The sequence below is a fragment of the Durio zibethinus genome, chromosome 13 (assembly GCF_047325235.1).
Source record: "Durio zibethinus cultivar Kanyao isolate XHJ-2024 chromosome 13, ASM4732523v1, whole genome shotgun sequence".
NCBI classification, from domain to species: Eukaryota; Viridiplantae; Streptophyta; class Magnoliopsida; order Malvales; family Malvaceae; genus Durio; species Durio zibethinus.
Genome location: NC_143174.1, coordinates 21276491 through 21398386, shown reverse-complemented (window position 1 = coordinate 21398386; position 121896 = coordinate 21276491). Strand labels below are relative to the sequence as shown.

General features: G+C 31.6%; 12 protein-coding genes and 2 pseudogenes across 29 annotated transcripts; 9 read left to right on the top strand and 5 right to left on the bottom strand.

The window, feature by feature from the left end:
- The first annotated feature begins 676 nt into the window (after positions 1-676).
- LOC111303008 (guanine nucleotide-binding protein alpha-1 subunit-like) lies at positions 677-5883 on the top strand. Of its 4 annotated transcripts, none has more exons than XM_022898979.2 (14): positions 677-1065; positions 1982-2118; positions 2245-2317; positions 2945-2982; positions 3077-3166; positions 3328-3405; positions 3549-3656; positions 3862-3963; positions 4281-4336; positions 4656-4790; positions 4914-5007; positions 5106-5165; positions 5249-5328; positions 5406-5883. In XM_022898979.2, the coding sequence occupies exons 2-14, from the start codon at positions 2032-2034 to the stop codon at positions 5581-5583; spliced, it is 1179 nt and encodes a 392-aa protein (XP_022754714.1). In that variant the 5' UTR covers positions 677-1065; positions 1982-2031; the 3' UTR covers positions 5584-5883. The 4 variants fall into 4 exon arrangements, with proteins under 4 accessions (XP_022754714.1, XP_089598157.1, XP_022754713.1 ...); XM_089742031.1 differs by having other exon boundaries at positions 1950-2118; XM_022898978.2 differs by having other exon boundaries at positions 823-1065; positions 1912-2118.
- A 4711-nt stretch (positions 5884-10594) lies between these two features.
- Positions 10595-13616, top strand: LOC111304134 (fatty-acid-binding protein 2-like; annotated as a pseudogene). Its single transcript, XR_016326886.1, has 3 exons — positions 10595-12016; positions 12123-13116; positions 13211-13616. The product of XR_016326886.1 is annotated as a fatty-acid-binding protein 2-like (transcript).
- On the top strand, positions 12450-13308 carry LOC149515422 (fatty-acid-binding protein 2-like). The gene is made up of 5 exons (XM_089742433.1): positions 12450-12498; positions 12608-12710; positions 12830-12852; positions 12952-13116; positions 13211-13308. The coding sequence occupies exons 1-5, from the start codon at positions 12450-12452 to the stop codon at positions 13306-13308; spliced, it is 438 nt and encodes a 145-aa protein (XP_089598559.1).
- Positions 13617-20581: 6965 nt separating the features above from the next.
- Positions 20582-22100, top strand: LOC111303007 (uncharacterized). The gene is made up of 2 exons (XM_022898976.2): positions 20582-21154; positions 21400-22100. Exons 1-2 carry the CDS (start codon positions 20907-20909, stop codon positions 21875-21877), a joined length of 726 nt encoding a protein of 241 aa, XP_022754711.2. The 5' UTR covers positions 20582-20906; the 3' UTR covers positions 21878-22100.
- Positions 22101-22150: 50 nt separating this feature from the next.
- LOC111303006 (myosin-15-like) lies at positions 22151-40206 on the bottom strand. 9 transcript variants are annotated; one of them, XR_016326574.1, is made up of 39 exons: positions 40147-40206; positions 39840-39968; positions 39588-39737; positions 38525-38670; positions 38277-38433; positions 37820-37878; positions 37077-37233; positions 36366-36515; positions 36149-36285; positions 35250-35396; positions 35042-35143; positions 34789-34846; positions 34582-34683; positions 33867-33904; positions 33649-33775; positions 33388-33561; positions 32687-32818; positions 31861-31970; positions 31354-31414; positions 31047-31224; positions 30066-30271; positions 29655-29774; positions 28047-28145; positions 27614-27835; positions 26793-26932; positions 26414-26525; positions 26114-26161; positions 25902-25991; positions 25566-25736; positions 25169-25385; positions 24714-24890; positions 24165-24299; positions 23732-23802; positions 23553-23652; positions 23420-23476; positions 23281-23337; positions 23113-23193; positions 22957-23039; positions 22151-22780 (listed from the first exon to the last, which is right to left on the bottom strand). XR_016326574.1 is itself a non-coding variant. In XM_089742027.1 (39 exons), the coding sequence occupies exons 3-39, from the start codon at positions 39596-39598 to the stop codon at positions 22654-22656; spliced, it is 4407 nt and encodes a 1468-aa protein (XP_089598153.1). In that variant the 5' UTR covers positions 39599-39737; positions 39840-39968; positions 40147-40206; the 3' UTR covers positions 22151-22653. The 9 variants fall into 9 exon arrangements, 8 of the variants coding, with proteins under 8 accessions (XP_089598153.1, XP_089598154.1, XP_089598151.1 ...); XM_089742027.1 differs by having other exon boundaries at positions 25233-25385; positions 25515-25736; positions 35250-35399; positions 38525-38728; XM_089742028.1 differs by having other exon boundaries at positions 25233-25385; positions 38525-38728.
- Positions 40207-42422: 2216 nt separating this feature from the next.
- Positions 42423-44464, top strand: AGL33 (AGAMOUS-like 33). Its single transcript, XM_089742481.1, has 8 exons — positions 42423-42783; positions 42892-42951; positions 43064-43082; positions 43213-43293; positions 43384-43445; positions 43539-43635; positions 43859-43895; positions 43999-44464. The coding sequence occupies exons 1-8, from the start codon at positions 42599-42601 to the stop codon at positions 44124-44126; spliced, it is 669 nt and encodes a 222-aa protein (XP_089598607.1). The 5' UTR covers positions 42423-42598; the 3' UTR covers positions 44127-44464.
- A 6541-nt stretch (positions 44465-51005) lies between these two features.
- On the bottom strand, positions 51006-58807 carry LOC111302552 (LRR receptor-like serine/threonine-protein kinase ERECTA). 2 transcript variants are annotated; one of them, XM_022898411.2, is made up of 27 exons: positions 58387-58807; positions 57853-57991; positions 57669-57740; positions 57319-57390; positions 57133-57204; positions 56973-57044; positions 56810-56881; positions 56599-56670; positions 56446-56517; positions 56292-56360; positions 56123-56194; positions 55937-56008; positions 55709-55780; positions 55464-55535; positions 55318-55389; positions 55163-55234; positions 54969-55040; positions 54824-54895; positions 54671-54742; positions 54512-54583; positions 54005-54073; positions 53820-53891; positions 53631-53704; positions 53132-53260; positions 52462-52809; positions 51885-52255; positions 51006-51762 (listed from the first exon to the last, which is right to left on the bottom strand). In XM_022898411.2, the coding sequence occupies exons 1-27, from the start codon at positions 58469-58471 to the stop codon at positions 51391-51393; spliced, it is 2952 nt and encodes a 983-aa protein (XP_022754146.2). In that variant the 5' UTR covers positions 58472-58807; the 3' UTR covers positions 51006-51390. The 2 variants fall into 2 exon arrangements, with proteins under 2 accessions (XP_022754146.2, XP_089598150.1); XM_089742024.1 differs by lacking the exon at positions 54005-54073.
- A 7581-nt stretch (positions 58808-66388) lies between these two features.
- Positions 66389-73810, bottom strand: LOC111303005 (copper-transporting ATPase PAA2, chloroplastic). Of its 3 annotated transcripts, XM_022898972.2 has the most exons (17): positions 73142-73810; positions 72979-73056; positions 72670-72767; positions 72495-72548; positions 72197-72283; positions 71829-71993; positions 71505-71615; positions 71124-71192; positions 70828-70937; positions 70158-70263; positions 69614-69680; positions 68719-68798; positions 68179-68624; positions 67692-67866; positions 67196-67327; positions 66862-67012; positions 66389-66750 (listed from the first exon to the last, which is right to left on the bottom strand). In XM_022898972.2, exons 1-17 carry the CDS (start codon positions 73779-73781, stop codon positions 66653-66655), a joined length of 2667 nt encoding a protein of 888 aa, XP_022754707.1. In that variant the 5' UTR covers positions 73782-73810; the 3' UTR covers positions 66389-66652. The 3 variants fall into 3 exon arrangements, with proteins under 3 accessions (XP_022754707.1, XP_022754708.1, XP_089598149.1); XM_022898973.2 differs by lacking the exon at positions 72197-72283; XM_089742023.1 differs by lacking the exon at positions 66389-66750 and having other exon boundaries at positions 66854-67012.
- A 377-nt stretch (positions 73811-74187) lies between these two features.
- Positions 74188-76957, top strand: LOC111304132 (uncharacterized; annotated as a pseudogene). Its single transcript, XR_016326573.1, has 3 exons — positions 74188-74495; positions 74574-74783; positions 74871-76957. The product of XR_016326573.1 is annotated as an uncharacterized LOC111304132 (transcript).
- Positions 76958-80517: 3560 nt separating this feature from the next.
- Positions 80518-83198, bottom strand: LOC111304131 (uncharacterized). The gene is made up of 2 exons (XM_022900645.2): positions 82951-83198; positions 80518-81391 (listed from the first exon to the last, which is right to left on the bottom strand). The coding sequence occupies exons 1-2, from the start codon at positions 83189-83191 to the stop codon at positions 80790-80792; spliced, it is 843 nt and encodes a 280-aa protein (XP_022756380.1). The 5' UTR covers positions 83192-83198; the 3' UTR covers positions 80518-80789.
- Positions 83199-83772: 574 nt separating this feature from the next.
- Positions 83773-86649, top strand: LOC111304130 (uncharacterized). The gene is made up of 7 exons (XM_022900644.2): positions 83773-84044; positions 84228-84267; positions 84362-84432; positions 84789-84883; positions 85293-85360; positions 85833-85943; positions 86029-86649. The coding sequence occupies exons 1-7, from the start codon at positions 83840-83842 to the stop codon at positions 86159-86161; spliced, it is 723 nt and encodes a 240-aa protein (XP_022756379.1). The 5' UTR covers positions 83773-83839; the 3' UTR covers positions 86162-86649.
- Positions 86650-90135: 3486 nt separating this feature from the next.
- On the bottom strand, positions 90136-94353 carry LOC111304129 (cytokinin dehydrogenase 7-like). Its single transcript, XM_022900643.2, has 4 exons — positions 93431-94353; positions 93002-93277; positions 91908-92170; positions 90136-90616 (listed from the first exon to the last, which is right to left on the bottom strand). Exons 1-4 carry the CDS (start codon positions 94124-94126, stop codon positions 90310-90312), a joined length of 1542 nt encoding a protein of 513 aa, XP_022756378.2. The 5' UTR covers positions 94127-94353; the 3' UTR covers positions 90136-90309.
- A 17702-nt stretch (positions 94354-112055) lies between these two features.
- LOC111304128 (uncharacterized) lies at positions 112056-115274 on the top strand. Of its 2 annotated transcripts, XR_016326571.1 has the most exons (3): positions 112062-112740; positions 112859-114248; positions 114862-115274. XR_016326571.1 is itself a non-coding variant. In XM_022900642.2 (2 exons), the coding sequence occupies exons 1-2, from the start codon at positions 112247-112249 to the stop codon at positions 114195-114197; spliced, it is 1833 nt and encodes a 610-aa protein (XP_022756377.2). In that variant the 5' UTR covers positions 112056-112246; the 3' UTR covers positions 114198-114681. The 2 variants fall into 2 exon arrangements, 1 of the variants encoding a protein (XP_022756377.2); XM_022900642.2 differs by lacking the exon at positions 114862-115274 and having other exon boundaries at positions 112056-112740; positions 112859-114681.
- A 2588-nt stretch (positions 115275-117862) lies between these two features.
- Positions 117863-119450, top strand: LOC111304127 (transcription factor MYB123-like). Its single transcript, XM_022900641.2, has 3 exons — positions 117863-118317; positions 118460-118589; positions 118682-119450. The coding sequence occupies exons 1-3, from the start codon at positions 118119-118121 to the stop codon at positions 119340-119342; spliced, it is 990 nt and encodes a 329-aa protein (XP_022756376.2). The 5' UTR covers positions 117863-118118; the 3' UTR covers positions 119343-119450.
- The last annotated feature ends 2446 nt before the right edge of the window (positions 119451-121896 follow it).

Here is a 121896-nt window from a genome sequence, read left to right as displayed (position 1 = left end):
CTTGAGAAAAGTAAAACAGAGAAAATAAATTAACAAAAGTTATCTAAACCTTTTATGAGCCATTGGGCTTTATCCCATGGTTCATGTAGTCCATTGCCAAGTTACAAACCTACGCTGTGCCTTCTCCTGAAGGTTTTCAAAATATGATTATCATTGAATTATATTTTAATGAAAAAATTTATATCTCTTGATTCAAAGAATCTTCTTAGACTGAATGGAATCATGAACTATGTAGTTTGAGAATGGGAATGAATATTGATAATTTTGCTTTCTCGAGCAAGAAAAATAAAAGTAGAAAATTAGCACCAAAAAATTAAAAAAAAATTTCTCATTTTAAATTACCCAGTGGACAAACTGACAAAGCCATTGATTTTCATCCAAGAAAAACCCAAGAAAAATGGGTTTTCTTTTTAGAATAATCAATAAAAGTCCATTTCTTTGGTCAACATGTGGGAAGATATTCGAGACTGTCTGAACAGAGAGAATCAGAGGGAAAAGCAAAGGAAAAAGCAATGCAGTAGCTGCAGCAGCAGAGTCCAGTCCAAGAGCGTATATGTATTTTCCCAAGACACCCATTCCGGACTTTCTGTCATAGTATATATATAAAATACAAAAAAGAAAAAAAAAAAAAAGTATATTCTACTACTATAAATAAAGTTTTTTATTGTATGAAAGTACACATCTTTCTAACTTTGACCGAAGAAAGACAGAAAGAAACGGCAGCCAAAGGCAATGCCCTTGCAGCTTACGGCGCTCTTTCTCTCTTCCTTGCTTCTTCGTCTCTCTTCTTCCTGGCTTTCTTCTCTTAAATCTCTCTTTTTTGTTTTTGATTTATATTCACAACTTTTACGCTCAAACAAAGTTTCAGACATTGTTTTTTATTACTACTAATACGATAACTTATCCATACTTAGCAAAAAAAAAAAAAAAAGACAAAGCAAAAGCTTTTCTTTTTAACTCTCTCTATCTGTTTGCCTGCCCTGCTCTCTTCTGCCTCAATTGTCCAAATCTAAAACCAACCCTTTTACTGAATTAACCTAACCAGACCCTTTGTCTTGTTTTTGGGTAAGTTTCTTTTTTTTTTTTTGGTATTTTGTTGATGTTGCAATCTTTTTTTATTTTTTTTTTCTTTAGATCTTTTGGCTTCTTTGGCTTGAATTTGGAGATCTCTGTGTTGGTTTTGTGGTGATTAGATCAGGAGGATTTTAGCTGTGCTCATTTGGCTTTTTATTGTTTTAGCATTTTGGGTTTTCTTTCTCTAGCAACTGTGCTTTTTGCTGTTTCTTTGAAGTTAACGTTTTCTGGTAATCTGAAATGGTGAACAGCAAAGATTTGTAGTTTTTGCTGAATTTGTGGGTTGTGAAGTGCACTGAGAGTGTAATTTTAGTTTGTTTGATAAAATTGAGCGCTTTATTTTGTATAATTTGATTTCATGAAAATGTTGGCGAGGCATGATAATTATGCTTTGAAGAAGGGTGGTAAAGTCCCAAACTTCGTAAACATCTAAAGGAGGGTATATTGATTGTATGGGTAAATGGCGAATACAGAAATGGACATTCATGTATGTTGTATTAATTGTTCTCTACGACGCCGACATGTGTCTTGGCTGTCATGTTCCCATTAAGTTTGTAGATTCACGTGAGGTGACATGGAATTTGATCGCTGATTTGTAGTCTTAACTCTGAGTGGGAATTTAATCAAATATGATCTACTATATCTATGTTTCTGCCTTCTTTTTTTAAAAATGTTTTGGCTGCTGATCAAATGAGTTTGTTTATAACTAGATTTTAGGCAATTTAATCCATGTTTGCGGGACTAGAATTTTCTTATGATTTGTGTTTTAGTGTAGCTAGAACTTCCTGATGTTTGTTTAAGTAATTTCTTGAATTTTGATTTGAGGATCTCTTTTAGGGGAGATGTCTGTAATCATTGTTAGCTTTCTGCATAAGTTGGCGTAAATACATTATAGCAAATACTGTAGGAGGCAAGGGAACATTAGAAGCCTTTTGGTGCTTGATTCATGCATCTTCTATGCTGTCTACTGTTCTAGAGAATATGGGCTTACTCTGCAGCAAGAACCGTCACTATACTGAAGCAGATGCTGAGGAGAACGCACAGGTGGACTACAGTTTACATACATAGTCTCTCACCCTTCTGTGGAGTACAACTGGGTGAACTCTCTGGATATGGCTTTATTCAGATGATATGTAAGTTTTGTTTAATTTCTAGTTTATGCATTTACAGGCTGCAGAAATTGAAAGGAGAATTGAACAAGAAACAAAGGCTGAAAAGCATATCCAGAAGCTTCTACTACTTGGTGTGTACAATTTTTTGTGTTCCTTGTTGCCTAATTTGTTTGCAGATAAAGAGTAATGTACTTTCATATTTGACTCTGTTAACTTCTCATTCTTATATTTGAATGGCTGAAGACATCAAAATGGAATCATTCACAGTGTCTATTCAGCATTATCCAAATTTTATGGGAATGAAATGATTATAGTAAATGTTGTGAGCGTTTATTTGTTTGTGTATGGAAAATGTTCATGTTTGGTTGTGGTCATTGGGGACTTGGATATGCATATGGGTGTTATCAAGTACTTCCATTTAATTGTTTGTAATGATGGACTACATTGCACTATTTTCATTTGTTTTTGGGCAAAGACTTTGGTGAGTAGTAACACTTAGAATTGCTATGGGTTTCTCAGATGGGAATTAGGTGCTTAATATACTTCCTCCTCCTAGCTTAGAAATGTTTGATCAGTTATTTCTTAACACTTGAGATAAGCAGTTGAGCACCCTAAACTGTTCTTACTGATTTGCTGCAATGCTTTTGTTTTCCTTTCTTTTGTTCCTGTTCTTTCAATGCTTGCAACTCTCTGAACCCCTCCCCCTTCTCTTTTTTGGGTTGCTCCATAAATGATTCAAATGTTCTTTTGTTTTCAAGGTGCTGGTGAATCTGGGAAGTCAACAATTTTTAAGCAGGTACAACAGATTGATTGGCCCTTTATGGTATTTCACATTTATTGACAATGCTCATATGTGTATATTCTTTTTGTTCTACATGACTTGTCTGCAGATAAAACTTCTGTTCCAAACTGGCTTTGACGAGGCAGAGCTAAAGAGCTATATCTCAGTCATCCATGCTAACATCTATCAGACTATAAAAGTACGCAAAACCTGAAAAGGGTGTGTTGGTTATTTCCCTTTTGTATAATATAAGTATCTAATGGTGCCTGGTGTCAGTTATCTATGATGAGAAATTTTATTTCTGTTATGAGATGAGCTTTTATCCATGTTTAAAAATTGTGCTTTTATATGGTTCAACAGGTATTATATGATGGATCAAAGGAGTTTGCTCAAAATGATTCAGATTCTTCCAAATATGTTTTATCATGTGAAAATAAGGTTTGAAGTCATCATTTTTCTGCTACACTGTATTTGTAAAGTTTTTTAAATTGCATTCTGATTGCTTTCTTTCTTTTTTTTTGAATAAATCATTTTTTTTATCTTTGTTCAATATATTACTTTAACCTTCTATTGTCTATCAGGTTATTGGAGAGAAACTATCTGAAATTGGAAGCAGGCTGGATTGTCCACGTCTAAGTAGAGAACTTGCACAGGAGATAGAAACTCTCTGGAAAGATTCTGCAATTCAGGTGACTGCTTCTTTATCTATAGATGATACAAGATGATTTTGCATGGCTTCATTTATTAGTTTTGTATTTTTAGTGTTCTTATTAGTTTTGCATTTTTAGTGTTCTTATTTTTTTATTGGGGGTGTGGAATTTACTGAACCTGTTGAAATGAGAAGGCTTTTTTTTATGGTGCATTTTAGTACTTATTCACTCCGTGTACTTGTAGGAAACCTATGCTCATGGTAATGAACTTCAAGTTCCCGATTGTGCAAGTTACTTCATGGAAAATTTGCAACGGTTTTCTGATGCAAATTATATTCCAACAAAGGTATCTAAAATTTGCGATAATTCCTTCTTACTGAAGTTTTGGTGGATGTATACATCCTGCTCACCAGAGAAATTATCATATGTATGAAATAATACCTCTCAATATGATGAATGTGCATGATTCAGCAAATATTGAAAATGAAAATTTTTATGTGCCTGTCTGGAATCTGGATCTATGTTAACTTATTTAGCATGCAAGCTGTCGGTCACGTTGCATTATAGCTTCTCTTCTAAAGTTATTTCTCAAAAGTGTATAAATATATATTTCAGAATTTCTAACTCTGCCCATCAGCTTCCTAATCTGTTTTCATATTGCAGGAGGATGTTCTATATGCGAGAGTTCGTACAACTGGTGTTGTAGAAATCCAGTTCAGGTGAATTATATTTCTTCCTAAACTCTCCTTTGACTGTGCAAGTGCATTAATGTAAGAACTAGGTTAGCCTAATAAATGAATCCGTGCTTTTACCTTCTAGACATACGATTTACTTATTTCAGGTTTATATACTTATATAGATAAAATTCAAATAGGTACTTAATTAGGTATTTATGTTTGACATGATCTTTGCACATTATAATTTTGGTAAGGTGACTTAAATCAATCTTTAGATCATTAGATGCAGTATCATTTTCCATCTGCATTTACTTTGTTTAGTATATTGATTGGTAACTCATGTTGTCTGTGACCTCTGCAGCCCGGTGGGGGAGAATAAGAGAAGTGGTGAAGTATACAGACTCTTTGATGTGGGAGGCCAAAGAAATGAGAGAAGGAAATGGATCCATCTTTTTGAAGGAGTTACAGCTGTTATCTTTTGTGCTGCTATTAGCGAGTAAGATCCTTTCGCTTTTGCCATCTGTAAATTCCCTTTTGTTTGTATGCCTTACGATATGATGTGGTTTCCATATCCAGAGCATGATGTGAAATTTTATCCTGGTAATTATTGCTGTTTTAGGTATGATCAAACTCTCTTTGAGGATGAACAGAAGAACCGGATGATGGAGACAAAAGAACTATTTGATTGGGTCTTAAAGCAACCATGCTTTGAGGTTTTTTTATTCTATATATGCTCTTTGTAATTGTAGAAAATTGATGATAGTTCAGCTGGAATTCCTCCTGATATAAAAAACTTGTTTGTTTTGTGCAGAAAACGTCCTTCATGCTGTTTCTAAACAAATTTGACATATTTGAGAAGAAGGTTCTAAAAGTAAGGCCAGTAGAACGATATACATATATTGGATGTTGAAAATTTAGCATCAGTATGGTCTTTTAAGTTTCTACATTCTGTAGGTTCCACTAAATGTATGCGAGTGGTTCAAAGATTACCAACCAGTTTCTACAGGGAAACAAGAGATTGAGCATGCATATGAGTAAGCAATTTATCTTTTCCCATCATTGCCAAGGAATTTTCATCTTATGGCCAATTTGTTATTCTCTTTCTATTCAGATTTGTAAAGAAGAAATTCGAGGAGTTGTATTTTAAAAGCACGGCCCCTGATCGAGTGGATCGGGTCTTCAAGATTTACAGAACCAGTGCCCTTGACCAGAAGCTTGTGAAGAAAACTTTCAAGCTCGTGGACGAGACTTTGAGGCGAAGAAATCTCTTCGAAGCTGGGTTGTTGTGACCGCAGCAACCCAATTGCAAAGACTGTTCATAACATGAAGAATGTGATAAGATTTTGGATGCTTTAAGATTAAAAGGTCATTTTTTTTTTTGTTTTCCTTTTTCTAGAAAAAACCCAATGATTTTAGAGACTGATTTGTTCAGAGCAAAACATTCCCCCGAGATTGTTTTTTCTTGTCTGTTTCTTTCGTTCTTTCGGGGTGGGGGATGGGATCAGACATTTGAAGGAACAATGAACATGATATTCTTTCTATCCTAGTAATACAACTCATTGTTTATAATATACTAATATTTGTAATTACAGGAATGTTTCCCGCATGTTGTGACGGTAAATCTGATAATTTGTGTTTTTTTGTCGTGTAAAAAAAAAAATACTTGGATTAATATTATATATTATATGAAATTTGTATGTGATAATTTACGTGGGTATAAAAAATATAAAATAAATTTTTTATTTCAGTTAAACCTAAACCTATACATGTTTTGGCTATAATTTTAATTTATTTATTTTTATATATTTTTCATATTGTGTCATGTATTAATTATTTAATATAAAATTTTTATTTTATCATATATTTATCATATTTTTGTTTTGCAAAAAAAAATTTTGAGTTATTAAAAAATAAAATTTTAAAAATTATTTATTAAATAAAAAAAATACCAAAAAGTATTAAAATTTGAAAAAAAACATGCGACATATTTTTCATATGAACAAAAAAATTCTAAATATATATTAAACATTGATATCAAGTGGATCCATAAAAATATATATTAAATATTTTTTAAAAAAAGTGCAGCACAAAGATTTACAAAAAAAAAAAAAAAAAAAAACGAATCTCACACAAAATATAATAAAAAATTAGATCAGACGTTAAAAAAAATTATGAATCATTAAAAATATTAAAAACTGAAATAAAATAAAAATAAAAACTCAAAACCATAAGTGGGTGCCATTACGTGATATACTTTTAATATTAAATAAGTTACTAAAAAAATAAAAGCTAAAAATTATTTATTGAATTTATAAAAGAAAAAAAAGAAAATGAGAAAAAATTAAAAAAAAAATGGCATATTTTAATATCAAATGGGTCTAAAAATAGACAAAAATTACATGAAGTTTTTTATGGGACATTTGTGAATTTTTTAAAATGATTTAATAAAAATTTTAATAAAAAATTCAAACTAAAAATTTAATAGAATTTGATATGAAAATTAATAATATATAATAAAATTATTTAAAATATTATTTATAATTCAAATTTAATTCATACTTATTTGACGATAAAAATTTTAATATTTTTATTAAAAATATTTATTTAAAAATTTATATATATATAAATTTATTAAATTTTTTTCAAAATTTATACACTTAATCGATATAATAAAATATTTTAATCTATTGATTTTGATTTTAATTGTTAATTTTTATTTAATTAACTTTCGTTTATGAACTTCAAAAGTACTTTGCTTAAGTTTTCCCTTTAAAAATATATAAAACATCAATTAAGTTTTTTTTCTAAAAAAAAAGAAAAAATTTAGTATCAAGTGGGTAACAAAATTATATATTAAATATTTTAAAAATAAAAAACACGCGACAAAAAAAAAAAAGACGAATCTCACGTACAAATAAAAAATTAGAGCACATAGTTAAAAAAAAATCAGGAATCATTAAAAAAATAAAACAAACAGTGGATCCTACAAAATAATAATGGACCATTAAAATATATATATATATATATTTATAGATTTTTATAGACACCACCAAAAATAATGGGTCCCACATAAAAATAATATATTTATAATAAAATATAAAAAATAAAAAGTATGCATAAAATATAAATAAATAAATAATTTTAAAAATAAATAAAAATAAAAGAAAAGGCATCAGCTCTATTGTAAAAAAGGTTTTTTAAAAATAAAATATATAAAAAAAAGCCAACAAAAAAAGAATCCTATAATAAAGCTGAAAGCCCCACTGAATTTGTTTTTATAATGAATCATATAATAAAAAACAAAGAAATGAGTAGTCCCACTTTAAAAAAAAAAAAAGTGAAGAGCCGAGGTGTGATCTATACGGTGCCAATCGATTCGCAATATTTATATAGTTGATATAAAATGTAAAAAATATATAAAACATAAAAAAAAAATCTTATTAAGGAAAAAAATAGATCCCATCCTTCTACAATGGAAAGTATTGAAAAAATAAATTTATAATATTAAATATTTAAAAAATAAAAACATTAAAATATTAAAAACAGTAAAAACAGAATAAATCAAACTTGACAGTAATAAAATTAATTTAATAATTATTATATATTAAAAAATTAAAAAATATATAAAACATAAAAAAAGTTGGTCCACAAAAAAGTTAAAGAAACCTACTTTAAAAAATTAAATTAATAATTTAAAAAACAAAAAAAAAAGAAAATTGGTCTCACACAAAAAAGTGATTTAATAATTTAATAATAATAATAACTAAAAAAGCAAAAGAAAAAAAGAAAAAAGAAAAATGATATGTGACAGCGTAGTGCTGTGGTATATCGTAAAATTCATAAAAAAGATTCTCGTCCCGTCTTAGTGGGAAATTGGCTCTAACCTTCCAACCAAAATCTGCTGACGTCATGCCAGTATTATTCTGTCGTTAATAATTTTTTTTTTTGGTTCAATGAAAAAAAAAAAAAGGAGGTTTTGTTCGAAATTAAATTTTTATATATTTTTTTAAGGGTTTCTGTGATTATAAGATCACGAAGTGAAAGATTATTTTGTTGTTAATAATATTCCTTGAAGTCATACACCATTATGGATATAATTAATGTCATTACGTGTCAAACATTTTCAGCTTCTCATGCCAAACATGCGTTCCGTTCCCTTTCCTTCTCTTCAACTTTGTTTCGCATTTCACAATACAGTTCACAGCGGTCCAAGCTTTTGTTTTTTTTTTTCGATGTCTTGTACAATTAGCTATTTTTTAATTTACCTTCAATTTTCAAATCTTCTCAAATAGATTCATTTGTAGTAATAATTATCCTTCTTGAAGAGAACGAGCAAAAATTGATGTCTTGATTTAACATAAATAAGTTTGATTCTTTTTTTTTTTTCTAATTTTTTATTGAATAAAATTTTTAAATATTTTAAAATATCAAGCTCGTTTGATGTTATTATTATTATTAAAAATACATATATTTTTTTATTTTTTAATGTAATAATTTTTTTTACAAAAAATATTAGCAGAGGTATATATCACATCCAGATTTTTTTTTGTTTTTTAATTTTTTAAATCAATGATACAGTTTTTTTTTTTAAAAAAAAGCTCACTATCATTAATATCACACGTCCAACTCAATTTTTTTTTTTTTTTGCTTTTCATTTTTTTTAAATTAAATTATTTTTTAAAAAAATCCAAAGAATATATACAAATGATACTCTATTTCATTTTTTATATTTTTTTAATTAGATAAATTAAAAAAAAAATTGATCAATTTTTTTTATTAAAAAAATTTTAGATTAAAAAACTGATGTATCACATAAATTTTAATAATTTTGATTCCCCATAAAACATGCCATATGACAATCCCTTTGCCTTTACATTTTTATTTTTCATTTATTTTTCTTTTTTATTTTAATTTATAATTTATCTTTTATTTCTCTATATATTTAATTAATTATCTCATTTTTAAAAAATCATATGCTGTCTATTTGATATTATCATTAAAAATTATTTTTTAAACTTTTTAAAAATTTTCTTTATTATTTTTAATCAATTATATAAATCTTGTACATTTTGATTTTGTACAAAACCTTTCACGTGTCATTCCGATCCAATAAAAATTATATTATTTAAATCGAGATTGAATGGAAAGTGAGATAATTTTATATTTATATATATTAATTTTATATTTATATATATTTTTCACCATTTTTTTGTTAAAAATTATCTACTAAGTGAATCTCACATATAAAAAAAATAAAAAAATATTTTTTATAAAATATATTTTGTGAAAATATGAGATCAATTTATGTATTTCCATATCACTCTCATTTAAGAAATTTTATACCATTTGATTTTTTTTAAAATTAAATAAACTTTTCAAAAAAATGATAAATAAAAAGAATAAAAAAATTTTTTTTTCAACCACGCTAACACAGTAACATCCCACTACCAACTAATACAGAAAAATAACGCAAAAAAATTAGATTCGGTGTGGACGGTGACACTACGCATGTCTCAATTGCAAAAACATCCAAATGGTTGGTGGTGGAATTTGGTGACGAAAGCCACGAGTCACATACATTCAAGTACATTTCTACATCACAGCACTGGAGTGCAGAGGTGTACGGGCCCCGATGGTAAATAAAATATTCCCTAATTTTCACCAACCCAAAATATTCTTCCATTGCTTTCCAGTCTTCATAATTTTGTATTATTGCCCATGCGAGATTCATACTAGTTACGATGCAGTGGGGCCACACCTCCAGCGTCACGGAAAAGTTTTAAACAACGAAATAATAAAAAATTTTTATTTTCCACTTTTGTCCTTCCAAAAATCTATGAATCACTACGACTTGTTCTTTTTATACTCCTTCTGCATTAGAGTCACACAGCATATTCCTTCCCCTCCATAAAAAAAAACCCAAATCCTAACTTCCATTCGGTAATTCGAATCTCGTGATCTCTACATGCAAGTTTTTTTCTCGTAATTTCTGGTATGTTTTTATGTTTTATTCTCTTCCTAGCTACTTTCGACTTCTTTTTTCTTGTAAAATTTTTTCCACCAAAACGAAAGTTCTTTAACCGTGTTTAAACATTTTCTTTTCACCTTCTTTCTCGTAACTTTAATTGATCGATTCAATCTTGGTTGCATTTGAATTTGATGAATGTAGAGTTAAGCTTTTCTTCTGGTGATTGGCTATTTTTTTTTAAAAAAATAATGAATTTATTATCCAAGAAACAACAATAGCTACAGTATTCAACTTCTATACAAATATTTTTCTACGTAGCTCCCATTTCTCACTTAGCACTTGGTCATAACCTATGTTCTTTGGACCTACTAATACTTTTGCTACTTGCCCCAAGATCTGCTTGCATGTGCTTTCTTCTGATCTGAAAAGTCTTGTGTTGCTTTCTGCCCAAATCAAGTAAATATATGCTCCCCAGGCCAACCTCAATATAACTGAAACTAGTGCTTTCCCTTTCAGGCTGCATATTGCCCATTGGAACTCTTCCTCCCAGTTAGCTACCCCCTCTGCAGATTACATAACTATAGCACCTGTTTCCAGACAGCTTTGGAGTATGTACAGCTGAAGAAAATGTGACTCCTGCTCTCGCTTTCCTGTTTATATAACACACATCCCCAGGAATCCCCCATGAGATCAGCCTATCCTTAGTAAGGAACCTGTTAAGGATGGCCATCCAAGCTACTATAGAGCGTTTAGTGACACACAATGCCAGTGGAGTAGCTAGGGTCTTTTCATACTAGTCTATTCTCTGTTTGTGTTAGGAATCTGGAAGCAATACTCCTAAGCTTGAGCATCTTTTTCAATCCCCAGCTGTAGCTAGGGGAGATTGGAATCTCCCATATGCTTCTCCCCTTTAGCACATAACTTTGGCTTCGTTTTTTTTCCTTTATTTTTATTTTTCTAGGAACAAAGATTACCTCTTCTATTAATTATAAAAAGAAAAAACGAAAAGCTTTCACAGCATTGAATGATTTGCATGGATTATTTTACTTTTTTCTCGAATATAATTTTTTCTTTGTATTCTTAAATGGATCATAACTGAATTCTAATTGGATTATCATTTTTCTTTGTAGGTGAATTATTTAGAATTGGGCGGTGAACTTGAACAGCCAATTTGCCCAGCTCAGAAAAGGTTAAGGTTTCGTAATTTGGAATTTAGCGGAAGTCTGAAATATGTGGATTAATTGGTTGTTTTTCATGGATTAGGTTGGAGGAGGGTCTCCATATATTTTTCCAATAGAGCCGTTTATATCTAATGGTTTGGGAGCTCATTTGTTTTCACAGTTTAGTTCATTGGTTGACAGCTCTTTGTACATTTCTAAATACTTGCATGAACCTGGTAGTCTTGCATTTCGAGAAGCTTTTAGTTGCATGTCCAAGTTTGCGAATGCATTACTGTTTTGGTTCTCTAGTACTTCGACTTCGAATTTGAGTAGGGATATCTCGGTTGGTAATCAACGTGGTTTGAAATCTGGAGGTTGTAGGTCTTCAGCTCAGGTTAAGCACATTGCTTCTTGTAAGAATAATCTTGCTGGATTTCACTTTGCTTCTGAATCAAGAGGACAATCTGCCACCCCACTTGTTTTGGATAAAATTTCAAGTTATGCAATGAAACACTTCCTTGGAGAAGCGGAAGCTCTCCACTCCTCTCTTCTGTTGTCATTAGCTGCTGCTCTCATACCACCATTTGATAACTTGTAAGGCTTTTTATCTCCCAAATTACATTTTCTTTATCTTTCTGCATCGTGTTTGTCTAGTCAATTGGTTTCTCATTCTTTAAGCCATTTGATTTAATGTGATCAGATCTTCGAAGTTACTAGCTGTTCTCCTGGAAAACACAAAAGTTGAAATGCAAGAGTGCATGGATCGAAGGATTTGTCAAGTTGGGATTCTCATAGGCACCTTTGTTGAAATTTTAAACGAACTGATTTTAAGGTTTTCCATAGGTTAGGCATGGGATTCGCATCGAAAAACGTCATCGGGCCAACTTGAATAGTCACAATGGGAATGCACATCACTTTAACATAATCTGGCCATCTTTGACATGTTGGGGTTTTCTGGTTTCTTCTTCCAATAACTTAAACAATGTCTCAATGCTTTCATGTGCTTGTTGCTACTGGATGAAGAACCATGAAGATAATCAAAATTAAGTCTCTGAATGTGTATGCATTTGGTTTTTGTAAGTACTTGTGGATTTTGCTTCATTCCTCCTACATTATTTTATAACGTGATGCAGTTTTCCTAATGCTTCAACTACTCGTTCTTGACTTTCCTTTTTCCCGTCATAGATATTCATCCATACTCTTTGTGTCAGAAATTGTTTCCAAAGTGTGCTTCTATGCCAGTGGGTGAACTGAACAATAACAATGATTTTTACCAGGATCTTCTTAGGTACTTGAAAATTTTCTTGCTGAAGACACAGTTTAGTTTACTTAAAAATTTTACCTACTGCCAAATGCCAATCAGGGCTTTTTAAGGACTTGGAACATTCATAAGCTGTTTTTTCAAAGTCATGAGTGTGGACAGATTTTAGGTTCACTCTTTTGTTCTTTTCCCTTTTTGTTTTTTTACACACTTTGATGTAATTTCTGTATCCATTTTCTTACGAATCTTTTTCTCTACGAGTGTGCAGGGAGGATATACGAGTGTGAAGTGTCCAGTACAAATCTCACCAATATTTTCTACTTTGTGAAACACTGTTACAAGTATACATACACTTGTCTTATAGTGAAAGAAATATTTGTGCAGTTGGAAGTAACCAGATTGGAGTGGTCTATAGCAAGGATTTGTGCAATAAGTAAATCTCCTTTGTCTTAGCATGTCTTTATACTGTAGACTACAATTTTAACTACAAAGGGTTGAGATCCTGATATGGGTTGTATGTATGCCAGGGGCTTTCTTTGACATGTACATTGGAGATGTCCAAGTGTCAGAGCAAACAAAAGAAGACATTGGTCAAAATGTTGCAAGCATTATAAGAAGATACTGAGATGGCTTGTTTTCCATCACCATTATCTCAATTTTTAAATGAACGAATGAATGCTGGTATGAGGACCTCAACCTTTCCTGGATGTTAATACCGTACTTCCGAGCGGTGGCTGATGACCACAAAAGGGCAATCAGAAAATTCAGGACAAACCTTTCGATGGTTTGGCTAGCAAATCATACAATTTCGGATAGTTTTAACTAGGTCAAATTGTACTAATCCTCCTTGTATGAAATGGTAAATTTAGTCTTTACAAATTAATCTATCAAAATTGAATCCTTAAACTTTTATAAATTATTTAAATTACTAAATTAAGTCCAATCGAAAACGGAATTAAATGCTTGCCACTAATATTGTTTATGTGGATGTCGACTGTGATGGTCTGGTATTGACCAATCTGATATGGTATTTTTAAAAATTTTTCTAAATTAAAATTGATGACAGAATTTTATTTTGGACACGTGAAAAATTTTAGTCATTTTACATAAAAAAAAAACCTGGTGTATTGTTCATCCAGAATTCAGAACGCAATCAAGCCCTTACTTCGGTGGGATAAGAATAAATAATTTTATATATACTTTTCAACCAAGACTTTAACCTTTTCATTCGTCAATCCAAAACACTTATTCCATGGCACAAATTTCAGTGATTCAAACCAACAAAAGGGTGTCAAGAATAAAGCAAATGAGAGGGGTTTACAAAATCAACTATTAAAAAACAATTTCCAAAAATTCAAAACAAAAGTTTAAAATTTGAAAATGAAAGTTTGTTGACGATATATGGGTTTCAGCTAGAAAGAGAAGAATGCAATGAAAAAGAACAGGGAGTCTCAGCTTGAGGAAGATCTGGTCCGCCATCAAAAACCCAATACCATTTCTCGACAGAAAACAGAGCGGCCCTGCTTTTAATTTGACACCCGATCCCTTGGAGCTTCTACCAAGGCCTCTCAAAACCTTCTTTTCTCCTAATTTTCCCCCTTTGAATTGGTATAGATATTGAATTATTTTGAATGATTTACTCCTTCATTCGTTTTTTTTTTCTTCATATCTTCATCAAGAAATAAACATACAAAAGAGACACGACTCCAATGTTTCTATTTATATATTTTTTATTTGCATGCTTGTTAATTTTGTTAATTAGTTGTGTAGTTTTCTATTTACTGCTGGTGCAGCTTGTCGGAGCCCCTGAGGATATTACGATGCAGGAGATAATATGAATTATGGAATGCCCACAGTTACCACCCTGGCATGGTCGGCTATTGCTTATAGTTGCGAGCTGCCTATTTGCTGGCGAGTTGGGAAGTGTTCGTGCGCCTATTCATCGGGGCACCGATTATTTTCTAAAAGCCCCTTCTAGACGTAAAAGAGTTTCCGTGCAGGTGAAGTAATTAAGATCCCAATTTCTGTAGTCGATTACCATATAGTTTTACTTTATCTATCATTGCATTTGTTTCTTCTATGTTGGGCTTTTGAAAGGTTGATGACCCTGTAAAAGACCATGAACATTGGGTAAGACCAGAGAATATGAAGAAACCAAGAACTGTCCTGCAAATCAATGAGAGTACCCTTGGAACAGAGATTGCAGCTCAAACTTCAGCCACAATGGCTGCCTCTTGTTTGTTTTTAGACACATTGATCATCCCTATGCACGTCGTCTTCTTAACAAAGCCAAACTGTTGTAACGTCTTCGCTTGGGATTGGTTGAGGTCAATAAATTTTTTTGAAGTGTATTATAAAGATAGAATTAAAGATATTTCAATGTATTATATTTGTATTTATATATCAAATAAAAAAAATTGAAAGTTATTATGAGTAAAAAATTTATACGATAACAGACTCTTTGAAAATCTAACGTATAAAACAACCCACATTCTCTCACACCTCGAAGTCCACTAAACCCCAAAAAATAATAGTTGTTATGTGTAAAAAGCTTATCTATATTCCCTCACATTTCAAAGACCACTAAATCTCAAAAAAAAAAAAAAAAAACACTGTCATGTGTGAAAGGTTTATAGAACTCTTTTTATAGATAGTGGTATAGTGATTGCATTTTTGTTGTTTAATTGGAAGTTTTGGACATTAAAAGTTTTGTTTTTGGTTTTTTTTTTTCGCAGCTTTTCCAATTTGCTAAATCACACAAGTGAACTTACGATGGAGAATGCCCCATCTATTACTCTTACGACGGAGAATGGCCCATAAATTTGTCTTCAATAAAAGACAGTCTTGGCCCATCAACTATCATTCTTTCGATCGCCCAAATACTGGGTTCCTGATGAGCCGAAACCATCTCAACTTCATTCTTAGACTTCGGCTGGCCAGGCTAGGTTTTTTTGGGTCAGAAGCCTGACTGGCTTTTGGTACATCTGATCTTGTAACAAAAGAAGGCCATTCAGCATCACCAGGCATGAGATTTAACATACAGACTATCTGATTTTTTTTTTAATTATATGCTATTTTGATCTCAAACCCTGATGATAATTTGCAATCAGGCAGAAATGAATGAGGGTGGATTTTTTTGATGATAGAAAAACGAATATGGAATCAATTGATGTAGTGAACTTGATCACGTATTCTTTGTCTCCATGGTGAAACGTTTTCATGGGTGTGGAAAATGCAAGATGAGCTGTCGTGGGCGGAAGCACGGCTATAAAACGTTAAAAATAATGACTCAAATCATATAATAAATTTATTTAAAATTAATTATATATTATTTAAAAAATAAAAAATTTGTAAAAAAATTTTAAAAAATAAATTTTTAATAGTTAAATTTATATATTTATAAATAAGTAAAATTTTTATAAAATTATATATGAAAAAAATATGTAATAGAGTTAAAAAATTTTATAGAATAGCTATTTCATAAGAGTATTGAAAATTTATATCTTATAGATTTATATGTTTGTATGTTTATGAGTAGATTAAAAAAATACATATAAATATAGTACATTGAAGTGAATTAAAAAAGATTGAAAAAATCTACATATGATAAATGAATACATATGAATATATATTTATTTATATTGAAAGAATACGTATTAATATATGTTTGTTTAAATTAAAAATACTTTATAAAATTAAAAGAGATTGAAAGAATTTATAAATATTAGTTATGAGTATTTAATTTAATTTATATGTTTATAATTTTTTATAATTAATAAATCTTATTTTTTATTTATAAACATAAATTGATTGAATTAAATTAAATTAAATTATTATTTTTTATATACTTAATTAATTAATTATTTAATTATGGTTTAGGATTTTTTTTTACCCAACACACTTCCACCCATAAGCCCACGCATATGGAGTACATCACAGAAGAAGCAGTTAGTGCAGTTCTCGATGAGTTCAATTGGGACCTTAAATATGCTGGAATCCAAGTCCTTTCCCAGGTCTGTTAAACAAAACATTTCAACTCTTCTTATCGGGAGGCATGATGGTAGTAAGATTTGATCATTAACTGATTACATTGCTTTTGCAATGAATCTGATCTCACCATTCACCAATATTCTTTCTCTTCAAAATGCAGTCTTTCTTTCAGGGTTACCAGGCTTTGAAATCCTACAAGGACCAAGCTGACAGTTATATTTGCTCAGTGTTTCCTCAAAGTCTTTACTATAAATTTCCCATAACTCCATGTCTCTTCTGGCTCTCTATATGTCTCTGCTTCATTTTTGATACGTGATGATAATGAAAATGACGCTTATATTTTAAGTACTAATTGATTTGATCAGGTGGTCTGAAGTATGATTCACTTGAGAGATGGAGCCAACCTTCAGTGTGTCGCTGGAGCTTGTTTCCTTTTCAGTATCTATGGTGAATTGCTTCGAGAATTCAACCAAAGATCCAATTTGGGGACAAAGAGTTTGACTCTACCCACCTCTTGGCTTTTGCTCAGCAGTAGGTAAATAAATATCTAAAACTACCCATTAGTTAATTTCTTAAGAAAATAGAAATGAAGTACATTAAATTAATTCCTTTGATAGCTGTAAAGATCAGAAAACAAGCTGTAAAAGTTGTTGGTCATGTAATTAATATATTTCAACAATGTTTTTATGGATGGGATGTTTTATCAGAAAAAAAAAAAAAAAAGATACCATTTACTTACATATTTCTTTGGTTAAACGGACTACATATCAAGGAAAAACCCACTAGGAAGATCCTTCATGGTTGTGTTTGAGAACAATCCACCAAAACAGACGCACCACAGAGGTGCTTCAGTCCCATTATTGGATGCTATGTCGGACGTGAGCCGCCCAATGAGCTTCGTTCGTTCGTTCGTTCGTTAGTCGGACGTTAACTGGCGCTATTCTTGGTTAACTCTCTATTTGTTGCCGCCCTGGCACAGCTTACTTGCCCTTTTAAGCCATAATTTTCTTTACCAACTCGGTGGCAAATTTTAAGAAAGTGTGCAGATGGTGGAAACACTGTTGCAGGAAAACTTTTACTAGGTGTTTTGAACCGAAAATTCCAAGTCAAAAACTCATGCTTTCCTAGAAGTTTTGCAATGTAATTTTACCAATTACTATCTATTTATCTCATTGAATTTAACCTCCTGAGTTTGCTACTCTGTATTAAAAAAAAAAAAAAACCCCAATTTAGTACATGAAATGAACATACATTGTGGTGCATTGACACTTTTTTTTTTGTTCAATTTTTGGTTCCAAGTACAATGGATTATTAAATCAAAACTTCAAAGAGAATAAATGAGAACAAAGCTTGAACCCAATGCAATATCCATATCCACACGATAACAATAAATTATATATGTTTCTTTATAGATTCTTTACATAAATTAGTATCCCTTCCCTATATTAAAAATTTATTGAAGTTGATCAACATCGAGTTTGGGTATTTTGGATAAGCACAAGAACACTTGTTAATTCGAAAAAGTACAACCACCACTTCTAAACAATTATTGTCATTGTATTGTCAAAACATTAATTGCTTTTTTTTTTTTTGGCCAACAAACATTCATTGTTCAAATAAAAATATAAAAGTTACATATATTATCTCTTCAAATTGATGAATTCTTTTTTTTTTTTAACTAATGTTAACTATTTACACAAAAAAATAATTAATTTTGTTTTCTCACTTCGGAATTGGATTATTCAATTAGATTAATTTCAATAAAAAAGAGAAATAATGTTTGTAGTAAATAAAAAAATTAGGAGAGTCTCAAATTTAATTTAATTATTTTATATAATTATTTTTTAAAAAAATTTAAAACATTTAAACTTTATAATTTTTTAAACTTTTGATGCAAAAAAATATTAAAAAAAAAAAAGAGAAATGCCTTGTTGATAAGGTTTTTGGTAGGTTGTTAGTTACTGCTACTTTTTTTTTTCTTTGATATTGTTGAAGAAAAGTTTTTAATGTATGTTTGTGGAATGGGAAACTTTTTTCAAAGGTCGCTATACATATTCTTTTTGTCACCTATGAAGGGGGAAAATTATCCAACACAGGTGGGCGATAGACAGCTACCATTGATCTGAAGCGCGTAACACTGTTCATGCAGCGTTTTCCGAGTGAAAACCCCAAATTAACCCCAACGTGCTTGACTGTGACGGGGAAGCAGAAGACGTGCGTGAATGCAATGCATTGAATTGCTTCGACACGTGGTCGTATCGTCTGCCTCATTATTTTAAAAGACAAACATCTCCGTCCCCCTTTTCGGCCTATCATGCCTTAAGCCGATACTGCGAGAAGCCGTCAGCTTCACCAAGCTTCAGCTCAACATTTTTTTCCTTGTATAATTGATAATGTTAATTTAAGAATTTTTTATTAAAAAAATGAAGAAAAACACAAAAACAACGTTTCAATTGTTTAGCTTTAGCTATTTGTTGAGAAGTTTTTTATTTTTACAAATTAATAACTAATTTAAAAAAAAAGAATTTTTTTTGCATATTAAGACAACATTTATTTGTAGATATTTATTACAAGAAAGCCAAATGGAGCCAAAGCTAAGCTTTGAGGTGGACAGATGGGAGACAAAGATCTTTTATATTCTTATCCAACCCCTTCCCTCAAAAAAATAAATAAATAAACGTGTGGGTCCCACAGATGTGGATAAGGCTCACCAGACCCAAAGATCATCGTCAGTTCCACGTCATAAATATCCGTCTCGGCCCAGAGAGACACTTGAACGTGTCGTCACCTTGTTTCTGACATTGTTCCACGTGGTACGTCAGATCACCATCAATCAAGCTAATATTTTTGTTTTCATCGCATTAATTACGGTGCTACTATCATTTGATTGCTCAATTTACAGCTGTTCTCAAATTGATAAATCCATCAATTAAAACATTATAATAACTGATTGATTATAATATTTTATATGAATATTACATTATTTTAGTTTACAAAAAAAGAAGCTTCTAGAAACAGAAATTGGATTTCATAGTTGATGGTTAATTATGAGACGTTTGATTCGGATAAATTCCCTTTTTTTTTTCAAAATTTTGATAATAATTATTTGATTTTTATGAAAATACCTTAAATAATTTTAATAAAATTGATAAAGATTATTTAAAATATTTTTCATCAAAAACATCTTAAATAATAATTTTTAATTTTTTATTAAATTATTTAAGATGTTTTTTTATTGAAAATATCTTAAATAATTTTTTTTTAAAATTAAATAAAATTATTTAAGATGTTTTTAACTAAAAATACTTTAAATAAATATTTTTAATTTTTTATTAAATTATTTAAAGTATTTTTTGATTTAAAACATTTTAAATAATCCAATTATATTTTATAATCTAATTATATCAATTTTTGTTACTTAAAAAAATTAAAACTCCTCAATTGATAATATTTTATAAATAAAAATGTCAATCAAATAAAATATTTATTTTTTTATTGCAAAATGTATTATTTATTATAAATAAAAGTCAATAAAAAATTATCATGATATATGTCAAATAAATTATGATAATTATTTAAAAATTATTATACATGAATTTTTTTCAATCAAACCAATAAATTTAAATACGAAATATTTTAAAAATAAAAAAATCTAAAATATCACATTTTTTTTAAAATTCAATATATTAACTAAATTTGCTTTTATAAAATTTATTAACAATTTTCTTTTTTTTTTAGCAATTTTAGTGATTACAACAACTAAGCAATAAAATACTAACTGATATACTCTTACATGGCAAAGGTACATTCGTATGCAGAGAAGAAATTGTGCGCTCGGGAACACCTGATAAAACCTCATTTCTTTCTTTTTCATTTTCTTTTTCTTTCCTTTTGCTTTTATAAAAACTAAATAAAAAGGGAAACAACAATAAGGTTCTGACTTCTGACAAAGAATGGATAAGAGTGATAAGAGTCCCCAGCTGCTTTATACGATACATTTTTTATATCTGTATATTTTTATATTTACAACAACAAACGAACAAATCTCCAAAACGCATAAAACATTCACATCTTTCCGGCCGCCCGTTCTCTCTCTCAGTTTCTTTGTTTTGTTTGTGTTTTAAGGAAGAAACACTTCTTCCTTTCTACTTTTCTAGGTGAGAAAAGGCAGAAGAATTGGTTACGTCTATTGCATTGGAAAGGATAGAAGCATCGGGGTTTGGGCGGCGCGTTATGAACTGCTTGTGTGATACTTCCAGATTTGAATCCACGACGGGGAAGGAAAGGAAAGAGGTAGTGGAGGAGGAAGACGATTGGAGGAGTTCATCGTCTACTACGACGTCGTCTTCTATCGGTGGGAATAGTGATGACGCGTCTAGAAGATCCTCGGAAGGTGGAGATTGCGACGAAAATGAGGTTCAAAGCCCCTATAAAGGTGGTTTAGACACGATGGATTCGCTTCAACAAGTTTTGCCTATGAGGTTCTTGTCTCCGCTCAGCTTTGCTTCTCCTGTCGATATTTTTTGTTCTACAAATATAATAATTCCTTCTTTCTTTTGGGATATTTAGAATATTTATGTCTAGTTAAAGAATGGTTTGGATCTGTGTCAATTCAGTTAGAAAATTTAGAAGTAAATTAGTTAGGAGTGATTTATAATCTTTTTCATCTAAGATTTTAGTAAGTAGTTTTCATCGATTAATATGTCAAAAATTGGGTTTTTGACAGGAGAGGAATCTCAAATTTCTACAATGGCAAATCAAAATCTTTCACAAGTTTAGCTGATGCTTCCTCAACTTCTTCGATTAAAGACATAGCAAAACCTGAAAACGCTTATACCACGAGAAGGAGAAATCTATTGGCAATCAACCATGTATGGGACAAGAACAGGAATAAAAGACCCATCAGCTCAAGCAGAAGCACATTGGCTCTCGCTGTTGCCATGAGTAGCTCCGAAAGTGTCTCTAGCACGACGAGTGAGGACTCTAGTTTAACTTCAAGCCCATGGCTTCCTCCATTGCACCCACAAACCAGAACATCTTTCAATTATAGTACCCCATCGTCGCCGCCTTCAATCGGCAGGAATTTCTCTAGCTGGCGGTCCTCGTTCGCTGATGTACGGGAATATAATAGCACTGTTACAGGAGGCACAAATCCACATTGCTCTTTAATTCATGATAGAGCTGGCTCTAAGAAAGAGACCTGATAATAATTTGTTACAGCTTTTTTCAGAGTTTGGTCATATTCGAGGGTGATTAGGCTAGCATATGCATCTTATCGGCCTCCTTGGTCGTGTCCAAAGGGAAACATTTCCCCAAGTTTTCGACAATTTTTAGTTTTTTTTTTTTTTTTCTGCCTAATGCAGGTCCATGATCTGCTAAGTGCTAATTTCATTTTAATAATACCAGATAGTGACTCGTTCATAGCAAGTCTAATGTTTCTGTTTACACATTATTGATGCCGAAGAGAATCTAAGTGATTCAAAGTAAACGGAGAAAATGTCTCAAATTGATACCCAAAGGTAATACCTGTTCTATGTACATACACTAAAAATTTCTTTATTCAGCAGAAGAATACAATAAGAAAGCATTTCTACAGATAAAACAAAAATGGACCAGGAGAGGAGAGGACAAGCTTCACAAGAAAAAAGAAAAAAAAAGAAATTCCTTCTTTTGTAATTGAGGTTATCCCTGATTACTAAAACTTAGCGTCCAATACTCTGTCAATAGAAATCAGATGTTAGCAACAAGAAATTTCTTCTCAATAAAGCAAATTAATGTCTATCCCTAAACAATGTAGTACCACCTAGTCCTAAGGCTACCTAATGCGGACACCATCATGAATTTGCAAAGTTCTAGAATCTTGCTGCTTAAATCCTATCTTTGATCACCAACCTGTGTCCTCAAAAGAGTACTCGGACACCTTTTTCAACCTTATGCATTAACCTTCGCACCAGCTATGCTAAGAGTTCAAATAGTTGCCTTACTTTTTTTGATGCTGGATAAGAAATTGTGCACATGAATATTCCGATAATGATGCAGGGATTTCAACGTCTGAAGGATCTATTGCAGGTATTGCAATATCTAAATCTTCAGTTGAGAATGGAATGCTGCAATTGGAAAACGATTTTAATTCAATAACAAATCAAAGTGACAAACATGGTTCCATGTAAAACAACACCATGGATTTTGGCAGGGGAAAAAAAGCACACTTTCAAATGGCACGCTAACATCTATGGTCTGGTAAGTTTGATTATACACAAATTTGACAGAGAAAGCACATTACCTCAGATCATCATCCAGCAAGAATGAATTTGAGGCCAAATACTGGTTGTCCTTGTTTAACATCTCCCTCATTTCAGCAACAACCTGCCAGTTGATAATGTCAGAAAACAAGGGAAATTATTATACACAAACTTACCACAATGAGTCTGTAACTTGCCTCATTTGACACACTCTGTGTGCCATATTTGTCATCCCAGTACATGGTACTTATTCGATAGATTTGCCTTATAGTCAGTGCCTACACAAGTACCATAATAGCAGGAAATCTTAATTAACCTCCAAAAGGGTGAATGGAGATAGGGGATTCAGATAAACATTAGCTTACCGGACACAAATCATGGTTGATCTCATCCAGAGACTTTTTTCTCTTCTGATGTATTACCTAAATAAAATGTAGAATGAACAAGTGAACAACATAATAGTTTATAGCTTAACTGGCCAAAAAATGAAGCTGGGGCATGTACCAGAAAACCAACAGCTTGTCTAATATAATTTAGCTCATGCCAAGAGGTTCCTGCAAACTACATCTTCCAATATTTCAGAACAAAAACAATTGTGTTCAATCACTACAATAACTTGCTAAGGACAGTTATTTACCTCCTCCTTTGCATTGACTATCCATTTCTCTAGTTCTGCTAGACCAGATTTAACGTATTCCCCATTTGAAAATGAGCAACATTCTCTTCGTAGTAAAAGACTGGAGATAATTTCAGCCTTATAAATTGATCATTCAACCAATGGTCACTAAGATAAAATCTAATACTATGAGCACATACCTGTTGAAAAGTGACATATTGACGAAGGAGAAAACCTGGGTGATCAGCTTACGGATGAAGAAAGAGGGTACCTTCATGCACAGGAGTTAGGTAAGAGATGGTAATTAAAGAAACAAAATCTGGTATAATTTTAATCATGACTGCACTACATACTTCATTTCATAAGAGATCCTATTGAATTTTCCCATCAAGCTACCGCATAGATTTTTTTTTTTTGGTACATTGGATAGGTGACAAGGGATGAGGATGGTAGGGTTCGAACTCCCACCTTACATGTCTTTCTAAGCTTTCTTAACAAACTAGGCCAAGAAGCTGAAGACAGCTACCACATATGTTTGACGACCTTGTCAATTAAAGTTTAATGATGAATTGGTCAAACTAATAATTATTGTTTCTTTAGCGGAAACTCCTTGCTTCAAACTATTACACCTACATGATTTTCACGTAAACGACCCATAAGGGAATCCAAGAATTTGATGATGCTATCCCATTGACTACTAGGTGACTGTTGGGGAAGCCCTCCAGGAGATCTTGATTTTCCAGCAAGCACTCGGGCATTCTTTGGCACCTTCAAAATTAACAAACAATATCCAGTAATTAGAATTTTGTTTCAAAGCAACTAAATCTCTGATGCTTTCTCACAAGAAACCGAACAAATATACCTTATTTAACAAAATAAATATAAATGAATAAGTAAAAGGATAGCATATACATGACAATAAATGTGAAAAACTATGTGATCAAACCATAATCTGACAGTGGACATTTTTCTGCTTGAGTTGCCTTTTACAGTGTCAAACAACCTAACGGTGAAAAGCTTTGCGCTTGAATTGTGTACATTCATCATCTAAAACAGATGTTCGGGACATAATCCAAACAGGGCTAAATGATAATTAAAACTGATCTTGGGCCTAGTACTTCATGAATTTAACTTTCAGCTTTTGCATCCAAACCTGCATAAGATCTAACATTCAATACACACCTGAATGCACAATCCCAAAAGCGGAGATAACTCTTTCTTGATATTGTCACGAATCAAGCCAAAAATCTTTTCAACACAGGCTGTCAGTTGTTGTTTGAATAATATTACTGGATATCTTGCATCTATATGTGACATACCATCCTCGAACCCAAGGTACTTGAAAGGAGATTTTAGACCCTGGAGGTATAACAAACTTAAATCAGCTTTTTTAGACAAAAATGTTCAATGAAGTAATAAAACTGAAACGAAAGAAACACGACCACTGGCCTCCATGCAGCAATGATAAGTATTATTAGAAAAAGAACATCAACAGAAGACTAGCTTTATTCACCATTAGAAATGCAGGTGACAACTAGCCAGTCATATCATAACAATAACATAAACAACATTTTTAGGAAATAATTTTATCTGGAAATTGCATTAAAAATTAAATGAAATGAAGACAAGGACAATACACTAAATATAACTAAACCACAATCCAAAAAAGTCTTAATTTCTAAATATTGTGATGGAAATCACATAGGCAAGCCTCCCAGGTAAACCAGTATTTCCTCCAGAACGTTGAGTAGTAGCAGACAAAAAGCCATTTGATCGTAAATTTTTCTGCAGCAGACATAAAAGTGCCGAGGAGTTGGACAGCCAATAGGGCAAGGTAACATTTTCGTCTTCAACCTGCAAAAAAAAATTCACTTTGAAATATGGAAAATATTCCCAAATAACCGAAAATTATTAAAAAATATTATGGGATTGAATAGAGAAAAAGAACGAAAGATGACTCATTTTATTATCAGTATCTATTACATATGATGGCCCTTCAATCTCATGAAAGCTTGTGAAGATGACTGCAAGTACCTTCAGAACATCATTGATTCCTTCTATTATGTAGTCAAAGATAGCTGTTCGCTCAGACTCAAAGCAACGCCAATGATGAAGACATTTGCATATGATACAAGCAGCCAGTGGTTTACCATTGTGAAACCCCAAATTTTCTTTGATACATCTTGAAAGAAAATCATAATTTTCCTGTGGACAAAAATTCTAATATTTTAAGTCACACAAATACAAATATTAGTCACTATCAATTTAATAACTGATTATCTTGTTCAAAATTATGCTTGCAATCTACTACAATATCTAATTGAGGATCAAAACAAAAAACTTAATGATGACAAACTATAAACAAGAGACCTGTTGTCTCTCTGCTGTTAGTTTTGGCCGTCGCGACTCCGACATGCCATGTGAGAAAGGTACAATAAGTTTTGAAGGTGTGGGAGATTCCTGCACAAAAGAATGTGATGGGAAAATCTTAAAATTTGTGTAACAGTCAAGCTAAAATTATTCAAATGCAGCAATATCTTTTTTCATAGGGAAATAAAGAGAGAGGTGAAGTCACATCTTACATATACAGGCTTCCGGTCAGTCTGATGAAGATTATGTGTGCCATATTTCTGGGTCATCAAGAAATCAATAATTTACACAAACCACTGCTCACTTAGTCCAAAGAAATGCAAATTTAAAAAAGCAATTAAAAAAAAAAGGAAAGAAAATAATGCGCATCAGACCAGCTTTATCCAAGACATGCAAAAGCTACAACTAGAGCAAAGATCAGACTAGCTTTATCCAAGACATGAAAAAGCTACAACTAGAGTAAAGATAAACTATCTAAGATAGAACACAGATACAGACACACATGCACTTACATCTGAAAATGACTTTAAAAAGTTAGCACGGTTGCTTTTTGGGGATGGGGTCAATGCTTTTTGTCGCAGAACATGATTTTCATCTTCTAGATGTGAGAGCTTCTCCTCCAGACTGATTAAAAACAAGCAAAGAAAGCGAATCAGGAAGAAAAACTAATAAAATTTGCTAACCAAATTAAATATATTCAATTCAGATGGCAAGAAAATAAAATATATCAATGTAAGAAGCAGTCGGCAGGAAACTAAAAGTATAGCAGAACAAAAATCCAATATTAGCAGCAGTAACAAATAAGTAAAATAAGCAGTAATCAAGCAAGCATATAATATGTATGCATGTAAGTATAAATCTAATATCATAGTTTCACGTGATGAAAGATACCTTTGCATGTTATTCTGGAGCTCAATATTCTTTTGCTCTAATTCCCGCAACTTTTCAATGGTATCATTGGTGTCTTTTAGAGCCTTCTTGAGCTCAAGCTCCAGAGTAGAGTTCTTCTTTTCCAAAGCATCCAAAGAACTCTGTAAAGTAAATGGAGGTGCAAGAAAACTCCTTATTAATAATAAAGCAGATGACATATATGGAAAGATGAGCCTAGGATGCACGGATTTGGAAGTGCAAACGTAATATGTATAAGACACGACGTGAACACAGTGGCATGGCAACTTTCAAAAAATTAGCACATGGGTACGGCAAGATACAATAATAAAATTATTTTCTATATAATAATATACAAATATTAACGTATTTAAAAAACTAGGCTTTCTACTCCCGCTCTTTCCAGCAACAGCATAAGTCATCCTCCCATCTTACTTATCTTCTATGTTCTCTTTCTTCATTATCTTCTTTTCTTTATTTTTGGATTTCTAGCATCTGACTTGCCTAGGATTTGGGTTTTGATCATTGTTAATTCCAGATTTGGGGGAAAAATGTGAAAAGAAAAACTTTCATCCTGTGTCTAGCTGAGTCCGGACATGTCTTGACCATGTTTTAACCGTTTCCAATTTCCCTTTTGTTTTTGTCCATTAAGTATCCTGCTGTTGTCTGTGATGGACATGTATCAGACACTAGTACACGGGTACACATCTAAATTCAATTTCTAAGGAAAAAGTTAAATCAGAACAAAGGTCCCAAACTAGAAACTAAATCTTTTTCTAATGACTAATCATAAAAAAACAGTTAAGCAACACTAAAACACAAACCTTTAGTAATGCATTTTCTTTTCTCATTTCAGCCATCGCCGTAAATTCCTTTTCCAATGCGGATTTCTCTTTTATTGATAATTCCAATTGATTTTGCAGCATTGCATTCTTATTGCACTCACTAATTGTTGCCAGCTTAGCTGCATCTAATTCAAGATTCAAAGATTCCAATGCTTTCTGAAGTTTGGAAATTTCAACTGACTTGGCATCTTCAGCGGAAACCTGCAGTTCAGATTGTCACCATAAAAAATTAAAAAAACAAAAGGAACCCAGAATGGATTATTTTTATTAAAAAGAAAAGGATAGACGCACTAGAAAACAGATCTAAAAATCAGATAAGCCACAAAGAAGTGCAAAGTGCAGCACAAACTTTCCAAATTTATACAACTATATAACTTTTGTTAAACAAGATTTCAAAAACCACAAGTAATACCCGCATTCTTTTTTCTAGATTCAGCCGCCATGTGAGATCTTCTAACTGCTTCTCAAGCTTGCTCTTAGCTAACCGTAAGGCACCTGCTTCATTAGCCTCCTGCAAAAAGTACATGCAAAAGCAGTGATGAATCACAAGAAACTTCTTAAGATGTGGACAGTTTGATGGAGAATTGAGATTGTAATGGATTTACAAAATCAGGGTAAAGTGGGAAGATTCCCCATCATTGTATAGACAAATCTGATCCTTAAATGAATGAACACTTTTCAAGTCAAACTTGAGAAACTAGGTACCGTTACTGATTGTTTTTCTACAACTCTTTAAATCCATACATGAGTATATCTATAAGTATATAAAAACATGTACCACACCTAGAAAATTTAGGACTTTGCTTGACTAAGTTATAATACGCAAATTTTTTACAGTCCATTTAACTTGTTAATTAAATACATACAACCTTTACATTTAATGAGCCTAAAATATCAATCCAGTTTTACACTATGTTTGGATTGAGGGATGGAGAAGGAAAGGAAAGGGTAGTGGGAAACCCTTCCCTCGTTTGGATTGCGCTTAAATTAAAAGGAAAGGGAGTTGAGCACCCCTCCATTTCCTTTAAATTCCCCATCTTTTATTTCCCCAAATTGGGGTAAAAAGAAGGGAAAGGAAAGGATTAAAACTTTTAAAAGCTTAAAATGATTATTATATCCTTATTTTCTTCTTTAATTTTAAACAAAACCACATACAAGCTTTACAATTTAAAAGCATCTCTCCACTTATAACTCCACATAAAATTCTGAACTAGCTTTATGCATCTTATCATCAAGTTCCCATTTGGTCAAAACACAAGCAAATTTTCTTTGGACTTTTTAATCAAAAAGAAAAGTTTTTTTGTTTTGACTCTTGGTAAAGATTTTATAATAGCACACCTTCTCTTTGTTAATTTTTAATTAACGTGCTATTGTTATTTGCTTAGTTAGACTTTTTTCTCAATTAAATGTTGGCAGACCATAAACTAGAAAAACAAAACACTTTGTGGGATTTCATTCAAGGATATTGTATTGGACACTTTTTTGGCGTATCATTTTTTAGCTCCAGACATGGTGTCTTTTGATCGGGCAAGGGTGATATTATACCGTTTTATAATTTTTTTTAACAATAAATAGTAGTGTACTTTAGTTAAACAAAACAATGTTATTAGTAATATTATTATTAATAATTTTAATAATTAATTTCAAAGCCAATCACATTATACACAAAAAAAATTATTTAAAATGGTATAATGAAAAGAGTATATTATAATGTACCCTTTCCTTTCCACACCTTAAATGAACAAAACTTAAATAATCTCTCCCTTTCCTTTCCCTTTATCACTTTTAACTATCCAAACAAGATCATTTCGTTTCCTTTAAAAACTCTTCCATAAAAAATGCAATCCAAACACATTGTTAGGATATTCAAATAATAATTTTCATCAAACAAACAAGGATTCTCTTCTCTTCAAATATGTTTTTCTTGGACCTTGAAGGGTTGCATTGAGTAGATAGCATAAAACACATTTAACATGAAGTTTACAGTGAAAGGAATCACAGAGTAAGCACTTCCACATACTTGTTTAAGCCTCCGGAGCTCTCTCTTTGCAAGTTTTTGCCTCCAATGACATTGCATTGCTATGATAGATTTTTTATAATGATGGAAAGCAGAGTGGAATCGGTACAATCTCCAATGAGCCTGCTCAATATAAGAAAGATAAGACATTACATGATCAAATAGCAGCCTGCAGAGGATTTTTGGCAACTCAAAGACAAGCAATAAAGGTGAAAACAACTTCAAAATTAGCAATTGAACATAAGCACGATAAAAACTTTTTAGGACAGAGGGGAAACACACTACTTATTGTTTATCACACACATACCCAAAATGCAACTTCATAAAACCTGGATGAACATAATTCAAATACAAATTGAAAACCACACATGACAGCACAGAAATGCATATATAATATGATCAAGTTGTGTTCACCTGGATTACAGCAGCAGCTCTATGCTTCTTTCCATGCAAAAACTTTTGACGAGTTGAAAAGCCACGGATGTTAGACTGTATAATAACAGTTGCTGAAACTAGCTTCAGGTAAGCATGCCTGAACAGCCAACTGCGGACGTATTTCTGTAAGCAAACAGCAGCTGCTGCCTCTCTCCTTGCAGCAAACATCTTTCGAGCAAAGCATCCTGAAGAAATCATGAAAACTTAGCAGTAAAGCAAAAAGCAAATGTATGAGACAGCTGATCCCGACTAACAAATAGTTAATGAACCAATGACATTTTGTTGGAGAAAGAGACTAAGTCACTTTAAGTATTTTGTAATTTTAAATTTGATTTAAGATTATGTATTTTTTTAGTTTTGGTTTTAGAATTTAGGGCTAGTTATGTTACTCAGTTTTGTTTAGGTTAATAAGGGATATATTTGGAATTTCCATTTATTAGAACTATGGTTTTATGAATTTTCATTACAAATACTTTATTTGAACATCAAGGTTAGTATGTTGATAAATTGTATATCTTCCAGACTTGATTCTCTAGCCTCTTCTGTTATTCCTCTCTTCTGCTAATTTCTCTCAGTTCCCTTTTTTCTCACTTTTCTCAATTCATATTCTATCTACCCTCAATGTCCTATACCAGGAATTAAATTTTGCATGAGAATGAAAATTATAGCAGAACGTAACCTCGGGAGAAGACGTGATAGACAGCTCATATCACTTTCAAGACTGCAAGCCTTAATATCTGAGAGTTTTGGATACAATTCTACATCTGAATTTACCATTAAGCTTCTATGGCCTAAACCAATTGATAGACCAATTTTTAGAGTTTTAAGCTTCCAATTATGTGCTTAATATCTTTGAAAAGTGCATAGAGAAAAATATTAAAGAAAAAGAACATGACTAGCAAAATAAAACAAATAAGTGAATAGCAGATTATTTTAGGTTAGAAAAGTAGGTGTCCAAACCTCTGCAATATGCTTGGACTGCAACTGCAGCAACCCTGGCTGAGATAAACTTCCTGTGTGCGATAAATGTCCGCAATCGCCGCTGAATACGCTTTGCAGCAGTATCCAAAACCTCAGCCCGACGCGAATCTAATACACCAATCTGACCAGCCCTAAGAAACACTTTTGTCCTACCCAACTGCAAAATTTGAAAACGGAGAATTAGAAATATTAGGCAATTGAATAAAGATAAAATTGCAAAAGAAATGCAAAAAACAGCAGAGGAAAATTAGGAATAATTAATTTATACAATGTTAATCATGCATACCTGAAAATTTTCAAGGTTTAACTTTCGCAGAATTTTCTCTGTCAATGCCTTCTCATCATAACTACAAATATATAACTTTATATGTTAAAACAAGAAAAAGAAAAACAAGTCTCAGAACAGCAAAGTGGTGGGATTGGCCAAAAAAAAGAACAACAAAGTACTGAAGAAATGAACTTTCTTAAAAAAAAATCTGCAAAACACAACCATGGAAAAGCAAGGATGCATTTTATTATTCACAAACAAAGAATAACAGTTTGAAAGTAAATTTCTTGGAAAATGAGATATGCAAGGCATGGCACGGGCAGAGATTTTAACAGAAATAACAAAGGATTACCATATGGAATATAGGGAAATATCAACCATATTTTAACCATCCTAATAAGAAAATTTATAAGAAGACAATATGTTAGTTTCCAGCTAAGGAACATTAATTTTTTATATGTAGTTTTACATGTGCACATGATGATCTGTATGTGTAAACAGGTGTGCTTGAAAAATATTTACAACCTTGCATCCATAAATTCTGGAGCTAACAAGCCAAAGCGATCCACAAATTCTGAATAAGTCCTTCGAGTTGGATAGCCAGCTAGACTTATTCGAACAGCCTCCAAAACACCCTTTCCAAATCAAATAAAATTTTCTTTAGCAAATCAAATCCATAGAAATAAAGAACAGGAATGGAAGGATAGACTTGTGCCAGAAAGAAAAAAATGCAAAGGAAGTCACATTGATATAAAATGGAAAACCACTCACGAATTAATCATGTGTATCACTTGAGCCAGGGATCTCTCCCATCAATAGAGTAGCACACTAAGTATTTAGCCTTATTAATGCTATTGGAAATTTCATGTAATAAACTCTTCTAGTCTAGCACTTTATCTGAAAGAGACATTTTCAAGTTTGATTGAAAACATAAAAGATATACCTTCGCTGCTATTAAGATTTTAAAATAATTTTATATCATTTATCAAAGAAAAACTCTACAAGTTGGACATTTGCATTAGAAATTCTACAAACTTAGAATTCAATGTCGTGTAGAAACTAATGCAGATTCGTAATTCAACCACAACATAAAAGAATTTCCAGAATAAAATGAAGTCACATACATGGATGTGGTTTCCATGTTAAAAAAAAAAAAAATTTCAGTCAAAGAGCTAAAAAAAAAGTGACCAAGAGCAGACAGATGTGTAAGAACTAATAGAAGGCCAAGGTCAAATGTTTCAAAACAAGATTAATTGCATCAAGTGGAGAAAGCTTTACAGAGATCTTTCCATTGAAGATTGCTAGCACTAGATTTCAACAAAGGAAGCATAGACAAAAAGAGACTACTCACCCCACAGCGTAGTTGATGAAGGATACTGAGGTTCTCAAATTTGTGAGGTCGGTTCAGTGAGTTTGGTTTCACACAGCGTATATAATGAGGCTCTGTTGAGTTGAGTGTTTCCATGAGTGCTTGAAGTTGTTGCTATAAAGAGAAAGGAATATTTTAACAGCACTGGCCTTAGAGAATTATAACAGTAAGTCCAATGTGCTTACAATAAACAGAAAGACCTCATCAGTAAACCACAAATAAATAAGCAAGTTAACAGGGAAATCCTTTTGGTAATTAAGCAATTTGATCAACACCACTAACAAGGAAAATAAAGCATCAGAAACCTTCAAATCCAGCCCACTTCCTAAAAATAAGATCCAACAAAAGAAAAATATTGGCACCACAAAAAATTAGTAGAAGGAAAGTGACCCAAAACTCCATTCACAAGTTCATTACCTTTATAAACATCATCAGTGACATTTATGCGTGCCTGAACCTTAACAGGAACTCTCTTAAACAAGAGTTCAAAGAACTAAAAAATTTTAACAGTTTTTGATCCATAGATTAGACTCCTAGTTAACTTCTGGAGTGAAAAGAATATGAATATCAACAAGAATTAATAAAATTTATATGAATATCCTAGCATGCCACGACTAGTGAAAAAACCTTTAATTTTTTAACTCCTTCGAAAAGCCATCAAAAACCTAAAATCAGATCCATACCTTAAATCTTGTGGCCACCGAGGAGAATTTGTATGATGATCTTGAAGATTCCTCAGGTGGAGAAGGGAAAAGACCCGCCACAAATGGGCATTTAGAAGAAGCCAAGAGATTGCAATGGTCTACCACAACATAATCACGATTTTTGTCTAAAAAGGTATCTGTTTGATAAGTAACCTAAAGAGAAAGTAAGAAGTACATCATCACAATATCTGTGAGATCAAAACATAATTACATTTTTTAAGACAGTGTTCTATTACATGCCTTGCCAGCATAATGTGAAACAGTAAAATCTGTTTCTGAAAATTTAGCCTTTTCCAACCTTGAGTGACCTCGGAAATTCTGAAACAACTTGGTTGAAAATGTTTCATGTGTTGATTTTGGGAACATGCTGCACAAATAGGAAAATCAGGATAAGAATTAACAGCACAGATTCAATTACAAAGCAACACGCACCAATTTATAATGGACTCAAATTGTACCAAGCTTCATCCAAGAGAGCAATGATCCCAATTGGTTTCTACAAATGCAAGTAAAACAGTATAAGGCCTATAGGAAATAAAAAAACTAGAACAATATTTAAATGGAAAGAAAGAAAAAAGAGAAAGAAGTCAAATTAAATATATTAAAGAAAAAGTACAACTTGGCATTACATATTTGCTTGAGCAAAATTTTACCCAGCGATAAATAAAATTTAAAAATAAAAAACTGTACCTATATGTAAAATGCTAATCTTATTCACTAAATATACAGATGCAAAATTCATGTACACATCATGCAAGTTAGATTCATCGTACCCCTGAAAGAAATGCTACATATAATAACAGCACCAATAAATGACACAGAACTCTAGGGCATCCAACTCTATTAGGGGATATTGCATGATATTCCAAATAAAACCAAGATGATATGGCATAATATTAGATAAAACTTTTCTCATGCACTTGCAGTCAGTAGCATGCATTATTCCATATATCTGACATGTATTATTGCACATCTTATTTATATAAGGATGTTTAAACTAAAGGAAAGCATAGAGATTAGATCCCATACTGATTGACTAACATGATCATATTATTAAATTAGAAAAGTTTAGGAGGTGAAAAATAGTTAAAAGTAAAGCATGATAGCTAACGGAAATAACAAATATGAAATTAAACAAGATGAATAACTTTTTTTAAGATCAAGCTTGAAAACCTTCTCAATCAAATCCAAAACATCTTGGTTGTCTATGAATTCTATGTAGCTCCAATTAATTTCTTCTTTCCTATATTCATCCTGCTCCATCTTGAATACATGCTGAAACAAATGAAGAAAAAATATGTTAAAAAACAGAGTAAACCGGACAGCATAGCATAATCAGAATAAATGCAATCTTTACAGAACAGAAGAATGATTACTAACCTCGTTGAAATGCTGCTGAAGCTTTTCATTTGCAAAATTAATGCAAAATTGCTCAAAACTGTGGCACAGAAGATAACAATCAATCAAAGAAAAGAAACATGGAGATGTGTCTATGGAATTATTGACAAATGCAATGCACTGTAGAACCTAGATCATACATACGTACATACGTACATACATACCAAAAATAATAATAAGAACAACAATAGTAAACATTAAAATGAACATACAAAACCAAAGAGTTGATATTTACCTATTACACTTAAAGCATTCAAATCCATAGATGTCCAAAACTCCAATTTGTATATGGGAATTTGGATCTTGCCCCACAGACATATTAATCTTATCAACAAGCCTTAAAAAATAATAAGAAAATTTCAGAAACAACTCTTGATTATCATACAAAATATATGCATAGGATAAAAAGAAATGCCTATAAACATGAGTTGACATAAGCATACCAATCAAACAACCGAGCATAAACTGTCTTTGCCAATGCATCCCTACTAGCCACAGCAGCAGCACAATCAAGAGCTTTAACAATACTTCCTTCACGGGTTTGAATGGTACGAGTACACAATGTTGCCAACAAGAGGTTCACATCACACCTGCTAAATGAGCAGTGTTGTAACATAACTCATCAAGAGAATGGAATGTACAAATTGATTAATGGAAGTTGAATAAATCAACCAGTGGTTGGCTTGAACTAGCCAGCACCCTACTATTTGATTGCAAAAGTGCAAGTTAGGTGCTATTTAATAAACTAAAAACCTCCGTGCCAAAGAAAAATAGGTGCTGAAACTTTACTACTGAAATTTTAACTAATTATACTATAAAAATCGTTGGTATACTACTAAAGATTAAATAATGCACAGATTTTAATCATTTTTTTTTGTAAAAGATATATAATCCAACATTTCTTCATTGAAAATATCTCATTAAAGTGGTCACCATGTTTAAGTAACCAAACTCAAAGGATAATCTTCAATGATTTATAAAATAGCACATTAGTCATATATTAACATAAACAGTCAATTGCCAAGTAAACAATGTGATTCATAATCCAAACCTCAAGTCCATATGGTAATTTTGCCTTACAAAAAAAAAATCTATCCAAAGATCCAAGAATCCTGATAGGCTCATCAATGAATTTGAATTGCTTGCTTTTTATGAAAATATGTTAAAACATTTGAAACAACTTTTAACACTTCTACAACTGTTAGTTATTACGTTATTAATATTACTGTTTCCATAGCATTTGTAAAACTAAAAAGAAAGAAAGCTCTATAATTGATATTTTATTGAAGAATATACAACTAAAACAAGACAAGATTCAAAGATATCTTCTAGGATCACGCACCTAAAAAGATCAGAAGCCATCTGCATATGGAAGGTAGATTTCTGATCTTTAATAACTGAAGAATCATGCTCTTTTCCAGGAGAAAATTCAACATTTCCCAGATGTAAAATAGCAGCCAAGGTGCGAAATATAGATTCCTGATAACAAATGACAAGAGCATAAGTTAATCCAGTAAAAAATAAATTAAAGGTAAAAGCTATGTGTAATATTTCCAAACCTGATCCTCGTGACTAATACCAACAATATCCATTGCCCTCCTTGTCTTCATATATTCCTCTGCGCTGCTTACTCCTTCAAGTTCATATGTCTTGCTTTGATTTAAGTAATGAAAGTGGCTTGGATGGCCTAATTTGTACTTTTCTGCATCCTGAACAAACAAAGTGATAAGGGACTAAGTTATCCAGAACTTTTATTTTATACCCAAACAAATATGAAACAGGCTTCTAATAATGCAATGCAAAATCGCCTAAAACCATATTTAAAAAGTAACAGTAGTACAAACATATCTCTGCACCATTAAACATACTTCCCATAGGCATATATAAAATATGTTAACAAAAACATACATCTGTAGGAGACATCCATCAACACAGAGAGTGGGAAACAAAGAAGAGATGCACAGTCAAACCAAAAGGTAAGAAAAACAGACGGATTACTTTCCCAAACGTGCACAACTGATAAAAGCAATGCGAATTCCTATAATTAGTAACATTAGAATGTACAGCTCTATACAACATTAAGCATAATATTCACAAGAACTGAACGTGCAGCTCTCTATGGCATTAAACAAAATATTCACAACCCTATATACAGTATGTACACAGTACACACACATACATGCAGTGAACAAGAGAATGAAGAGGAGGAGGAAGAGAAAGAGAAAAGAGACAAGCACAGCCAAAGAAAGAGATAAAAAGAGATGGATTACTTTCACAGATGCACACAATTGATAGAAGCAGTGATAATTTCTCTCGGGATCTGTTATCTGAACAACACGGGACCGTTCAAGAAGGTATGTTCTGATTGCAGCACCAGATATTTTACCATTTGCATCAAACTGGATCTCAACAAACTTGCCAAAACGACTGACACAAACCAAGTAGAAACGATTAAACTTTAAACAAGAGTAGTAGAAAATTATATCCTCTCACTTCCATCTTGTCAGCATACAACAGCAAATTGGCATGTAATATTGAAATAGCACAAGCTTAACATATTACAAGTTGCATTGCTATTAATTTATTTGAAATAATTCAAATAGAGTCATCTTATATTTCCCATCTGGTATACATTTAAAAATATACAGGTTATAATATATTGATACACACAAACAAATAAACTACTTGGTTTCATCTGTCTTGCACAACAACATATGATCCTATAACACAACCATAGATTGAATGAAAAGTCTGGATCACTCTAAAAAAGTCAGTCACAAAGAATGACCAAACAAGAACAGTAGCATCAATGGCAGAAAGACTAAAACATGGATTAGTAGGATCAGACCAGCAAAATTTTAAAGGAAGCCAACCACTTGATTTGAGCTTCATAACAATTAGGCCTATTTGAAAATGACTATAATCTGATAAATCACTGATGGAATTTATAAACTCCACAAGCATGTATATACACTAGCCACATGTATTTTATCAAAAGTGCTCTAAAACTCACCTCGAATTGTCATTTCTAACAGTCCTTGCATTGCCAAATGCCTCCAATAGTGGATTTGACTGAATCATGAAGAAAGTGAAATCAAGAGCACATTGGCAGCAAAGAGAGGATGCACATTTCAAAAGTATGTAAGAAAACACGAACCACGCTAAACCCAATCATGTGTTCATAGGGATCCTTTAGTAAGCTTCAATAAAACTACAAAATAAGCAAAATAAAAGTTTGGCCATTCTAAAAATAATCTGCATCAACCAAAACCAAAAACTGCTAGTAATTGCCAAACTTCCTTAAGAAAGTAGCTACCTGCCACACCACTTGACCCACCCACCCCCAAAAAAAAGCGAGGGAACATTTTTACCAGGAATAACAAAAACCAAATAATAAAGAAAGAAAAAAAAAGTTATATATATTAATAACCATTTAAGTAATAATAAAGTCAAGACTCATGCAATCTTACTTCAAGAACTTGCTGCTCAACAGATCTGTCATCACCAGCCACACGACCTCCAACAAAAGTAAGATATTGCATAATTAGTTTTGTCGTCTCAGTTTTTCCAGCCCCACTTTCTCCACTGACTAGTATAGACTGGCTTTGACCCTCATTCATCATTGCTCTAGGTTATAAAACAGAGGATTCAATAGATACAAATTAAATCATGCCATCAGTAGCATTATGGATCAATCATAAGGACCAAGATGAGATACCTATATGATACATCAGCCACAGCAAAAACATGGGGGCTTAGCTGACCAAATGGAGCTCCCTTGTATTGCTCCATCATATGCACATTGTAAAGATGAGGAAGCTTTGTAAATGGATTAACTGCTATCAAAATGCTTCCTGTATATGTCTTTAAAAGAGAAACAACCATGTAAAGTCTTGAGCTTTGATAACTGAAAAAGTACCAACTAAATAAATAAAATACGTTAGTCTCTATTACCTAAAGATCATTAATAACAACATAAAACAAAAAAATATCAGAGCTCAATTGCTAATAAACTCATAATGTAACTAGATAACCAAATTCGAAGGATGCAAATTTAGTCAACAATGTCTTATCAAATGAATAAAGCAAAGCCAGGAACAGCAAAAAAACCATACCTAGATAACTATGATAAGACTCCACATTAACTTGTTAAGATGGCATGCTGATTGAAATAACATAAGGTGAAAGAAACCTAAAGTAATTAAATAATGCAAATATTCTGCTGCGTGAAGAAACTGCCAAAAGGTGTTGTTATTCGGTTAATACCATCTGGTAAGCAGAGCAGGAAAGCAAAAATCTAAATTTGGCATGGTAACTACTCGAAAGTAAATCTCGTTTACCACCGTTTCCATCATGATGGTCATAATTAACAAATAAACAAAAAGGAAAGAATTGTCGTCATGCCTTCGAAGAATCTCAACGGTTTCTTTATTAATGTAAGGGGACAATTAGTTTTTCCATGCAATAACACAAGCAACCAAAAGTCAAGCATTTATAAGAAACATATTTTTAACCAAAACCAGAATACAGGCTGCATAGTTGATCTCCAACACTATAATTTCACTGAAACCAAACTCAAAGTAAAGTGTAACGTGGCATTTCGGACGTCAGCACAAGTTCTACATCCAATATTTAACTAACAAATTTACCATATTGAGAACAAGTCCTAATCATTACCATTTTGAACATCTACAATGAAAATAAGCGCACAAAACAATAATTAAGTCCAAACTAAGCATAATTTTAAACATCACTTGAGTAATTAACGGAATTAAACTTACATAAATATCATTCAAAGCATATCTCCTGTCGAGATTATAAAGCACAGCAGGCTCATTCAAATAAGTCAACTTCGTCATATCATCAACTCCTCCATGTTCTTCCTCTTCATCGGCATCTCTGGGAAACAATTTCTCCGGCAACGCCAACACCTGAACAACAAAAACAAAACCAAAAATCCAAAAAGTAAACAACAAATACTGGCAAAGACTCAAAAAAACTGAAAAATAAACGGAAGTGAATGAAACTTGTACCGTTTTACCGGAGGCAGTTTGGACTTGGACTTTTTTGCCTTTTAAATCAGTAATTTCAGCTGCAACCCATGCCAAGTTCTTGTCCTCAACCCACACCTTAGCGCCCTTGCTCAAATTCATGTTTGGTTCCTGAGAAAATTTGAAAATTCAAGAAAACGAAAAAAAATAAAAGGAAACCCTAGAGAATCTCGTTTTGTCTGTTAGTTACGGTGGAGTGAAGTGTGAATGTGCGAGTGTGATTTTGGAAATTTCAAAGAAACCCTAAACGGACACAGAGAGACAAAACAGGGAGAGAAGGAAAGGTTACGGGCAAGTTATTCGCTGTTAATTTTTTCGGCTTCCCGCCCTAACTGCTGCTGTAGACTCCAAGTCTAAAACTATATTGAATGGGTATTATATTTCTTTTTTTTTTTTGCCCTTTTAATAAATCGTTTTCGACACGTCATTCTCTACAGTGCCTTGCCTTAGCTTTGCTTAGGTTTTGCCCTTTTTTCTTTTTTTGAATACATTTATATAAATTGTTACAGCTGGAGCGGAACACTTTCCTTGACCTGATGACCGTTTGGTTGCTGGGAAAATCAGGGAAATTGAAAATTTTGAATCTTGAAAACCTATTTTTAAACTTTGAATTTAGGTGTTTTTGTGGGGCAACCAGTGAACTGTTGATTCAGTTTACTTTTTCCTTTCTTTTCTCTACGCTCCGTTTCCAATTCCTTTTTCTTTTCTTAATTTTTTAAGGAACAGAATACATGCAATATAAGTACTGTTTTGCATTAATCAAAAGGAATTTCATAATAAAAGAAAATTCGCCAAAAAAAAAACTTTAAATTGAAAATACTCTCTCTCAACTGCATTCTTAAGTTGAAGGCGTTTATTTTTCTCATTTGAAAATTCAAATTTCAAAAACTAATATTAATTGGAACCATCTTCTGCAGTTTTTCAAAACTGACAACTTCTTTCTATATTTATTGGCACAAATGCAAAATTAATTTCACACGTATTTCTTTTTTTTCTCGACTATTAAATATTTAGACCTCGTTTAAAGTTGTATTTGGATAGTATTTTTTTTTAATCTGTTTTCAAATTTTCCAAATTAATTTCACAAGTATTTCTTTTTATTTTTTGACTATTAAATATTTAGACCCGATTTAAAATTGTATTTGGATAGTATTTTTATTTCTAATTTATTTTTAAATTTTTTTACTTAATTATATATTTGATTAGATAAAAAATTATTGTTTAAATTTTTTTGAATTAATAATTTTTAAGTGTTAATTTTAATAACATATCAATTGATCTAAGAAATAATTAATAAATAATGTTAAATATTATGATTTATGTTAAACAAAATTTTACTATTAAAAATGAGTTAATAGTAAAAAACTAAAAATTAATTAAAATATAAAAGTTATGGTTTAAAAATAAAATTATCAAATATTTTATTTAAGTATTTATTTTTAATAAAAATAATTTATTTTTTCAATATTATATATATTTTAAACACTTAATTCTTTACAATTAACATTTTATAATAATACTAAATATTCAAAAATTTTAAATCAAATCTTTTTATAATATTTTTTCGAAGTCAAAATTTTTCAACTGCAACCGCAATTTTAAACCAGACGTTAATACATTCACGTCAAGAAAACAGAAGCCAATTAATTAAGCAAAGGAATTAAGGAAAGGGTGGTTTGGTAAATTCAGTGAAAAAGGAAATGCCACGAGAAGAAGATTCCTCCGGTTTTTGGCGTCGGGGCTTGGGGGAGCGTGTGGTTTGCCTTTGATTCAGCTGAGAAAGCTAATGATGTGGCAACTTTTTTTTTTTTTAATAATTACCGATTTTGGAAGAAATCAAATTGATGTGCCTGCTGCCCCATTCACCTGCGTGGAAACTCAGCTAAAATGAAATGTAGTGCCGTTACTTTTGTTTGTTTCCTCCAAAATTCATTTCTTCTGATAACTTTAGCAACACTTTTTTTTTTATGGTTTCAAAGAGAGAAGCTATTAAAAAAATAGTGGGAACAAACAACCATTAAGCTTCAAACTTAAAATCTTAATTTTATTCTATTATATTACAATGTCGGCAATGACAATCCATGTTAATTTTTGTAGGAGGTAGTCCACATATTTCCCGTTCTTAATCCTATGGTATGTATTTATTATTATCAAACCAAATGCATATTGGGTTGTCATTGATGCTCTACTATAATTAAAGGATGACAAGTTGTCCATTTCACCAGACAAAAATGCAGTTATCCAATGCAATTTCTTCTCTGTCAAGGAGCAATCAATGAGAAAAGGACTTCCATGGCTTCATGTCACTCTTTATGTTTCGATGAAAAAAATTCAGTCTGAAAACGATAAGATGATACGATAAAAATATTTTGCTGATTATCTAAATAAAACTTTAATTAATTAGGCTTTTGCCTCATTGCCATGTTACCTTTCAATCTCACCTGATTTTTTTGGGCATTATACTACAGCAAAGAACTGAAGACAAAAACAAAAGAGAAATTGATGATTCCTTTAGTTTTGACACAGTCTTGTTTCATAAATTTAACAATAACCTTTAATAAATGTGAAAATTATGTGACATTTAATCGGTTAAAACACCTGAGATTCTCATAATAATTGCATCATAAATGGTTACAACCTTATTTACATATATATAAACCTGCACATTGAACCATTTTGGGCAAAGCAAATTAAAACAGTAAAGAGAAAAACAGATAGGAGTGAAGTGGGAAGAGAGAGAAATGGGACGAAGAAAGCTGAAAATCCAAAGACTGGAAAGCATGAAAGCAAGGCAGGCAAAATATTCAAAGCGCAAAGCAGGCCTTGTGAAGAAGGCAAAAGAACTTGCTATACTATGTGATGTTGATCTCGCTCTTTTGCTGTTCTCTCCAACCGACAAGCCAACACTTTTTGTTGGTCAGGACAAGTAACTTCGTTCCCTTTTCTTTTTTTTCTTTTTTTTTTATCTTTGTAAACAAAAAATATATATATTACTGTTCAGATTTGCCAGTGAAAATCAATTTGTTTATATCAGGGACTTGAGTAGTGTCGTTGAGAGACTATCAAATTTGACTTTGGGAGAACGTGAACAAAGGTGACAAATCCTTGCTCATTTAAAAATAATAACAGTAATTGTTAAATTTTCTCAATTGATTCACTTTGCTGATTGACTGATGGATTGTTGATTGTGTTTTGTATATTACCAGGAGGGCCTATACAATGAAGGCAGGTCCCAACCCTAATTTGGGGGCTTTATTTCTTTTTTATCCCCTTATCAATGATCATGCAAATTAAAATTTCTCCCCAGGGAAAAAATGTATTTTAGTAATAACTTTCTTTTTGTTTGTTTATGAAGCTATTGAAGAAACTTTATGCAAATTCCAACTCCGAGGATGATCCTACAAACCTCTCCCAAGACAGTAGCAATGGCCTGAAGGTATATGGTTCTCCTTTTTTTGAACCTTTTTTCTTTGAAATTTGTTTTATTTTTTAATCCAAATTTTGTATTGCCTTGCCTTATATATAGTTACATGAAGATCAACTAAACGAGCTGAAGGAAAAACTTGCTGAGAAGAGCAGGATACTAAGGTTAGCAAAATACAAATTCAGATTTTGTATGTGTAAGCGCGCATATGCATGATCTGGTAGTTCAAGAACGTTTTTGTGACATTGCTTTGACAGGGAATGGAAAAACCCGAATAATGTTGAGGACCTGTCACAAATAAAAATCATGGAGGAGCATCTCATTGCATCTCTTAACAGAATCAAAAACAAGAAGGTATCTTTTTTTTTTTTTGTCTTTCTAATAATAGAAGACTATTTGCAAACAATTTGATTTGAACCAAGCTGCATTTTACTTTTTGTTAGTAATAGAAGACCATTTAATCATGTCACTCACCAAGATCATTTCTATGGTTGCATGCGTAGCATCCGCCTTATAAATACATGGATGTGAAGGCATGCATGAACTGATGAAACTTCTATCACTTGCTTTTTTACAGAGTCAATTAGCAAAGGAACTGCAAAAGAGACCAGAAGGTTTAGAGGTTCGGTTTTCATTAAACGGAAAATTTTCCGAGAAAAGTTCCATAGAAATTCTACTTTATATGAAATAACTGACATGTGATATTTGACTGTGCAGGGGAGTACGGTGGACCTGGAAACTTAAACTGTCATTTCCTTCAAAACCCTTTTTTTTTTATGCACTGTTTTCTAAAGACTTTTATGGCTAATGGGATACCTAAGGTATGCTGCAGAGATGCTAAATGACATGTGATATGCTTTAGCTAATATGGATAACTCCATGAGATGACTCCGGTCCTGGATATGTTGAAAAAGAAAACTAGAGGAGATAATTTGAAGTTTTTATTTTCTGCGTTTTCTTTAATAGACTCTTTTTTCAATCTTCTTATACTCGTTTTGCTTAGTTATTTAAAATTGTTCAGACTCCGAAACAAAAATGAACATCCAGCTCTAACCAGATATCAATGTGACAATGTCACCCTGCAATCTGCATCATTCATGTCAGGAAATCAGACATCTTAAAAATTCAAGATGAGAAATGAGTGAAAAACTTTATCTTTTGGATCTTGGCTTGTTTAATCATACCGAACTGTCTTTCTATTCAGCAGCGGATCTTGATTTTGGGAGCTAATTAATAGTATATTATATTTTAAGGTTATGTTTGTCACATAAGATTAGTTGAATAATAGAATACTAATTATTCTATAATATGTTTGTTATGTACTTAAAAAAAAAAAAGATTGAATTATTTAAAGGATTAAATATCATATACCTATAAGATAACTCTATCATTTGGAAAAGTAGGGATTATTTTTAATCAATTTGATTAAACTTACACGTTTTATTATACTCTTAAAAATTATATCAATAATTTAAATTATATAAACTTTGAGGACAGATAATTTTGATTAATAAATAAATTATCTTATTTTAATTATTGCATCCATCAAACATAAAATAGAATGATATTATTTAATCTAATCATATTTATAATATTATCTTATCATATCCTATCATAATCTTGTATACTAACCATTATCTTAAGTCATGTTTTATGCATATGATTATTGATAGGATAATATAACAATCATTTTATATAATATTTAATTTGTATATAAAGATAGGAATAAGGATTGTAATGATGATTAATATATTATTGATATAAGATTATTCAATCCTCTCGAAGTGAAGAAGATTATTTTTAATCTATAGATTAAACGTACATATTCGATTATACCTTTAAAAATTATATCAATAATTTAAATTATATAAACTTTAAAGAATAATAATTTTGACAAATAAATAATTTATCTTATCTTAATATTTGCACATGTCAAACACAAAATATAATGACATTATTTAATCTAATATTATTAATAATATTATATTATCTTAACTTATCATAATCTTATGTATTAAACATGATCTAAGGTTATGTATAAGATGATAATTATTTTGTATTATATTTGGTTCGTATATAAAGAAAGAAATATAATTATAATAATGATTAATCATCATCTTGATATAAGATAATTCAATATTCCAAAAGTAAAAAAAAGTATTTTTAATTTATGCTATTGAACTTACATATTTTATTATATTCTTAAAATTTTTATCAATAATTTTAATTATATAAAATTTAAGAAATTATAATTTTAATCAATAAATAAATTATACTATCATAATTTTTGTCATATCAAACACAAAATAATGTGACATTATTTAATATAATCTTATTTATAATATCATCTTATATTATCTTATCATATCATAATCTTATATATCAAACAAGAGTGTGTATGTACCAATCAAGGGTGTGTTAGTACCAAACAATAGTGTGTTTGATATATAAGATTATGATAAAATAATATAAGATAATATTATATTATAAATATGATTAAATTAGATAATATCATTATATTATGTATTTTATATGTGCAAAAATTATGATAGAATAATTAATATTGTATTTGATTAGCAAATTTGAAAGTTAAAAAAACTTAAAAATAAATTGAATTCAACTTTTTTATTTACGTTATAGGACTTTTAATTTTTTAAAATTTACTCAACAATAACATGTCAATATGTGATTTAATGATAATGTATAAAGTTTTGTACACTTTCAATGCATCAAATATAAACCCTTAATATTATATATAAGGTAGAGATAAGGAATTGAATATAAAATGATATGGATACAAAAAATTGTAATTAGCTTAAACGAAAAGAAAAACCATAACAATCACGATCTATGAATAAAATATTGAACTCTTAATTATAGTATATAAGATCAATAATTGACAAAAAAATATATTTAATACTTGATTAGAGAAATAGTATTCTTAAAAAAAAAAAAAACAAGAAAATTAAATTGCCTTTTATTAAAATCACGTAATTGTGATTTAAAATTTATAACAAAACTCTTAATTTTAAGAACTCTTAATTATAGTATATAAGATCAATAATTGACAAAAAAATATATTTAATACTTGATTAGAGAAATAGTATTCTTAAAAAAAAAAAAAAACAAGAAAATTAAATTGCCTTTTATTAAAATCACGTAATTGTGATTTAAAATTTATAACAAAACTCTTAATTTTAAGAAATTTTAAATAATAATTAGTGGGTATAATAAATAGATAAATGATAATGTGATTTTAACCCATTTAAAGATTCGTTTGATCAGCAGAAAATGACTTTCAAAAAATAATTTTTGCATTCTTTTATGTTTATTCGGCAAAAATGGTTAGTCAACAAAAAGTGATTTACTGGTTAACAGAAAAGTAAATTATTTTTTTAAAAATTATCTTTTACTTAAAAAAAAGGAAATAATTAAAAAAAAAAAAGATGTCCATGGTTAGTATAACTTGTCACTGTACTTTAATATAATTTTATTCAAGTCAAACTTTATACATGATGTTTTAAACTCAAATTTAATTTGATCGACCAACGGTATTATTATATTAATAAATAATATTTTTATTTAATTTTATTTAAAAATTTAAAATATTAATATTAAAAGTTTTTTTATATTTTTATTGTTTTACTCAAGTAAGATTTTAAATATAATATTTTAAGTTGAGCTTGATTTGACCCAACTTCAAATATTATTAAATTAATAAAATTATTTTATTTAATTTTAATTAAAATATTATATTATTAGCGTTAAAAGTCATTTGATATTTCAATTTTAAATATCTCTATTTGGTTTATTATTAAACAAAAATATTTTTAATAGTTCAATAATAAATAGTATCACATTATTATTTTAATAAGTATTAATAACATAATTAATAATGGTTTTATTGTTTTAATAATTAACGTTAAATAATATTATTATTTTCATAATATTAATATATTTTAATAATTTCTTAATATTTTTAGTTTAAAATATATTATTTTATATTTTACTTATTAAGGTATTTATACTACTATTTTAATAATAACTATAAATAAAAAGTATTTTTATTATGATTTAGTAATGGGTACTTTCAATATAAAATCTAAATATTTTAATAGTATAAATATTTTAAAAATAAATATTGCTATTTTAATATTATAATATTAATAAAAATAATATTTAAGAATAGTAATACTATTTTAAATATTTTAAATTATTAATATAAAGAATAAAAAATAGTTTTGTTTTAAGTTTTTTTTAATTTTAATATAATATTTTAATATTAAATATTATTATTAAAATATAATTATTTGAGAATATTAATAATTTTAATAATAAATAATTTCAATATACTTTAATAATAAATAAGTTTTAATATTTTAATAGTTATGTTAATATTATTTGAAAAAATAATAAATAAATAAACAAACAATAAAAAATATTATTTATTTATTTATCCAAATAATAAAAAATCTCTACTTTTCCAAAAAATGTAAACATTTTTCAAAAAACATTTTCTAAAAATAATTTTCACTAAACAAACAAAATCTTAAATTGTAATGCATAAAATTAAATTATGAAATCATAAAAAATAAATAATATTAATATTTTTAGTTTAAATGAGCCAATTTAAAATTATTTAACATAAATATACATAAATATTCCTATTATCTAAAGGTTTTCAAAAATTTGGAGAATAAAGCCCTTTCAACGTTAAACCACGATTTGCTTCTGTTCCTAAATTTATTAATTTTATAGAGATTAGGATGGTGACGATGATGGTCACTTTGACCTGAGTCAAGTGAAAGAAATCAGTCACTTTTGTCAAATCATTCTCATGATTTTGATCACATGTATGCATTTTAAATCCAATGAATATATTTGTAAAGTCTCTAAGAACGAAAAAATCAATGTTCAAACTAAAAACAAAAAAAGTACAAAAAACTTTGTACTCAAAGGATTTTTAGAGTTTCAATCAAATGCATATGACAATCTTCTTGGCTCAAAGGTTTTTAGAATTTCAACAAAATGCATATGACAATTTTCTTGGAAAATCAAATGGTCTGTTTTCGCTATACTCTTTTTATGTAGTTGTTGTATGTGTATGGTAGAGAAGCCTTTATAATGGATTTATTAAAAATTATTGTAGCATTGATATTTTGACATCTATTCTCACTTAAAAATTGTTGAGCATCAATCATTTTGGCATTTGACACTTAATAATTTTTAGATGAAATTTCTCTAATAATCTCCAGTATAATAAAAATCCAATTCCAACTTTTATTTCAATACTCACTGCTATTTCACTTATTTTGATAAGCTTTCTAGTTATCATTAATATTTTATTTTATTATTTTATATTTTATAAATAAAAATTTTATTGAAAATTCAAAAAGCAAATATTAATGAAAATTCTTTATTACCAAAGATCAAACCCAAATCTCTAACCAGAATAGTTATTACCGAATATGAAAGCCAAATATCCTAACCACCGATTCTGCTTGTTTATATGTTTATTATTGGTTCCTTAAATGCCATCTGTTATTTATATGCTTATTATTGGGTATTATAGGCGCCTTCTAAATGCCAACTTTTGATGGAGTATCATCTAATGGTTATGTCTCTTAGATTTTCAAAATTTGTGACTGACTTTATATTAAATTGTACAAATAAAATATAAAATTGTCTCTATTACCTATGTAGTTGCTGAGATTATTTTCAAAAGGTTCATAATATTAATTCTTGCTGGATCACTGTCTCTTTAACGCAGCTGTCTCATTAAAATTTTTAAATCAAAACTTTTTCACATTAGACTAAATTTTAATTTCCTTTTTTTTTTTTTGTTTTTAATATAATTCTGTATGATTGCAAAAGACCAGACAGGTTTGCTGCTATTGAGAAAGTTTCCAACTAAGTTTTTAAGATATCAGCAACAAGGAATAATAAGTATTATTGAAAAATTTTGAAAAAAGAAAACGCATTAGCTAAACTAAAAAAGGTTGCGACATTTGAGCATGGGTGGCCAAATAAGATTTAGAGCAGAGACAGAAATAAGGAGAAGAAAAAAATATGACGTGGATTAATGGGTTATGGGTAAGTTCACTTGGTAGTTTGTGTGGCAAACACAATTGTTTTTCCTGTTAATTGATTGGATGAAAAAAATAAGGATAACTAGATTTGAGATATTTAACAAATTTTAGTAATTTGAACGATACAAAATATTTAATTGGGTAAATAAGTAAAGTCGAGTGAGTAATTATGTAATTCTTTCCAAAAAAAATTATTATAAATTTAATGATATTATAATATAATTTTTTCTCTCTTATTCAACAATAAATATAATTTTATTAGTGTGGGGATTCAAATTTATTTATTTTCATACATATTTATAAATAAATTAAATTTAATCAAATTAATTTAATAAAATCATTATTTTCAGTATTTTGAAATATTTGAATTAAAATTTATTTTATCATCTCTAACATTTTTTATGAAAAAAAAAAAAAAAAAAATATTAATAACAAATCATGAATGTCTATGAGAACAATGAATGGGATGGTGACATGTTATATAAGGGAGGCTTTTACGATGTTTGGTCGTTTCTAATCAATACATAGCTTTTGGAAAACACAAAATTTATAGCCTTAAGATGTTCTAAGTGTCATTATTGATTGACCAGATTCAACATGGGCGGGTTTTTTGCGTTGGCCCTATTGAATCAAAGTTTGAGATAGTATCTATGACCGGGTTTAGCCCATGAAAGATGGATTAGGCATCATCGACCTTAATGTCAGTACTAATTAATCAAGAATGTAGTGGTAAAATAAGTTATTGATTTTAATTTCACACTTAAAAAATTTTATTCATTAATAATTTCAAAGTATAGAAGTAAAATCTAAAACAAGTCCTTCTATTTGACTTGGCTACCACAATTACTCCATTAAGAATTATTTTCCTCTGCTTTAACCTAATTTTCCCTTTTTCTTTTGTTTACTAACTGCCAGTAATTATCTTTTTTTTTTATTTATTTTCAAACTCCAAATATAGTGTTAGTTCTTATTGCTGTATTTGGATCAGTTAACATAAAATTTTTATATATATAATTTTTTTTCAATAAGATAAATAAATTAAATATCAAAAGAAAAAAAGGTGCATCTTTTGGGGTGGGAAGCCAGACAATTCTTCCAAGGGTCGAAAGCCCCTTGGACCGAAGCCAGGACCAAAGTCATCTTGACGGATATGGGACGGACCCCACCCAACCCAAGGTTGTATGCCTTGCCCTAATACACACAGCAAACAAAGTAATATATTACCAGTGTGTAATCTTCCCGAGATAACAGTTTTAATGATCCATTTTTAGTACGGAAAATCCTGTTCACATTTAATCTACCACCCATGCAAATGGAATGGATGAACATGCATTGTTTGAAAAAATCATGCTAATGATTCTGATCACACCCATATATCAACTATATGATCCCCCGTCTCACTGGAAAATAGATTACTATAATCCTAGTTTGTACGAACTTTTATTAACCACACAAATTTGGTGCGTCTGTCTATCACCAGAATCAGTAGAATGCGGGAAAACCTAGGGAGACTTATTTTGATCATCCAGCACCACTTGTGGGATGAGGCACAACCCCCAACAACAAGATTTTTAAGATGGTGACATCAGAGCAAATCAATGGTTATCTTTCAGCATTCAAAGTTTCAAATCGATGTACTGATAAGTTCCAGGGAAGGAAGCAGAGCCCAGCTAAGGCTTCTCAGTGCATTATTGCTGGTCACGCATATAACGAGTTTATGCAGAGCTGCAAGGACCCTAGTCTCCCTGACCCTGAAACTGTAACCCCTCCAAGCCAGAAGTTTTGCTGCCAGAGAGACAGGTACAATGCCAAAATTACTACCATAATTTCATATAGTACAATGTACAAGCAGGAATTTTAAAGCCATTGCTACTAAAGTAAGTCCCACCCATTTCCTTTTTCTCTAAGCTACAATAATTGATAACAAAGTCTTTATACACATTTCCCCATCAATTTGATCTTCAATCATCTAATGCTCATTCTTGGAATACTGATATTACATCGATGGCTTCAACTTCCTTTACTCGCTATTTTGAGATATAACCTCTCCAAACTTTTGGAAGAGTTGGGCATCAGTGGTACTCATAGATGGGCAATTGACCAACTGTGGAGTCTTGAGATTTGCATACTCGTCCTTGTAGCTAGTCACCTTAGTAGATGGAGGAGGCGTTGGTTGGAGTGAGGTTGGCTGTTTTGGTGGGGTGTCCAATGGCATTAGGCTTCCTAGAACCCGTGTCACTTCATGCATTGTTGGTCGATCTGATGGGTGTCTCTTGGTGCATAGAAGGGCAAGCTGAAAAACTTTCTTAACTGCTCCAAGATCTTTGCAAGTAGCAGTGATGTCTGGATCAACAGTTTCCATAACAGCATTATTGGCAGTCTTGGACAAAATCTGATACACATGTAATGCCAATTGAGTTTCTAAACTACGCGTAAACCCAAAATAAAGTATCCTGTCAAAATGACGATAAGGCTCATTATATTTCAACTTATAAAGATGGATATAAGACTAACCAAATGATGTAGATTGCATTCGTTGTCTACAGCTTTCTTTCCTGTTAGTAATTCAAGTAGAACAATCCCATAGCTGTAAACATCAGATTTCTCAGTAAGGCGAGAAGTTCGAGCATATTCGGGGTCTATATAGCCAATGGTGCCCATTATGTATGTGGAAGTGTGAGACTTTGATATGCATAAGCTTTTCGCAATGCCAAAATCAGTAAGATGAGCCTCAAAATCCTTGTCCAATAAAATGTTACATGACTTTACATCCCTGTGGATGATTCGGGGACTGCAGTCATGATGCAAATATGCTAACCCTTGCGCTGCTCCAAGTGCTATCTTCAAACGAGTATCCCAATCAAGCTTTTTCTTCTTGATAGAAACTGCATTAAACAAATATTTCCAATTTGTAATTCAAAAAGGGAAAAAGATGTTTTTTTACTATGGATGATAGAAAAAATGTGTTCCATGAGGAGATGAGTCAAATGGGTGTAGAAAGAAGCTAGAGAAATACCCACGTATTCTAACACCAGAGTATTAGCAATTTAAACATGCAGCATACTGCTTCATTTTTAGAACACAAACTTACCATGGAGGAGATCCCAAAGACTGCCATTTTCCATATAGTCATAGAAGAGAAGGTTCCCAGAAGGGGAGAGAGAATATCCCTGAAGGCTGACCAAATTTCGGTGCTTAATGCTGCCTACTGTCTCAAGTTCTGTCTCAAATTCCTTCAAGGACTGTGGATAGTGAGAGTAGAGTCTCTTGATGGCAACTGGCTTGCAATTCTTAAGAACACATTTGTAGACTGTGCTTGATGCACCATTGCCAATTATATACTTCTCACTCAAATTCTCAGTCATCCTCATTATGTCCTCGTATACATGAAGTGCCATATTCATGTGAAGGATCACTAATTTTGGTGTTGAGTAGGTAACTGTGGTTAAGAAGTCCAAGTCAATAACAGGGGGCATACATTTCAATAAGGCATCTTTAAAAATAAGAAACAAAAACCAATTAACCTTTCATAATTAATTTTAGTATCCAACCTATCTCTCCTCCTTTTTCACTTCTCCAAATTATTGTAACCTAGTCTTGCTTACCACCTTATATTCTTAGATTTTTTTTTTTTTGGCATTTTTCCATTTGGAAACCCAAAATGGGACCTTGAAACTTACATAATAATTCTTTGTCCACCTATGTTCTAGAATCCAAGGCAAAAGGACTTGCATGAGTTTACACATAAAAAGAGAAAAAACCTGGCTTATCCAGTGATCCATCTGGAAAAGCTGTAGGATTGTGTGGGCGACATACTGCAATCAAGATCATTAGTAGAATCACAAGGGCACCAAGTGCAATGCCCAGGATTGCCGCTTTAGAGATTGCAACTGCATAATAGACAAGAGTGAGCAGAACAAAATGAATAATCATCCAAAGAGAACTGAAAAGCCTTAACATACCAAGAAAATATTAACCATCTAAGAACAGGAATGATTATATAACAAATTTGATATTAACATGGAAAAAAATTCTTGGCACTCTAACAGTAATATTGCCGAGAATTTTGTGTAGATGTCGAAATGACCGATGAGGTAGTAACTCATCATGTCAGTGTCTATTTTCGAGTCATAAAGGCCCTTCAGTTTCAACTTCAGGTTAACTATCTGCTTTAAATTTAGAACTTCTTTTGGCAGCTTATGGCCACTCATTGTACAAAATGTGAGTTAAAAATGCTTGTCTCTCTAAGGTCATAATTACCTCTCTCTGTGGGATGAGACCCATGGCATGGAGAAGAAAGCCAATAGCCACAAAGCCCAGGATTTCCAATAAAACTGCACCCGAGATGTTGTCAGTTTGAAGTCAGCTTTGGTTGAAAAAAAGGGAGCAGCTACATTGACTTTTTTGTTTACAAATATTTGTACAAAATTCAAGTAAGCAAAACCTTACCTGTCTGGTGAGAATCTAGAAAAGTTATTGCCTGTGGGAATATCACCAGCAAGGTTGTTATAGGAGACGTTTCTGCAAGGTTTCAGGGAAATTTATAAGGTTATATAATGCCACTGTTACTATCCATTATGAAGGTAAAGCTATATTAAAAAGAAAGCACAAAATCTAGTGAATCATCAACCCACAAGATGGTAAGACTGATGCAGTTGATTAGTGACATCACATCTCCTGATAAGTTATTCTTTTCTAGTCTCCTGCACGTATTTTGAACCAGGGGATTATAAGGATGAAAAAATATATTATCAAGAAGTCTGAGAACCTTAATCCCTCCAGAATCAGTAATCCATAAATAAAAAAGAGCAAATGTCCGACTCGAAGCCAAGACCATCTCAAATAATTCATATAAAAGAACTTCAGCCACTGAGGCATCGGCTTACACAAAGCATGGACCCATTGTTGCAAGGACTTCAATTGTGCACCAGAAACCATCCCAACACAAAGCTCTAAAAGGATGTAACTAAAACTAGAACCTCAGAAACAAATAGTTCTGCTTATGTGAAGGTGCTTTGCTAAGGCCATAAAATTGCCACAATTTATTCTGACATGTTCTCATTAATAAAAATGTCATATATACTGCCATGTTCTTTCTAAAACCTAAAATGTTCAAAATTGGAGTTTACACAGTTACTTACAATGAGAACATGTTCTGAAGCTGTGTGAGTTCCTGAGGAATAATGCCTGAGAGATGATTATTAGAAAGGTCTCTACAATGTAGAAGCACAGGACAAGAAGTCAGCAAGGACTACTGAAAGCTTTAGCATATTCATGGCAGTAAAATTAAGATTTCTTACATCTCCATAACACTTCTTAAATTACCAAATTCTGCTGGAATGACTCCTGTCAAATGATTTCTGCTTAAATTCCTACAAAAATAAATAAAGCAATACTAAGGTGAAAATCTTTGGTAGGACTTAAACCAGATACCGTTTTCCAGAAGCACTCACAGCTTCAGAAGGTGTTCCAAATCACCAAGGGATGAAGGAATAGAGCCACTAATATTGTTGTTAGAAATGTCCCTGGGAAAACAAACCACAAATAAGAACCAATAAAATGAACAAAGAGGCACAGCTGGGGGCATTTGATACTTACAGAGTATCTAAATTACCAATTCGGGAGAGCTCTATTGGTATAAAACCCTTGATATTGTTAGAAGAGAGATTCCTGAGGGGATATAGAGACATGATTAGAGTGATGAGATTCATCATGACAAAATTAAGAAGAGAAATTATGCATGATGCTGAACATTTGAGCCAAGCATTTAATATAACAAGGGTGAAGCTTACAGATAGGTCATACTCTCTAGCCCTTCAAAAGCAGGTGGAATGGTTCCATTCAACTTGTTTCCGTGCACATTTCTGTCATCAAATCAATCAATGATAACTACCTTATACCTGTTCAAATTTAAAACAAAAGTTAGAGAAATGAGATCAATGCTTACAGGCTGTTGAGATTCGTACATGAGCTAAGATTATCAGGAATTGATCCTTCAAGGTTGTTGTTGGCAACATTCCTGCAAAAAATTGTATCAGAGCTTATGATATATTGGGAACCAATATATATTGAACAATCAGGAAATTAACATACAGGTCAAACAATTCTGTTAGCTTCCCAAGCTCTGGTGGTATATGTCCTGTAAGATGATTATCATTCAGTTCCCTGCACAAGGCAAAATTATGCTTGAGATGCAGAAAATATTTTCTTCACATTCATTGGCATCAACATAACTTATATGTTACATGGCCAATCCAGAAATCAAAAAGCAAAACAATTCAGCAGAGGCTCCTTGGCATTGGAATTAGGCACAATAAACAAAGAAAAAGTAATCTTACAAGTAGTGCAGCTTTGTCATATTTCCCAGCTCGGGGGGAATTGATCCAGTCAGTTGGTTACCATGCAAATATCTAAAGCATGTGGCATATTCCCATCAAAATATTGCTCAAGAAATACACTAGCAGCTATCTCATCGTACTTTGAATTTCATAATATAAAACTTGCAGTTGCAATCAAAATTATACTACCGAGTATCAAAAGAACATGAACAGCAAGAACCTACTTACAATTTTTCTGTGTACGTCAGATTCCCCAAAATAGGAGGGATGGGTCCATTTAAATTGTTGCAACTTAAATCCCTGGATAGAACACACGAGAAAGTGACCAGACATGAGATTGATAACACAAGGAAAAGAAAGAATTCAAATGATGGTCAAAGGACTTCAACGCAGTTATGAACAAAAGGGACTTACAAGACAGCAAGTGCCTGCATCAGACCAATAACAGATGGAATCTTCCCTGAAAGATAATTACCTTGCAAAGATCTAACCAGGAAAATCAATATGAGAACCCTTAATAAAATACACAGTTTTTAGGCACATGATTATAATAGGAAAAAAAAGGAAAATTTCAGGCACATACAATGTGGCTACTTGCAAGAACCCAACATTGAATGGAATTTCCCCTGTTAGCTGGTTGTAGGACAAGTCCCTACCAATCACAAGGAAAATTTTCATTTAAATAATATGTGCAATTTGGGCATCTGGCCTCATTCAGTTATCTGATGAGTACATACAAGACCTGAAAGGCAGTGCAGTTGCCTATATTCTGAGGGATGCTTCCAGTCAAACTGTTGTTCCTCACATCACTGAAAGCAATGTGGAGCTTAAGTTAGACTGGAAAAAAGCCTACATGCTAGAGTAACAACATGGGATATAAGGAAACTTACAAGTACCACAAACCAGTTAGCTGGCACATGTCTGAAGAAAGTGTACCAACCAGATTGTTTCCTCGCAAGCCACTACATTGAGGAAGAAAAGAAAAGAATTAAAAACATCCAGGCTAAAAATTCATGGGAAGATATCATTATATGGCAAAAACATTCAAATTGAACTGTTATACAGTAAAAGGAAAGGGTACAGTAACTATTTTACACTCACAGATACTGTAACACTTCATTCCAATAGATAAGCCTAGGTATTTCCCCAGTGAGTTTATTTTGTGCCAGGTCCCTGAAACCAATATGTCACAAGTTAGAGCATGAAAAATTCATCCTCTCATCTGTGAATTACACGGCAATGTTAAGAAATTAGAAGAACTTACAAAACTTTCAAGCTTGGAATCTGTGACAAAGTTGAAGGTATTGGTCCAATTAACTGATTGTTTTTCAAAATTCTGAGTGGTGATTTAAAAAAACTTCAAATTAGTACACTGAGAATTTGAGTGACACGGTATAGTGAGAAATGCTTCAAAAGTAACTTACAGAAATTCCAGTTGTTTCAGCTTCGAGATTGAAAAAGGTATGTCTCCATGTAACTCATTAAAAGACAAGTCGCTGATAAACCAGTTAACAATGTCAAATCTAATTGACAAGCTACTTTTCTAAACTTTATAAAAAAAAAAATCCACAATATCAGATTCTAGAGCACTTTTCCACTAACCCACTTACAGGCTTTTCAAAGATGAACAGTCACCAATCTCATCTGGGATTTGGCCAGACAGACGGTTTCCTCTGAGGTCACTGATCAAATAAGACATAACCTTTATCAATCTCAATTCAGAAGCATCCCGTTTCATGTACAACAGCAAATAAGTATGGACTCCAATTGCTTCAACAATTCTTTTACAACAAAAAATGAGAACGGTTCAGGAGAATATACTTATTCTTTCTACCGAACTTATTATTTCCATGTAAATTTCCTACTAAAATGATTTTTAATAAAAAAGACAAACAGGGAAGAATAAAATACTATAAAACATAGATTGGATTTCAAAGAGAATGCAAGAAAAAAAAAGTACATAGTGAGGAGGTCCTTGAGATTTCCAATTGCCGGTGAAATTTCCCCATCAAGATTTAAGCCTGATAGGTTCCTACAGTGCCAGAACCAAACAAACATCAGCTGAAACATTTACCATCAAGAATGATAATTACCAAGACAAAATCATAAAAAAACAGTGAAAGAATTATAGTATTAAAACTTACAGCGCAACAACATTGAAGGTGACATTGTCGCAAGTGACCCCTCTCCAAACACAGTAATCTGAAGATGGTGTATCCGTCCAGTCATATAGAACATTGTCCACGTCCCTAAACGACTTCTTTATCTCCAACAGTGTTGCTCCTTCATTACATTACATAACATAGACAAAAGCACGAAATATTAGGTTCGTTGTACAGATACAGACTGACAACACATAAACAATCAATCTATCTTCAAAACCTTTTGAAAGAAAAGAAGTTAAAATCAAAAGATTGTTGCTCCAAGCATGAACCATAACTGTAACAAAGAATTGAAACACTCAAAAGCAAGAAGCTTGATTACAAAATCAGTAGAAAACAGTACACCAGCACCCATTTTTCTAAAAAGAATTAAAAGGGTAACCTTTAAAATTTAAATAAGAAAAGCTTCTGACTTTACTTGCCATTGTTTTTTTTTTAACAATTTCGAAGAACCCAAACAAAACCCAGTAAGAGAAGGGAGACCCTTTATTATTTATGAGAGAATGGAACACTTACCATCTTCTGAATCCACAAAAGCAGAGCCCAAACAGAAGAGAGAAACCAAGAAGACAAACTCCAAACGAAATGCCAATGCCATCATTAGACAAAAATAAACCTTAATTTTCAAATAAAAACCACCCACACCATATCTCAGGCAATGAGAAACAAACAAACAACGTTGTTTCCTGTCAGCACTTGAAAAACCCAAGCCAAAAACCTCTCCTTTTTTCTCTACTGCCCTACTGGTGTCACCGACATGGCAAAATGACGGAGAATATAAATGAGCTCACTTTTTTATGGTAACTTGCTGTTGCCCCTATTATTATTTGTTTTTCTTCTACCACATTTAGTTTTTTATGACTTTTGGGTAAAGATAAGGAGGGAGGAGGACAGGAAGAAGAAGAGGAAGAGCATAGGCGTCTGCTCGTTACATCACATCGTTCTGCCGCATAGACCCCTTCTCCCTATATACAGACCCCAGAGAGTTTGAGAGAAGTGCCAAACAGAAAAGAAAATTACTTACAACTGTTAAAAAACAGAGAAAGAGAGAGAGATTGCAAGAAAGAAAGAAGAATTATTTCATAGATAAAGTCAAAAAACCTCTCTGCCATTGCTCTGCCATCTCCCCTGCCTACTACAGCAAGCACCCAACTCTCTCTCTCTCCTTGCTCTTTTTAAAAACTTTTTTCTCCATTTAATAGGGGATAATAATAGAATAATTAATTAAATAATTATAAATTATAGGCTATAGATATGAAACAAATCATGGGTCGCTTTCTTTTATGTAATTTGGCAGCTGAGAAAATAATTCTTTTTGGGTTGACAAAGAACGCTTTTTTTTATTATTATTACTTGTCATGTTTCGAATATTACAGTCAGGTTAAATTTGGGTGAAAATTGGAATTTTTTACTGTGTTTTTTGTTTTTTTTAGTCTTTTGGGTGTAAGTCGTTTATAGAGTCGCAGTACTATATTTTGTAGGCTTTTTTTTTTTTTTCCTATTTGACAGTTGCAAGTTACTTTCCGTTATTAACTGCTCTCCCGCCAATGAATCATCGCCGTATTTTTAATTTAGCTCGCCGTTTTGACTATTACACGGTTTTTTTTTTTTAACTAAAAATATAAAATAAAAAACATACTGCTGTCGTTTCGGTCGACATCTGATAAAATTGAAAAGATAAAAAAAAAAAAACCTACTATTAATTTAGATGATCATATACATGCGGTTTTGACTAACGCTTGTAGTTTGTGCCAAATTTAAGTTTTTTTTTTTTTTCAATTTCAACTTTACTTGATCGTATAATGTGATAAAAAATTACATATTTTTTATTATTTGAGTTTAAATTTATTAAAAGATTATAAAAAATATTTTTTTATAAATATATTAACTCTGATATCAAAAATTTTATTTGTATCAATAACAAAATATATTAAGTAAAATTCAATAATCCCTTATCATTCAATTAAAAATAAATTTATTTAAATCAATAGAAAAATAATATTTTCTTGCAAAGCTCAAAATCTCTTATTGTTCAATAAAAAACCTTAACAATAGTTATTCTTTTAAAATTAAATATTTTTAATCTTATTATTCTTAAATTTCTTCATAAATAGCATTGATTTTTGGACAGCAGGAAAAAAATAAATTAAATTATTTTTTATAGATTATTCTAAGTGCATTGTGTAATTTGAATAAGGATTTACTTACACCAATCTAGGTTTTATAATTTTAAAATTTTAATTTAATTTTGATTTAAAATTAATAATGTATATAAAATTCAATGTAAATGGATCTCTATTTACATAATTTATTTAAAAATGTAATTCATAAAATATTTTTTTATCAATAATTAATATCTAAAAATTAATTTAGTAAATACATATATGACAATAGCACAAATTCGTTTATAAAATTAATAATTAGAAGATTTTTTTAATTATTATCATATAAAATAACGATTAATAATATATTTATTTTTTATATATCTAAGGAGTTTTTTTTTTTAATTTTCGAACGAATTTTATCATATCTGTAACATTGTTTATCTTGGTATAATAATAACATTTTATTATTATCAATTAAGATATAATTTATCTTAAATTGTATTTTTTATAATTCGATATATATAAAAAAATTAATAAATTATTTTACTTTCATCAAATATTTTATATTATTAATTATCGATGTTAATTAAAATAACAATATAACAGATAGTAATGAATAAAAATAGATCATGTATTATGATTTTATTCATTAATTTTTATTTATCACATCAATGTACTATTAACTAATTTGGTATATGATGCAAATGAAATGATAAATTAAATTAAATTATAAATTATAAATTTTTATTATATCAATTTACAAAATAATATAATTTAAATATAAAAATTCATATTAACTGTATTACTATGACTGATCTGATTCCTGTAAAATCAATCATCAACGTGGTCAAGAGAAAAGGGAATTCAGAATCTTGAAAAAAAAAAAAAATGGAGGGGCCACAAGAAAAGGCGAGTCGTACTTGTTTTGTTTTTAATTTTTCACCTTGGGAAGGTCATTTGTCTCGTCTCCTCACTATCTCTGACACCCGCTTCTTTCCATTGATGAAGTAACATTGCTGGGACCCCCCTCTCTCTTCTGACACTTTTGACGTCGTCACCTCGTCTCTCTCTCACGCCGTTAACGTTTCTGTCATCCTGTCCTTTTCCATCTGGTCCTTTCTGCATCAGATTATTGCTCTTTTTTTCTTTTTTACTGTGTTTTTTCTTTTGGGGGGGGAATTTTTTAATCAAGTTTTCAGAAGGTTTCCCGGAAAAGCAGTATTTTCTTCTTACGGCAGTAACATGTCTTTCTCGATGGCCCACTTAGACTCTTCCCTCCCCCACCTCTCACGTGACTATTTTATTTTTATTTTCTTTTTTTACTATTTTTAAGCTCTATTATATTTAAGTTGATATTTATAAATATGACTAAAATTTTAAAATATATATTTAATTTAAATAAAAAATATATATTTCATATTTAACATATAAATATAAATTATAGTATATTAAATTTTATATTTTATACGAAATAAACATGTATACAAATGATTAAGATTAATTGTATCTTCTCACACGTTGCATTCAAAAAAATATTAATGAATCCACCATTTATTTAATTTAAAATAAATTTATATTAATATTTTTACAATTAAAATTTAAAAAATTATTTTTATTAATATAATAATATCACCAACTTATGAGTCAAATTTATGTTACAAATTTTTTTACTGTATTATAATTTTTTTGATTTGAAATTTTTTAAGGGTTGGATAATTATTTTGAGTTTCGATTAATTCGAAATTGAATCAGATTGAAATTCATAAATAAATAAATTTTTTTAAATTTATTTTTTTTATTCATAAAATTTGAAATCAAAATTTTATTAAGAAAAAATCGAACTCTTTAATACTCAAACCAATAAATATTAATATCATACGATAATTACATCATATATTTTAAGACAACTCGAGTGAATAAAAAAAAATAGAGCATTTGTCATGTATCACAAAAAGAAAAGGAAAAGGTTCATAATGAAACATTTAAAATAATGTTTAACATGTATAAGCTAAATTATTACAATCTTACTGAATTCCATTAAAACACAAAGAAGTTGTTATAGAGAATTATCCAAGATCGGTGATGGCAATTGAGGATTGTGGACAAACTTGTTGTTTGTGGACCCAATGACAAGTGCCTCAACAAATTTAAACATTTTTTACTTTTTGTTTTTTCCTTTAATTTGTTCCATCTAATAAATGGCTTTTATCACCTTTTTTTTTTTTTAAATCTATTTTATACCCTTACTTGATTTAGAAGCCTCCCTATCATTTGATCAAATTATTAATTTAATTGTTTAAAAGGGCCACACATTTCTTGTGGGGACAACTTCTTTCTTAAAATAGGTAATTTGCTGCTCTTGTAGACATCGGGTAAATTTTCCATATTAATTGTCAAACTTATAAGTTACATGTAGTTAAAATTTAAATGGCAAACATGCAAATAATTTGTCCTCAAATATTAAGTTAAAAATCGGATTTTAAAGGCTTTTAATTTGAAAGTTTCAAAGTAAAAGGAAAGTTGATTAATCAATTAGAGACAAATTATATTATTGTGCACTAGCTAATGTTGATTTAAGTGGGGAAAAATGTGTGTTTTTTTTTTTTTATTATTTGAATTGAAATCTTTTAAAAATTTATAAGAAGATAATTTTTTCATAAAGAGAGTGATTATTTGCATGTCATTTTTTGTTCTATATATCTCAAATTTTTTTATTTTTTGAAATGAAATTATTTGATTATCTTTTTTCTTATAAATAAGTTTTTGAAAATAAATTTTTGAAAAGTTTTAAAGAGTTTTTGGAAATGAATTTCCGGAAGTTCTTAAAGGTTTTTTAAAACGAATTTCCAAAATTTTTAAAATTTTTTTGAAAATTTAATTTTAAAAATCTTTAAAGCTTTGTGGACATTTATTTTTAAAAATTATGAAACGCACAAAAATATTTCAATATGAAATTTTACAAAATTAAATATGAAATCAAATAAAAAAAATAAAATGAACAAATAATTTGAAGTTCTTAAAGGTAAAAAAGCACTTAAAAAATTTACCAATTTGAAGTAAAAAAAGCATAAAATTAAAGATAAATTGCTTGTTATTTTTAGTTTTTATTTGATTTTGTGTGTAATTTCATAAAATTTAATGTTGAAATATTTTTGTACAATTCAAAATTTTAGAAAATTCCCAAAAATGAAAATTTGAAAAATCATAAAGTTTTTTCGAAATAAATTTTTTAAAATTTTGAAAATTCATTTTTAAAAACTTGTTTTAAAGAAAAAAAGTAATTCATTTACAAAAAAAAAAAAAAAAAAGAGTGTGAAGAGAGAAGAGTGTGGTGCATTTAGCAGCATTCTTTCATAAATTTATTGATTCAATGTAAATAAACTATTAGGATCAATCAAAAATAATATATTAAGTGAAATTTAAAAATTTTTTATCGATTAATAAAAATTTATATTATTGTGTAAATAGAAAATAATATATTAAAACATCATTTATAGAAAATTAAATTAAAAAGATATTCGCCTAAACATTTTACCATGAAAATTTCACATCTTAGCACAAGCATTGTGAAAATAAGAATAACATAGTAGCTTCAAATTTGTTAATTTGAACTTCCAATTTGCACCTCAGTTAGGAGAAAGGTCCAGCAGTTGTGACCCATGGGAGCATGGCAACGTGCTTATATGCCAAAGTGGATATTTTCTTGGACCAAAATAAATAAATAATGGGTAAAGAACAGCATATATGGAGGGGTAGGGTGGACCCACCTATCACATGTAAAGCGTGTTTGCATGAAAGTCCTTTCAACTAAATGAGTTCCCAATCACGTGCCCATTTAATATGTGATTATTTTGGTTTTTTTTTTGGGCCGGGGGTGGAGAGAGGGCCGTTAGCTAGTAGTTATTTTGATGTTCAGATATATAAATGATATATTAGTATTTATAAGTTATTCAGGTTTAATTTGAAAAAAAATTTGAATTTGATTCGATTATTATTGAGTCAAATTTCAGCTCGAACTCGAGTAATTTGACTTATCGATTGAACTGAATTCGAATATGTTTATATTCAACTCGAGACTCTCGTGAGCTTAATCGAGCTTTTATATTTAAATATATTTTTATTATTTTAATTAATAAAATATTTCGAGTTCGAGTCCGAGTTCAAGCATGAATAATCGAACTCTTGTCGAGTATACGAATTGAGCTTATTTTTACATATTAATCGAGTTTAATCGAGCGAGCTCGAGTAACTCGAATTCGATTACGAATCGAGCTCGAGCTTAAAAAATAAAACTCGATCGAATTCAAGCCAATATCGAGTTTCAAGTTATGAGTCGAACTCGAACTTATCACTATATCGACTCGACTCGGCTCGACTCGATTACACCCCTAACAATGACTCTTCTTTTTTCGTACGAAGTCACACCCAATTAGGGCCATTGCAATATTGTTGAAGAAAACTAAAAAATTAATTTAGTTTTTTTTTTTAATTTATATATGCGTGAATAGTGATTTATAGTATAATAAATAAACAAATAAATATGTGATTTTAATTTTTTATATTATAATGTATAAAATAAAGTTAAAAATAAAAAGTAAAATTAATAAATAACAATTTTAATGTAAAAGTTAATTTAATTCAATTTAAATGTATATGAAATAATTAATAAGATATATATACTACCACGTATTAAAAGAATTCCACAGATATTCAAATTTTTACAAGATGATAGCTGTTCAAATTTACTATGGGTTAGATATTTATTTAGCTTTTAGTTTTAACATTTGAATTTGATTTTTATTTATATGAAAAGTTGTAATGAGATCTAATGGGATTCAATTTATCACTTTTTCATGAAAAATATTTTTTTTTTCTATTTTGTTGGTGTGGGTAAAAAAATTTTAAACAGAAATAAAGAATTTATCAACAAATTTTTATGGGTGAGATATTTCAAAGGGCCTACGAAAGTATACTAAATTTATTAAAAGTAATTCAACTTTTTAGAAAACAAAGTAAATTTTTAAAATCAAAATTTAAAGTGATGAGAATTTAATAAAATTCATCGAAGTAGTAATGAAGTTTTATGAATTCAAAATTAGAATTAAATAAATTTATAAATAAAAATTTAAGGTTAATAGATTTTTATTAACTCTACTAGATATTAAAAAAGTATTAAAATTTTCAATATGAAAACTAATTAAATTCATAAAAAATAAATAAAAATAAATGAAACAAATAAAATAAAAGTCACAATTTTCATAAAAATAATATATGATAAATAATTAATAATAAATGAAAATATGTATAACCAAAATAAAAATTATGTTACTCACAAAACCTCATACATTCTTTTACACATGTCAATATAGGATTAAAAATAAAAATTAAAATTTTTAAAAAATGAATTTCAAGAAAATATATGATAATATTAAATAAAAAAATTAATTTCCTTAAATTTAAATCAAGGAATGATGAACCATTTTATACTATTTTTAATAAATTTGTTTTTATGAAAAAATAAATTTATTATAAATTATAAATTTTATGAATTTTTTACCTTTTAATTAAAATTAAATTAAAAAAATACTGCAACGAATTGCGGGATCCATTCCAGACGGTCCGCCGTTGTCAACGCCATTCTTCGCGACCTTCTGCTATCGAAGGTTGTTTTTTTTTTTTACCAATCCATAGAGGACCTCAAGACCTTTGAATTTCATCAATAGTAATGCGTCAATTCAACCCTTACGGAAAACGGAAAGACAAACAATCCCCTTGAATTGTGTGCCGCGTTTTAGACGTGTGGAGCTAAAAGAAGGATTTTCTCTCTCTCAGGTTCAGCTGATTTCTGCTTGAACCATGATGTGTTGATAAATTGCCATTATTAAATTGCTTTGAATATCAGCTATGACTTTTTTTCGATGAGTTGGGGGGCTGGAGGGCTTGATGGGGATGAAACGATGAAGGTTTTTCAGTTATTTAAAACTTGGTACCTGGTGGGGGAAAAAAGAGGGGGGGAGGGGCGCATCGATGGCGTGGCACATAGCTAATGGAAGATATGGGCTGGGAGAGGACCTGATAGCCTACCAGAAAATAATGGAGTTTTCTGTCGATAACTTAATGTGATCCATACCTACGTGCAATAGACTACGCTTATATACCGTGCATCATCAGTCTCTGAATCAAACCACCCGCTTCAATTTACCCTGCATGTGGATGTGGTTGCATCGATAGCTGTCTTGCAAGAATCAGTGGCGGTACATGCTACGTCAGGCCTTACGAAAGCTGACAATAATATTAAAGCGATAGCGAAAAAAGAAATTAGGTTGAGAAAAACGAAGAGCAGAGGAGAAATTTATTCGTGTTCTCTCTCTTAATCGGACGAAGAAACTACATTTATCATTAAGATTGACAAGTGCCCCCGAATTATTAGATTTTGATTGTAGAAGAAGTTTGGCGGCTTTGGTTCTTTATAACACAATTTCAACATGCTTTATTACAAACATAATAAACTACTACAAAACTTAGATAAAATTAAAATAGATATAAATGAAAAAGAGAATTGATGTGGGCACATTCTCATTTCACTCGTTTTTCTGCTAAAGATATTAACTTCTCAGGATATTTATTCATTGGATTGACGTACTTTGTTAATTCGGAGCGGCAGGCATTTGTGATATTTAGGCAAGATTATTCTTCCTCCTCTTCTCAGACCCATGGAGCCGTAAAAGCAAGGAATTTGTTACAACAAATATTGAGCTCAAGGCCATTAGCCCACCTAAAAAATTGAAGCAGCTTAGCCATAGCCATAGATACGAAGAATATATTCTGGGGACCATATATAATAAAAATGTGTCGCTTTTTTTTATTTTTTTTCCAGTTCACTTACCAGAAAGTGAAGGTGTCATAGCAAAATCGTATTGGGGAAGTAATACACCAGCAGCAATGGGGATGGCAACAACATTATATGCTACTGCCCATGATAAATTTTGGTACACTTTTGCCATTGTTGCCTGTGCAAGATCCAGAGCGTCTACTACCTGCCAGGGGAGTATTCAGTGAGAATGATAGAATCTTTATCTGACTGGTTTTCTTTGGGGCGGACAAAATGTAACCTTCTATAAACATGTCATATAAAAGCAAAATTGACTAGCTAAACAGTTTAAAGAATCAACTAGATCATTGCATGAACACTAGAATTAAGACATCAAACAAGAGCATACCTGGGAGAGTTTGTTTCCAAGAAGTATAATAGATGCTGCATCAGAGGCTGCGGTTTCCTGTGCTTCATTCTGTAGAGCAATCCCCACATCAGCAAGAGCCAAAGATGGAGCATCGTTAATGCCATCTCCTACCTTTTGAGAAAAAAAAGACATATTAGCTGAATATATTTTCTAATGAAGCCAGTGTTGCATGCGTTTGCTTTTGTTAGGGTCATCCTAAATCTTTCTCCTGAGCACAGAATCAGTCTGATTATCTAACACCTAATCGTTGGACCGAAAACAAAATCAATATGGTTATTTCAGTTAAATCCACAGGAATTTGGTACAAATCACCGCACTTCCTCATCTAAGTAAGTGGAGCAAGCAATACTGCCTGCTTTTACTAAAATATGAAGTCCAATTATTGACTGGAGAACCAGATGCACTTTAAATATGCTTTATATCATTAATCAAATTTACATTCTCGAGGACTGATTGTTCCCGGAGAGATAGTTACCATAGCGATGTGATGTCCAGCAGTCTGAAGAGTAGATATAACCCATGATTTCTGCTGAGGAGTTGAGGATGCATTAACAAATTCACGCCCTATACCAACTGTCTTTGCAATAGTTGCAACAGCCTCTTCCCTGTCTCCTGAAATAAGGATTGTTTTGATACCCTTCTGCTGAAGCCTTACATAGACAAGGAAACAAAATAAACACAAATAACAAGAAGTCAGAAAGTAAGAATTGCTCATGAAACATTTTTATCAGCATTTTTATGCATTTTCAGCACATTGTTTTATAGAATAAATGGAGAAGGAAATGGAAGTTATAAGTTGCTACTCAAGTTGGAAAAATAAAGAATACAGCTTCATTTCCAATCATCATCGGAGAACAATCAGATGAGCATTGGCTACTAAAAAAGACTTGTACATAACGTACATGAAAAGCCAGGCACTGGAGAGAACTTGCCCCCATGATAAAAGAATATGAAAATATTACCCGCTCACGGTAGACTCAGCATCACAGCGCAAACTGTCATATATTCCTATGGCACCAATAATACCTTCTCCTTCACGTCCAACATAGACAGCTGTTTTTGAATAGTTTGATGGTGATGATGATTGATGCATTACGGCATGTTCTAAATTCATCAAATCCGATGGCCTTGCCTTTATCTGGAAACGTTCATTAACCCATTCTAGATTACCAACAGCAACCAAACATCCATTTACTTCAGCTAAAGTTCCAAATCCTGGTTCAACTAGTTGTCCTCTTGTTTCTGGGAATGCCAAGTTCAAAGATTCTGCCTTTTTTACAATAGCCTTAGCAATTGGATGTGCTGCTGTTCTCTCTACTGCTGCAGCAATTTGAAGAATTTCTGGTTCATCATATGCAAAGGAAGCCACTGTGGAGACAGTGGGTTTTCCTTCAGTGAGAGTGCCTGTCTGTACAAAGGAAAAGAGGATACCGTTAGAGTGGAATTTTAAAGAGGAGAGAGAGAGAGAGAGAGAGAGTCATTATTTTCAGGTGTAGAAGTACTTTGTCAAAAGCAACATAGTCTACACTGGCCAAGCGTTCCAGAACATCCCCTCCTCTTATAAGTAGTCCTTGTCTAGCTCCTGATGATTTTCATTGCAGCAACATATAATTCAGTACAACAGAAAGTGAATTGTTGTTTGTACTTTGTAAAGCGTAAAGAACCAATAATAAAGTTAAATGCCCAGTATCCTATTCTTCAAATTCAAGAGTAGTTAAATGCTCTGTATCCTTTCTTCAAATTCAAGAGAATCCAACGTTCATGCTCCTCATACCAGTGAACAACATTACAGTGGTCTCAATATCATAATGGGCAAATGTTCCAAAATAAACAATATTTCCAAAAGTGGAGATTTGAGCATTTCCCAAAATCATAGTTTTCAAATTAAATTCTTTGCTATGTCCTCAATTTATCATTAAAGCACGAGCCAGCCAAAGCACTCCATATATTTACTTACCTATAGTTGGTTAAGGTGAATATAAGCTCTCCATATATTTACCTATACTTAAGGTGAACTAAAGTATGAACTATGAACTCTTTCAATTGCACAAACTATCTTCTAACCAGTGAATAAAAGTAGATCTGACAATTTGTGTCACCGTGTCGTGTAAAATATTATATTCGTTATGTGTTTTGTACGAAAATCGCGTGTCATAGTTCGTGTCGACACAAAAATATAAAATATAATTTTTTTGTTTTATTAAACCTATTTATGGTTTTTCTAAAATTTTAAACCGTGTTATCTTTGTATCCTTTATTCATATCGTTTTCGTATTGTGTTACCGTGTTGTATTTCAAATTGCCAGGTTTTTATAAAAGTATACTAAATGTTCACTGAATTAGTCCTAAACAGAAAATGCATTGAAATAAAAATTTATTGACATGCTAGGTAGTTACCAAGAGAGGTGCCAACAAGGATTGCTGTTGGTGTGGCGAGACCCAGTGCACATGGACAGGAAACTACCTGGAAAAAGAAAACTAGCATTACAAACTGATACTGCTAATAAATTTTATTATTCTCGATCTAGAGAAAGTACAATAAAACACAATATTAAATGAAAATTCTCTAAGAAAATTATGACATCTATTAAACAATCATCTGCAAGCGCTACCTTGTCAAACAAAACACACTTAAAATTTTTGTTTTTGTTTTTTATTTGTATATTCAATTATATTGTATCTTTCTGCATTTTGGCTGCTGCCATTCTTACAAGAAAATCTTCCCCAAATGTGATTTGCAACTTTTAACAGGAAAAGGCAGGACGGAAACACCTTTTAACTTGTTTTCTTCTTTTGAAGAAGATAAAAGAAGTTTCTTTTACCATATTGAGATTACTCTCATGACAAATAACTTGGCAACCAAATAGATAAAAAAGAAGACAATACAAACAATCAGGCAATAAGATGGTGAAAAAACTCAGGTAAACATAAGATTACTCACTAAGACATCCACTGCAAGTTTCAAACTCAAAAGCAAGGGATCTCCATCAGGACCAGCAATATCATTGAGCAAAACATCTGGAAATATGTGTGACCCGGCACAATACCTAGATATCGAAGCAACAAGGAGAAAGACACAAGAATTAAGCTAGTAGACAATCAGCAGGACGCTAAGAGAAAGTTAATAAATATCTATAAGCAACTAAAAAAAGCCCACAGAGACCAGCATAGTCTGGTTCTGAGTTAAAAACTAGCATGTAGAAAGGGAAATTAAAGAAATGCGTAAAGTAAATGAAGAAATTATAATTCTAGAATGGAAGAAAGTTTGGAAAAAAAAAACCTTGTCCAGCCTTTACTTAAATTAATGGCCCAGTTCTCACAAGCATATACAAGAGTAGAAGTATGCTCGGATCTAGGGGAATGATGGGGAGAGGATAACAAGAAACGAAGTGCAGATAAAATTGTCATAATCTCCTTCTAGATAAGATTTCAACTAATTGAACTTCACAAATTGAAGAACAATTGCCCATTTTGCTTTTGTGAAAGCATCTATGAGTTACATATGTATCTTGATAAATAAATTAGAATCCCGTTTTGTCCATCTATTTTAAGCATCTCAACTTTAATCACTCCATCCAAAGTTAAGACATCTGAAGAAACAAATTCCATACCAAAAAGCAAAGGTTGCCGCTGACAGTGTCATTATGCTATACACAAATGGCCCAGCTATTGCATCAGCAAGCCTTTGTACAGGTGCTTCTTGTCCTTGAGCATCCTCAACCTGAAAAAATGTTGCACATTTCTTACTCAGGCTAAAAGGAAGCAATGGTAGTCATTAGTTATAAGTATTAGATAAAGGGACAATTATACTCAGTGCAGCAGACTCATAGTGACTCGTATCAAGCATCAGATGTGAGAATATGACAATATGATTAATCCAATAAAAGAGGTTCACTAGGGCACTAACCATGCGTACAATCTTGGAAATAGTTGAGTTGGAGCCTGTGGAAGTTGCTTCAATCCTTAGAGGACCATCCTGAAATAGAACATCCATAAATATAAATGATGAATCTGGCCAAAAAAATGATGAATACATGGGTAAGTGGGTTTAATCTAAAATTCTTAAAAAATAATTTAGAAAGAATCCAAATGTAATCCCAACAATTAATCTTTGTCTAACTCTCCTCCTCAGGTTTAATTATCCCAAGCAGTCCAGCTAATATGCATTTTAATATAAAAGGTTATTCCTATATCTCTGAAATAAGCAATGGTCAGGTATTTCTCACCCTAAGGTAAAGCCAGTGGCATAAGTCATAGCATTTCAAATTTATATTCCTCCAAATCTTACCCAATTTATAGTTCCAGCAGAGACTGTAAGACCTTTTTCCTTGAAAACTGGAAGTGATTCTCCGGTCAGCATGGATTCATCAACCACACTTCTTCCTGCAACAACTTTCCCCTGTGTAGGGAGTTTTAATTTCAGCAGAAGTCCATTTGTGCCTATTATATTTAATCATAGTGATTATAAAAAGTTCAACTTAGTTTCATATCATTAGCAAGGATCTTATCAGCTTTAACTGAAAATACATAGGGCTTGTCTGTATATGGACTGAGTTTACAAATCAGAGTATGATGCAATAAATCCTTATGTTACAACATATTCAAGACTTACATCTACAGGAATTGTTTCTCCAGGCAAAACTAACACCATGTCTCCAACTCGAATATCGTCTGATGGGACTTCAATGCAAATAGCATCGGAGCAAAGTACAGAATCAACAGAGGAATCAGTGTCTGATGAAGTAATCACAAGTCTTGACTGAGTTGATATCAATGACTGCAAAAACAATGAAATCACATGTGAAATCAAACCATTGGCAAGTAGTTTAAAATTAGGGGTGAATATAATAGAAGCATGTTGTGCAAGTAAAATCTCAGTTTTAAGGATCCATAAAGCCCATAAGCCAGAAGTTATCGGTCAATGGCCGACAAAAAACAAGTGTAATAGCACCACAGGCAAGTATCAAGTCCAAGACTCACTAAAAGTTCATTTAAGTCACTAGATGCTCTAATCCTCGCTTTTTCTTCCAGAGAACGTCCCAGGAGTACAAAACCAAGAAGCATGACCTGCATACTAAAATACAAGAGCGCTTCATGAGAATCTATTATCAACCAAACCAAAACTATCAGGCTTCCATCTAAGTTGCTTCAGCATAAATGGAAATAGCTAATCAGTAGATATGCCAAAGGAGATCTTATCATGAGGCATTTGGTAGCTATAGCACAACCATGATATCAAAAATAAATATTGGAAAGGAGTAAAAGTAAGGCAAATCACCGGTTCATCAAAGAATGAAGCATCCCATTCAAGCCCAGGGTTAAGAAGTGAGACCTACAAATAAAAGGCAAATATAAGAACAACAGAATTTAGCAAATTGATTCCATCATGCTATATTAAGAAAACTGAATCTCAGTTTTCAAACCACAAGGTAAGCGAGAAAGAAAAATCTCACTGCACTAATGATAAATGCTGCAATCGATCCAAATCCCACGAGAGAATTCATATTGGGTGAGCCTTTCTTGAATGCCAATAAGCCATCAACTAGCAAATCTGCAAAACATTTTTTAAGCACTTTGATTGAAGTCAACCTTGACTCTCTGCAGTAATAATACATATTAAAAAGAGTTTTGCTAGCAACTGCCCTAAGACCAAGGAATATCTTCCCTAAATACATTTGAACTTATTGTCTTTAATGTAAGAAATTTCTTAAATACCACCTAAATGTTAATATATGTGAAAACATGGGGAGAAATCAACAAACCTCTTCCTGGCCCCAACAAAGCCGCTAAAGCCAATCCACCTTTAAAATAAGAATTATGAAGGACCTCTAAAACCGATCCTGCATCAAACATAATTAAATCAGAGGCGTCATTATCACTTTTTTTTATTTAAATAAGAAATTATCTTTAATTGAATTAAATTACCATGGGCGATGTGAATCCCTAGCGAGTGCAAAATATGTGAAGCATGAGATCCGCAACAAAGCGCCACCAAAGTCCAAGCAAAAGACACTCTGTTCCTACTCTTAACCAGCAATTCCTCTTTCTTCTTCGACATTTCCTTCCATTTCCTCACATTCTCTCCGATTCCAAGCCCCGAGACCCTCCTCTTCGCCATGAACCCGCACTCAGTCACGCGCTGAGCTATACTCTCCGCAACAATCTCCACAGTTTCGCTCTCTATCAACTCTTGCTTCAACTTGATCGCCGCTGTTTCAGTTAATAAGTTGACCACGACTGAGTCGACTCGCTTGTCGGAGGAGATAACTGATTTGACTCGGGATACGCATCCGCCGCACATCATCCCATTTACATCTAGGAGAATCGACGAGTCTTTAGGCTTCTGTTTCGGCAGCTGGAGAGACGACCCTTGAGACTGTGATCTGGTTTCCAACGAATTGAATAAGACGAAACCAGGAGTTGACTGATGCCGGTAATAGAAACGCCTGCGACAGCGTCGTTGGAGTAAGTCAAAGCAGTCAACTTTAAGTTTTTCCCCATTACTGAAGGAGAGCTTTGGCTGAGTTGATAAAGAGAGTCTTAACAGATCCGCTGCCATTGCCATTTTGCTTTTGCAGAAAACAAAAGAAACGCAGAGAAAATAGATTTGGTGACGACGATCGTTAATGAAGCAAGAGGTAGTTGAACAATTAAAGCATTATCCAATCAACTTCGGCCACGTAATCTTGCAGTATATCCGCACGTTTTTTTCTTGCTATCGTTAAATTGAAGTTCACGTATCTTTACAGTCAAAAACAAGCGCCAGCCTGGCAAGATTGTGTCCAATTAAAATATTCAATTTATTTGTAATTACTAACGGCAGGGTTTATGTCAGCACAAAAGAATCAAAGCAATGATCCAAATAATGTCGCGCCACGTGGAAAATAAAAATCTCTCTTTTAAAATTCTGATCGTGCCACGTGGAAAAATTAACTCCGTCTTTAAGCAAAGCCTCTCGAATTTCCCTACTCTTCAAAAAAGTTAAAAAAAGAGGGACTGTCGCCAAGACGGCCAAAATAGAGCCCAAAATCTAAATCCCCAAACTCAGTTCCCAAATCTCTATCACTATATTCAGCATTTAATCAAACGGCATTCGCACCCCCATTTTTGAGACCATCAATGCCCAATCTCGTTCAAAATCAAGTTCTTGATTCAGTCAAGTAACCTTCACGAATCAATCGTTTCAACTGCCGATAAGTTCTCGAATTTCCTTGAACAAAATCAAGTTTTCAAAAATATCCTCGCCTTATCCTCTGAATTCCAAAGCTTCTGGAATGAGGTAGCTGATTTTATCATCTGTTTCTTTCATTCCGATACAAGTTCTGTGACGAATTCCAATTCCAATTTTTTTACGCAGGTATTTACTTGCAGAAACAACTACAGGAACGTTAATAATTATTTTCCGCTGTCAAATCACAATTTTGCGACGGTTTTACCTGATGATTTAGTGGCAGGGATCGTCGTTGCAAATGGAATCCTAAATTTCCATTTATAACGCGCTGTTAATTATAGGGCTGGTTTTGACTTGGTTCCCTAACACTCTTCCAGCCATTGTTAGTCCACTCAGGTACTTCCAATTCCATCAAATTTCTAAACGTTGAAATACTTGAATTCTTAATTTTATTTTAATATAAACTTTATCTTTTTGGTTCAGTACTTTATGTGATCCTTAACTGAACATATTCCGGGGGATAATTCCACCTCTATGAGGAACATTGGATTTATCTCCAATACTTGCATTTCTGGTTCTAAACGCATTCAATAGCATCGCCGCCGCACTTCCGGTGGCTGTGCAACCTCCTAGAAGAGCTTCATCTCATTCGTTGCTCACTCATTTAACCTCTTCGCGGAAGGAGTGGGTAGAATACTCAATAGGAGCCGGTCCGAGAGCCCCAATGGCACCGATTAAACTCTTTTTAGTTAATTGAAGGTTCTTTTAACCTTTTTCGTTCGGGTATATATTTGATGTAAGGGTGTAGATTTTATATACTATTTAAGGATAATCGCATTAATAAAATGAACAAGACGAAATTATTAATGTGTAAGTCTTTTAAAAGATAATAATTTTTCATATATTTATTTAAAAAATTTATATCTTAACAAATTTTCATTATTTGATTTATTGATATTATATAAAATTTATATAGTGATAAAATATATTGTTAATGGATAAATTGATATCATTTAATAAATAAATAAATAATATAAGATGGAGTAAGTATTTTAAAAAATATTAATTTTTTATATATTAATTTAAAAAATTAATATTTATTTATTAATAATATAATATTATTTGATTTATTGATAATATATAAATTTTATATAATCAAATAAAAACTCTTTATTTATTTTTATTTACTTTGTATGGGTTGTCACCAGAAATTCTTTTGCTATACAAGTATCCTTTTAAACCGCCAAATGGCTGCATTCCAAACTATTTAATGTAGCTGCCTATCGCAAAATTTCCACGTTATCTTTAGAATTTCTGGAAAGATTCCCGAGGGATATTATGGGTTTAAACTTTAAAGAGATTGCTTTTTACTTCAACCCTTAACCATGGCTGTTGGATTGGAATGTTTCTTGACCAGAAACTATATTCCAAATGGATGATCCAGAAGAAGAGTTCAAATATTGTCAAGGAAAATGAAGATGGGGGGATAATCCGCAGTAAGAAAAGCTCAATAAGAAAAAAGTTTGTTCCTCCTGAAATTTGTTTTTATGAATGGAGTCCATAGCTCCTACATGCAGGTCAAGCAGGTCGTTTTCATCTGAGAAATGGGTGGCGATTGTCTTGACCATTTTAGCTGTGGTTTCACCTCTTTACATCAACCAGAAGCCAGTTAGTGAACCGGAGCGTGAAGAGCAATCCATGGACTTGTCTTCATGTTTGAGTCGTGCTATTGATATTGGCTTTTCCTATCTCACTTTACTTGAACCGGAGCTTTACTAGGTTTGATCATCTTTGGATTGGGTCAAGCAGGTCTTCTTCGTATGAGAGACTGGTGGCAATAGGCTTGATTGACTTAGGTGTGGTTTCACCTCTTTATATCAACAGAGGAACGGTGAGTGAGCGAGAACCTGATGAGCAGCCCATCAACTCTGCTTCTTGGTTGCCTCTGCTGTTATTGATATTAATCTTGGCCATTGCTTTGTCACTTTATTGTGACAGAAGCTATACAAAGTTTGATCCCAACTGGATTTATAGAGTTGGTGGTTCTGCTGGAATCTTACTTGTTCTTCTGGTTCTGGCATTTGTTTTGAAGTGTAAGGCTTCTGATCTGAACTGAGAAGCTTGCTTGAAGTTGAACTTCTGAAAACAGAAAGTGCTTTATTCACGAACATAAGTAATGAAACTTCTGTTTCGGCCATGTTATGCAGATGAAGATACTCCGTTTCCTAGTTTCGGATTCCTTGTAAGTTGCAGGAATAAAGAGTCAACTCTTAAACTGGTGTTTTCCTGTAGTATGTTGTCAATCATTAGTTGGGGTTGTTAAGAGAAAACAGCGCATTGCAGCACAAACAGAAGCTCTACAGCTGATTATATTGAATGAATGTGTATGACCAAAAGAAAGAAAAAAAAAAAGGATAAACACAATTTTTTATGATCCCATGTACATACCATAAGCTTTTTGCAAATTCAGAATGCATGGTCGGTCCATTTTATATTCTCTGATACCATATATTTTAGAATTGTATAGGTCATCAAAATTTTATATGGAATCTAAACTTATAATTGGTGCATTTTTATATAATTCTTTAATGTGATTAGATAATTGTAGGATTGTGGATTGTAGTAAAAAAAATTATAAATGAAAATTTTCGCACAGAAGAAAGCTCAATCATTCAATTTTAAACGCGTTACAAAGCATATCTTTTCTAAATTGGAATATTACACCTGCCACTTACCACGATCTAGCCTCAAGGTGTGCATGTAGTTCAACAATTTGTCTTAGTCACGTATGTTTAAGATGCAGACTCTAATACTTACCATCTCACCCTGAATTTGTGAATTTAAAACATTTTCAAACCTCAATCATATGTTTTGTAACTGATATAACAAAATTATCTCTGATCTGATGAAGCTGAAAAATAGAAGACAAGCACATAGAATCAACTGAAATATGTCAATAACGGCGAAGAATTCTAAGTATTGTCCGTTTTAATCCGAAGATCTTACGATTTTATCATACAAAAAACGTCTCGCAAGTTTGAGTTTATATCTCTATATATATATAATTTCTTACCAACACATTCTTCAATGTAAAATTGGGGTGTTACACTTTTAATTGTTAGTGTTGCTGTTATATAAGAAGTGGGGTAAATTGAATATGTTCAGTTTTTATTTGTTTATATTCGTTTATTAAATTTAATAAATGATTTAGAACAATATTTTTATATTCTTTTATTAAATGAATCGAATATGAACATAGGTCCATTCAATTCGTAAACAAACTTATTTAAAATTTATTTAAAAGTCGTTTGTTTATGAATTCATTTATTTTTCATTTGTTATTCATTTATTGTTCGTTTATGATAATATTAATATAATTATATTTTATTTTTTATTCTAATCTTATTTTAAGATTCGTTTATATTTGTTTGGATTCGTTTATATTAGTTTAAAATTTATTTGTTTAAATTTATTTGATCATGATTTATTTATTATTCATGAATATATTCATTTATATATGTTTATGAACATGTTTGTTTAATATTCATTAATGAGTTCGTTTAATTTAATTAACTAAATACGAACCGAACGCGAATATCCTATATTTAAACAAATCGAACTCGAATGAAAGGAGTAATTTTCTTACCTAACATGAATCGAACCGAATACTTCTAAAAATAAATGATCAAACCATAAATATATATTTGTTTGTTTATGTTCAGTTCGTTTACAATCACTTATATAATTTTATGAATAAAGTTAGACTTGACAATTCATCTCATTATATCATGTTTTGAGTCAAATGCAATATAAATAATTGACATAAACACAAAATAAATATTTAAATAATACGAATAACTTAGACATGGACACACTATATTTATTATACATATTACATGTAATATGATATGATTAATACATTTTAATCTATTTTAGGAATGAATAATAGGACATGATAGGACATAATTAATATGATTAAACATGATTAACAAGATTAAACACGATTAACATTAAAATATCTAATCAACAATTTAACATTAAATCAAAATGATAACATAATAAAAATATTAAAACCCTAAGCATAATTAACATTTTAATCATATGTTTTCCATGAAAAAAGGAACATAACTATAAAATAAATATAATTACATAACTATAATATAAATATAATTAATTATGAGAAAAAATCATTTAAACTTGTTAATATAATAACATGTTAATTAATTAATCGTATCTTAAATATATAACATGCATAAGACATGAAACACAACACATGACACATACATTATTGTGTCTTAAACGTGTTGATATGATTAATATATAAAATATGATTATACAAAATGTATACACAATTTATTACATATTTATTTTGTATCGTACCATTATATCATATTTAAAATTATTACATCTAAATAAAGCTGAGCCAGGCAAAGTGAGAAACCTTGTTATACTATAGGTCCATGAGTACACCAAGATTTTAGTGTTAGCCTTTGAAATACATGATGTATACACATAATTGATTCTTTTTTAACATCAGTTTTTTTTTTTTAATCTAACAAAAAAAGTCATTTTATTCTTTTAATTTTAAAAAATGCAATTACAAAATAGTTAATGTTTACATATGTGTATGTTTCGTACGTGTATATAACATTGGGCAAATAATAAAGGTCTTGATATTTTACAAAATAATAATAATAAAATAAATAAAGCTCTTGATTATAAGAAATTTTAGTTGAAGAAAAAAAAAAGGTCCATATAAATTAAAGAGGAAATGAGGATAGACGTTGCAACAATCATTGGGTATAGTGTCACGGACCTAAAGAGAAGTCCTGAATTTCATATCGAATATAAAATGAAGGTCATTGGGGTATAAAAGGATTCACATCATCTCTTTTTTGTGAGGCGCCTTTTGTTGGACAAAACCGTGAGGCCAGGGGGCTAGAGCGGACAATACCTTACAAAGGTGTGAACCGTGACGGTCAGGCTGATCTGAAACGTTGGATGAGTGGATGCCCGGGTCCTGGAGCCGCGTGGATTCGGAGCTTAAGTCTCAACCTGCGACAAGTGGTATCAGAACCAGCCCTAAACCGTTCGATCCACTCTAAGTGACTTGAGAGAAGTAAGTAGGGTGGCCAGCCTCTATGATGAGGACGTCCGAGGTTGGGTGGGGGAGAATCTCATGGACCTAAGAAGGAGTCCTAAATTTCACATCGAATATAAAAAGAGGATATAAAAAGAGGGTCACTGGGGTATAAAAGGGTTCACACCATCTCTTCCTTGTGAGGTGACTTTTGTAGGACAAAACCGTGAGGTCAGAAGAATCAGAGCGGACAATACCTTACAAGGGCTCACGAGAGGCCAGAGCGGATAATACCTCACATATAACAAAAAATATATAATAATAATAAATTTTTTTTTATATATTTATATATGATATATGATGATATTTTTATATGTTTATATATGATATTTTATATATTTATATATGATATATGATAATAATAAAATAAAATAAAAATTTTTATAAGAAAATTTTATATAAATTATATATTAGTACTAACAAACGTATAATACTAAGTCAAATCCAATAATAATAATAATGAAATCAAACTCATTAAACCCCCCTCTTTTTTTTCTTATGGTAATAACTTATGTTAATAAATAGGGTAAAGTTAAAGTAAGGAAAAAAAAAACTTACTGGGATCAGAGTGGATAATACCTCACAAAGGTGTGAACCATGGCAGGTACGCTGATTTGGGACACCGGATGAGTGGATGCCCGAGTCCCGGAGCCGTGCGAATTCGGAGCTTAAGTCTCAACCCGTGACAATAGTACTATTTGACATTTGCTTATGTTGATCCTGTATATCGAGTAAGATTGAAGATCCAAAAAAGGGTAAAAAGGAAACTATGGGTCATTCCATTTTCAGATTGGTTTAACTGAAATAAAATGTAACATGAAAGATCTAACAAAAAATCCAGTCTGAGCCTTTTAGAGCACCACAGGATTAAACTGCAGATTTTTGAAGTATATCAATCCAAAGAAAATCATCAGTAGGTGAGTGATGAAAAGGAAATTTAGCTGCTTAAAGCCCCATTCACATCTTTGTGTATGATAGCTTCACAAGTCATGATAAACAACATATACCATTCCAAGTAAAAATAATAATTGTCATTCCAAGTAGGTTCAATCAATTTCAAAGTTTACAAATGAAACTGGGGAAATCAATGGCATAAAGTATGGACTCTCTAAATGCGAAAAAAGTAATCAATAAAATTATTATAACATAAAGCCAAAAACCTACTAGAGAGGCCAAGCTATTTAAGGCAATGGACTGAAACAGCCCGCAGAATGAACAATCAAGTGGAAAATAGTTGACATGCTACGGGATATGATCATAATTCATGACCCGAAGGCATATCCCACAGCAATAAAAGCTGTAACAGCATACAGCCACACATGACCAAATCGGGATGAATCATCAACCCCACTGCATTGATCGTTGGCACCACTGAAGCATCCAGGTCTTGTAATTTTAGCCACACCACCTTCTAGAACAAAGCTGCTATTTTGCTTACCACTGCCAAACAGCACACACCAGAAATAGGGAGCCCCACCATCTGTGCCTGTCACTGCAGCCCCTACTTCTGTGTGGTTCTTATTGTAGAGAAGTTCCAAACTCTTATCGTTTTTCATCAACATTGAGAATGCTTCAGGAGGCTGGACATATTTCGATTGGCATCCAAGTAAACGGCCAGTGATTGGAGAGAGGGTTGAGGCATCAACACCACAGTTGGGGGCAAAAGTTTCAGCAAATTCAGAATCAGCAGGCTTCTTGGCATCAGGCCCTCCTACAGCATTACAATCACCTTGATATGCTTTTATATATTGTAAAGCAATGCAGGCCAGGCCTGGGTTGTCAGTAAGAGATGATGACTTGTGTGCCGTTCTATTGGCATTAAGCACAGCCACCAACTCATCCGCAGGGTTATCGGTTACTTTGGCTACAATTTGTGTTCAATTGTTAGGTCTCAAGAATAATGATACAATCAGATCATAAACTGAAAGCATAAAGACTATCACATGCAAAAATTTGAACCTTGAAAAAGGACCATATTAGAGCATTTAACAGATTGAAGAAATACATGCTTTACTGACTAGTTATACACTATGGATATACGGTTACTGATAATAATTAGTTTTTGTTCCATAAGGTGCTTGAAGCAGAGGAGAAATGTTCTTATATGATGTGACTAAAACCAGCACGAAGGAACCGATACCAGATAAACTACAAAATTAAAAAAAAAAAAAGAGAAAGAGTTCTACTCTTCATGAGTTGATACATGGAAAAAGTGATATTAGAAGGATGTAGCATTCCTTGGACTGGATGCTGAGGATGTCCTAAAGCTTTATATCCTCAGTGGTTGTTCAGCTAAAATTTGGAATTATGATGATGACCAGAGACAGGTGACTAGAACAGCAAATACAATCAGGTTTAAACTTATGCTCTCTTTTAGGGTATTCAGAAGGGAGGGATCAAATACAATATGAAGGTCCTCAAGATGGCTAACGTCCCACTGTGAAGTTGACGATGTTTTATCATGCCTCATAGATGTTGATAAGGGAGAGAGATTGGAAACAAGATAGCTTTTCTCTTCTTGGTGCGTTGCTTAGTTTCAGTAGCAATTGTGCTAACTGGGGCAATTTCCTCGTCTCTCTTCTACAAGAGATGTTTATTCCTCATCATAAATAAGGACGATGCATCTCGACATCAAAGATTTTCATCTGGGTTATATCATGGCTACTATTTTGTATTCTAAATGAGAAATTGAGATATAGATGCTTACAGATGCCAAATTCTATGTGGAATAGTATTGGACAATTCTACATTTGACTCGTTTAAACACAAACATATACCCACAATAACCAGTATTTCTCTGATCTGAAACAACAGAATTTGCAAAATACCTACAAGCTGAGGATCACTTTCTAGCTGCCACAGTCCTTAAGAAGATCTATATTGAGAAATGATGGACGGGTATTTAAATGCATTAAAAAAGCACCCCATCAAAATGCATGGAAATCTAAGATCCAAAAGTATCACAGCTAAATAAAGCGCTAAAACTAGAAACAATTGCTAAAAAAGTCAACCAACTAAAAGACACAGCTTTAAACACGAGATCCAGCAAACAAAGAAAACTCAAAGAAAAACCTCCTGCTTTAAACAAAAATCAAGTCAAATCAAAATGGGTAACCATTAAAAGTTTAGAACTGCAATGCCTGAGATTCAGATCAATTCTATATCTAGCCAAGTTACAAAAAAACCACTGCATTTGGAAAATATGAAAGAAACCCAGAAATAAAAATAGAGAAAGATATAATTTTGCAGTTATGAAGCAGATCGATCACTTACTAGAACCAATAATTCATTTACAAACCAAAAACATAAATACATTGTACAAAGTCTTTTTACAAAAAAATATAAAAAAAAACTCTTTTTTTTTTTCCTTTTGGAACAATGGCTAAAGGGGGATAATTGAAAGAAGAAGGGAGGGAAACTTACTTTGAGTATTGGCAGAAACAGAGAGGAAAAGAAAAGGAGAGAAAAGAAGCCATAAAGCCATTGCCATTGTTGTTTTTTGTTCTGTTGCTTCGACGAGTAACTCAGAAGATTTGAAACAGAAGAAAGAAAGAAAGAAAGAGAGATGGAATAGATGAAACAGAGAGAATAGCCAGTAAAATGTCCACTTCGTTTCGGTTGCTTTACAGCCATGGCTACTGCTTTGGTCTTTATTTGCCGACATTCCATTTCCACCATCCGGGTTCTCTGGGTCCGGCCCGAACCTATCTTGAGACAAAATAAAAAAATAAAAAATAAATATTTATTCCTTGAAATAACATATTCACCTGTCATTGTCAAGTCGTTTGTCAATATAGTTTATTTTAGTATAAAAAAATATATTAATTTTTTTCAAGAAAGAAAAATAATTTGTATTAATTAAATCCAGAAGAGGTTACAGGATGCATGTGAGGACGGCAATTTTTTAAAGCTAACTAATTTCGTTCCTAAATTATTTTATTATATAGTCCCACATGTTTAACTTTAATTTTTTTATAAAAAATTTAAGACGAGAAGAAATTTTTTTGCGAGACGAATAAGTCGTAATTTGTTAAAAAATTTTATATTAAATTTACAAATAATTTATAAAAAAATTATTGACAACAAAATTGAATTTAAATCTTATAAATTATAAATTTAATATTTATCAATTCAAAATTTTAAATTAACCAACCGAATTCTAAGTTCAATTACTATCTTGATCCGTAAAAAATTGCAAGGTTAAATTTGTGATTTTTGGACAACGTCCGTCCTTGTCGTGGTAAAGACATAAACAAACGGATAAGACCGTTTCAGTTTTTCTGTGGACCAATCCACCGATGGTTTGTTCGGAATGGCCACAATTCACACCCACGCCCTCGTTGGCGCCTATCTTTTCCTTTCTTCGACCTCTCCTCGCTTATTCCCCTCCAACTTCACTGCTAAACCCAAGCGATTCTCGGGAGTGAGGTGCGCGGTGTCAGCACCAAAATGGCAGAAGAGCCGGCGATTGGTTTCAATCTCTCTGCTTTTCTCTCACTTGCTACTTGTACCCAACTGTATGTTTTGATTTTACCTTAATTGCACAATTCGTATTGCCAAGTTAAACCAAACTAATGGGAAATTTGTTAGTTTTATATTCAAGCTTTTTCTTTTTTCCCTTGTTATTTTCAGTTATAATACTCTCAGTCTTAAGAGTTGCTTCAAAGCTAAGTCATAGACTGTTATTTTTTGTGCTGCAGATGCCATTGCAGGCAACTTTTTCGACAAATATGTGAAAAGGTAATTGGTAAATTCTTGGTGAATGTTTACTTTGCAGTAGTATAAATTTTTTTTTTTGGTCAGAACTAATTATTAATGATATGTGATTCAACAGGAAAAAGCTTGATCCACTTGAGGTTTATGTGCCTGCTGTTATATTGACTCAGTTACAGATTAAGGATTTGGGTAACTCTTTTTGTTTTTATCTCGTTATTATTAGTATTATTTGGGATTAAATTAAACTCTTAGTTCTTAATTGTGAAATTGAAGTTCATAGTGATTAAAAGCATTCCTGCTGATGCTATTTTTTTCTGCTGAAGAAATCATTTTGTTTCGTTTTTATTATCTTGTTCTACGATTGAGATGAGATGATGGACAGAAGTCGATTTTCATTTCCTTGTTACCCACTAAATGAATCTCCCAGTTCCTGTTTTATAAACCCTTTTCGTTTTAAAATTTATGCATACGCTTAAAAAGTATGTTATGGTTTGATAGTATGAAGAATTTTCTGAAACTTATAATTTATCATCTAACCACTACAGAGAAAACTCTGGAAGTTGATAAACCAGAATATGCCACCTGCAGATCCCTACTACGTATTGGACCAGCTGCATCTCTACGTGTAAATATTCGAGCTGTAAGTTGAGGGGTTCTAGATAGTTGCATGATCTTCTCATTTATGTGTTTCGTTAATTGTTGGCACATCTAAGAGTTATTTCCAAGTTGAAGAACCAAAGAACTATAGTTTCCGTAAAGAGAACGTTTTTACAGTTTCTGAAACTATCAGCTTGGCGAGGAAATTTTGTTCCTTAGCCTACTGGCTATTTCTGCTCTTCCCTAGTTTTTGTCATATGATGTCTAGCATGCCTGAGAGAAAAAGCAAGACAGAAAAAGAATGATGTCTTGTATGAGAGGTTATGCTGTTGTCACACTGGTGTCTTATTAGTGGCCAAGTTAAACCATCTACATTCTCATTCCACTTCACGTTATGGCAGTTTTTTTGTACATGAGTTCCTGAGGTTTGAAAATTTTCTTCGGAACTTCAGGTTGCACAGTATGCTTCTGATGCTGGAAATGGTGAAAATGCTTTCAATGACGTTGATCAATGTCTCAGGTACCCCAGTTAAGCTCTGGCTGAAGGTTTTAAAGAATTCTGTTCAATTTATGTGGGCCGAAAATCATGGACAAAGGCCATATTCTTGCCATTTTGTTCAAGTAGATCCATGAGTCTGCATGCTTGCGACTCTGGTTGTTCCAATATGTTATTACAGGAGCTTCTACATAGTAAATAACTTGGGTATTCTGGTCTAGAGATCAGTATGCAATGGTTTATCTACCTGATAGAATTCGTTGCTGTCATTTGAGGATATGTAAGGTCAATGTCGCTTGTATACTTAAGGAGTATAGTTCATCCAGGCACTGATACTAAACTGCTGCTTTGTTATAAACATATTTTAACATTTTCTAATAAGAAAGTGCCGAAATTTGAGAAATATGTTTACATGGTTTCATGGAGAATCATATGACTAGGTCAGCTAGAATAAATTAGACCAAAAATTTGACTCAACAAAACTCTTCTTGTTTAGAGCGTTGGAGGAACTAGATTCCTTGCTTTTACATGCATCAAGAGATGACCCAGAAGCCTCAGTAAAATCAATGAAGGCAAAGATTGGTACTGCCCTCAATGCTCTGGACAGGTATTGCTTTATAGTTAATATATCATTATGGTCATGACTGGAACATCTACATTAAGGCAATTTTCTTATAAGCTTTCCATTGCAGCCTCCTTCAAACTGTTCCATCCGATGTGTTAAATCAAGGAAAGGAAATTGCTGATGCCTATAGAGCCCCTGAAGAAGACATCAAGCCTCTAGAATTGGACCCTGAAATGAAGCAATTGGAATCGCTCTTATGAGTCCGTATATGCTCTGCTCTATAATTTTCTCACACTAAACCTGATACTGATGTTCTGTCCTTGTAATCTCTATAATTTTCTCAAATTTAATGCCAGATACTAAATGAATTTCTATGGGGGTCAAAACTAAAACTTGTTACAGAATGCTACCAGAATGTAATTTTAGGATTTCAATGGCCCCCTGATGTGGAATCATGTGGGTCCCAATAATTCCAATCAATGGTCAAGAAAAGATATGGAAAAGATCTGGGCGGTTCATCAATGCTTTTGATCCTTGCTCTTCCTAAATGGCCGCCCACTTACCACCCCATTCCAAAAATGCGAAGGTACACATTAGGCCGAGGATGACAATGAGACTTATGTGATTTAGTGGACTAATTCAACATTTTTCTATTGTTTTACTTATTTTTTATTGGCCTATTTATGCACTTGTATTTCTATATAAACATATGCTTGTTTTCAATTATGTATTTTTGTTTCAGTTTTTATTTGTAGTTTTTTTTTTTTTTTAAATAATGCGGCCTAATGTATTTTCAAATCTTGCTTGAACCTAATTGTTTTTGGTATGATTTTAATCAAAAGTGCATTCTCTAATTGATGTATTTATGATTTTATTTGTATTTTTAAAGAAATATATTCATATATTTATTATTAAACAATTTTAAAAGTGGAATTTATTAATTCATTAATGTTTTATAAATCTATAAGTAATATATTAAAATTAAAGTAATAAATTATTATCACATCAAATGAAACAACTAGTCAGTAAAATTTAATGAAAAGTTTGAAGTACTTTAAATTTTCTTTTGGATCATATGTACGAATATTTATTTTTTCATATTTTTATATATGCCATATATAAATAAAGTCTTATTTTTCCATTTAGAAAAAAACATACATGAAAAAACAATGTAGTCTTTTTTTTTTGGGTAAAGAAAAACACATACCCAAGTCATCATGGATTAGCATACTTTGTTTCCCAACTCATATTCCTCTGAGGAATGAGGCTGATGAATTTTATAAATATCTGATGTTGAAGATGGACCTGAGTTTTTAGGTAGGAATGAAATGGGCCTGACCCTATAGAGATATTACCGATTTAATTTTTGATCCAATTTCCCGGCCTGATTGAGCCTACATTATTGGGCTTAACCTTTTTGCAGATGGTGCCCAGTTGTTGGACGTCGGAGACCTCAGTCCTCAGATTTTCTCATAACTATTATAAGTAACTGAAAAGCAAAATTATTTTCGGAATAAATTCGAAATTTAATTTAATTAATTTATATAATTATTTTAAAAAATTATATCCAATAAGTCTCAAATTCAAATATTAAAAGTTACTATTTTAACTGTAAAAGAAAAAAAAAAGCAGGTACTCATGGATAATATTTATGGGTCAATGGATGCCATATTAAATTTTCATTTAGATACTTACTATCCAAATGAAAATTCACCGTTAAGGAAAAATTTAGAGCAATTAAGAATTGTAGTGTAGTACATTCCAAAAGACATTTACCTTAGACAAAAAATTTTTTTTTTTTTCTCGCTTTGTGTTAGACAGTTCACCCCTAAACCCAAAACTCTCTCTTATCATAATTTTGTCTTGTTTTCTAGTGGGATTCCATAATGCAATATTTCCTATGAAATAAAGGATAAGTAATTAGTACAATTCTTTTTAACACAATCTTATAATTATCAATCACAATGAAAAATTATGTAAAAATCCATCACTTGTAAATGTGAATTCCAAATGAAATTTTAATGAATTTCACACAATTTTAAATTATTATTTGTTAATTATGATTAAAAGTGATACATTCCCACAATTAGTACAACGATCAGCTCATTTCGCCTTCTTGTTTGGAATCACTGGTTTATTAATATGAATAAGGATAGCTTTCTCTAAGCTGGATCACCTTAATTGTTCCTGTCGTCTTCTTGGCCACACTAAAGGACGACATTGGTAACTTTCCCTTAACACCTTTGGCATGGTCTTCGCTCAAGACAGTTGTAGCGAACTATTGGAGAAGGAGAGGAGTGAAGCATGCTCAAATACTTTTTTGGATCATGACCATAGAATCAGACATAAGGAAGACTCATTGCTACAACTGTAAAGTTCACTAACTACGAAAAATCAATTTTTTTTTTAATAGTTATTCAGAAGGCAGCAGTCTACTCCAACTTTGTTTTGTTTTGTCTTGAATTTTTAAACAATAATAATATGTCTCTTTTTTTTTTAATTTTTTTGAAGTTTATAAAATTATACTTTTTTAATATCCAAAGCTTTTACTTTTTATATTTTAAAATTATATTTTATAAATTTTTTGACATTAAAAATTATGAAAATTTAATTTTATAAAAAATTTAAAATTTAATATTAAATATATTAAAATTAAAAAATTTTATTAAATTTCATAAAAATCAATGACACTCAAATAATTTGGGACATAGAGAGTAATTAAAAGATTATTACTTGAAAAGCCGATTATCCATGCTTTTGGCTTTAGATTTGAATCATGAAAAGAAAAAAAAAAATTTGAAATATCAATCCAAGGGGAATACTCCAAATGAACTTTTGATAAAACTTAATCTCGAATGCATGCAAAGTGGGCTCTTTCTTTCTATCAATGAAATTTTCTTTTTTCTTTTCTTTTCGAGGGAAATCTAGTGTGGGGATATTATTCTTTTTATAAAGCAAACAATTTACTAATTTACATGCTATGCAGCATCCCATGCACGTTATCGTAGAGGATCAATTGATGTTATATATTCGAGAAAATCATCTCGAAAACTGTATATTTTCAGAGGACACAATGTCATATTTTGGAATTATTTTTCTCAAAATCAAGATTAGCATTTCTAGAAGTGCTTAAGAGAAATGCATCATTGTATGTAATCTTGATTTCCTACTGTCAATAGATATATAGCATGAATAGAAATAGCACATGACGACAGGGTAAAAATAATATGAATAAAACTTATAAAAGTAATAGCTAGCTTGATTCGTCAATTAGAGCATTAAAAACGCAGGAAAAACAGGTTGAAAGTACAGTACTGAGGGTAAAAATGAGCATTCCTTTTAACACCATTCTAATCCAAAGGGAATACGTCCGTGCATGACACGATTCCTAAAGAACGTATAGGATGCTCTGCATGGGATTAAACGAGGAAACCTTTATTGATTGGTTGGTGCATCTTACAAGAAATCATGATATTATAATTAATGTCTAAAGCTGCCATGGAACCCACTTCCAATTTTAACTTTTCTCTGCTTTTAAGATGGAGGAAAAGAAAAGAAAAGAAAAGGAGCCTAGAAATGGAAAAAGAAATAAAGTAGATTTGATTTGCATGAACCTCCATTCAATCCCCGAGGTTAAACAAGAAGGAAAACCTAATGGTTAAGGAAAAGATGGGAAAAAGCTATAAAAATTACTATTGGAGAGAGTTTTGATCTTTTGTTTTGAAAAGAGAATCCGATACCAAACTAATTCCCAGCCTAATTGATTATACACCTTTTAGAGTTTCATATTTTTATTTCTTTAAGAGTTTTGAAAAGATTAGTTAATCTGATAATTTATATATTTTTATTATATAAAATATTGATAATTTATATATTTATATCATATTTTATATGAAAATTATATATTATAATTTTTGTCAACAAAAAAATAAATAAAAATATATTTTTAAAATTTTTAAAATTTATATATAATTTTTATTAAATTTAAAATCGTATCATGTTTTCTACTATCTTAAGTGAAACATCAATCCCACTTGAGATTTATCTCATATATGACATGAATTCAACTATGACGGAGTTAGATGAATCAAAATAGAGTCTAGAGGAGGGTCATACGTTTCAGTCTTAGGAGCTTTTTAGTCAAATCATTTGCTAGTTGAAATGTTCCAAGTCCATTTTTTTTTTGTTGGCTTTTCTTCGTTTCGAAGATTAATGTGGGAAGAGAAACCAAAAATAACAAGAACCAAATTATCTGATCAAGACTTTTTTTCCTTTGCATTGATAATCCAACGTTTATTGTCTACCAAATGCAAATTGACATGACTTGACCTGACCATCAATTAATGAGAAACATTAAAGATTATCGATTTGGTATGCTGAATTAACAAAAATTACAATGGCCTACTCATTAAGATTGATGGCTCCTTGTAAAAATTTTTTGTCCAGGTGCAAGGATGGCCATAGGATCAAAACTGGCCTTCCTCTCCACAAATCTTGTCCATTGATTCCCAAAGTGTCGTTTCCAATCCTCTTTTGACTGGTAGTGAGGGAGGTATAGCTTGAAATCCAAACCCTCTTTGATACACCACTTGACAATCTCATGGTTTTGTGCAACCGATTTTTCAACCAATGGGCCCTTGGGAACGAACCGGAGCAACGCCACGAGGTAGAAGATCTCACCTTCCGGTAGCGCCACAGACATTCGATTATCCCATCTGAAAAAACATTTGAAAGCAACCATGCATGTGTTAGAATAACAAATATATATCTATCCGTTATTCCATTTTATCCAAAAAGATGAAAGTAGCACTAATGAATGATTCTCTCTCTGCTCTTTTTATTCATTATTCTATTAAAGAAAACAAATTCTATATCTCTGCCTAGTATGCCCAATTTGAAATGTAAGTTTGAACTAAAAACTATATATATATATATATATTTATATCTTAGAAAAGCAAAGACAAGAGTGCATACCGGTCGCAATTTTATCCTATATATATAATTGAGTAAGTTGGGACAAAAGAATCCCAGTTTTGCTTTGCATCATTTCTAAAATTATTTTCTTTTCTGGACAAATTTGAAGCGGCATAACAAATTTGGTTGCTTGGCTGAAATTTACGCCACCAAACCAATGGGGCTAGCTCTCTTTCTTTTTTGACAGGTCTGAAAGCAAATACTAGTAGCAAATATTTCTTCCTAGCTAAGCCATGTAGAAAATGCAGGCCGAAGGCAGCCCACGGTAGGTGCAATATCGGGCCAGAGAATGGCGAAAAATTTGTTTGTCGTTTCTCCAGGGCAAAGAGCCCAAGATTGACACCGAAAGTTAGCTCACTTGGAAATCTAATTTTCGATGAAAAGAGTTACCCTCAATGACCAAAATACCCCAATTCTTGACTGATTAGACACAATTCAGACAGTGAATTTTTTTTTATCATGGTGGGGCCCACGCCATATATTTCTCCCACAAAGTCTTTTTTTTTTCCCCTACGTTTGCTTTTACGTTAACACACCACCGCTGCACCAGACTCACCTAGCATGACGTAAACTGAAAAACAAAACGTCAAGTACGGATGTGATCCAGTACGTTAGAGCTCAGTTTAAGAGTGCACAACAACCGCTGGCATTTCGGATTGGTTGGTGATTGATGTTCTATCGTGGGTCCCATGTGTTTGACTCTTGAAGCAGAAGTAGAAATTATTATATAACCCTCATTCGCAAAAGGAAAAAAGAAAATTCTTAACTACCCGATTTAAAATTGGTTCAGTGAGAGAGTCGGCAAATCAAAGCAAAAAGCTCGGGTGATTTAGGTGTGAGGGGTCGTGATTCAGTGTTGTTAACGACAAGGAACAAAATTGCAAGTGGGCCCCAACGACCCCACGTATGAAACGTGTTGAGAGTGTAAGCTCCTGGTGAAAACCTCGTCCATCTCACACGTGACAGACATGCAGTTTGGACATATAATTGCGGTATCCACGAAATAAGTAGGGGGAAGACTGGAAGACTCACTTGTTTCGCAAAAGAGGGTAGATCAGCATGGGTCCACCGACTCCATCTTTCACCATCTTTTTAAACACAGTCCGATCAAAATCAACGATGTCTGATTTGGAGACGAAGAGGTTCAACCAGGGGTGAGGGCTGTCCCAAATGCCATTGGCTTTCGCGTGTTCTTCCGCTTGTCTGACACGCAATAAGAACTCCGTATAGCTGACATCCAACTGGGACTTCAACCCGTCCACGAATCCCAGCCGACCAAGAAGTCTGCTTACTGCCTGCACGGGGAATCGTCAAGTAAAATAAAGAGGGAATCAGTGGCAATCACACCACTTCATTAGAGAAAAGAAAATGCCATTCGTGAATTACAGATTCAAGAAGTTAATGGGTTTTTTGGCCATTTGTGGAACTGTGAAGACCGAAACGTAAGCCAAAATCTCAGTGGTCAGCGATCTACGACATCCACTGCTGTAACGTTACTATTTTAACATCGACAAATCCCTGATTTCACGAAAGTGACTGAAGCATGAAAATACGAGAGAACAAACGGCACCGTCCCATGCTCGTAATTAAACTGAAGAGAATGGGCACTTTCAACAACATTTTTTGTCAGAAAATCCAATGGAAGATACATTTCACTGTATAGTAACTTTCAAACTATATAATAGTTTAGAATTATTTTATCATTATTTTTTTGTCCTTGCTACGATGGAGGAAGAGAATAACCCCCTCCTCCGTCGCTAGGGTAGGCAACGGTGCAAGGAAAGCTCTGATATTTCTTTCACTTTTTTTTTTCATCGTCCGGTGGGAACATGGTTGATGGTAAGACTCACTTTTTTGTTCGTGGTCAACAGCTTTATAAGGGACCCACTTAGCAACACCTACGCCAAAATTTAGTCATCAGTGTAACACAAAATATATATGTGATCCCCATTATGCATGATCAATATATATGTGTGTGTGCTCCACAGTTTCCAATTCCGGCGCAAAACTCCATTTCCTCCATTTCTTTTTCTTATCACTCATTGATGGTTACCAAATTAAGGTTCTATCTTGATATGTTAATACAGGGGATTATTAAGCCAAAAAAAAAAAGAAAAAATAATTACCGTATCTACAGTTGAACGGTGGTCACAGTTGCGGTAATGGAAAGCCACTTCGAGGCAGTATAGGACTGAGCCAGCAGTTTTAGGGATGCGAACAGGGTTGAAGCCATGGTCTGGGTCCAATGGCACGGATGGCCAACCATTAATCGGGTCGTCATTATTGGAGAATACGAACCCTTCTACGTAATCAAACGACTCACCTTCTTTCTGAGAAACCAGAAACTCAGCATCCCGAGAAAATTCCTCAAACTCGGAATACACTACCCTTATCCATCTTACCTAATCACAGGAAAAAAAAAACCAACCTTTAAAAAAACCAAAATTACGTAGCTTCATCGTGTCACTCATGTCTCATGCACTTTAAAAATGTAGAATTTCTGAAAATCAACAACAAAAATACATTTTTTTGGGTTAAAATAGTAAAATACACACCATGTCCGGAGCTGGCTGCAGCTTAACCCTTGCTCGGGTAATAATACCGAATTGACCAAGCCCACCGAGGACTCCAAAAAAGAGTTCGGAGTTTTGGATTTCGGAGCAAACCGTTATTTCTCCTTTTCCAGTTACAACTTCCAATTCTGTGACGTTCGATGTTTGGGGACCATGACGGAAGGCTTGCCCACTAACGCCCGCGTTTGATAAAGTCCCACCCACCGTCAAGCTCAGGTAATCGGTCCACGACCTTGGAGCCAAACCAAACCTCGACACGCACCGTGTCAAGACGTCTTCCCATAATGCCCCTCCGGAGACATCGATATAAGGAGAGCCATTGATGGTCAAGAATTTGAAATGGTTTCCCTCCGTCGAACGCATGTCTATGACGAGTCCTTCATCAGCCATCGCTTGACCGTTGATTGAGTGGCCGTTACCCCTGGCCGCAACCGTGAGATGAGAAGTTCGCGACGCGGCCTTAACGACCCGAACTATATCCTCGGCTCCAAACGGTTTAATTAAAGCTAACGGCTTAACCGAATAAAGACCACCGAAATCTTTACAGGCTACGCCGTTAATATCAAAGCTGTCGATGCTGCCTTGGAGGTCTAGGGATTTAGATATGCTGGAAACATCGTCGCCGGGTTTGGACTCGGCGTCACTGCCGTGTACGATTCGTCCCAAGCAAGCTATCATCTTTGTAGGCTGTTGGAAATGGGTATATCACCGGTAACTGTTTTCAGTTTTCCTCTTTCAGTTTCTGTCTGTTCTTCTCTTTTTTTATTTTTTATTTTCACAAAAACGAAAGAAATGAAAATACAAAGGTATTAGAGTGGTGTCTAAATCTCTGTGGTGGGCATGGGAGGGAGGGATGGCTTACATACTGCTGAAATTGGTGAAGGTTTTGGTGTGTTTTTTTTTGGGAGGGGGTCAAAGGAATGTTTTTGGAATTAAAAAAAAAAGATCAATTTTTAATTTAGGAACAAAAATGGATGACGTCAGCACAAGTTTCAATGCCTTTGGTTGACGTTATTATCCTATCGGCACACTGTCTGCCACTTTAATTTAATGGAAAAAAAATAAATAGAAAGTACTAATAAAAGTTTTTCTTATTTTAGAAAGATAAATTTTTAATATAAATAAAAAAAACATTTGATTCGAAATCAAGGCTTTCAAATTCTAATAAAAGTTTGGTCTCAGTGTATACCTTCACCTCGTTTTTAATATTTTTTATTTTTAATTGTAATCTTAGAAATAAAAATCTACAGTCATTTTTGTTGAATGCAACGTTCGGTAAAACATGAAATTTTTTCTGTTAACTGATGTATCTGATATGGAAAGGTCTTAAATTGAATTGATCAGGATATGCATTATTATGCTGTGAAAATTTTTTCCCTTGGGATGTAACAATCTTTCATGCTATTTACTTCTAGTAGTATTTTATTTTTTAAAATTAAATGAAAAAGATCATATACATTTTGGAACAAATATTTTTAATAATTGCATTTGTGGTCATTAGAAACTTATAGCCCTGAAATTTTAAATAGGAAGGATTTGTAATCTAAACAATATATGAAATATTTTGTTTTTGATGGCAAAAATATAATAATGAGTTAAATATTAAAGATTATAATTTATTGTAATTGATTTTAGATAACACTTTAAATTAATGATTAATTGCTTATTTAATTCTCAAAATCTTTTCATAATTATCTTTAAAAAAAATGATAAAAGTTAGCAATACTTTCGAGCAATAGATTGAGGCATTATCTCGAACTATGCCGATTACTGCTTGGTTTTAATTATACGTTATGATAAATATGTTAGAAAATTAACAGTCATTTCTAGAATAATGAATTTCATCCTTTTTCTTACAAGAGGTTCATGCTATCTCTTGTTTTGTACACAAATTTTTTTTTATTACATCTATTTTTGTTCTTAACATTTTTAAAATTTATAATTAATAATTAAGATAATTTTTCAATATAAGTTGGTTTTTACATAATGGCCATATAAAATTTAAACTAGGCAAGCACGATTTGATAAGTTAGAGCTATAAGTCAATGAATTAATTGATATATTATTCTTTATTAATTATTTATGGTTGAAAATTTAATGAGTCAACACTCAACAGAAGCACAGGTTAGAGTTACGACTCAAAGAATTTTTTAAAATTGTGGCAACAAAAATTAAAAAAAAGAATGATTCAATTAAAATGAGTGCAACATTTGAACTACTAAAAGAGTACATTGAGGCTGCAAGGGAGGAGTGGAAAGGAAAAAAAAAAAGATTCATGAAACCCATTGAAAAATTTTAGATTAATTTTAGTTTAGTCAAATAAATTTTTAGTTATGGAAATGCTAAAAAATTTGATGGATGAGTTATTATGAAAACTTAGTCAATCAAATTGATAATTTTTTAGGGGGTGGGGGGGAAAACAAGAAATCATTTTTAATTCAAAGCCGGCTAGAAAAAAAAAAAAAAAAAAAAACTCTCTTGGAATCTATCTTCTGAATATTTTATTTTAAGCCGGCTGCAAAAATCAATCTTAATTCTTAAATTATACAACAAAATTAACTAACTATTCGGTGACCCTAAGCATAACCGAAGAGCTCCTTGGCTATTCCATATATATATATATATATAATTTTTAATTAATTAAGGGAAATGTTTAAATAATGTTTATAAGCATTTGTTAATGTTAATGTGATGTATGAAAAGAAATTTGAAATTAATATATTATATTTTTTAATTTAGTAAAAATATATATTAAATAAAAATATTTTTTTAAAATAATAAAATAATTAATCTTAAAATATATATTTATACATATCCCTGTCAATAATTATACGATTTATCAAATTTTTAATTCAAATAAATTTTCCTCACAATCAGACATATTAATAAATATTTGCAGCGAAACAATTCAAGCATCTAACTGCTCCTTTTTATTTCTAGTTATTTTTCTCTCCATTGAAATTATGACAGATAGGGAGTAGGCGAAATCGTTGAATCCTAATGGCCAAGGCACAACATTTAATTCACTCCACTAGTAATGTTTTCACTTTTATGATGATTTGGGAAAAAAAAAAAAAAAAAAACCAAGTGCATCAACTTGTAACATTTGTATGGCTACTATCTTATAAGATAAATAAAAAGCTAGGCAAAGAACCATGACATATTAACTCAGTTAGTAAATGAAGAAATATATATATATATATATATATATATTTGTCAATTTGAGTTTAATCTTCGTAGAAAGCACTTCATGAATAAAATCTTGAATATATTAGATTGATGTGAAGAAATACACCCTTAGAATTATTTGATAAAAAAAAAATTAAACCTTGACAAAATTTGAATATATCCTTGATCATATTAATAAAAAATAAAATAAAATAAAAATGAAGGGAGACAAGAGAATCCGTGGCATTCCATTACTCCTTAAAAGAACAAATCAAATATCCCAAAATTCCAAGATTTGGATAGCTTTTTGCAACGACAATTCTTCTAGTCAATTAATTAACTAGTACAAGAGAATTAATTGATGTTTAAAGCTTAAACTATTAGTTTTTCTTATATGTTAATTTTAGTGAAAGAAGGCTTTTTTTTTTCTTTTTTCTTTTAGTCTAATTATTCTTTGAGTTAGTATTTGATATATTATCAATGTAAAATTTTAATGATATAAACAAGATTAAAAAGGTGACACATGTCACATTTTTTTAATTAATTTTTTTTTTATTTTTTAAATATACCTAAACAGCATGTGTTTTCCTTTTAATACCGTTTATATAATTAGAATTTTATATCGACAATGTATCAAGCATTAAATTTTATTATTTTGAGAGAAAAATGTTTTAGCATACTAGCTAGGTAGTCATATTTTACATTTCCTTAAAGATAAAAGGGAATTTTAGTACCAATAAAATTTTGTTATTGATTTATCAATTCAGATAGCATCATTTTGTATTCATGTATTTGGCAACTAGGGAGAAGGACGACAAATTTGCCTCCATTTTCGGTTTTCTTTAATGGCTTTTACTAATTTTTTCACATTTTTTCTTTTATAAACAAAGAAGGGGGGCATAATGGTCCAAAAGACAAGGACTATGCTGTCATTTTGGTATATCTAAATTAATTCAATCTATTTTTATTTTTTTATTAGGGAGATGCTCACACTATATTGTGGTATTGATTGAAGTTATTAAAATGATGAGATTTATAGTATAAAGATGGGTAAAATATTCTAAAAATCATGAATATATAAGATAACAGTTAAAGTTTACAGGATAACAATGAAAAAGACTATTCATAATCAGGATAGATAACAATATTGAAATTGTTGGTTTTAATCATGCTAAAAAGACAATAATCACTGATCTTCAAATGGTTATCAATGATAAATTTCTTCCATCATTCTGTGAATGATTTGTTTTGAGCATTGTAACGGATAGTCTAGGATTTGTTTTCTTTAGAAATTAGTAAGGTAATTAAAGTATATTCATATGAGAAATACTTATGGAAAGAAGCTGGTATTTTTTCTATATATAACATGAAAAAAAAATTCTTAGTATATATTTTGAATGCATGGTTCATTTAGTTTTTATTCTTTAGTAAAATTATATTGTAATTTATGGTAGTAGTTTATATGCAATTGTTTACCAAGATGGGATTTATTCCAACATTTGTATTGGTCATCAAGCAGTTAAACACATGATTATCACAGTAACCATCATCTTTAATTTCTGCATGGTAATCAAAATTAAAAATTGTAAAATTTATTGGTTTTTCTTTAATTATACCATTTGGGATAGGGTGTCTTTAATGGTTTTAAATGGACTGAGGATACTATATCATTCTTGATCAATTTTAAAAATAGTTTAATATAGATTATGAGGATGGGATCAATGCGAGCTCTTTCTTGATTACCCCTGGATTTTCTCAAATCACTCGTTTGATTATTAGGCCTTAGAACTAGTGTAGTGATAGGATTAGGCCCATACATCGGTGCTTGAAAAGTTGGTTGATAAGAGCTTGGGTAGATGTTATTCATGATTGGATAATGAGCCTGGTAAGGAACTGGTGCAATATTGTTAATTGTAGAGTAATAAGCAAGATGATCAAGTGATGGATATGAAACATAAACTCTAAATTGTTACCCCTCAAAATTTATCGCTTGGGTTTTAGCTTCTTTTTTCTCAAGTATTCCACCTTGTTTGGCATTGCTAACCTCTCATCCCTCAAGCTTGCCACTCTTGATTGCATTTTCAATAATCTTCCATGAGATCACCATATCAACAAAGTTCTTTATAGTGTTTCCTATTTTCTTCTCATAATAAGATGCCTTTAGAGTGTTTACAAATAAGACCATTATTTTTTTTAGTCAAAAGAGGTTGAACTTGAGCAATCATATCCCTCCACTGTTGGGTATATTTTTTGAAGGACTCTATTACCTTTTTCTTTATGCTTGTAAAGAAAAATGATCATGAGCCATTATATAACATAACAGTATTGATTAATGAATAAACAGGTAAAATCTTTTTATGATTGGATGTAGGTCTTGTCTAATTGAACATATCATCTTGCAACAGAATGAGTTAAACTGCCTTGGAATATATGCATGAGTAGCATTTTATTATAGACGTAAGCTGTCATCTTTCAACAGTACATAGTGACATGAGTTATCGAACACTTAGTACTATTATACTTTTCAAACTTTAAAACTTTAAATTTCAAAGAATCACAATATCTGGGACCAAACAAAGGCTAGTAGCACATATGGAGCCATAAAAATTTATCCTTTCAATAGCTTACAATCTTTCATCGAGCATGTTTATCTTGTAATCAGCTTTTGAATCTTTCAAAGCCTCATGCATTTTCAATTTCTCTTTTGGAACAAATTAGGAACTTGAATGGGTTTAACTGCCTTTTCCGTAAAGATAAGGTTGTTGGAGCTTGGAACATTCCTTTTGCTAGGTGCAGGCGGTATTTTTATGAGAGTATAGCCTATTGAAAATGTAAATTATTATAATGGTAAGCTTGGAGTGGACTGAGCTTGAGGTGGGCCATAACCTAGAAGATATAGTGGATCAAAAAATTTATATGGTACATCTTCCTTTATCGTCTTTCCCTTGTTTAGCTCATCCAAAGCTTTAAGGATCTTGCTAAGTTTTCCCTTAATTTTTTCTTGAGCTTTTTTCAATTTTTCAACATGGCTCACATTATCTGGTTCCATTCTTCTATCTTGTTCTAATAGTTTAGTAAGATTTACTTTGATGCAGATCTCTTAATAATTTGGTGAGATTTTATTGTAAAATTATTTTTAAAAGATGCATTAAATCTTCCAATAGTTTGATAAAATTTAATTTAAGATGCAAATCTTCCAATAGTTTTGTAAGATGAAAAAATTAATTAAAATAAAAAAAATTATCACGTAGTAATATAATATATCACATAATTAAATAATCATGCAATCACATAAATAAATACACAAATAAATATATTAATCCTATACTAATCATGCAAATAAATATTAATAGTTATGTAATTAAATTCATGCAAAAATTAACACCAAATAAAATTTCTAGATTTTTTATTTTTTTCATTCTTGAATTTAACCACTTAATTAGCATAATAAGCAAAAACCAAACATAAAAAAATAAAACAAATAGATAAAAAACCAAAACAAAAGTAAAATAAAATAAAATCAAAAATAAAAAAACCTATACTATGGGTTGGGTCAGAAGTGGGCAGGCATGTAAGTCAGTCGGGTTCACACACTGGTCAAAAGGTTGGCTAAAATGACGTTGTTTGGATTTACTATAATAGTAAAAAAAAAAATTAACTTCCACAAATAGCTCGGTGCTCTCTCTCTCTTTAGCTGGAGTTTTCTCAGACTTTTTTTAGACATTCAATAAAAAATTCAATTGACCAAGAACTTGGGCCAAATTTTTCGGATTTCGACACTAAAAAATTCATCTAGTTGTTGGAATCTTCAAAGTTTTTTAGATGAACCTAGAATTTGGCCACCTTTGTCACCTTTTGACTACTCTGACCTTGGTCAAAAAATTCAAACTTCAACCATAAAATCTCAGAAAAACCCAACAAATCCCATAAACTGCAAACCTAGGAAATAGAAACCCTAAGAACACCTCTACAACCCAAAAATCAACTTATACTTAAGTTTGAACCTTCGTCTAAAATTCTTAGAGATCCAAACCTTAGAAAAATGACAGATTCAAAAACGAAAACCTAAAAACCAAATCTAATTCCCAAAAAAAAAAATAAAAAGCTTTTATCCTTTTTATATATTTTTCCCTGTATTCTCCCCAATTTTAAAAACTCCAAAAAATTCAATATTGATTTTAGAAACCTTAAAGAACAAATCCAACCCAAAACTCACACAACCAGAATCCCGTTTACCTAAGCAACTTTTATTTTTTTGTAAAAACTTTCCTCAAAAGTTTTTTGTCCCCTTATTGTATGTGTGTTGGAATGTAATTTATAGAACTTTTGATAGTAATTTTAGGGATTTTCCTTGAATGATTGAGATTAGATCTATCACCAACAGATCCGATCTTAACTTCCTTTGATTTAGGGATTTTGATTTCATTTGATTGAAGCTAATTTTGTTTCCAATTACACACACATGATTTTTGGAAAAGTTTTCTAATTTCATTTCCTTTTTTTTTTTTAGTTTAGACTCTTTTTTTTTTTAACTTTCTAAAACAAAAAAAATAATAATAAAATTAAATTAAAGATTTTCTATTAGGCCAAAAGTTTCTCAATCTGGCCTAATTTTTGACCGAAGCTCACTTTCGTCCTAGAAAAATCACTGACAAAATGGGGGTGTCTACAATTATTATAAAAAATAATTAGTAAAAAAATGTCCAAAAGCAAAATAAATAAAAAATAAAAATTACTTTTATGACTTCTAAAGTACATATTATTTGATTAAATGTATATATATTTTGTTTACTTATATACATGACAATCACTTATAATCTTCAACTAACACTCATTGAATATTAAGGTCATAAAAGTAATTTTTATTTTTTTTATTAATTTTATATATTAGTTTTATTTTTTTAATAATTATTTTTAAACATAGTACCAATTAAAAAAGTTTTGTCGAACCACTATTTTTTGAAAATTTCTCATTTTTACATATTTTCTGTAATGTGTATATTTTTGCTTTTTAAAATATGCTAATCATTAATTTAATTACAAAAGGGCTTAGATAATGAAAAAAATGAAATTAAGGGGTTTATTTAAATATAATAATAATATAAGGGTTTAGTTAAATAGATATGAATACTTTATAAACATTTTTTTTTTCATATTTTAACCAAAATCTTTTTATAAAATATTATAAAGTATAAACAATCTTTTCTCCCTCAAAAATATTTTGTAAAAGTATTCGAAAGGTTAAATTATTTATTTTGTTCACACTAACTATATAGTCTATAAAAAAATAGATTTTATATACTCTTATAAATCATACGATGTTATAAGAAAATTTATTTTTTTAATACTTATTTTAAAAATTTATAAAAATTTATATTTGCTCATTAATGCTAGCCTTTTACTACAATAATACTTCCACTTGCAATTCTCTTTGCGTTTTATCTTAGGAAAAGCAAAGGTAGCTTAGTACTTTCGCCTTTTTTTTTTTTTTTTTTCATTCAATATTTTGACCATCCACATCCTAAAACAAGTAACTGTCACGAAACAATCCATTATTAAATTCAAAGGTAATCTTAGTTATCCTTAGCTCTTTGGTTTAGTGACTAAAGAGCTCTTAAAAGAACATAAAAGTCTTGGTTTTGAATCAAGACTTCCTCCCCTTTTCTTATAGGCTATACCTATCCTATGTAAAAAGCAATCTAAACTCTTGATTTGGTTTGAGGGCCCACCAATGATACCAAACTTGTTTGCTTCCTTTGCCTAATTGATTTTCTTCGGGTTAATCTTGTGCCCCGGTTTTGCAATGCCTTTTGTATGATTTCAATTGACAGCGTCACTTGCATTCCAACGGCCTGTTTTGCCTTGCCTTGCCTTGCCTTGTCTTCCACATATTATTACTGCTTCTTCTGATTGAGACTTGTTCGAAGGCGGCTCTTATTTCTGCTTATCATGCTTTGTTAGGAACAAAATTCCTTCTTTTTGACGTCGACTTGCCTCAAACAAAGGGTAATAAATTACATTAAGCACTTGACTTATCTGCAACTTAATTACCTTTTCATATCATGAGATTATTACAAGAAACTAAGTTTCTTTTATAACAATTGAGTCTGTTAGGATTTTGCCCTATCCTTCACTTTCATTTTTGGATTTGAGGGCCTGAACATAGCCTATACGTATATAATTTTCTTACAATGAACATAGTATATACTAAATATATGTTCTAATTTTATTTGGTTAATTACTCCATTAGGCATTGACAAATTGGTTTTGAGATTTGTTATTAGTTGTTTTCCGACTTTAATTAGTTTGAAAGGTCTTCTCTCTTGCGTGTAATCTGATATCTGTCCTGATGCAAAGAAAGATTAAGCATGAGGCCATGCAATCGAAATCGATTCGACTACGATCAAGATGATTTTATACTTATCTCAGAAGAAAAGACGTGCTCAAATTCTATTGTCCCACATGATTTTGTGAAGAAATTCGATCTCTTGTATTATTTTAGATTATTTAGGTACAAGTTTTTGGAACATTCATTTGTTTCAACTTTCAAAGATATTCTCCCATGCGTAATCTGATATTCTGACGCAAAGATTAGGCCACATGAATCAATTTGAAAACGAGATATATAGTTTCATGGTCATCCTAATTAAAACAAGAGCAACTCAAGTTTTTACGATCTCACATATAAGTTAGCAAATTGGCTCGTCACGCCTAAAGAATTCTAAATCTGTTGATATTTGACCATATTGCTGATAGATTTCGTGGGATATCAATCTTGCTAAGATATCATCTTTTCGAAGTTAGATAATAGACATGATAGTTAAGGTTGAATGCTGCAACGAATCTTGCAGTTGAATATTGGAGTTGAGAATCTTGTGACATCTGTTTTTTCTTCCTTCTTTTCTTGATGAGAACAAATACAAAAAGTCAATAAGGCTAAGAAATAACTTGCTTTCCTAAACAAAAGTGTTTTCTTGTAATAATATAAACAAGATACCTTGTGATAGTTACTTGGGATTGGAAAGATCAATATTTTACTTGTGTTACTATTATCTATTCTCAAATAACTAATAATTAATTATAATAAGTCGTGTGATCTGTCGGTAGAGTATTGAACTTTTAATTGATTATGATTCTAATGATCGGGGTTTGGACAACCTCAAATACCAAAAAATAACTAATAATTATGGGTCAAACTTACAAGCCTATCAGCTTTAGCAAGTCTCCAAAGGCAATTGCTGGCAAGGAAAAAAAAAAACAACAGGGGAGCTTTAACAATCCTGTCTTGACTTAATGCTTCGACGAGCTATTGTTTAATAATTTCAAATCCTTCTGTTTCATGTCTAACAGGTAAGGCTTAATGATCATCTGCATAAATTTATGCAGATTTGTTTCGCATGGATGTCAACTGGACCTTTGAATTTCAATCCAAAATTCATGGTGGTTTTGACAGAAAAAAAAGAGAGTGCTGGAGAAACATGTTCATCATTTTTCCTTGCTGTAGCCGCAGGAGGAAAAGAAAACAGCAAGTGCTAGATAGCCGTGAACTTTGTAATGTTGAGCTTGGGGAACTATTATATAATGGTGTAAACAAAAAAAACTTTTTTTAAATTATTTATAAACATATATGGTTTTTGTTCATTTATTAAGCTTAACAAATGATTTTGAACAATACTTTTATATTTATTTATTAAACGAACTGAATACAAACAAAAATTTATTTGGTTCATTTATATTTATGAATAAGTTTGTTTAAAGTTTGTTTAAAATTTGTTCATTTATTATTTGTTTATAATAATACTAATAAAATTATATTTTATCTTTTATCTTAATGCTATTTTAAGGTTTATTTATATTTGTTTGGGTTTGTTTATTTTTGTTTAGGATTTATTTATTTAAATTTATTTAATTATGATTTGTTTATTATTCGTAAATATATTCAAAAATATATTCGTTTAATGTTTACGAACGAATTCGTTTAATTTAATTGAACAAATATGAACTGAACGTGAACAATATATTATTAAAATGAACAAACATAAATGAACAAAGCAATTTTTTTAATGCGCATAAATTGAACACCTCTAAAAATAAATGAACCTACTGCAAATTTAACATTCGTTCATTCATGTTCAGTTCGTTTACCGCTCTACTACCACGAGACTTCGTGATTTTATTGGAAACCACAATTGATTGCCTCATCGCACGAGGCTTATCCAAGAAGTGTGCGGAAAACACATTAGATTGAAAAAAGACAAAAAATCAGCAGTGTTAAGTCATTGGTGTGGTTTAGAATTTTATCATAACATCTAACTTAGTTGCAATACGTTATCTCGGTGGTTGATCAAACACGAGACTAAAATGTCCCGAAATATGAACATTGACAATTTGGCACGGCCAGTTTCATTATTATTGGTTGCATCTCTTTGAGCCATGTTTTCTTGTTAACCAAGTGAAATGTTGCAGAATGGTGATGGCTTCTGCTTTTATAATGCCTGTATTGACCGGATGGAGTGGAATCCAATTATCAAACAGTATACAATGTCGTTATTTTCCACGTTTACTTAATTAGGTGTACATACAATTGATTTCCAATGTGTTAGTGCTCTTAATTGGGATATTTTCTTCCTTGATTGCATGAATCCTAGACTAAAGAGTAGCAGATTTACCGGATGAAGCGATTCAACTGATAAGATGAGGGTCGGTCTGATATTGTCTTCCCATACATAGTGTCACAACAACACTTTATTTGATTCTATATTGCCTGCATTTTTTAAATGAAGTAATATCTTACCTGAAATTCTATTTGCCAATCACCTGAAACTTAAGTGTTACAGATAACCAAAAAGTTAGGAAAACCTTGATGCTGTTATATATGAGGAACTAGACAATGTAAGATAAGGTGGAATCTATGCCACATAATAGACAGTTCATGTTCATAGTTGTCTGTTGGGCAGATTATTCTGACAAAATGTTCCCTCTATTTGGTGAATTGCTAATAATGAATTCAATTATAACTAAACTAGAAACAAATATTTTGATAAGCAACTTCACCCTATTTAAGACAATCCAAACGGATGAAACAGAAAAAACAAAATGCTTGGATAAGGACCCTTCTTATCAGGTTACATATATATGCTAAAGAGAGTAGTGATTGAAAACTGGAAAAATGGGTAATCTTTGTCAACAGCTGGTCTGTTGTCGATAGAGTACTGAACTCTTAGTTCCAATAATCATGGTTCAAATCTTGATAGTCTCAAATATAAAAAGAATGAGTAATCTTCGATTGAAGTCTGAACATAAGTAAGATTTTGTCCTATGCCTAGGTCCCAATGACATAGCCAATCACAATAGTATTTCATCACAATGATTTAGAATTTGAACTTTCCACTTCATTAATCAGTCCTTGGAGCAATTGCTATGATGGCTTATCTTCAGCTTATGGCCTGCTTTATTCTTTGTACCATGTGAAAAAGGCATATTCCCAGAAATGGAATGGCCTTTTTTATTTGATACAAACCCATTATCTTCTCCTTGCAATCAAGTCATGAAAGAGTGATCTCCAACAATGCAAACATGTTGAACCCGCAAAATTTCAAGTATTTCCCACCATTGAGATCTTCAAGTCTTATCAAACTCAAGTTTTGAATGAACTGGACCCGTCTGATCTCTGATTTTAGTATCGGATAACCTTCAACTTGTATGCATTTTTCCCTGTTCAATGATAGTTCTTGAATTTGATAAGCATGAACTTTCAGAGGGCATTTGCTGTAGTTTTGAGGTTCAGCAGGCTCTGTCTGGATAATTTATCTGTGAAAAATAAAAGTAAATACATTGGATTGTGCCTTCGACTTTGTTTTCAATTATCAAGGTCATAAGGGTAACTAATCATAAACCTGTAGATTCACTAACTGATTAATTCTACTAGCAGTTTTATTGGCCTTGAAATTACAAGGAAAAGATGGAAATTATATTATGCCAAGAGCACCTCTGGCTTCATAAATTCTTTGGAATTAGGCCACTGCAAGTAAAAATTGGTGTAAGAAGTGAGAATCACCACAGCCAGAATATATTCCATAATGTTCGTTTTCGTCTCATTTGTGATTTGTCTATATAGTATCTTCTTTTGTTCTTTCTTGTGGTTATGCATCTGTAAGACCAAAACAGATACACAATTAATCAAACCCTGAAGCACAAATTTAATCAACAACAGTGAATGTATGAATATACGAATTGTTTTAAGCCATTAGTCTCTATTTAGGACAATATTCTTGGACTGCTAATTATTAGATTGTTGTTTCAGATAAAATGCACTAAACAACATGCCAGAGAAAACAGAGAAATTGAACCTAAATCCGGGAAAGTAAATGGAATAAAAAGCTTCAAGCACCGAAACAGCTTGATTTTTTTGGAGTTCAAATATCTTCTTTCCCTCTTTATAGCTTATTTCAAAAGCCATTTGAGCAATAGCATCAGCAGCAAGAATATGGAACTCAGGTGCAACATCTCGTTCACAAGTTCCTCCAAGACTAACTAATTTTGTCCACCTATCAACCAAGTTCCAACAACTCATTGGCTTATTGCAAATGTATCATTTCCTGTTTACCGGATTAATTAGTACATGTATTGCCATAATTCTGCTAGGCCAGCTTGGCTATATAAGTTCTTCCTGTCATGTATTATCATTTCCATCATCTCGGGTTCTGCCCCGATTAGCCTTGGTCTTGTTTCCAATCAAATCGGTCCAGAGAAAAAGATTGCTTGAAATAATTACTTCGCATAAGCAAATGCCTCTTACATTTTATTCTGACAAGGAATCATACCTTTTTCACTAAATCAGCAATGTTTTCAACATAAACCAAGTGTCCTAGGGTTATAAGGCAGGTAAGAATAACATGAAAATAATATCAACGTACTGCCAATTCTCACCTGCACCGATTACCACAAACCAAACTATTTTGAAAAATCTGTGACAATCATTTCATTTTAGTTTAATCTCTAATTTTATTCGAATATAACCCCAAATCTTCAAAAACAGAAAAAAAAATGAAAATTATATGCAGAATGTTTTAATTTTGCACCATTTGATAAATGAATGTGCTACACGTAGCACAATCTGGTGAGTAATAGCCATGGGTTGGAAGCAGGCTTCCTTGGAACACCTAACCATCTCTTTCATGTCATTATGCAAAAGCTTGTAGGAAGTGCCGTTTGATTCCGTGCTGCCTTAAATACTTCCCCAAGCTTTTGGGCATTTTGTTGTACACTATAGCTTGAATTAATTAAAACTTAAAGGAAGTGAGTTTCAACTCTCAATTTTTAAAGAATTTATAAGGCTTGTGTCTGCTCTATTTGAATATGACATCCAATAGCATCCAAAGTCCAAGTGAAAAACTTTTCATCCTTAACTATATGTCAGTCCACCCATGAGCACAGAACCGGAAGTGTTTTTATATACTTGTGGATCAAGGCAGACCAAGGGGAGTTTTGTCCCCTTCTGTCTTAATTGCTTGCATTCAAAAGTGAATTATGTTTACTTTTTTATTGACAAGGCATTGGAAAAAGCAGAAGAGGAAAGCAAGCACAACTGCCCAGAGTCTTGCACCCCAAGCGCATGGCCCTCCCAACAACAATCATCGGTCCCCTTCAAAACTTTTAATGACTTTTTCAAGTTCTCATTCTGGAAAGATGATGCTTTGAAAATGTAACAAGTGTGAAGCATCCAAAACAAAACAAAGTTATTGCGGTGAATTTGAGCTGTAGCTGGTTTCAAGAAAAAGGTTAAAAAGGGCATATATCTGAACTAGATAACAACAGCAAAGAATAATCGCGATCGGAGAGAGGAAAACAAGTAGGAAAAAGGTCAACAAGGGTGCAATTGTCTTTTGGATCGATTAGGACTTTCACTTCTTAACCTTCGTTACAGACTTTGGGCCATTTGGGCTGTAATGGGTTAAGTAAACGCTTGCTTAAATCTATAGTTTAATAGTATTATTATATCCGCATTTGCAAGTGCAGTAGCAATTGATAGGAGAATTGTATATTGGTTAAAGTTCGATCTTATCTATTATGTTTAAGAGATTTAAAGTTTAAAAATATTAAAATATTTAATACTTTAAAAATATAAATATAAATATAAATTAAATTAAAAATATTCTTATTAATACTATTGTTAAAATTCACTTGTGTTTTTTTATTTTTGAGAAAAAAAAAACACATATACTCAATTTTTACAAATTTAGTAATTATTAGTCCATTTTTGTCTAATACTTATAAATGTAAGCATCCCAAAATCATTTGCATATCAAAAGAAAAAAAAAATCTAAATTGGGTCCAGTAATTCATTTATGAATACTCCAAAGAATTTAAGTAAACCATATCTGAATAGTTCAAAGAATTTTCTTCACCAAAATTCTTGGTAATCTTTCAGCAAATTATGTCATTTGATCCACCAAATTCTTGAATCTCATGCTAACTCATGTTTTCCAGTTCTTGAACCATTTGGATTGTTCTTTTTCTCGATTCAGTTATTTCCTTCAAAAATAATTGAATAGAAAGATTTGAGCAATCAACAAGCTTGATTTAGTGGTCATGTGAACATGACCCTTTAGAAATAATTTTTTACAGATTGAGTTTGGTATCCTTGATCTTGTCTTGTTTGAATTTATCTTAAAAATATACCGATTAACCCCTGTCCTCCGTACTAGAAGACAAGAAAAATTTTAAAATCAAATATATATATATATATATAGAGAGAGAGAGAGAGAGAGAGAGAGAGAGAGAGAGAGAGAGAGAGAGAGAGAGTGTGTAAATAGCAATAATTTTGCTAATAATCATATGAATTAATAGTAAAGTATTGAATTTTTAAATTTCAATAATTTAAATTTTAAACATAAAAAATAACAATAATTCCCGAAACCCACCAACATGAGAAATTGAGGATGCTTGTATGGTTACATTAATTCCAAGCTGTTGCATGGGTTAAGAAAAGCTTGATAGCTGCATCTCATGTCCATAAAAACGAGGATTGGGAGAGTTGGGTGAGGGGATGTGCAATGCCAATGGGCCATATGACAGAAATTTATATAAAAAAAAAAAAAATGGGGGGGAGGAGACATGAGGACAATGTACTGTATTGAATTCACGTGCACATAAATTATATACTTCCAAAAGGATGTCTGTGATGTCCAAATACAAAATACTACGAACCTTTTAGGACCCTACCAACCCTTTGCCTTCGGTATCTCCTATTGCAAATCTCTATTTTAATTTGGCTGCATTCTTCACCTATCACTTCTGTCCTTCCTAATTTTGTCAACCTTAGTTTCTAACTTCCTTGTTCTGCTCATTATTAAACATAATAATTAATTGAACAGTTTTATTGCTATTGAATTTGCCTTTCTAATGGAGTTTACTAACTCTTCCTTTCAGAAATTAAAAAAAAAAAAAGAATTTTCCTATTATATTTACACGCAAATACATGTTTGATTACGACAAATGTTGGATAAAGCGTGGGGAAATTAAGAATTTAAAGGCAAAAGAATTCTGGCCTTTTAAACTCAAATAATGTGTGTTTTTCCCTTCTGCTTTTGAGTAAAGCATGATTAAATATGATCCTTAGGAAAAATAAATTTGCAATGACATCACTAATCTAATACGTGAGAATTATTCTAAAAAGATAAAATGCAAAATGAAGCAAATGATGACCTAATTAAAAAATTGGCAAAAATCTTGCTCCTTAAAATTAAATATAAATTGAATTTATATTTGATATGTTATTTATGTATAAATATTATATATTATTAGTACATTATAAATAGCCACATTATTAATTTATTTTATCATAATTAACTATTAAATGTTTAAAATTAAAAATATTTATTTTTAAAATTTCTAAAACTTTAAATTTATTAATAATGATGTGATAATTTATGGTGCATAACACTATATACTAATAGTACATTAAACATAGATACATCTAAATTATTAAATTATAATCATGAAAATATTTCTCATGTCTCAAATTCGTAGCAAACTATTGCCTAATGATTTATTAATTAATTTGTAATCATTGTCAAAAATTAAAAGGTTTTCAAGATCAAGCTCCAACTTGGCTTTTTTTAAGAATTAAAAAGGAATTAAAAGAGGATAATTAATAAAAGTGTCTATGAATTGGGTTGAGCTAAACCAGACCTAGTTGATATTTTTAAATTTTGATAGCGTTTGGTATCATTTTCAAGATTATTATGATAATATAAATATCAAGATGATCTAATTACTAAGGTGATTTTATAATTTTGTTTGTTTAAAAATCATTAATTCTTAGTAATTAAAAATTATTGTGTTTGGTATTACTAAAACTAAAATTCAAACATTACTTTGTTTGAAATTATCAAAATAACTATGCATGTTATAATAGCTACATAAATCAATGATTTCAATATTATTTAAAACTAATAATTTTTATAAAAAATATTAGTAATTTTTTATTTAATTCATAATAAATATGATTAATTATTAAATTAAAAATATATTTATTGATAGTAAATTAGTTTTTATTGTATAAATTATGTAAAAGATATTTAAATTAGAATATAAAACTAATATATTAAAATTAAAAGATTATATTATAAATAAAAATTAAAAAAATCACACAAAATATTTTTGCATTTGTTACAATAAATATTAGTTTAAAAATATAAAAATTACAATATAAAATAATTAGAATTAATTTTAAGAAGAGATAAGTTTTTAATTTACATATTAAATGAGTAATAGTAACTATTGTTAATTTTACATATTACTTTATTTCGTTGATAAAAGTTTTTTTTACCTATTTGGATAGAAATTAGATCACTCTCCAAAGTAGTAATTTAATCACTTTTAATGATCTAAAATTAGCACAAAGTAAAATTAGTAACTGATTATCAAATACATGATCTAACTACCATGAGTAGATCACCATGATTTTTTGAGCAATTATGCTTTAACAAACACTGCCTTTTATGTTTATGTTTAAGTTCGATTCATCTTATTATTAAAACATTGAAAATATTTTTATTTTAATAATTTAATGTATTTAAAGAAAAATTAAGTAAAAATAAATATTAATTAATAAAATAATATCACTAGTTGAAAATGGAGCTTGAATTAAATAAAGTCTTACTCAAGACTGGATTTGAGTCAATCCAGTTTGATTCTCTAACAGATTTGATAATGAGTAAATTAAGTGATAATTGTTGAAAAATGAGAAAATTAAGTGATAATTGTTGAAAAAGAAATTAAGTGATAATGAAAATTTAAGTAAAGATTATAGTTTATAATCCCATAACACTTTTTATTTTTAATTTTTAAAAAGTGGATATTTATTTTTTTGTTTATTTTGGGGATAAGATCAAAACCCTAACTAGAGAAAGATGACATGTAGAAGCATCTATCCCTTGTTTCTAAGTTTCATCTCTCATAGTCTCACCTCACTCCCACTCTTCACCCTTTTAGGACCCTTTCAATTTTCTCCTCTCTCTAATTCTCTCTTTTTAAGAAAGGAAGGCCCTTATTTTGGGTCTTCCATTTACATTTTACACCAAACGAAAAACTTAACCAAAAAAAAAAGAAAAGAAAAGAAAAACTATGCGTTCTGTTAAATATGGTGCTCATCATCCACAGCTACAGCAGTTAATGGATGATGACGGTTCCTCTTCTTCTTCAGTTTTCTCCATTTCCGATCCTCATCATCAACAACAACAACAACAATCAATTTTTCATCCAAATTACTCATTACATTCTCAACAGCAAAACCTTTCCCAGCAACATTCAGTTCCTGTTACCCATCAGCTTTTCCAACATCATCATCATCAGTTTCAACCATTTCAACAACAACCAGAACCTGCTCATCATCATGTCCATCCACTACCCTTTTTGGCAATCAATTTCAAGTTGGGTCTTGATGAAAATAGTGGGAAGAAAGAGGCTGCTTTAGCTTTGAATCATCAACAAAATGATGCTGCTTTTCTCCATGGAAACGCGCTACATGTTCCAGAGAATCGCCGGCCACAACAACATTCCATTTTGATGCCCCATTGTTGGCATCCCCAAGAAGATTCTCCCATCAAAGAACCCTTTTGGTAATTTATTATAGTAATTAATATCTACCTCTATTATTTTTTTTCAAAGAAAAATGTTGCTTTTTTGTTTTCAAAATTCCCTTCTTTGTCACCCATGTGTTTGTGTAAATGTTACCAGGAAGCCCCTAGACAGATGTGAAGATAGGCAGTGCAATGGAGATGAAGCTAGAGAGATAGAGAGGAATAAGTGCAACAAGGTTTTGCTACAAACGGCTCAATTTACAGGTGAGAGAAGCAAGAATTTGGATAACAAATATAGACTATTTGGTGAGCTTGAAGCTATTTATGGCCTTGCAAAGGGTAGAGAAACTACTCATGCTGGTTCTGGGTCCGCTCTCACTGGTGAAAATTCACCTGCAAATGTTGGTATTTCCATGCCCTTAAGTGAATTTCAAGGGCATAATGTAGGTGCGATTGATGGGGTTGGTAATCTTGCAACCGGGGTTGATCATGGATCGGAGACTTCTATTGGAGAAGAAGCTTCATTAAGGAAGATTCAAAAGAAGAGGAGGAAGAAGAAAATGAAAGAGCAATTGAGTTCAATGGTTGTGTTTTTTGAGAGTTTGGTGAAGCAAGTGACGGAACATCAAGAGGGTCTTCATAAAAGGTTCTTGGAAGTGATTGAAAGAATGGATAAAGAAAGGTCAGTGAAAGAAGAATCGTGGAGGCGACAAGAGGCTGAAAAGCGTAATAGAGAAGCCATTGCAAGAGCGCATGAACAAGCTTTAGCTTCAAGTAAAGAGGCTCTTATTGTTTCGTATTTGGAGAAAATTACAGGTCAAAGCATCAATCTTCCGGCAAGAACTCCATTGTTACTGCAGCCAGATAATGCAATTGAACCTTTTAATGAAAGCATGCCTGTGAAGGTTGATAACAATAGCAGGTGGCCTAGAGCTGAAGTTGAGGCCTTGATTCAAGTGCGATGTCACTTAGAGTCAAATTTTCGAGAATCTGGATTAAAGGGGCCTCTTTGGGAAGAGGTGAGCTCTTTCATGGCTTCCTTTGGTTATCAAAGAAGTGCAAAAAGGTGCAAAGAAAAATGGGAGAACATAAACAAGTATTTCAGGAAGAGCAAAGAAAATGGTAAGAAGCGCTCTCAGCAATCTAAAACCTGCCCTTATTTTGAGCAATTGGATCAGCTCTACTCAAGAATACCCATTACTTCTCCCACTTCGCCTGCGCCTTTGATTAACAGTGATATTGAGATGCAACAGCAAGGTGATTCAGACTTTTTAGATGCCTATATACCTGAGAGAGACCTTGGGATTACACCAGTTAACGCTAGTGGGAACCTTAAAGTTTCTGAAATGAACTCCCCAAAAATGGACTTTGATGGCGCAGTTGCTAAGAATGTAGTACAAGGAAGCAATGGAAAGGACAATGAAAGCCATGGAAATTACGTGGAGAATGAGGGTGACCAAGAAGATGATGATAATGACAGTTATGGGGGAGAATGAGAATTGAGGTGAACGTAAAGAATGGAATGGTAAAAGTCGGTCTGCTACAAGGTAATTCTTTTTCCACTCTCAAAGATGTTCAAAGCCAATGGTGTGTTTAGTTCCACAATATTGCTATTAACTTTTGAGTTTGAGCTAAATTTTCATTAAAACTGACTGTTTATAAGCAATATGTTCGACCAAATATGTTAGGCCGTGAATTACTAATCTCAATCCATCTAAAAATGGTTGATCAAAAATTAAATGAATGTAGACATCTCTCATTTATGTGGTAGGCATTACTTTTTTCTTATTCTTTGTTTTTTCTTTTGTTTCATCTGCCTATGGACCATGTATAGTTTTGGTCCAACAATCCATTTTTAGTTTCAAAATTTGAATCTCAGTCTATGTCTTACTCTTCTGTTCACAATAATGTCGTTGCTTTAGCTTCTAACTTGACATTTCTTTTTCATTGTCCATTTATTGGTTGGAAGTTTTGGCTGTAATGAAACAGATAGAGAATAGCATTGTCTTTAGCAATTAAGAACAGTACTGAGTACTTAATTACAAATGAAGTTCTTGTTGTTTTAAGTAATTGATATATAAAATATAGCAGAAAAACAACTAACTCAATTACTCAAATAGGGTAAAAAATGATCGTAGAATGCCTATGTTTTTTACGTAGATGATGCTTCCGTTTGGGCTAAAAGAGTAGGCATATCTTGATTTCTCCTGGGAACAGTGCATGCAATTGGAGAGTACGTGTACGAGTGGGGCCTGCTCTGCATGGCATAGGACGTCTTAGAGATATGTTATGAGGGCTTCCCTCTTCTATTATAGAGTTGAAAAAAAATTTGAAATCTGAATACATTTGATTTTATTGAACTGATGAGATGACATCAGTTGTAAGACAACGCACGGTGACCCGATTCACATGGCTGCATCTGATTTTCGGCAGAACACTCCCCTTGTTTTTCTGCACTATCTTTGATTGCTTGCCTGCATCCAGCAGCAATTAACTCTCCCCTCTCCTCCCCTGCCCTGGAGACTGCACCAATAATTTTCTTCTTGGGCCTATCAAAGTTTTGGCTTTTTATTTTTTACCTATTTATTTTAATTTTAGTAAATGAAATTATTAAAATTGAACTTCTATTACTAAAATTAAAAATTTAATATTTTATTAACAGATTACTTATTTTAAATTCATATATCTAATTTTATTATCATAATTTTACGTGGTGGTGGCCTTGTTGGATTTCTTTTCCAGTGCAAGCTTTTGTACAGGCTTTTTCTATTTGTATTCAGACTAATGACTGCCATTGTTGATTAAATGACTTTCTAATTGACCATGTTCTTTGATATAATCTGTGAGAATTTTGTTTTCAGGAGTCGAACCTCCCTTGTATAATCCCTCCTCGATAGTGAAAGCTCTGCCCATTCTAGAACAGTAGAACCACGTCCTCACTCTTAATGTTGCACCAAATTTAACTAATAATTTCAAAAGCAACATATTGTAAAGTGAAATTTAATAAAATATGAACGAAATATTGTGTTATATATTCATTTCATCTCCACGTACCTGAATAATAAAGTTATGGTATGTTCTCGTTCCTTTTCTCTTGTTTCTTTGTGTAGTCATTAGCCAGTCCTTTCAGTTTAGGGCTACTTTTGGGTCTAGATTTTCCAGGTCTTGTGTCTCTTTTCTATTTTCATTTTCTTGTTAGATGGGCCTCGTTGAATTTATTCCATAAGTGTTGTTTTGGGCCGGATCTTAATGCCACCACCAGCCGGGTCTTGCTTTCTGCTATTTTCTTTTTCTTATTGGATGGGCCTTGTTGAATTAACTTATGACATTACAAGAGTGAGTAACAATAAATTTTATTTTATTTTTTATTTGAAATTTTTTAAATTTTAATTATTGAAATTAATTGAAGGGAATTAATTTGTCCAATCTTTCAACAGGTAAAAAGTACAAGTCTAGATTAACCTTTCAATTTTTTTTTTTTTTTTTTTCATTTTAACGTGTTTCTTGCAAAATTTCTAAGCCTTTTGGAAATTAAATTGAATTTTCATTTGAATTTAAAGAATATTTATAAATTCATTCTTAAAAAAATTAAATCTATGAGCAGCAGCATCATAAGTAGTCATTACAAGAAAACTAGACCAAACACAATGCAAAGAAATTGAAACTTGAAAAGAAACATTGATAACAAACCCAACTCTCCCAAAATTTCATCACCAACCTGCCGAAAGCTAAGAGTCATCTTGGTTATTAAAGTTATGAAGGTTTTATTTGATGAGCAAAATTATATATGCTTGTTTAATGTAGGTATGCTTTTTTAATGGGCCTTTGGAGAGCTCATACAATGTACGTATGCTTTTTCAAGAAGCGGCCAATTTATTCGCAACCAATAATAAATTCTAGCTAGCCTACTACTTCTCTTGCACGCTCCTCTTTCTTGGTTGTAGATCTTAAAGCAATAAATATTATAGAGCCAATAATTCCTAAAGGAAACGAAGATTTATTACCTAAAGGAAAGCAACTCTTAGTATAAGCTGTCACAGTGCTTCTCACAGATATAACTTTACATATGTCACAGGAATCAGTTTAAAATGTTCTCCAGATTCTATAATAGATCCCTCGCTCTATATATATATATAATTTATTTAATTATTACTACTAGCTATTTAGAACTTAGATGCTAGCATCAAATTAATGAGACTTTTATGTGGACAGATAATAAAGAACAGATTCAATGGGATTTATTATTTATTTCAAAATTTTTTAGAAAAATTATTATATATTACTTATTTTAAAATTAGTTGAAAAATATTTATTGTTGTATTTATTATAATGTTAAAAAAGTTTCAATACGAGTCTTTCTTGTTTTGTTGTTAAATCGATCAAGTGAATTTAACTATCACATGAGTTTCGGAATTTGAGTTCAACTTGGTCAGATCCAAAATTTATTTTATTAATAAAATTTATTTTTATTTAGTTTTAATTTAAAATATATTTAAAAATACTAATATTTTAATATAGTTTAAAAAAAAATTTAAGATAACTAACTCGACGGACCAAACAGGACCTTGACATAATTTTTGGAAATGACAATCGGACCGACCCAACTCACGGACCACTATACTGACAAATCGAATGTATAAATATATGAGAATTCTTGGACAAATTGAAAAGGAAAAAGCACAGATTTTCCAGGATCATGTGTATCATCTGCTGCCAAACACACTCAACATATCATATTTATTTCCATGAAAAAGTATGCACTAGTATATATCAATCCTGATCTTCCACTTACTAAAAGATTAGATTATTCGCTTGGTAGTATTACTTTTTTTCTTTCACTAAAAAAATATTTTTCATTTTCATTCCTTATAATAGAGAGAATCTTTTCCTTCCAACATTGTCAATTTAATATTTGATTCAATAATTGAATCTTAATAATTGTTGATAGTAATTAGGTTTGTTAATTTTAAATATTATATGGTGATATAATATAAAAAAAATGAAAAAAATATAAAAATAATATGATTTAAAATTTTAGTTAATATTATATATGAGTTTTGATAAAAATTAAAAAAATATATTTTATATTTAATATGTTAAAATAAAATTGATACGATAATTTTTATATTTTATATGTATTTAACATGAAATAAGCAAAATTGAAATATATAAATTATCAATTCCAACAACTCCAGAGAATCTCAAAGTTCAACGTACTCGAAGCCAATGATATTCTTCTTCAACTAAAAGCTAGGCGTTCAAATTTTAATCTTGGGCCAAAAGCAAAGTGTTTCTTGTCAGACATTAGTATTAGCTTTCTAGAAGGCCAAGCAAACCAACATGTATATTTTTACAACAATCACGTTTACTACTTCAGCGGTCTAGTTTCTTGACTTGATGGCGGCTATAAGAGGGCCATGGTCCTCTTCAGTCTTCATTTTACAGTTTTAGAAATAGAGGGAGACAGCGAGAAAGAAAGGAGGATGGGGAGGAGTCCTTGTTGCTCCAAGGAAGGACTCAACAGAGGAACCTGGACTGCATTGGAAGATGAAATACTTACAGCATATATTAAGGCTCACGGGCAAGGAAAATGGAGAAGCCTCCCCAACAGAGCTGGTATTTTTATTTCTTTTAAATCCTTCACACTTTGCTTTGCCTCTTTAAGAAGTGCTTTTTTATCTCGCTTTTCTCTCTGTTTTCTTTTACCTTGACCCTTCAAAAAGACCCAAAAGTTGCAATTGATGATTACCAAATGCAGGTTTGAAGAGATGTGGCAAAAGCTGTAGACTTAGATGGCTAAATTATCTTAGACCGGATATCAAAAGAGGCAACATATCCCATGATGAAGAGGAGCTTATAATCAGACTCCATAATCTTCTTGGCAACAGGTTGATAAGTCTCTCCCCCTTTCATGTTTATCTACATGATTTTACATGTATAGTTGGTTTTATTCAGCCTATGCTTCCTTGATCCTCCGCAGATGGTCTTTAATAGCTGGAAGGCTACCTGGGCGAACAGACAATGAAATCAAAAACTACTGGAACACTACTTTGGGAAAGAGAGCCAAAGCTCAAGCATCCTCGCCAGCATCCACAGAAACTCCGCCGAGCAAATCTACACACAAAGAGCTAACAACTGAGTCCCAAATCGACGAACCCTCAAATTCACCACAGTCTACAGAATCCAAAATCCAAGTGATCCGGACTAAAGCCACTAGGTGTAGCAGCAAAGTCCTGGTCCCATTGCTGCCAGCAGCAACTCAAGATATTGATATTAATAACTTAACACTTCAGGACCCTTCCGAGCTTCAAGATTATCAACCTTATTACTTGACAAATCATCAAGAAATGGACAATAAAACAACATTTCAAACTCACCATGGAACAGAAGTGCTCGATGCGTTTTATAGTTGTGGCCCGGATTTCTTGAACTTTGAAATCAATGATCAGATGCAAACAATCAATGGAGAATCTGAGGAGAATAATGACATCAACAAGAATCTATCAGAGGATCCTGTGCAACCCCTGCCGTTTGATGTTGCAATGTTCAAGGATTGGACCAAAAGTCCTTGTCTTAATGACAATGCCGCCATTGATTTAGGCTCTCTGGCATTTTTACTTGACCCTGACGAATGGCCTTGATAGCAAAATCACTGCTGCAGCATTCATTTCCAAAAAAGAGAAAAAACCATGTAAATAAAACATTCAGGGTGTCACGGATCAAGCGCCAGTTCATGAGGCACTTACCTGGACTCTTCCACAGAAGTCAGTAAAAGAGAATTAGAATACATGATCAAGCAACAAATAAGGCACAAGTTAGTCCAAAAACACACAAGAAGCTAGCAACAAAAGGAGTCTAGTATCTTCCACACCATCGTTGGGTTCAAAGAGACTTGGGTGATCTAAGTTGGGTGATCTAACACATATCTTAACCAGGGAAGCAGCCCAACATCCTCTGATTGCACATCCCTTTTAAAAAGTTGGAGGGATTTTACAAGTATATATACTACAGGTAACTATTAAAATGTTTGAAATGGAAATTCTTATCCTAAGTACATACGAACTATCTAGCAAGGCACCTCTATTCAATTATGGCCTTATACAAGGTTGACTAATAACATAGGACTTGTGTCTTGTCTATGATAAATACTAGTTGCAGCTTGCATGTTATGAGCAACTATTGTAAATTTTTTCTTATTATGAAAGAGTTTGTAGTTTGAAGATTGGGAAAAAGAAATGTAAGTGTTGAAATTAGAACCACAAACTTGTTGAGTATCATTTTTTTCAGTGATTACATAAATCAATCAGACTGAATCAAGAATTTCAACCTGTGTAAATTTGGAGTAACGGTGGAAGTTTGAAAGCAACTCGTCAACCAGTCTGTTTAATGCTAACCTTGTTGTCTTTACCATAGTTCATTCATTTGATTGAATTTCCTCATTAACTTATGTCGTCATAGTACGTATGTGAAGATTTCATTCATTCATTTCTTTCAATTCTCTTATTCTTAAAATGCTATGCGATAGTAAATCTGAAAGCAACTTCCATTTTTTGAAAGCAACATATCAGCTTTTGTCTTTTGTTATCAATAATTCTTCCAAGTCTTGGAAATTCATGATGGTTGTCAATTCACTATTGCTATATCTTCCCACATTTGTTCACAAAGTAGCCATACTTTCAGCCCCCACCCAAAAGAGAGAAAAAAGAGAGAAGAACCAATTACATTGCTGTTTTCTGGCTGCAATTTAACAACTTGTCAATGAGCTAGCAAAGTTTTTGTCATAGGCAAGGAAATAATGTAAAATGGGTTCCACAATGGTTTTTTCTTTCTCTCGTGTGAAGCCAAAATGCAAATAACAGGATGACGCTGTATATATATCATGCGATCAAAAGTAGCCCATTTTAATCACTTCAATTTGATGATATACTGCTGATGGGACTGCAATCTCTTGCATATGACAATTGTACGATACAAAAAGAATCCCAAATTCCCAGGCATCAATATTTTATCCTATCTCTTGTACCTTGGGATCGCAAGATCATAGGTCTATCATTAACCAATGTCATTAGACTTAGATAATGTCAATACGAAGGGCCTAAACATGTGACCAAAGGGAGACGTGATAAAGGCAATCACACTCTTTTCAATAATCAAACCATATTTTCTTACTAGTCATTAATGGTGATTTTGAAAGTTGGTAGATTGAAAACACAATTGATCACAACTTAGTTACATCTGTTAAGAGCACCTATATGACAGAAGCTTCACTACTGACTAATAAATTATGAATAGATTTTTATCATGTGCCTGCAATTTCATAAATTGCAATGGGAAACCATACATTATGATGATTTAATTCTTGTCATTGTTAGGATATGATTAATATGTGAGTAAAGAATTTCACGTTATTAGAAAATTTGAATAAAATATCTTATATATGCATGAAGGACTCAAGGATCTAATAGTTTAAGCTTTTAGACTTAAGTGGTATCCAACATATATGTATGGGCTCTCTGGTGTGCTCAAATGAACTCCAAGTGTGATTTATTTCCTCAACAAGTGGTATCAAAGTCAAGGTTATGACGGGTTTGAGTCCTAATAGTGTTGCTGGGAGGGAAATTATTGGTAGATCGGAGGTTGATCGCGTCAATCAACTTCATGTGATTAAATGTCGGAATTAAAAGATTCGATTTGGATGCTGCAAGTCTATGATAATATGCAAAAGTGAAACACTCAAGTGGGCGATGTGTTGAGTTAACTTGAAGTGTAAGTTTGAGAGAGTACTGAGACAACCTAGGCAGCCAGGTTGAGTGCTATGCCTTGGCCCAAAAGCACACTAGAAATATGAGATTGCCTGGCCCAAAGGAGGTGTTGATAGGGCTTACTCACATGAGGGAGCCGATGTGAAACTTGATTAAAACTCACAAGTGAACGAGGGAGATTATTGGGATATGGTTCACATGTGAGTAAAAAAAATATCTCATCATTAGAAAATCTAAATGAAATGTCTTATATATGCATGAAGGACCCAAAAACCTAATAACTTAAACTTTTTGGCTTAAGTGGTATCCAACATGTATGTATGGGCTCTCTGGTGTGCTCCCATGAGATTCAAGTGTGGTTTATCTCTCCAACAGTCATAAACTTTATTTTGAATACTTTTCGAATGGTGAATACCAATTTTAAATACATGTA

Excerpts from the sequence above, each read along its gene's own strand:
- LOC111302552 (XM_022898411.2), bottom strand. The coding sequence starts at position 58,471 with ATGATGGCATTGGCATTTCGTTTGGAGTTTGTCTTCTTGGTTTCTCTC. Across the intron at positions 56,671-56,809 it reads AATGAAGTGTTACAGTATCT|TGGCTTGCGAGGAAACAATC; the intron begins GTGAGTGTAAAA and ends TCCTCAATGTAG. Across the intron at positions 56,361-56,445 it reads TGCACTGCCTTTCAGGTCTT|GGACTTGTCCTACAACCAGC; the intron begins GTATGTACTCAT and ends TGTGATTGGTAG.
- LOC111303006 (XM_089742025.1), bottom strand. The coding sequence starts at position 39,959 with ATGAATTTGAGCAAGGGCGCTAAGGTGTGGGTTGAGGACAAGAACTTG. Across the intron at positions 33,562-33,648 it reads TTTCACATTATGCTGGCAAG|GTTACTTATCAAACAGATAC; the intron begins GCATGTAATAGA and ends CTTTCTCTTTAG. Across the intron at positions 24,300-24,713 it reads TTTTGGGATTGTGCATTCAG|GTGCCAAAGAATGCCCGAGT; the intron begins GTGTGTATTGAA and ends TTAATTTTGAAG.
- LOC111304130 (XM_022900644.2), top strand. The coding sequence starts at position 83,840 with ATGGCCACAATTCACACCCACGCCCTCGTTGGCGCCTATCTTTTCCTT. Across the intron at positions 84,884-85,292 it reads TACGTGTAAATATTCGAGCT|GTTGCACAGTATGCTTCTGA; the intron begins GTAAGTTGAGGG and ends TCGGAACTTCAG. Across the intron at positions 85,361-85,832 it reads GACGTTGATCAATGTCTCAG|AGCGTTGGAGGAACTAGATT; the intron begins GTACCCCAGTTA and ends CTTCTTGTTTAG.
- LOC111303008 (XM_022898979.2), top strand. The coding sequence starts at position 2,032 with ATGCTGTCTACTGTTCTAGAGAATATGGGCTTACTCTGCAGCAAGAAC. Across the intron at positions 2,983-3,076 it reads AGTCAACAATTTTTAAGCAG|ATAAAACTTCTGTTCCAAAC; the intron begins GTACAACAGATT and ends ACTTGTCTGCAG. Across the intron at positions 3,964-4,280 it reads CAAATTATATTCCAACAAAG|GAGGATGTTCTATATGCGAG; the intron begins GTATCTAAAATT and ends TTCATATTGCAG.
- LOC111303005 (XM_022898972.2), bottom strand. The coding sequence starts at position 73,781 with ATGGCAATGGCAGCGGATCTGTTAAGACTCTCTTTATCAACTCAGCCA. Across the intron at positions 71,994-72,196 it reads GTGACTTAAATGAACTTTTA|TCATTGATATCAACTCAGTC; the intron begins GTGAGTCTTGGA and ends TTGTTTTTGCAG. Across the intron at positions 66,751-66,861 it reads TATGACACCTTCACTTTCTG|GTGGGCTAATGGCCTTGAGC; the intron begins GTAAGTGAACTG and ends TCAATTTTTTAG.
- LOC111303007 (XM_022898976.2), top strand. The coding sequence starts at position 20,907 with ATGAACTGCTTGTGTGATACTTCCAGATTTGAATCCACGACGGGGAAG. Across the intron at positions 21,155-21,399 it reads CAACAAGTTTTGCCTATGAG|GAGAGGAATCTCAAATTTCT; the intron begins GTTCTTGTCTCC and ends GGTTTTTGACAG.
- AGL33 (XM_089742481.1), top strand. The coding sequence starts at position 42,599 with ATGGGACGAAGAAAGCTGAAAATCCAAAGACTGGAAAGCATGAAAGCA. Across the intron at positions 43,294-43,383 it reads ACAGTAGCAATGGCCTGAAG|TTACATGAAGATCAACTAAA; the intron begins GTATATGGTTCT and ends CCTTATATATAG. Across the intron at positions 43,446-43,538 it reads GAGAAGAGCAGGATACTAAG|GGAATGGAAAAACCCGAATA; the intron begins GTTAGCAAAATA and ends TTGCTTTGACAG.
- LOC111304127 (XM_022900641.2), top strand. The coding sequence starts at position 118,119 with ATGGTCCTCTTCAGTCTTCATTTTACAGTTTTAGAAATAGAGGGAGAC. Across the intron at positions 118,318-118,459 it reads AAGCCTCCCCAACAGAGCTG|GTTTGAAGAGATGTGGCAAA; the intron begins GTATTTTTATTT and ends TACCAAATGCAG. Across the intron at positions 118,590-118,681 it reads CATAATCTTCTTGGCAACAG|ATGGTCTTTAATAGCTGGAA; the intron begins GTTGATAAGTCT and ends GATCCTCCGCAG.
- LOC111304128 (XM_022900642.2), top strand. The coding sequence starts at position 112,247 with ATGCGTTCTGTTAAATATGGTGCTCATCATCCACAGCTACAGCAGTTA. Across the intron at positions 112,741-112,858 it reads CCCATCAAAGAACCCTTTTG|GAAGCCCCTAGACAGATGTG; the intron begins GTAATTTATTAT and ends AAATGTTACCAG.
- LOC111304129 (XM_022900643.2), bottom strand. The coding sequence starts at position 94,126 with ATGATAGCTTGCTTGGGACGAATCGTACACGGCAGTGACGCCGAGTCC. Across the intron at positions 93,278-93,430 it reads TGCAGCCAGCTCCGGACATG|GTAAGATGGATAAGGGTAGT; the intron begins GTGTGTATTTTA and ends TCCTGTGATTAG. Across the intron at positions 90,617-91,907 it reads TACCCTCTTTTGCGAAACAA|ATGGGATAATCGAATGTCTG; the intron begins GTGAGTCTTCCA and ends ATGTTTTTTCAG.
- LOC111304131 (XM_022900645.2), bottom strand. The coding sequence starts at position 83,191 with ATGTCGGCAAATAAAGACCAAAGCAGTAGCCATGGCTGTAAAGCAACC. Across the intron at positions 81,392-82,950 it reads TGTTTCTGCCAATACTCAAA|CCAAAGTAACCGATAACCCT; the intron begins GTAAGTTTCCCT and ends CACAAATTGTAG.
- LOC149515422 (XM_089742433.1), top strand. The coding sequence starts at position 12,450 with ATGAAGATAATCAAAATTAAGTCTCTGAATGTGTATGCATTTGGTTTT. Across the intron at positions 12,711-12,829 it reads TTTTACCAGGATCTTCTTAG|TCATGAGTGTGGACAGATTT; the intron begins GTACTTGAAAAT and ends GTTTTTTCAAAG. Across the intron at positions 13,117-13,210 it reads AGCAAGGATTTGTGCAATAA|GGGCTTTCTTTGACATGTAC; the intron begins GTAAATCTCCTT and ends TATGTATGCCAG.